We start from the raw sequence: 144,179 nt of genomic DNA, 5'->3' as shown, positions 1-144,179 counted from the left end.
TTCTTGGATCTACCAGAGAAAGAAGTATTAACTGAAGACCTGAAACTCTGTGAAGGGAAGTGACCCACACTCAGATGCAGGTAGAGGGGTGGGCTGGGTAGGAAGGATGCTGGGGAGAGTCAGTTGTCTGGAGGCCTGCAGCCTCATCTGTCTCCTGCAGGTGCAGGGTGGATAATCTGCTGAGAAAGGCTGGCAGATGGATATACTCTGAAGTTCATGGACAATGAAGACATTAGGGTAATTATGGAATATATAGAGTGGGGAAAAGAGGAATAATGGGGCACTCATGAAGGTTGGGGGCCCATAAAGGTGAGTAGTTAAAGCATTTCCACTGAGACAACTGCTCTCCTGACTTGTGATGTTCCCCAGCTGTATTCAGCTGCTCAGCTGCAGAGAGAGAAGGTAATTGGGTTCGTGCAGGGCTGGGATTTATCATATGGGTGGAGAAAGAGAAAAAAACCTTTTCAGTACTGACAAGAGTGTTCTGAAATGACTAACACGGGAATCCAAGAGACAGGATGAACATGAAAGACATGGACTTGAAGGACAAGCATTCAAGGTAGATTTTCAATTAAGAAAGTGGGCAATTTGGTTTATATGTGAAAAATCACACACACACTCTCACACATACATACACAAAACCTCATCTGTGTTTTGTTTGTTCCCCAAGCCATTTGTGAGATATAACAATAAATAGGGTTATTTCCCTAAAGCCTGCCCTTACAACCAAGGCACTCTCCTAAGAAACAAGCAGATGAAGAGAAAGGAGAGGACCTGCTGAGCCCTCACTGTCTGTCAAGCCCTTGACTCCACTTGACTTAGAACATACTTTGCCCTTCATCAGAGCTGCATTTCTGCCCTACCCAGGCTCAGGCCCAAGGAAGAGACTACCACAACTCCTCCAGAGCACACTCACCAAATTTACAGGACCTGGTTTTGTTGTATATTAAGCCCATAGGGATGTTCCAGCCTGCAGAAGTGCCAACTGCAGTGTGGCAGGACTTCTTGCCTTGCAGAGAGTTCCAGGTGATATCAGCATCTGATTTCTTAACCACAGCCACAACAGAATAACCTTGCAGAGGAGACATTGAGATGCAATTTCTGCTCTTTTTTAGGGAGAATAAAAGAGAGATCTGACCAGCCTTTCTTCAACTAGGCCATTTAATGACATCTGAATGTGGTGGATGATAACTGGGTATTCTCCATTTCCATTTCACTTCTGTTGCCTGGGGCTGTGGAAACTACACTTTTAGTATTTTCTTGCAGCTATATTATTAGTGCAAATCAGGATTGTAAGAGAGGTAAGATGGAAATGATGCAGAGATCCCCTGCCTTCTCCTTTAGCTCTTTCTGCTAGGAAATGAAGTCTGGAAGTGTGAGGTTTTTCTATCCAGCTTTCTAGCATCCCTTCTCCACCCTAGCAGATTAGAAGCTATTGCAGGAGCTGCAGCAGCAACAACAATATTGGCTCTGGTTTCCTATTCCTGGATCACAGATGTAGGCATGTCTTGAATTCACAGTACTGGGGGAAGCCTCAGAAGAGGCAGCTCTCCTAGGGATTCAGTTCCATTACACTCTGGTGGGAGTTGTTCCAGGAACCTAGCATCTACTTCTGCTAACATTTAATTCCCCATCTTAAATTCCCTCCTGCTTAAAGGAGTGCTTCAGTTTTTTGGTAAAACTATTCAAGTTCCTTTAAAAAATATTTTTATTGGTACATGTTTTAGTACATAATGATTACTTTTATCATGGAGAGTTGGTACATGTACATGACATTTCTTAATTCTTTTTTTTAACTCCTTCTCCTCCTCCCCCTCCCTGCATCTCTTGGACCCTTTCTCTCATATATATATATATTTTTATTTTATATATATATATATATATATTATACATGTTTATAGTACAGAATGACAGGATAATCACATTCCTCAGAGAAAAGAATGGTTGTTCTTTTTTTTTTTTTGGTACCGGGGATAGAACTCAGGACCTTCCGCTTGCGAGGCAGGTGCCAGAACCACTGAGCTAAATCCCAGGCCAAGAGTGTTTCATTTTTAAAATACTTCTTTACTTATTCCTCACTGATGCACTTGTCTATCTATTCAAGCAGAAATCAAGGCTATCTCAGAAAAGACTCAAGTCTTCCGAGCAAGTTTGCTCTTTTAGGTAAAAAAAAACCAACCATATATTTTTATCATATATAAATACATAATATATAATCTGTATATATAAATATACATATTTAGAAATTGATTACAGTATATTCATTAAAAAGTTGTGTGTGTGTGTCTATGTGTGTGCATAGAGTGCCAAGATCCAACTTCAGTACCTCCAGGGGCCTCTGCAAATGTATTCAAGGGCTGCTGCTGCTACTGGCACCTGACTATCATTCTCTGGAGAATGGAAATATCCTGCACTTTTCTTCTTACTCTAGCAAGACCCTCTCCCCAGTAGCTATCACTACTAGGTCCTGGGCCTAACAAACATACACTACTGTTCCCTAGTCATGTCTACATACATATACCCACACATATTTACATATATATCCTGCTATTTTAATGAAATACTGCCATGCATTCTCTTCAGCAAGTTGCTTTATTCCTCAATAATATGTTGTGGACATCTCTTAAATTCAGTAGAAATAGACACAGATATCTCATTCTGTTACTGGTTAAATCTAAGTTATGTCCTACTGGAGGCATGTATCATACATTGTATTTACATCATAACCCATTTTTCCTATCACAAACCACTTATTTATACAACTCTTTGTACATATAAGAGTGCACTTAAGTATTTCTGTTGAATTGAAATTCAAGAGTTGTAATAACTTTTTAATATTAAGTCTGATTTTGTAGGGTTACAAAAAATCATTTTCTATTGGTAACAATTTAATCTCTTCCTTCCCCAATATTAAAAAAAATTTTATCTTAATGCATTAATGTTGAAAATAATGTGAATTATCTTTGTTGAAAGAGGGCATTCTTGCTTTGTTCTTGATTCTAATGAGAATATGATTACTATTTCAGGTATTCCTATCCAAATATATAACTGAAAGGTGCTTGCTGAGTAAGGCCTGAAGTTCAGGACGGAATTGGTAAGATTAGATTCCTAAATCTTTAGAAATAGAGAATCATGTGGCTCACACCACCACACATGCACACATTGCCTTTCCCAATGTTATCAATCCAATCTCTACATATTCAAGCATGGAAAAGTCAGGAGACCACATGGCAGGTTGGGAATCAACTCAGTGGCCAAGATCTGCCTTGCTAAGTTCTTCCTAATAACCTCAGCCACCTACCACCTAGGAGCCTAAATATCTCCTTGGTAGAATACTGATGCTAAAACCTATCCCAGAGGGTCACTGAGGGGGATCCAATGTGCTAACCTGAGCACTCTATTAGGTATGGGAAGGGCAGGTTGCACTGACAGGTCTCTAGCAGTGCTGCTAATGGCAGAGACTGTACCAGAGCAGATCCCCCTGAGGCCATTGTCAGCCCTTGCGTGCCTGACTGGGCTCTATTATACCAGTCAGGAGCCAAATAATGTAGCAGGGCCTCTCTTCAGCTGTCCCTCTGGCACTGTTTTTTTTTCAGTACTGGGGACTGAACGTACGGTCTTTATACGGAGCTATATCCCCAACCCTTTTTATTTTTTAATTTTGAGACAGTCTCACTAAGTCATTAATTTTCCCATGCTGGGCTTGAACTTGCAATCCTCCTGCCTCAGTCTCCCAGAGTTCTGGCATTTCAGGCCTTTGCCACCAGAGCTGGCTTGGCATTGATGACCGTCATCCATATATGTATGCATGGTATGTGTGCATGAGAGAGAAACTTAGTGATTATACACAAAGTCCCCCTCTCTCTCTACTCAGATGGAAACTTCTCCATCACAGTAAGCCATCTTGTCAGTGACTAAACTCTCTTCAAAGCATCCTTGTTGATCTGCATTTTCATATCACTGCAGTTTCTGAAAATTCCAATTCCTCTTGAAGCAAATAGGTTGTTTCTGACTATAAATCATTAGACTAGTACATGATTGATGGAAAGTCACTCTTAGGATTGGGGAGGAAGAAACAATTCAGAGATGTCTCAGCCATGAAACTGGAGAGGGAGAGTGACAGGGTCCTGTCTGCAGCTGCTGCTGGTAATGAAGGGAATGACACCTTAGCAGCACATCAGAACCTCTGTGGAACATGGATGATGTAGGGCCTCTGTAACCTGGTGATTAGCAGGGCACAGAGTCCACATGATGCTGCCTGTGCTGTGGGCTCCAAACCTCGTCAGCTCCCCAGATCTCCTGTCTCATAAGAAACACTAAACTCAAGTGAGCCCCTGGTTTTCACCTCAGGATCTTCTATCATAGTGGCTTTTCAAATTCTTAAAGCCTAGATTGCTAGCACCATCCATAGAGTTTCTGGCTTAGCAGGTCTAAGGTCAGGCCCAAGAATTTTCTTTTCCGATAGATCCCCAGGTGATGGTGATGCTGCTGGCCCAGAGACCACTGCTCTATCTGTTTTCCAGGATTAGGTACTTGAAGAGGGGTACAGACCCTCTGTGCCTATCTGCACGAGCAAGATGGGAGAATCTGTCCCTGGAAGAGGCCTCCTCTGCTAAAGACCAGGGTGACTCCCAGTTTCAGCCTGGTATGAGCCAAAAGGTTGGTTTCATTTGCCTCCTCCTCCCCTCTCCAGTCATTTACTCACCCCCAGAAGTGCCAGGCATGGCTCCTGCCCAGTGCTGACCTTCATGCAGAGATAGGCAGCCTGCGTGTGCAGGAGCAGTGGGTGGTGTCAGGAGGGCTCAGGGTTTCCAGTCCTTCCACCTCCTTTCAAACCCAGATGCAGCCACCTCTAGGGCTGTGTGGCTGTGTGTAAGCCACACAGTCCCTGCACCTCACTCTCCTCATCTATGTGACATGGGACAATAGCACCTACACTGCAGGGCTGCTGAGGAGAGTAAATGGGTGTAGTGCAAACCGGAGTCTTGTGAAGTATACAGTACCCTACAGATACAGGTAGTGTAGCTTTAGGACAGATTTGCATATTAACAATGAACTATGACTTCTTTCCCCATTGCAACTCATAATTTTTGCTTGTTTTTAAGGCTTTCTTCAGCGGCTCCCCAAGAAGGGAGCCCCAGTGTAACTGATTCTTACTCACCTTCCAAGGCTGAATTCACACATTTAGACGCAAGCCGCTCATTGCTACCTTTAGCCCCTAAAAAAGAAAGATATAAGGTTCATAGCATTAAACTGTTATATTACTCCATCCAGAGTCATGAGCTACTCAGTGTCAAGTTTCAAGAACAAAATGAGAAGCACCAACTAAGCAATCTCATTGGTTGTCAACTAGCCAATGTTCTATAGGCCCATGTAACCTCCTCTCCACCTTCCCTTTGCCATTTGAATGTTAGGTTTTGCTCCAGGATCTCCTCAATACTCAGGCAGATGCAAAAGAAAGAAAATAAGATGCCTACTGAAGGGAAGGAAAGGCAGAGACCACCACGCATTTTGGCAAAGATTCCTTTGCATTACCTGTGTAAGTCCTCCTAGAATCTGCTCCTGAGTTAGTGGGCAACTCTAACACAAGCTATTTGGCAAGTCTTGTGCGGGCTCTGCACCACGCCCTCCAATATCACTCTCTCAGTATTATTTTCACCTCCTTCTGCCTAACTCTTGCATCTGTGTCTTAACTGGTTCTGACTGGGAAGAGGGATTTTTACCTACTAACTCCCTATACTACAATAATAGTTATTATTATCCTATTACAGAATTATATTATTTCCTTATTTCTATCCCATCTTGTCCATGGTGCAAGGAGACGAAAACACAGAGAGATGTTCCCCTCTGCTTACCATAGTTCTCTCCCAGGACAGGCACCAGGCCACACTGGCCAGCTGTATAGACAAATCCTCCATCCAAGCTCATGGCATCCGCTTCTCCTTTCTGAAGCAAAAAAAAAAAAACACCCCACAAATTCAAGCTGTCTCTCTGTTCTTTCTCTCCTGTTTTCCTAGAAGCTCCACCCATTCCACTATGAGCAACTCCAGTTTGGCCCTCTTACTGTCTCTTTAAAAACCTAAAAACCCTCTATCCAGGAGCGGGAGACATCAAGCAAAAAAAACACTATTTTCTCCTCTAACACTATTAATAGATAGTAATCAATAACCTAAACACAGGACCTTCAACTTTCAAATACTTGGAGACAAACAGATTTATCCAGTGCAATGGCAAGTGGTCCAAAGTTCCTTGCATGTAGGCTTTCTTTTACCTTCTCAGTCAACTCTCTCTCAATCCTGTACTACTTTCCAAATTCTCCTTCTTCACCATCAACCTACACCTGACACTAATTCTGTCCCTAACCCTGAATTCTATCCTGTGGACCATGCCCTCCTCCACCATTTGCCCCTCAACCCTAGGCCCCTTCTTCACCTCCATCAACAGAGGCCTCCTCCCGGCCCCCTCCCCTCCCTCTTCATCCTCCTTTTCTCTGCCTGCTACACACTCTCATGACCATCAACTCCCACCTAAACCAGAACTTCAGTGGGTCTCTGTCTTCATCCTCCAGCAGGTGGCAGGGGCGGAGGACATTATCCACATACATGTTCCCTTATCCTTTTTTGACTTTTCCCAAATTAAAAATGACTGGGTTTCAGGCACCCTCAGGCCCTAGTTCAGCATCTAATCTCTGTCCTTTTCAGTTTCTGTCCCCCTCCATACTCTGATGCCCTCTCTGCCTTCTAACTCTTATTAGTGTAGCTGTATGCTGTTAAAATAACAGAAATAATATAAGAGATCTCTATAGTGATTCACCTAAAATGTACTTTGGTATCCCCTAGGGAAAGAATTGTCTTACATGTCTCATCTGTTTGTCTGCCTGTTAATCTATGTTCATAATCAACTTTTGATGTGCCAGACAAGACTCCTACTGTGGTTGTAAAAGCAGCTGCTGGGACCAATTTATTTCAGTTTTCTCTATGATGGGTGACTTCTCCAGGTTTTCCCTGGGTTCCCAACCCCCGAGATTAGAGAAAATACTATTGTTGGTTAGTAAACAGCACAATATTTTTAAAAAATCTGTGCAAGATCACATTGGCCATGGTGTGCCTCCTCCACTCATGGCAACAACAAAGACGAAACTGCAAACTCCAAGCCCATACCAAGTAAATACAGGAAAAACCTGAAATAAAACAAAATATTAATGTCAAGGGAAAACATGCCAAAAAGGTAAAGATTTTAAGAAAGGGTTTAAACCACTAGGCTGACTTCAGTCTGGAATCTAAACTTAGGTTGGTATTGTGAATAAGTCAAGCTACAAGGCCAAATGTAGGGTAAAAAGTGGCTCTGGGGTTACACACAGCCTACACTGGGTCCTGACAAGTAACAACCTGAGATTGTCTCAGGACTCCAAAAGACAAAACAGCCTTCCTGACCACCCATTAAAAGGAAATGAGGGGCCATTAAAAAATTTTAACCAATTGGTAAATTTACTTTAAATTCTGTGGTTTTAATTAGTATTTTTGTTTGATGGACTTGCCTAAAATAATTCTTATAAACAGCTTTGGGATGGTTCCTGAACTACAATTGACTTGCTTTTCTGTTGGTTTCTGTGTGTACTAAGATAATTTGTCATTAAAGGTCATATAAAGTCTTAAACAGTTATCAGCCCTAGGTAAAAGTTAACATCTTTGTTTTTCATTCTATTTTCTGCTGGTACTAAGATAATTTACTGTTCAAGGTTACATACAAGTCTATTTTTCAGCCAGTCCTAATGAAAATGTAACACCTGTGAATTAACTCTAAGATTAAAAATATACCAGGAAAATTTTCAGATCCAATCAGCTATTAGGTTTGTCATAAAAAACAACCGGAACAGCATTCTGGCAATGAGGGATAATAGTAAATGGTAATTAATCAACAATGCCTTCAGGACAAGAGGGGATATTTTTAAAAACTTAAAGCTGTCAAAATCAAAATGGAGTCACTATGTCAACTCCATCAAAGATAAACAGAGCCAAGAAGTTATAAGGAAGGGTTCTTATGCTTAAGTGCCTGATTATAGCTATCACAAAAGATATTTGGGTCTGGCTTTTAAACTCTTCTCCTTAAAAATGGCTAATAATAATTATTCTTAAATAATTATCTTTGGTTCATGTTTGTACAACTGTCATCTCCAGTTTATTTTTCTCAGGGTTCCACAGTTCCCAATAATAAGCTTTACACCAATGCCTAAACCTACTGCAAAAACTTATTTGGAATAGGAAGAAAAGGGGCCAAGGGGAAGGGGAAGTGGGAGGGGTAAGGGAATGGAATTAATATAAGAAAATGAAAAAATGGAAACAAAGTCTTTGTAAATAGGGAGGGATGGAGGGGTTGAAGGGAGGGCAGGGGAATGGGGAAAAAATAAGAACCAGGAGAGATTATGTAAAGGTGCAAATTTCCCATGATGAATGTCATTATATTGTATACCTAAAAATGTACCAATAAAATTAATTTTAAAAAACTTATTTGGATCTCATCACACAGTTTAGATCTCAATGTCACCCTACCTCTGATAATTATCAAACTCAAAAAAGAGACATCCCTGCTCAGCTTGTTGGAGTTACAGATGTGACCACTTTGTCCCTTATCAATAATTTGACTTTGCTGATTCATCAGGAAAAACATGGTGACAAAAGAGTTAAAATTCTCAGCACCCAATTTTCTTTGGTAATATATTTCTGCCCAGCACCTATTAGACAGTCATAGAACATTACACTAATGAGGACTAAAAACAACACAAAATAAAAGTAGATACAAAAAACCATCATTTCCTGAGCTGGGTATGGTTGTGCATTTTGTAATCCTAGCCCTAGGGAGGCTGAAACAGGAGGATCACCGTAAGTGGGAGGCCAGCTTGGGCTACGTAATGAGTTCAAGACCAGTCTGAATTGCAGACCCTGTCTCAAACAAACAAATAAACAAACAAACAAACCCATCCTTTCCTGAGAGGGATGAGGGAGCACATGCCTGTAATCCTAGCAGTCAGGAGCCTGAGGCAGGAGGATTAGTATGAGGGCAAAACCAGCCTGGGCTGTAGTGAATTTAAGGCCAGCCTGAACTTCATAGTGAGACCTTATCTCAAACAAACAAATAAACAAACAAGCAAAACCATCCTTTCCTCCCCAGGGCTAAGGGGACAAACAGATTGTCGCCAGTGGGAAGTGGCGGGGGGGGGGGGGGGGGGGGGCTGGGGGCACACCATTCCAAATCCAAGGCCAACTCCAACGTGTCCTTTCCCAGTCTGCCCGGTCTTGCTGTGGACAACTAACGAGGCCCCAGGTCTAAAGCTCCTGCGACCTCTGTCACCAAGACAGAAAACAGGGTTTGTCTGAAAGTAGCAGCTAAGACTATCTCTCTTCTTTTGTATACAGGAACAACATATATGGTTTTACAGAACTATGTGGGACTTCTAGTTCCCACCTCTGTCTCTATTGTGGGGGTTGATGGCCTCATCTCCAAACCACTCTCTACCAACTCTCTGCCTTGTACCTCAAAAACAATTTTCACACATTCCTTTCTAGCACTCCCAACCTGTCCCACCCCGTTAATGGAGCAGATATACTTTCAAAATTACATTCTACCATTACCATCCAGAGCTCCCCAGTCTTCTCCTTAGCTTACCCCCTCCTCAACCCAGATTCCACAAACCTTACCTCACATTCTACTCCCACAAGTCAACCCCATCATGTGGGCTGCTAAACACTCCTCAGTTGCTTCTCATCACACTCTTATCAAGGTTACCCTCAAAGACCCACCTCCTTCCCCAACAAGACAGAATATCCCCTTCACCCACAGGCCATACAGGACTCCAGCTCTTAAACCCACCAGTTCCTTACATTGCTCCTATCCTATTGGAACCTATTGTCTACCCCAGGACCTGTACATTATCAATAAAGCCTGCCTATCTATCATCCCCCTGGTACCTAATCCATAAACACTCTTTCCTCAATACTGCCTCTCATTTTACAGTTCTCATCGGGAGCAATGCTACATAATTTTAGGGGAAAAATCCTAGTTCTCCTGCCTACAGGCCAGCTATGGCATTTCGAGACATAATTCCATTTTGGCCCCCAGTCACAACGGAGACCTCGTGATGCCGTGATGCTCAGGACAAGATTATACCAGCTGAAGACATCCTGGGAGAAACAAAATCTTCATCTACTCAGTTCCTCACTGTTCTTGGATTTCCACTGCCCCCCCCCGCCCCCGTCATTTGTTACATCATTTGTCACACTTTATTTATCCGGATATACTGAACTCTCTGCAAGTCATTTGTTACGTTTGTTTCTCCCCATGTACTGAATAAAAGGTGCGGCAAGCTCCTGGTTTTCGTCTTTGCTGCCCAGAGCAGCACCCATCAGGCCCAAAGCTCAGCTTCTTCTCCAAGTCTCAGTTTTTCTACCTTTCCTGTATATAAGTTAATTGGTCTTGTGCTGCCATGGCTCACAGGAGACAGACTTACTGCAGAGGTTCTAGCAACGTCCCCTTTCCCCATTCCCTACAAGTTCTGACCTCAAAAATATTTTTACTATCCCTCTTGACCCCAGTCTCCAAAGTCCTTTTACCTTTACCTGGAAGGATTCCCAACACCAAAAACTCTCAACAACTCACTTAAACTGTCCTTCCTCAAGAATTCTGCAACAGCCCACACCTTTTTAGACAAACACTAGCCAAAGACCTCTTATCTCTCCCCCTAGCTGCCTTATCCAATATGTTGATAACCTATTATGTACAGCCCTTCTCTGACTCTATGCATAACAGACACTGTTCAGTTACTTAACTTCCTAACAACAAAGAGATACTGGGTATCTCCAGACAGGGCCCAGCTCTTTAAGACTGAGGTCAGCTACCTTGGACTTCATATCACCTGTACTCATAAGGGAATCATACAAGGCCACAGAACTCTCATCTCTTAGATCCCCTTATCCCAATCAAAATCTGATCACCTTTCCTTTTGGGGGCTCACTGATTACTTTTGATCCTAAACTTTGGTCTTATAGCTGAACCCCTATATGAGGCTGCCTGGAGAAACCCCAGCCACTCCTTTTTCTTTCCCTCTTCTGTCTTCTGCTTTCAGCCAACTCAAATTGTTCCTCACTTGCATGCCAACACTCAATCTCCCTAGCCCCCATAAACCTTTCCACCTATATATAAATGCTAAAAAAGGCTTTGTTTTTGGGCTCCTAGCTCAATTTCTTGGCACAAAAAATACAACCAACCTACAGCCTACTTTTCAAACAGTTAAACAAGATGGTCCTAGGTGGCCAAGCTGTCTGCATATGTTAGTGGCAACCGCTGTCCTAATTAGAAAAAGCCCAGGCTTGTTCTAGTCCAAAATCTTATAGTCTATACCTCTCATTCCTTACATCCTACACTAACTCATTGCACTCATGCTACAAACCCAAAAAACGTGGGTAGATCTCCTACCCATTGTCTTCCTACACATCCAGGCTATTCCCTGCTCACTCCATCTCCTCAGCTCATTCAAACTGATTTATGGGCATCCCTTTGTTCTTGGCAACACTCCCCCAATATATCCTCTTTCAGAAACTACCTACCACTGCTCTTCCTAATCAGCGAACTTCTACAAAACTTTCCTAAAACTTTACTCCTCAAACCTGACTATGATCCCCACTCCCTTACCAATCCTACCAGGAGATAGTGTCTACCTCCAAATTCCTCAAAGCCAAACCCTGAAAACCAAAGTAACAAGGACCCCGTATAGTTATCCTTACCATACCAACAGCCACAAAACTTTCAGGTCTTCCATCTTAAATTAGTTTCTCCAGACTAAAACTTATCTCTAAGAAAAAGAAAATCCAAACTCCACACATTTCCCACAGTGGAAATCCTAACTCCTGACTCCTACATCTCTCTAGCTCATGGCCATCTCAAAAGAAACCAATCAACATGAGGCAAACGTGAGGCAGCCCATGATCTAGTTCCTATTCTTCTCTGATCTTATTCTTCTACTCCTGGAAGACTCCCAACTAGAGATTTCATAGAGTTTTCTCCTGATAACCTCTCAGCCTGATGAGAGGCCCCTCTATACCACTGGATCTCAATTCATCCACCCCCAAACTCAACATGATCTACCCAATCTCATACTCTCTGTTACAGTTTGTATTAGGTGTACCCCCAAAGCCTCATGTGCTCATAGGTGAGGCTTAGGGGGGTGGCTGGATCATGGAAGTGAGATACTCATCAGTGGATTAGTCCACTGGTGGGTTTATGGCTATATGTGCTAGCAGGAGGTAAAACCTGGTCAGAGGAGATGGGTTACTGGGTATGTATCCTGGAAGAGTCTATTTCCCTCACTCCTCCCTTGATTGTTCTGCTTCCTGCCTGCCATGCCATGAGCAACTCTGCCCTGCCATGCCCCTCTGCCATGGCACCCTGCCTTGGAGCCAGCTGATTATGGACTGAAACCTCTATAAACTGTGAGCCAAAATAAGCTTTTCCCCTTTTAAGTTGTGGGTGCCAGGTATTGTATCTCAGGAGATAAGAAAGTAATGACATCCCTTTCTCTTGTTTGATAATGGCAGCCCCTATAAAAGGTTTACTTCTAGCGTGAACACTTCCTCAATCTCAACTTCAGTCTTTTATTTTATTTTATTTTATTTTGGTACTGGGGATCGAACTCAGGTCCTTGCACTTGTGCAGCAGGCAGGCGAAACCACTGAGCTAAATCCCGGGCCCCACCTTCAGTCTTTTAAACAGGATAAATCCCTCTTTGGCCCAAGATTTCTCTTGTTCTCATCTCTATCATCTTCAGCTTATATCCAATCCCCACCCCCAAATCAACCTGGATAAACACTCAGACACAACTTACTATACAAAAATATTTAAACCCAACCTTTAAAGATTTGGCCAACACCCTCTTTTTTTTTTTTTTTTTTTTGGTACCAGGGATCGAACTCAGGTCCTTGCACTTGTGTAGCAGGCAGTGAAACCACTGAGCTAAATCCCTGGCCCAAACACCCTCTTAAATCATACCCAACAGCCCTGGCAGACAGGACTCTCTTTCAGGCATATTTCACAAACTTATCTAAATTCCCTAAAACTTCCCACCCAATTATTGGTCCCATAACTCTTGATACTTCCTTATTTCAAGCTCCCCTTTACATTAACCATGAGCCAACACTTAACAAACCCTTCAGGGAAAACACTTCTCAATGAAACCAAGCCATCACTATATCAAGAGCCCCAAGACTATCATTTTCATCAGATCAATGATAGCATCTCACCTGAGACAAATGAAAAGTCCACTCAACCCCTCCTTTCCTCTGGACCACCAACAATCTAAAGTTCTTCCCCAGTCCTAATTACTCATAAACCCTCCAAGCTCTTCCCATGGGATCTCATCAACATCTTGCCTCCAATAACTGTATCAGTTCAATGTATAGCAGGGGCCTCCTTGACTGGTTCCATCTTGATCTGGAAAAATGAGCCAAGTCCTCTTAATTCCAGGAAACTATCTTGAATGTTCCATCTGTAAGCCCTACAACTGAACATTTTAGGAGACTGTAACTAGCCAGGTCTTAATCTTAAAAGTTGCTGATAGGAGGTTTACCAAAATAAGAATCTTATCAAGTTAAAAAGATTGTTGTACAGTCTCCTAAGTGTATCAGTTTTTCAGTCTTTCCTTTATGAATTTATCTTTCCTAGTTACAAAAATATCAATTTCTCAGAGAGAAATGGAAAGTTGATAACATCACAACTTCACTCAGAAATTATGTAATGATCTCTGAATGATGAATGTATGAGCTATTTTACTTATTTTTCATTTATCATCATGTAATTTTTATGGATCAGAATAAAATTAAGGAATAAAAATGTTGCTCTATATTCCCAGCCCACAGTGGTTCAGATCACACCCTGAATGTACCCCCACTTCCCAAGGCTCTTGGAAAAAACATAACCCAAGCTCCCTGGACTCCCAAGCTGAGCCCCAAGGAGTCCAGGTCATGGGCTGGCTCTGAATTTCTGCTGTCTCTGAGCTGAAGGAGTGCAAGGGGTGGGAGGGTGGGGGTTTGGAGAATGAGAGTCAACACACAACAAGTACTAGTATGGAGGCTGAGGAGGAGGCACTTGAGGAAGGCCCCTCTCATGCCACACTGGATAGTCACTGAGTGTCTGAGGGCCCGAACTCAGCTATGGAAATGGGGCCTCCTACCATGATGGCAGCAATGCAGTCTTCAGGGATCTCCTCTGTGGTACACACCAAGGCACCACCACTCAGCGCACTCCACTCATCACACTTGGCCCTTTCGTGGTGGCCCACTGCACACCACTGCACCCTCCGGGAGTCTTCCACACCTGGAATGGAGTAAAGTAGGGATTCAAGGGAAGCCCAAATGGCTGCAGTGCTTCCCAACTGGGCTCTCACTGATAGTAGCAGAGCTGCCTGTCTCATTCCTGCTTCCCTGCGTTCCCAATGTTTAATTTTCAGGGAGAGCAGTGAAGGCAGAGCTCCTTGCTCCTGCAGACCTCACCCCAGGCATCACCTTCCATGGAGGCCTCTCAGAGCTCCAGCCCAAACCAGGTCCTGTTGGGGTTTCCCTCACTGGCCTGGACTCCCCAGGCAGGGAGCAGGTCCCAGTGGGGAGTCATGCTCCTTTTGGGGTGCTGCTTGTTCCCCTCACCTAGTGGCTTTACTCACCACATCTAACACTTGGGCTGTCCTTTTACAGTTGCTCAATAACTACAGATTAACTATATGGAGGGAAAAAATAAGAAGGAAAGAAATGAACTGTGGGGATCCAGTAAAAGGAAGGAGCCAGGCTAAAAACCTCAGGAATTCCATTCTAGTGCTCCATCTGAAGGTGGAAGTGGCTGTGGTCCCACTTCAGTTTAGGATAGACTATTTTCCCTGTCAAATTGAACTGTACCTGAGCAAGATGGCCTGGTTAATGAAAAGGAGCCAGTATCATCACTAGTTCAAGTTGTCTACAATATGAAGGTCTCCAATGCCTTTTTGTAGGGGCTGGATAGCCCAGCAATAGAGTGATTGTCTAGCATGTGTAAGGCCAAGGAAGGAAGAGGAAGGGAAAATAGAAGGGGAAGGGGAAGGAGAAGAAGAATGGAAGGAGGTAGGGAGGGTTGGGAAGAAAAAACACATTTTGTTATCAAATAACTTAGGCTCAGTAGAAGGTTTCCTCATAACCTAGTTCACTTGGTAGCTCCTGTGGACTCTGAGGGTCAGTAAAGCTGGGTGAGGTTCACAGGCACTAGGAGAGCCTCAGTCAATGTCTCCTGCCCTGTCACGCTGCCCAGGCTGGCCAGATCCCTCTCAGGACCATGCATACCTCTCTCCACATGCTGAATGGCAGAAAAATACTCATATCCAAGGTATAGCTTGGCATCCATCTTGGGGGGGACCCTTAAAAATCCATGGGCAGCATTAGTAAACAGCAGGTCTTTCCCATGAGGGGAGCTGAAAAGCTGAAATTCTGATGACTTGTCTTTTCCAAAGTATTTCTGTTCAAATGATAAAAGAAAGAGTGAGGGAGGGAGGCAGACATCAAGGTAAAAATAAAACAAACTTGAAACCAGGTAAAGGAACAGAAAGAGAGAGACACCTAGTCACCCCTCTTATCTACAGTCACACTTTCCATGGCTTCAGTTACCTGCAGTTAACCACACTCCAAATATATCAAAGGGAAAATTCCAGAAATAAGCAGTGAGTCTTACATAACTTTTATTACAGCATATTGTTATATATTGTTGTTAATCTCTTACTCTGCCTCACTTATACATTAAATTTCATCATGGGTTGAATATGTAGGAAAAACAATACAGACGATCCCCAACTTTGATAGTTTGACTTATTATTTTTTGACGTTATACTGGGTTTATGGGGACATAACCCGTCACAGGTTGGGGTGCATCTGTGTAGGGTTTGGTGCTGTTCACAGTTCCAGACATCCATGGGGTCTTAGAGGATCTCCCCACAGACAAAGAGAGTTGACAATAAAGGCCTGAGAATGAAGATAGGGCCACAGAGTCCATTATCCTTGCTGCTCATGGCATCATCATGTCTCCAGGGAACATTTCACTCATCCTAACTGTCTACCTTGTGGGTCAAGGGAAACTGCCAGTGGCTGTCCCCTAGATCTGATGAAGGGGTGGGGTGGCTGAGAGTCAGGCAGCCATTCCTCTCCAATGTGGGCGACTGCTCTGTGTACCTGTGGGGCAGCAGTGAAGGCTGATTGCCCCAGTGCCTGGGGTAGTCTTCATCTTGAAGTGGCTGGTGATCTAGTACCATGTCATCATGGCTAGAGGGCAGGCATCCTGGGCTTGTCCCCTCACCCCAGGCCTGCCACTGAATGAGGACTTGTGAGGCATCAAATGGTTCCTTCCCCTTTCTGGCCTAAAAAAGCAAAAGGCCCTTTGATTATGATGCCAGCTGCCTGGTCCAAAGCCATTCCTGACTGTTCCTGATGGTAGCACCTACCTATATGTTTTTTCATGTGACTGATTTTTGCTCTTGCAGAAGAGGCTCTGTGTGAAATATCACCTGCTGTCTACCCAGGTAACTGGCCCCTCAACATATACTTCCTTTGGGTGCACACAGCTTTCTCCCCAGGGCTCAGGAATCTTCCCAGACACATCTTTCAAATCAGTTTCTCTATGTTCTATGAAGTTCTCACTCTGTCCTAGATGAACCCAGATTGTGTGGTTCCATCTGCTGACAATCCATTCCTGTACTCTTTGTATCTCCCACGCTCATCTTGGGTGATTCAAGGGCAAGTCTTTGGTTCATTTCTGAAACCCCAACACTGAACAGAGTGTTGACAGAGATGGGACAGGGTGGTGTAACTGCCACTAGTGAGGACAGACCTGCATGCCCTGTGACCTATGAGAAGGAAGTCAGGAAGGAGGTATCACAGGCCAGTAATGTAATGAGGACCACTTCATGAAGGAGGAGGGTACATCTGTGTTGTATTCTAGGGACCTGTTTAGAACTGAAAATAATAAAATGAGGCAAGAAGAGCTTCTGCAGAGAGTCTTTAGCCTCTGGGTTAGTGATGCCAGTCGAAGGCTTTATGTGATCTGCAGTAAATACAGACTGAATGCCTTGTCGGGGAAATGGGTCATGAATTGCAAGACTCTCACCTGTCCTAGATGAACAAGGACTTCTTCAAGGCAAGAAAGCAAGGAGGAAAACCTAAAATCCAAGCAGGAGAGGAGAACAGCAGGTGGGGATACCTGGGCCTGGCTGAGGAGCTTCCAGATCAAGTCCTCCTTGCCATCCACACTCCGAGCTACGACAGCATGAGAAGGGACTTTGGCCAGATAGCACTGCGCATACTCATCCACTGGCCTCCGGGTGTTGTCCGGGCAGAGCAGCTCATACTGGTCCCTGTCAGCCTTCTGAGGCAGGACCTCTGGGGAGGGAAAGTCCAGATGAGCAGACTACACACAAAGCCATGAGCTGTGGTGCCCCTTCCCCAGTGAACCACAAAATGTATAACCTGAAGGTGACTGAGACAGAATCTATTCCAAACACATTTTATACAGATGAGGAACTGGCAGTCTTGGCAGTGGAATGATAGGTTCACAATCTTACTGGAGGAAGGCACAGGGCTGGGAGTCACGACTGCCCCTGCACTCCATTGCCCTACTTCTCTGTATCTGCCAATAGAAACAGTGACAACAAATGTGTACTGAGCACTCACAGCCCACCAAAGACTGTGCTCAAGGTATTGGTGCTTGACTTCATTTAATCTTCACAACAACTGGCAGAGGCCAATAATATAATTAAGCCCATTCTTGAGATGAGGAACCAGAGTCAGAGAGCTGAGGTAACTTGTCAAAGTTTCAGTGAGTCTGGGGCTGACACCCTGCCATGCTAAGACAATCCAGGTCAGCCACTGAAGCAGCAGCATTCTCCTGGAGGCAGGACCTGCTGGGGGAAGGCTGTGAGAAGGCTGACGAAAGAAAGCCTAAAAGCCAGAGCACTCTAGAGGTATAAAGAAAGAGGTCTCTTTATTCCCACTGCAAAGGATTAGAAGGAATTGTGGGTTCAACACATTTATAGGTTGAAGTCCTAATCCTCAGCACCCCAGAATGGGACATTATTTGGAAATAGACTCCTGGCAGGTGCAATTAGTTAAATGAAGTCATAGTGGAATAGAGTGGGCCCTTAATCAAATATGACTGATGTCTTTATAAAAAGGGAAATGTGGACAGAGACATGCATGCAGGGTGCACGAAGGCAGAGAACAGAGTGATGTGTCTACAAGCCAAGAAACACCAAAGATACACAGCCAGCTAGGAGAGAGGCATGGGACAGAGTTTCCCTCACAGCCCTCATGAGAAACGAGCCCTGCCAACAACTTGACCTTGAAAGTCCAGCCTCCAGAACTATGAGATGATGAATTTCTGTTGCTTAAACAACCCAGTTTGTGTAGTACTTTGTTCTGATGGTCCTGGCAAACTGAGACAGAACGTCAACAGGGTTGATAAAATCTCATATTGAAAAACAACTAGTTCAACCAGATCCTGGGATAACACAGCATGTTACAAAAAATAATTTAAATTTTTATATTAAAAGAAAAACTTTAAATGATTTAGTAACATTAAAATTAAATATAAAAAACTGATATGATCTAATGAAATAGAAATAACTTTTCAACATTGGTCACTTGAGGGCCCGGTGGTGACAGCAGCAGACCGTGGCTCACTACTAACATTCACTGGCACCCTAAGGCCCAGCATGTAGTCTCTGGCAACATTCTCCTTAAAAGGCAAGCAGGGATCTTACAGAAGAGCAGACAAATGATTTTTGGCAAAGGTTAAATCAGGATGGCCTGGGACAACCTGATATTGCAACAAAGTGAGGACATTTTTAAATTCTTCAGGGTGAGTGCTAAAAGATGCTGCCCACTGGCATAACTGCAGCAACTAGAGCATCTAAAGGACATAATGATTACTTGGAACAACTTGATTCTGGGAGATGAGACCCAGAAGTGACCCCACTAATTAAAATTGTTAATAATAAGACATGCACCAATTACCAAACTGTGAACAAACCAGGTCAATGTGTGATAATGAGGAGACAATGAACTGTGAATGGCTGAAAAGAGAAAAAGGGCACTGAAATTAGCATGTTAGGGAAAGACACTTAGGTGGTAAGGAACTAAGGGCAACATAACTTGTGAGGCCTACAAATCTTCCTTGATGCAGCAGACATTTGTTATAAGAATGAGCTTCGCACAATGAATATACATTTGACTTTTAAATAGTTAAAATATTTTGAGTGGTATAGATAGATATTTAATATAAACTCTAGATGTAAAACCTAGAACCTGCAAACTCAACTTATCTAAAATGCTGTTTTGTTTGTTTCTGGCAAATTGTCTAAGATTCTGAAAAGGCTTTTTTTTTCAAATATAAAAATAAAGTTGGGAGTGTAGCTCAGTAGTACAGTACTTACTTACCTAGCATGCACAAGGCCCTGGTTAATCATGAGTACACACACACACACACACACACACACACACACACACACACTCTCTCTCTCTCTCTCTCTCTCTCTCTCTCTGTCTCTGTCTCTCTCACATAAAAGTGAAAATACAAAGATAAGGAAGTTATATATTTTTGTCTGTGGTAATAATGTCTTGCACAGGTTTAACCAAATGTGCTAACAAGCTATTAACTATTTATGTATTTCTTAAGATGTATTTGCTTAAGGTATTTGAATCACTTAAGAGACATTTACAATGAAATGTAAATTTGAATGTGATTAACTTTGAAACTGACATTTTAATGACTAAGAGAATTGATTATTAAAACTTGCTTTTAGGGCTGGATTATAGCTCAGTGGTACTGCACTTGCCTAGCATGTGTGAGGTCCTGGGTTTCATTCCTAGCATCTCAAAACACAACACAAAATAAATGTTAGTAGTTTAAAGGTTCTAGAAAGCTTGTTCACTGGGTTCATGGAAAAGTCTCTGCAGGGGGCTGAGCAGACAGTGGAGAGAGGTAGGCACAGGTCCCTGATGCAGGAAGATGTTCGACAGGAAGATTTGAGCTGAAATGAACAAACTGGGCACTAAATAAAGTACAAACAACAGAAACACACAACCTCTCTCCTGTGGCATTAAACCTCTCACCGTCACTGTCACTCATCTCTAGACATAAGGAAACCTTGGGGCAAGAGCCAGTCCCTCTGGCTAGATGGGGCCCACATGCTTCTTCAACCAGCACTTACCAAACACCGTCAAGTGCCGCACAAAGCTCACGTCCCCCACGCTGTCCTCCAGGCACCTGAGGAACAGGATGGTATGGTCAGGCCCTCACCGTGGGCATAGGTCTCACCTGTCTCTCCTGCAGACTGCTGAGGGTCTGCCTGACCACTGGCTCATGGGGCTTTGCCCAGTTTCCTGGGCATCGGTCTCCCTCACAGAGGCTAGACTTCTCTGAGGGGTCTCTGAGCCCCACATCCAGTGCCAGATCTGAAGCCAGCAGGAGCCCTAGAGAATGACATCCTAGGCACCCCTGTGAGTGATGGTGGGAAAAGATCCTTACCTTCCTCTTAGAAAGCAGTCAAAGAAATAATGGTTTTTGTTTGCATTTTACTAAAGGCTTAAGGTCAGTTACTTGGAGGATAAGGGTATTGGTTGGTCTTGGGTTCCAGTCAGTTCTCTCTAGTTTTGAGCAGTAGCCATTTCTCTCACAGAGCACAGAGTATGGAGAGGCACCTGCAGGGACTGAGGCAGCCACAGGTCCCCAATACAGGGGATGCTCAGCAGGATGTGCACGGGGAAGCCCTGACCTTTGGCTCTGCCAGAAGCCCAGAAGTGTGTCTGCAGGTCCCATCATCCTCAGACACCAGTCTGTCCCTTGGTCCTAGAGGGTAACACAGCAGGCAACAAGCTCTGGGGAGACCTAAGAAGATCCCAGACAGGGAGGTTAGGAGTGAAGGTAGAGCACAGGAGGAACTCAGGACTCCGGCTGTCACATTGACACTCTAGGTGCCTGTCTACTCTCTGTGCTTCTGTTCCCCCAGATGCAGAGTGCAGAAGACCAGGAGGATTTCACTCACTTGAAGGCACCCGAATAGCCAAAGTATGGTTCGTGAGAGGAGCAAGCACACTTGTCAGTTCCTTTTCCTGCACACAGTTGACATAGGCTGGGGAACTTCTTTGCATCTGCACAGGGGACACAGCTGCCAGAGAAAAACTTGGCCGCTCCTGCTCAATAGAGATAGGCCACAGGGTATGAGCCTGCTGAGGTCTCAGGGTTATGTGTACATGCAAGAGTGGCCCTAAGGGCCCATGGGTCTGCCAACTTCCCAAGGTTGTCCTGAGAGACAAGAGTGCACAGGCCAGCTAAGTGCAGCCTGCCAGAGTGAGCAACGGCCCACAGTACCTGGGTGTTTGGAAACTACACTGTCTTATGTGGGCTCAGGGATCAAGCCTATGAAAATATTTCCAGCTTGTCTGCTGCAGGTGTGAGAGTGGCTGACCTACAGTGAACCCACCTGTGGCCTAGTTCCACTCACTTCTGCTAACTCACCAACTTGGAGGCCCTAAGGGGGCTGAGAGAACTCTAGACAGGGCAGGAACACTTGCAGGTCAGCCAGCCTCCAAAATCCCTCCCTTATCACAGGACATGGGCCCACTCCACCTTTCCTTCTGCTCCTAGGGGCTGTGGTGGCTCATGGGACAGAGTTAGGACAGCTTGCTGGTGAGGGAGCAGGACACATAATGGACAACTGCCCAGACAAATGTCCAGTAGTACCTGTCACTGAGGCAAGTAAACACCCCAAGAAAGGGAATGATATGACCAGAGATGTGGTCCAGGCTGCAGCACTTCATCAGATCTCTGCAGCCACTTGTCCCTGTCATGGCCAAAACATGAAGAGCAGAGCTCAAAAGGATGCACTTTTGCAGAGAGCAGGATTTAGCCATCATCTTCAAGGGCTGAAAAGGTGCCCAGGGCTCACCTTGGCCATCATAACTGAACAAGAATTTGGCACCTGTGCAGCCACCCACTCCCTTGCCTGTATTCCTAGCCCTCACCTGAGGCACAGAGGCCTGAGTGGTGCCAGTGTGACTGGAAGCCCCAGTGAACCTTCCTCAGAAACTGGGGAGAAGTTGGCCCTCCTGAGTGGGCCTCAAGGATGGCCTTTGTCAAGCCAAGCTGAAGCCAGGACTGACAGGAGCTTGGAGAGACAGAAGCACCTTTCCTGAGGGAAGAGAAAGCTCAGCCACCAGCTTCCATGGGGTGCTAGTGCACACACCCTCACCCCATCTTGGAAAACATGGAACACATACATGTGACAGTGATTGTATGACCCCAGCACTGTTTTAGGACACCCAGGCCCAACTGACTTACCTGCTTCAAGAGAGCCAGAGGGAAGCAGTAGGCCAATGGGGACGATCCACCCAGCAGACCAACCCAGGCCCGTGTGGCAGGACTTCTTGCCTTGGAGCTGGTTCAGCTGGAAGTCAGTGCCCTTCTTCACCAGAGCCACAACATAATAGTGGGTTTGTGGATCTGCAAAGGAGCAGGCAGAAAGAAGGGCCAAAGGAAGATGCCACATCCTCACTACTAACCTTCCAGAGTATGCAATACAGAATTTGGAGGATCCTAGGATCTATACCCTCCCCTGGTAAGCAGGAAGAAAAGGAGAGAGAAAACTGAACCTTTTCAAGGCAATAAACACATAGATGGCCCTTGATTTACAGTAGCTAGACTCTGATTTTAAAATTTTACAGTGTGTGAGCTGGGGATTTAGTTCAGTGGTTCCGGCACCTGCCTAGCAAGAGCAAGGTCCCGAGTTCCATCCCCAGTACCAAAAAAAAAAAAATGTACAGTGTGTGAAAGCAATACACAGTCAGTAGAAACTATTCTCTGAATTTTGAATTTGATCTTTTCCCAGTCTATTGATATGTGGTACAATTATCTTTCACGATGCTGGGCAGTGGCAGGGAGCCACATGATCACAATGGGGAACATAAATACTGTGTTAGCAAGCTATGATGTTGGTGAATTAGGTGCATTGAATGCATTTTCATCTTAGGATATTTTCAGTCTACAATGGGTTTATTAGGACATAAGCCCACCATAAATGTAGAGACAACTGTACTTATTTTTCTGCCAGTTCCTCTAAGCCAGTGGAAATGGGAATCTTGAAGGTTCCCACTATGACAGGGCCTGCAGGTGTTCTCAGGGAAGAGCTTCAACTCCCACTCACTGAGGCCACTGCTTCTCTGTCTACCACTCAGTCACAAAGGTGAAGGCATAAGAAGGATGCAGGGGAAACCCAGGAATATGATATGGCCCTGAAAATTAAAGGTAGTCTGTGCTCACACACTGACAGCGTTGATGGAAAAGTATGAGAAAGAGGCAGAGGTCTATTTGTAGACTCCCCAAGAATCTCTCCTCAAAACATACACAGGCCCATGTTCTGCAGCATATTGAGGAGATAGTACAGGGAAGAGGCAGTCAGATCCTCATGTTCTCCCTCCAGAGATGGGCCTCCTAGGAGAGCAGCCCCACACTTAGTGATGGACTCCGGACAGCACCCCTTTCTCAGGCTGTGGATACCCCCACAGTGCCAAAGGCATTTCCATCAGGATGCATGACATTTGCCTAGGAATAGCCAATATCCTACTCCCTGTGGATCAGTATCAGTGACAGCCTCCATCAATCCAAAGAGCTCCAGCAACTTTGTTTCCTGCCAGTGTGATGCTGACAGAATCCCTGCCTTCCCAAATGGCTGCCATGTCACACCAGGGATCTGAGAACACACCATCTTTTGACCCATAGAACTCTGCTGCGATGGGCTTCAGGTTGTAGGGGGGCCAGCCGGCCTCAAACACCAAACCTCCATCAATGGTCACAGCATCTGCTTTGTTTGCCTGAAAGAAAAGAGATTAGACCATGAATGGCACCCATCACCTCTGAGGAAGACTCCTCTAGTCTGCCAGGGATGCTTGTTCCATAAATATTTCAAGACTTGGATCTCCATCACCTCCCCTGGTCTATGCTCAAATGTCAACTTCTCTGTGAGCCTATCTCTGACCTCACCCATAAATCTATCAACTCATATATTCTAGTTTCCACTTTTTCTTCTTAGTCCTTAGGAACCGTCTGACATACTTGGTTCAATGTTTGTCCTCCCCTGTGGAATGTAAGCTTCATGAAAGTAAGAACACTTTTGTGTGTTTTATTCCCTGATGAATCCCAGTACCAAGAAGAGCACCTAGCACAGGTAGGTGCTCAGTAAGTGTTGAGTAAGTGGGAATATTTTTGTCCACAATAACTCATGTTATGCACGCTCAGATCTGGAGTCTCTTTCCAGGAATCTGTCAGCTCAGGGTTCCTTTCTTCCTACAGGAAGCAGCAACTTCACAGCCTCCTCTCAGAAATGAGGTTGAATAATTTCCATACCCATCATTGAAGTAATTCTTTTTTGAGAAGATTTTTTTGTCTTTTTCTTTTCTTTTTTGGTACCAGGAATTGAACTCAGGGCCTCACATTTGCTAGGCAACACTCCACTGCTGAGTTACATTTCCAACCTAGAAATCATTCTTTTTATTGATTTATTCATTGACTTTCAAAGTAACTTGAGTGTTACTGAATTTAGTGCAGTCACCCTTGGTATCCATGGAAATTGGTCCCAGGATAAAAAATTGGTCCCTTGCCTGGGATTTAGCTCAGTGGTTCCACCACCTGCCTCGCAAGCACAAGGTCCTGAGTTCAATCCCCGGCACCAAAAAAAAAATTGGTTCCACAATAAAAAAAATCTGCAGATGCTCAAGTCCCTAATATAAAAGGGTGCAGTATTTGCATATATCCTGTCCATATCTTCCCATATACTTTAAATTATCTCTAAATTGCTTATATAACTAATACAATGTAAATGCTATATAAGTAGTTATACTATACTGTTTAGGGACTATGTAGTGGCAAGAAGAAAGTCTATATGTGTTCATAAGAGATGCAATTTTTTTACATCTGCAGATGCTTGAATCTGCAAATGCAGAACCCATAATATGGAGGGACAAATGTATTATGTTTCTACACACTTGCCTCCTTTTTTCCTGTCCTATTTTCTTGTATTTTATAATATGTATGATATACGCACTTTCTTATATTATACAAAATGTATGTATTGTTACACAAATGTGTATTACAATTACATATTCTCCTATCCCATTTTTTCCTATAAATATTTTACACATGTTTGTGTGTACATAAAGTTAGGACACCATTGAATGTATCAGAAACCATCTTGAACTAATAAAGGATGGATTTAGTATAAGAGATAAAAGAACAAGAAGGGCACTAAGCCTCGTGAACCCCAAGATAGGAAGCAGTGAGAACTGACATGTGTTTCAGTCTATCCCCAAGGGTTCCAAGTTGTTCTTGCTTCTCCTCACTTTACATACATCTTCCTTTCCTGAGTGGTTCCTCTTCAAGTTCCAAAACCAGAGGCAAAAAGACAATAGCCTTACAGAGACTGCTTGACCAGCTCCCATAATTTCATAAGGTCAAATTTCAGTAACAAATTCATGTCTGTCTCTACCTTTCTCTACACACACACACACACACACACACACATACACACACACAAAATGTGTAAATATATACATATATATGTGAATTTGAGAATAAAACTTTATGAACGTCTTTATGACACTTATTGAATATTTCCAAATTGTTTTTCAGAAATAAAAATTATAATGCTAATACAAGTTTATGATTTGTAATGCCAGTAGCAATGCATATTGGTTTCACTGCAAACCTACCAGTGAAAAATGTTATCAACAATAGAGTATTACTCTGCCATAAAGAAGAATAAAGAGGCAGAGAAGCTGAGCCGGTTTCAGCACCTGGAAGGAAGCTCCCCCGCTGCCATCCCACACTCCTAGGGCAGATAAGGTGAGCCCTGTGGGCACCAGAAGCACCCCCTACCCCGTGGAAATGAGAAGACACATAAACAAGCCTCAAAAACAGACTTCCAGATCACCTACAGCAACCCCAAAGGGAAATGAGATGGAACAATCTGGTACTCAACCACCTGGACTCTCTGAACTGGCAACAAAAGAGGATCTGGGAAAAATGAAATCAGAAATAATTACTCAGATAACATCAAGGATTGTGCACATAGTGCAAGACATGATTAATAAATCTAGAGAGGACACAGATAAAAAAATAGAGGATCTGAGGAACATGATGGAATCCCAACATAGGAAACAAATGGAATTCATAAAACAGATGCAAACAGATTTCCAGGAGATTAAAAACTCCATAGAAAACTCCATTCTGCACAGCAGAATGAACCAATGTGAGGATAGAATTTCAGATATAGAAGATAAGATTGCAATTAGTGACCAGGAAAAGAAAAATTGCTTTAAAATTGTGAGGGAACATGAGAAATCAATCCAGCCGCTGCTAGACGATGCAAAGAAGAATAACATAAGACTGATTGGAGTCAATGAAGAAAGAGGAGAGAGTGCAGATGACATAAAAAAAACTTCACAGAAGTGATGGCAGAAAACTTCCCAAGCAGGGGAAAAGAACTTGACATACAGATAAGTGAGGGATATAGGACTCCAGCTAGCCTTGATCAAAAAAAATCTACACATAGGCATATAATAGTTATGATATGGAAAAGTTTTAGATAACTTAATAGATTGAATATTAAGATAGTTGTAGAAGCAAAATAAGTAATGTGTTCTTTTAAGATTTGCTTTTCCTGTAACTCCTTGTTTAAGGTGAGGATTATCTGACTCTAACCAGTAACTTCATTAACCTAACAAAGTTACCATACCAGGGTAAATTTACAATGTATATGGCCTATCTTGTGTCTGTGACTTGTAAATAGGAACTGGAATTGTATTTACATATCAAAGACCACTAGGGCTGAGATAATGGCTAAAAAGGATATAAAAAGGGAAATGCTGAGCAAAGCAGGCACAGATACTGACCAGACTGGTTTCTGGCCTTCCGCCCGCTCGCAAGAAGACATTTTATTATTTTATCTGAATTCTGTGTCTCTGTGTATTTCTTTCCGAGATTTCTGTAACAGTTAGGATTCCAGAAATCCAACAGAAGAACAAAATTCTACAAGCAGTGAGAGAAAAGAAACAAATCACATACAAAGGAAAGCCCATCAGAATCACAGCAGACTTCTCAATGTAAACCCTCAAGGCAAGAAGAGCTTGGACTAATGTATTTCAAGCCCTAAAGGAAAACAGCCTCCAACCCAGATTGATGTACCCTGCAAAACTATCTTTCAAAATTGATGGAGAAATAAGATACTTTGAAGATAAAGAGCACCTCAGGAACTTCATGAATACCAAATCGGCACTCCAAAAAATTTTAGACAATACCCTAGGAAAAGACAATAAGGATCACAACCCCAGGAAGCCCAGCAGAATGAATCCATTGGGCATGACAAATTAAACACAAAGGGGGAGAATCCAACAAAAAGAAAATGTCATGACAAGGTTTTTAAAACTTTTAACTTCATCTCCCTAATGAGTGTATAATTCAATCTTGTTATTGTACTGATTAGTATTTTTCTGATTCTAGAGTTGCACACCTTTCCTTGTGCTGTGCTAGGTATTTATCATTTTCTTATGTCTACATTTTAATTGGGTTGTCTATTAATGAGCTGTAAGAGTTCTTTATATATTCTGGTCATAGGTTATATGCATTGTAAATATGGTCTGTTTAAGGACTACTTTTCATTTTAATGATGTCATTTAAAGTTCTAAATTTTGGTGGAATCTCATTTATCAATTTTTTTCTTTTATACATCATGTTTTGTGTATCCTAGGTAGTTCTTGCCTAACCTGAATTCATAAACATTTTCCCTTATAATTTCTTCTTAAAGTTTTATACTTTTAGGCTTTCATATTTAGGTTCATAGATCCCTTCAAGTTATTTTCATGTATGGAAATAAAGGGTTGAGGTTAATTTTTTATATACGGATACCAGGTGTTCTAGTGCCATTTGCTGAAAACACTATCTCTTCCTTGGCTCTTGAATTGAGTTTATATTCTATAAAATGCTAATGTTAAATAATCTTTCAAAACTCAGTGGACCATATATATGTGATTCTATTTCTAGATTCTCTGTTTTATTCAAATAATCTATATGTCTTTCCTTACACCAACACTGACTTGATTACTGTAGCTTTAGAAGAAGTCCTAAAATTAGGTACTAAACGTCTTCCAACACTGTTTTTTGTCTTTTTTTTTTTTAACTTTTCTAGGTCCTTTGTACTACTACATAACTTTTAAATTTTCATATCCAATTCTTCATTTATAGCAAGTATACACAGACCTGAATTTTTATATATACCTTGTGTTTTCTAATCCTGCTAAATTCAAATACAAGTTCTAGGGGCTCCTAGAGATTTCTTAGTATTTTCTCTGTAGATGATCATTTCATCTACATATAAAGATTTTACTTCTACCTTGCCAATCCTATCCTAATTGGGTCATTTTATTGCCAGACTATTTTGGTGGGGACTAGGTTTCAAAGTTTAATGGACAGATAAAGAGTAAGCACATCTGCCCTTGTTCCCCACCTTAAGGAGAAAGCATTGTATCTTCTCCATTCATATAAGGCATTCTCGCTGGAAGTATGGAGTACATGTCTTCAATCTGTTGAGAAGGTTCTGTTCTACTTCTAGTCTCCTGATAGCTTTTACCATGAACAGCTGTAGAATTTAGTCCAATACTTTTTCTCCAACTAGTGACAAGATCATATGGTTTTTTCCTTTCCTCTGTTAAAATGATGACTTTTGGGGGTGGATCTTCCAATGCTGAACCAACACTGCCATCCCTATAACAAAACCACATTCTACATACTGCCAGATCTGACTTCTAATAGTTTGTTTTGTTAAACAAATTTCTATCTATGTTCATACTTTTTTCTTCTATTATCCAGATTTAGGATTAGCACAACGTTGATTTCCTAAAATGAAGGGAGAAGTGTTCCTTCTTTTTTCTGCTTTAATTGTTTGATATAATTTATCAGTTAAAATGTATATGAGCCTGCTGTTGTCATATAGGTAGGTTTTCAAGCTAGGAATATACTTTCTTTAATAGGTGCTATTCAAATTTTATATTTCCTCCAGAGTTAGTTTCATTAATTTGTCTTCCAAGTTACTTCTTAGAAGTTGTCAAATTTATTTCAAAAACAATTTTTGTAATATGCTTTCTATATCCTTTTAAATTCTATAAAACCCGTGGTAATGTCTCCTAGATCTTGATATTGTAATTTTAACAATTTATAATTGATATTGTGTAATAGGAAGTAAAGGTCTAAAGGAGCAGGGGAAGTGGGAGGGGTAGGGGAAAGGAAAACAGGGACAAGAAAAAATATGAGAAAAGGAAAAAAATGGAAACAAAGTCTTTGCAAACAGGGAAGGGTGGAGGGGGTGAAGGGAGGGCAGGGGAAGGGGAAAAAAAGATCCAAGATACACATGTAATGGTACAAGATCCCAGTGATGAATGTAACTGTATTTTATACCGAAAATGTACCAATAAACTTAATGGAGAAAAAAAAAGAAGAAGAATAAAGAAACTTGAGACATTCCTAGGTAAATGGATTGCACCTTGAGACAATACTCTTAAAGTGAAATAAATCAGACACACATGTTTAAATATCCCATTGTTTCTCTGGAGTGAGAAACCCAAAGTGTAAATATAGAGCAATGTATAATAGATACAGAAAATGAGAAGAAAATATTCAAATGGGAAGGGGAATGTGGGGGTGGGAGGGAGAAAAGAAGGAAAGGGAAAGAAAAAAGAGTATAGAGAAAAAAAGGAAACAAAGCTTTTATAGATAAGGAGGGGAAGAGGAATTGAAGGGAGGGGAGGGGATTGGAGAAAAAAGAAAAATCAAGATATATTGTGTACAGGTGCAAATTCCTTATGAATGTGATCACCATGTATAACTAAAATGTACCAATAAAATTAACTTAAAGGAAAGAAAGAAATGTTATCATATTATCAGATATGAATTTACTGCAAGTTTATTTGAATTTCTCTGGTTATTTAAAAGGATGAACATTTTTCCTTTATTGTCTATATTGTTTGTTAGCTGTAATGTTTTTTCTATGAGTGGTTTGTTTATAGCTTGTTATTCTTAAGCATTTCTTATAAATTTAAATTACATATTTATATAGTTTTTATAGTACAATAAGCGGTTTTGTTCTAGCTGATGTGATTATTTTTAAATACTTACGACTTTAAAAAATATTGATCATACATAGTCTGCCGACCATGGATCCCCACAAAGTAAACGAGCTTTGGGCTTTCATGAAAATGTGTAAGCAAGATCCGAGTGTCCTGCACACAGAAGAGATGCGCTTCTTGAGGAAGTGAGTGGAGGGCATGGGGGGTAAAGTACCACCTGCTACTCATAAAGCTAAATCAGAAGAAAATATCAAGGAAGAAAAAAGAGATAGTAAGAAGATGGAGGAAAACATAAAGACAGATGAGCCATCAAGTGAGGAAAGTGATCTAGAAATCGACAATGAAGGTGTAATTGAACCAGACACTGATACCCCTCAAGAAATGGGAGATGAAAATGTAGAGATAACTGAGGAGATGATGGATCAAGCAAATGAAAACAAAGGGGCTGCCATTGATGCTCTAAACGATGGCAAACTACAGAAAGCCATTGACTTGTTCACAGATGCCATTAAGCTGAATCCTCGCCTGGCCATTCTGTACGCCAAGAGAGCTAGTGTCTTCATCAAATTGCAGAAGCCAAATGCTGCCATTCGAGATGGTGACAGAGCCATGGAAGTAAATCCTGATTCAGCCCAGCCATACAAATGGCGAGGGAAAGCACACAGACTTCTGGGGCATTGGGAAAAAGCAGCCCATGATCTTGCCCTTGCCTGTAAACTGGATTACGATGAAGATGCGAGTGCAATGCTGAAAGAAGTTCAGCCAAGGGCCCAGAAAATTGCTGAACATTGGAGAAAGTATGAACGAAAATGTGAAGAATGAGAGATCAAAGAAAGAATAGAAAGGGTTAAGAAGGCTCAAGAAGAGCATGAAGAAGCCCAGAGGGAGGAAGAAGCCAGATGACAGGCAGGGGCTCAGTGTGGCTCTTTTCCAGGTGGCTTTCCTGGGGGTATGCCTGGTAATTTTCCAGGGGGGATGCCTGGAATGGGAGGTGGCATGGCAGGAATGCCAGGGCTCAATGAGATTCTTAGTGATCCAGAGGTTCTTGCAGCTATGCAGGATCCAGAAGTTATGGTGGCCTTCCAGGATGTGGCTCAGAATCCTGCAAATATGTCAAAATATCAGAGTAATCCAAAGGTTATGAATCTCATCAGTACATTGTCAGCCAAATTCGGAGGTCAAGCATAATGCTCATCTGACAAAGTCCTTTCTGAAAGAAAAACAACCTAGATCACCTAATGGATGTCGCAATAATACAAACCAGTGTACCTCTGACCTTCTCATCAGGAGAGCTGGGGTGCTTTGAAGATAATCCCTGCCCCTCTGCACCAAATGCAGCTGAAGCGTTTTACAATGGTTTGCCATTAGGGTATTAATTCAGATAATGTTTTCCTACTAGGAATTACAAAGCTTAAACACTTTTTAAATCTTAAAAATAATTTAGGGGGCCAGGGATTTAGCTCAGTGGTTCTGCCACCTGCCCTGTAAGCGCAAGGACCCGAGTTTGATCCCTGGTACCAAAAAAATAATAATAATTAAGGGCCAGGGATTTAGCTCAGTGGTTTCACCACCTGCTGCGCAAGCACAAGGACCCGAGTTCAATCCCCAGTACCAAAAAATAATAATAATAATAATTTAAAATAAATTCAAAGGGTTTATTAATCCTTACATTTTTCTTTATTAATCATTTTAGATTTTTCCTTGGAATTATTGGGCAAGGAAAATACTTAAGTATGGGAGATCTATGGATCTAGTGTGAGTGAAATAAAGTTTTGGTGGGAAGCAAATCTCATTTAAGTAGATTAGAAAAATATTGACCATAGTTTTAAAATTTTTACATTTCCAAGTTTGTCTACTTTTGTGATTTATCTAGTTTTATCTCTTTGTCTTAGTTACCTTTTTGTCATTGAGACACAATACTTGACACCCACAGTTCTAAGGAGGAAAGGTTTATTTTGGCTCACAGTTTGTAGAAGTTTCAGTCAGCTGGCTCCAACGAAAGGCAGCATTGGAGAGGAAAAATACCTTCATGGTATAGCAAATAGGAAGCAGAGAGGATCAACAGAAGACAGAGGGAAATAGACCCTTCTAGGCCACACCCCCAGTGACCCACCTACTCTGATGAGTTTTTTGCCTCCTGACATCACACTTAGCTATAAACCCATGAGTAGACTAATCCACTGATGAGCATCACACCCCAGGATACAATCACCTCCCCAAAACCCCATCTATGAATGCATGAGGCTTTGAGAGGCATCTAAATATAAACCATAACACTCTTTTAGTCAAGTTGAATCAAGCTAGGAGGGATTTTTTGGTGAATGGATTAAGAATCTCACTTGATTTTTCCCCCCTAAATGTCTACCCAGTTGTCCAATTAAAGAATTCTTTCTCAAGCATTGTTTTGAAAAGTTTGCTTTATCATAAATGTTTAGCTAAATCTGCATATATCTAGCCTAAACTTATTAAGCCTAGTACCCTAATGCCCTAATGTTGAACATTTACTATACTTTGCATCTGTATGATATCATGTAGATAATGAGATAGATGGATAGATATGCAGAAACCTGAGAATATGCTGATTTTGTTCCCTTCAGCTCTTCAATATCTATGTCAGTAACTTGTTCTTTATAACTTTTATTTAAATACGTAACTTTTGATTCTTGAAAATCTTTTTTTTTTTTTGATATCTGTGATTGAACTCGGGACCTTGCGCTTGCGAGGCAGGCAGCAGAACCACTGAGCTAAATCCCCGGCCCTAAATATGTAACTTTTTAGGAAGACCTTGGCTATTTAATTAGTGTTCTTTCTCATACTATTTTTTTTTTTTTTTTTGGTACCGGGGGATCAAACTCAGGTCCTTGAGCTTTCACAGCAGGTGGCGAAACCACTGAGCTAAATCCCTGGCCCCTTTCTCATACTATTTTATAATCTTATCCATGTGCACTTCCTTAAGAATTTTATAATTATTTTATTGGTTCTTTTGAAAAGTTTATTTTGATGAAAATTATGCTAAATTTATTGAACAACTTTAGGAAGATATAAAAGTATATATTAATTCTTCCAACCTGGAAACATGGTATATAATTCATTTACTAATAAGGTTCACTTGCCACAGACTTTTGTATTAACAATTCTGTAAATCTCTTATTTGGTATTTTTTCAGAAATATTTTTATGTTTATTATTTTAAATATAAATGAAATCACAATTTTGGTCTATTTTTCCCAATTAATGTCTGTTGGTGTATGACAATGATGTTAATTGTAATATATTTATATTTTACCAAGCTCATTTATTCATTAATAAATAATTACAGCAGCATTTCTCTGACTATACTTCCTAGGTAAATAATCATTTGAAAATATTGATATGTTTGTTTATATCTTACATGTATTTTTATCTTATTGAATCACTGGGAAATTTCAAAAACAATGTTAAGTAATAATGGCAAGACTAGAGCTTCTTATTAATTTCTGACTTTTTTTTTGTTTTGCAGTTCTGGGATAACCAGGCAAGTTAGAGGATGTAAGACCATGTAACCATTTGCAGAATATGAAGATAAGGCCTTTTTGGAAAGTGTGCATTTTCAGTTAATTTCAAAACGACTACTTCTTAGTGCCTGCTAGGCAAGAATTGTACCACTGTTACACCTCAAATCCCATTTCTGGGCCTTTATAGATTCTTTTTAATGCAATGCTGGCTTTATGTTACTACAGATATCTTACTAAGATTGAATCCTTCTCTGTGAACTGTAGGTTATGACTATAATTATAAATGTTGAATAAGTGTATTTTTCTCTACAGTAGCAAGTGCAGAAAAAAGAAGATACACTTCTTTCACTTTCTTTTGGGCAGAAGTGTCTTACCATAATTGCCCTGATGCATTCACGGTAAGAGGTTGTCTTCATGCAAGTGACAAGGGGACCATCTGCTGAAAAGACTTTTTTCACATTGTCACTGAAACTGGAACATTTGGTGGCCTCAGGATCTGACACAGTGCACCATCTTACAGTTTTTTCAGGGACAGTCAGACACAGCCCTAGGAGAGAGCCAGAGATGTAAAGAATCCATAACACTCACTTTTGTCTGCTAGTAGAAGAGGTCAAAGACAAGATAAAAGGCCGGTTGAATGGGTACACACATGCTGGATTGGCTGTCTGATTTACATGAATTCTCATGGCCTCTTTCTCTGATTCTGTCTTGCTCCTTGGATAAAAAAGTTAAACACAGAATTAGCATTATAAAACAGCAATTTCACTCCCAGGATATATCTAAAAGTATTGAAGACTCTAAATTGGTGGTTGTCATGTGCTGGGGAGAGAAAGGGGTACTGCTTTCTTAATGAGTACAGGATTTTCTTTTGGGGTGATGAAAATGTTTTGGAACTAGATAGAGGTGGTAGTTGCACAATATTGTGAATGTATTAAACACCACATAATTGTTCACTTTAAAATGGTTAATTTATGTTATGTGAATCTCATCTCAGAAATATCTATCCCTGGGTAGAAAGCTTTAGATCTAATGAGTTAGTCTTTATCTTAATTTGCTGGGGCATTAAAATGATTGTCTATTACCCAGGGCATGGTGGCACACACTTGTCATCCTAGCACTTTGAGAGTCTGAGGAGAGAACTGCAAGTTCTGCTTGGACAACTCATTGAGACCTAGTCTCAAAAAAATTTTTAAAAGGTTGAAAAGGGCCGGGGATTTAGCTCAGTGGTTTCGCCGCCTGCTGCACGAGTGCAAGGACCCGAGTTCGATCCCCAATAACAAAAAAAAAAAAAAAAAAGGTTGAAGACTAGGGATGTAGCTCAGAGGTAGGGTGCTCCTTGCTTTGATCCCCAGTACCACACAAAAAATTAAAATAATTAATTAAATCAGTGCCTATTTACTTCACTGGTATTTTAAGTTGTAATAAAGAGCATTACAAAGGCAAAAATGCTGTTTATAAATCTGTAGTATTTGAACAAAACACTATTTTAAATGAACTCTAGGGGAAAAAATTACAGTGAGAACAGCTACCATTCAGTTGCAAGCCCCTATATGTTAGGCAGTGTACAAGCTTATCACCATCTAATTTTCACAATTGTACTGCCATTTAACTACTGTTGTTCCTGTTTTAGAGATGAGATTTTAAAAAAACTGTCAGGGACATTAAATAATTTGGGATGAAGTTGATATTTGAACCACCAGTTGTGTTTGAGTTCAAAATCTGTACTGTCTTTTAATTTCCTGAAAGTAGGAAATATCAAAGAAAAAAAAATATCAAAGGATATAAGACAGGAGATGCCAAATAACCTAAGACAGAATCTCATGCCAAAGATAGTAAGGGACAAGTGGAGCCCTTACATTTTATTTGATAAAGTCTTCAATAGTACCAATCCTATGTGAGAGGAAGTTAACAGCTGGGAACTGACTGCATTTGCAGTTGTTTCAAGTTGTGCTTTTTTTTTTAATGAAGAAAAGATTCAAACAGATACCTCATAAGTGAAGATGTATAAATGGCCATTAAGAACATGAGAGGTTGCTCAACATCATCAATCATCAGAGAAATACAAACGGAACCACAAGGAGATCCCAACTGTGAGAAGATGGATATCACCACGTGTTGGTAGGATGGGGAACAACTGAACTTCTCATACCTTGCCATGGGAATATAAAATGGTGCAGCTACTAAAAAATTTTGACATTTTCTCTTTTTCCAATTCTATCAGACCTTGTGTCCACTAGGTAAGCTCTTTACCACAGCTCTTAAATTGAGCATTTTCTTAATAAGTTGGAGATATACTTGCCAGTATGACTCAATAATTCTAGATATTTACTCAAAAGAAATGAAAATATATCCTCTCAAAGATTTATCTGCTAATGTTCACGGCAGCTTTACTCAAAATAGCCTCGTGGTGGAGGCAACCAGAATGTCCATCAATAAGTGAATGGGTAAACAAACCATGGCAAAGCCCTACAATGGAGTAGTACTCCACAGTAAAAAGGAATGGACTATGATATGCAAAATAATGTGGATGAATCTCAAATGCTGAGTGAAAACCAAACACAAAGGACTATAGACAATTGGTTCTAATTGTATGAAATACTGGAAAAAGCAAAACTTGTCTATTGTGAAGAAAGGGAAAATGACTAAGAAGGGGCAGGAGCAGTGTGAAAGTGTTAGGAGGTCAGTGTGGTGGTGCAGTCCTGTCATCCCAGAACTCTTCAAGCTGAGGAAGGAGGACCACAGGTTCATAGGACAGGTGTGCTACATAGCGAGACTGTCTCAGAAAAAAAAGTTGGAAATATTATTTCTCCTGATTATGGTGATAATTACATGGATACTTTGTCAAAATTCACTAAACTGTATGTCTACTTAAAATGGATGTATTTTATTATATGTAAAGCACACTTCATTAGAAGTGATTTCAAAAAGAGAGAGAATGTGTCCAAGTAAGCTTAGGGCAGTGGAGTCAAGTCACTTAGACAAGACTGACATTAATAGCAGTCCTCCAGCCATCTGACTGGCCCAAGCAGGGGCAATCAGTGCCCACTGTGAATAGTTCCGGCTGAAAGCAAAGACTACTGGCCACCTGCTCACCAAACAGAGCAAGTTCTTGAGTCCCAGAAGAGTAAGAGACTGAGAGAGAAGGTGGGGGCCAAGGCAGAGATACAGGCCACCTGAGCTCCTGGTTCATGCAGGGCTTACCAACAACTGTCCCCTTCCCTCTTTTCTTGGTCTTTTTGAATAACACTACTTTGGTTGCTTTTCTATTATCTGCCACCAGAAGAATATTTGTTAAATTAGAACATTATGCTTTGAAAAAAGCACGCCCAGATTCCAGCCTGGTCCAACAGCCATGATTGAGGGAACACAGGGGATGTGGCCAACAGGGTCATCTCTTATCTTTGGTTTGTAAACACAGAGCCAGTTGGAAGAATGAACTTTTGGTCAGGGCCTGGTATTGCCAGGAGAGACAGAGGAAGAACAAATAACACAAGCCCTGTTCAGGAGAGACCCAAAGGGCTGCCACTGGTTCCCTTGTGATAATGGCTGGACCACAGCTGTGCACAACCTTTCCAGCCTGCACCAGCCCAACAGGGCTCCCTGCGTGACCCCAGTGGCAGTGCCAGGCCATGAAGACACCCAGCCACACTAGTTGCCCTTGCTGCCCATTCCTTGCTCTGTCCTGTGCCCCCGTGAGAGACACCCTACCCCACAAATTATTCATGACAGCCTGAACTAGGGCTGGACAGAACCCACAGGTGTTGAGCCTGGGAGAGCTCTTCACACACAGGGGTTCACCACCCTAACCCAGGGCCTTCCCCACAGTTACCCAGCCTAGGACCCTGAAGGCGCCCATCCTCCTGACCCAGGAAGGTTTCCCTTTCATTTATTCATGTGCAGGATTTTTGTTAATGATAACTCACCTGTACCCAGAGCTCCACCTGCCTCTAGGCACATTATCACAAGTTCACAACTGTGTGTTTGCTGTGAAAAGACAATTTTTACCCACTCAAACCAGCTGAGAGAGGTCAAGGGACAGCCCAGAGTCACGCAACAGGGAGGGGGCAGGTGGATTCCATTAAAGAATCCCTTCGGCTCAGAGGCTGGCACCCAGTGCTCCTTCCGCTCCCTGCAGAGCCGGGCAGCTCCCGGTTTCCAGTGCGCACTCACCCAGAGCCCCGGCGCACAGCAGCACACAGACAGCCAGCTTCATCTTTGGCGGCGCGCGTCCGGGCCTGTCTGAGCACCGGGGACGGCTACTCGCTACCCGGGGTGGACTTGACTACTAAGGATGGTTAGTCGACCCGGGCTGATCGCCAGGCAGTGCCCCGCCCCACCCCTCCCCCGGGGCGGCCGGCGAGCAGCCCGTCCGACTTTATCTAGCCAAGCAGGGCCTGGAGGTCTCAAAAACACTGACTCCCACAGAAGGGGAGAAGGCGTCCAAAGGATGCAGACTGTGGGCTCCCCCTCTAGGAAGGCACGCGCACTTACACACGATCGTTTGGAACACAATTTACAGGTCTTGGCAGATTCTCCTAAAAGTGTATATATACGGGGCCCAGGCCGAGGTCCTCCTGGAAGCTCCCGGTAGCTCCCGGTAGCCACAGCCCTCTGCTCCCAAGTCAGGGTGAGCGGCCAATTCTGAGAGGGCTGCTTCTCCTCGCCACTGCAGCCCCAGCCGCTGCCAAGTCTGTGACTTCTGCTGGGGAAAGCCTGCTATAAGTTTAAGTAAAGTCACAAGAGTTTTTTTTTTAAGTATGGTAAACATATGTAAAATATCACATATCTGAAGAGTGTAGCCTGCTTATCACCAAGTGAACACACCCAAATAAACATATAGTATCAAGAAACAACTTCAGCGGGCCAGGAAAATCACCTCCTATCTCCTCTCTGGGTGTCCATTGTCTTCTCCTCCTTCTCGGTCTCCTATGCTGGGGATTGAAACAAGGACCTTGCACTGAGCTACATCCCCCAACCCTTTTTAAGACAGGGTCTCTTTGTCCATTCTCCTGCCTCAGCCTCCCAGCATGCTGGGATCACAGGTGTGCACCACCACAACCAGCCGTTATCTTGACTTCTAACTACATAGACTAAATCTGCTGAATGAACTTCACAGAGATAGAGTCCTTAACTGTCTACAGCTTCGTGTCTGGCTTTTTTCACTCAAGATTGCATTCTTGAGATTCATCCATGCAGTTGTGTGTACCCTTCATTCATTTTCAGTGTTACATATTATCCCACACTGTGTGTAGCACACTTTACCCTTCTTCCTGATGGTTGTAGTTTTCCATTTGCTTTCTTATGGGTGATGCTACTAAGAAAATAATTTTAATTTTATATTCTACTTGTTTATTGGTATCTGAAAAGGACAATGTTTTGTATATTGAATTTGAACCCACTGACCTAACTAGATTGTCTTGCTAAATCTGATAGTTTCTTTGGAATTTTCTCTGTATGTGCTTACGTCAGTTGTGTTTTTTCCTTTCCAATGTGTGTTGGTGAGCTTTCCTGTTGCTGGACACAATACCTGACACCTACAATTTAAAGGTGGAAAAGTTTAATTGGCTCATGCTTTCAGTCCACTATCTATTGGCTCCAAGGCTGAAGCATCATGGGTGAAGGACCTGGAAGCAGAGCAGGGGACAGTGCCAGAGAGGACTGAGGATCATATATTGTACCCAAGGCCACACATCAAGAGTGTGCTTAACTAACCTGCCAGGAGTTCCTTAGTCCAGTTAGGTTGACATATCAGGATTAATGGTCATAGGGTCCTTGTGATTTTCTTTCTTTTTCTTGGTTTACTGCACTGACCTGGACTTCTGGTACATTCTAGTACATATTTTACAGCATATAGGTCATCATTTCTATAGGATGCTTCCCTAGGAAAGCAATTGCCAGATCCTAAAATAGACAAAAGTTCACTGTTGATTACATTAGTACAATATTGAACAGAAATGCTGCTACTCAGGGGACCAAGGCAGGGAGATTACTTGAGCCCATGAGTTCAAGGCCAGCCTGGGCAACATAGTGAGAACTTGCCTAAAAAAAAAAAGGAAATATATTCTAATTTTCATGGTGATTTCTTATTCAATTCATGGCTTATTTAGAAATGCAGTAATTCCCAACTTATGAACATTTGAATTGCAAACTTTCACAGATACTAACAAACCTTAAATTATGAACATTCTTGGATGTGAACAAATTGCAGAAGTAGCTGACGATCTTTAAGTTCCAGCAACATCAAAGTGTGAGCCAAATTCCATCTTGCCCTTCATCTGCTATTGTTAATGATCCTTTAGCTCCAAAATCTCCCACCTAGCCTCCCTCCTCCAGTTAGTAATTCTTTTTGTCTGTTTACTCTATGAAATCCCCTATATGCCAGTTTTTGTACTGTATGTACCATTTTAAGGTAACTCTAAAAGTAAAAATAGTTTCTTTACAGTATTTTTGTGTTTGGGTTTTTTTTTATGCTTTACATTGCATATCTGTGTCAAAGTTGTATAAAATTCACCTTGTTGGACTTACAAATGAATCTGACTTACAAAGTTTCTCTTGGAATAGAACTTGTTCACAAGTTGGGGACTTATTGTGTATTCTACAAGTATCCAGGTAGGTCATTATAGTCATATGAGTCCTTTAAAATATGAAAGACTGAGGCAGAATAGCATCTGAATGATGCAGTGTAAGAAAGACTCCACCATTGCTGGCTTTGAACTATGAAGAGGGTGGGGCTCAAGCCAAGAAATGTGGGCAGCTCTAAAGCTGGAAAAGGCAACAAAATAGATTCTCCTGGAGAACTTCCAGAAAGGGACATAGCTCTGCTGAGATCTTGATTTTGGCCCAGCGGGGCCAATTTCAGACTTCTGATCTTCAAAACTATGTGCTAATACATTTGTGGTGATTTGTTACAGCAGTGATAGGAAATTAATACACATGATATATATGTATTGGAGCCCCTCTAAGGTGGCATGATCTGATTTTATTTTTTTAATCTCTCATTCTGCGCAATTTCAAATTGTACTAAGTCTCTTAAAGAGAAGATTGTCCCTTTGTCAAACTCAGTTCCTTGCACCTTCCTTCTCACTGGGATCTTGCTTCTACTTTTGTTTTTCCAACCCTGAAACCTCCATGATCTCTGCTCATTAGTAACCCTGTTGAGCACAGGCAAAGCCAGATAGATGTCTTTTGTCTTGTGTCTAGAAGCGAATCATTTATAACCGTCCTGGCACTTCCTTCACTTATGCATACTTTTGAAAAGAAATAGGGTCTATAGGACAGACACCCCTATTTTCTTGTTCAACCTTCTAACCATAGGCTGGAAAACAGCACCTGATATAAGGTGGAAAATTTCATCAAATAGATGAATAAATGCAAATAAATGTCTTAAAAGTGAGTTGAGCAATCTCCTTTGCAGGTTTGTGGAAAAAACCAAATAGGGTTGCAGAGTAGCTATTCCTCCTAAGGTTAATGATCCACATAAAGCTAACATACCTAAATTCAAAGGTGCCAAAGTGACCCCTGACCCCAGAATGGAGCAAACTCTGAAAACTTCTTATGTACAAGGACAAAGTCATATTGCAAAGAAAAGACATCCAAAGCGCTGAAGTCATCTCTTTGTCCCAGGCTATTACAAATAGCAGAACGGAAGATTAGAAGATTTTATTATAGTGATTCATAAATTTTCTGGAGAGATGTAAAAGAAGCATATGCCTCCAAATTGAGAGGGCACTGATAGTCCAAAGAATGACTTGGATAAGTCCAGGTTGGTGAATAAATGAGTTTATTAGGAGTTATTTACAGAGCACAGTGGATTACTGTATCGCCACCCTTCTCTTTTTTTTTTTGGTACTGGGGATCAAACTCGAGTTCTTGCGCTTGTGCAGCAGGCGGCAAAACCACTGAGCTAAATCCCCGGCCCATCGCCACCCTTCTTTGCTAAGGTACTGGTTTTATTGGGTTCTAAGGTAAACAGCAATAAGCAAAAGCAAAAGACAGTTGCCCTACTCTTATCAGGAACTCTGCTGATCTCTGCAAGCACTGTAAAGTCACAGTGGTAGATGACCTTGTTATCCTGTAGGCTGGCACAAAGTCTTGGGATCTGGAAAGAACCCATTAGACAGCCAGATAGTACCCCACCAAGTTACTTTGGCTAGAGTTTGGAGGACTATTCTCCCTACACATGGAAAACAATTTTAAAGACTTTGTGTTAAGGATGATCTTTGGGAAACTAGAGATGTGCAAACATATTATTAACTGTGTATCAGGTAATGTACTAAGTTCTTTTCAAATATTCACTTATAGTAATTACATGAGGTAGGTGCTATCTTTTATCCCCTTTACACCAGGAAAAAGGTAAAGCACATAGAGGTTATATATGTGCCCAGGGTCAGATGACTAGTACATGTCAAAGGTGCTATTCAAATTAGGCACCATAGTCCATGTTCTGCACGTGGCCTTGCTATTTGTCCCTGGAGTGCTTTCACACTTTCCCCCTCCTAAGGGTCCTTTTAGTAATAAAGACAAGTTCTGCAGGAGCAAACAATGCAGAATTGGTTATGCTGGTGCTAGCTACCATAAAAGCCATCAACATCTTAATGGTTTAGTGCAGGATTCAAATTCTTACTAACACAAAGCCCAGCTGGCAGCACTGGAAGTGATTCATTGAGTGGTGGTCAGTTGTTCAGCTTCATAGCTCCATTCAGTCACTCAGAGATCCAGGCCAAGAAGCTCTGCCACTTTCACCATGTGGCTTCCAAGACCGACCAGTGTGTTGGCATCCAGATTGCAGTATAAGGAAGAATGTGGGAGCTTATACATGAAGTTGTCTTTGACAAGGCCAGAAATGCCTATATTCTATTGGCCATGCTCAGTCATATGACCCCTACCTATATGTAAAGAAGATGCTCATTACTGTCCAAGGTCCCTGGCAGCAAGGAGACATCCAAGGGGCATGCAAATAAAGGTTTTGTACACCAAATGGTGGCACAGAAGATTCCTCTGCTAGAGTACTTCATGAAAGAGAAAAAAAAAAAAGCAGAACAACAAAAAACACAGATATAGCAGTTGAAAGTTTCCTGATGGGTATAAGTGGTAAGTTTGGGACACTAAGATCTGCTACATGGTTTCTGTCAGAGCCCATTGATAACATAGGAAGTAAAAGGACAAGTTCAAGTCTATCCCATTCCCTTTGCCCAAACACACATCTGATATAGTGGGATAGAGACAGAAAAACTACAAGAAAACTTCCTTTTAGAAAGGGGAAGAGTAGAGTCCCCCAGCCATAGGAAGTGAGCATCAGCTTTGAAGGTGGGCCAGGCACTAGGAAGTTCTTGGTTGGAGGTTCTAATTGGATTCAGGTGCTGCTTTGGGAAGCTCCATAGTTTTCCAAGGTCCCTGGCATCTCCTTCTGGGAGAGTCATACCTTTCAATTATTCTCTCTGGTCACATCTGAAAGGGGTAGTGAGGAGTTTGCACTTCTTGGAGCTGTGTGGCTTTTCACCCACTTCCTGCTTTGCAAACTCTGAGAATTTTATTAAATTTTGACTACTCCATGCTTGTGGTTTGGCTCAAAAAGTAACACTCTCAAAATGCTTAGCAGTACAGCACCTGCCTGGCATGGCAAGTGTGAAGTCCTGAGTTCGATCCCAGGTACCAAAAAAGTTCATATTTTTCGGGTCTTTTTGCTTCCAGTTAGTCAAGGGCAAAGGTCAAGGGCAAAGCCTGACTTCACTGGTAAAGATAATATGAGATACTTTTAGACCATTTATAACTTCTATAGATAGCAAAAAAGAATCCAAAGGGGCTAGCTCCCTGGGTCCTTGTCCCATATACCAAAAAGAATGACACTGAAACACGAATGCAATGTGAGTTGTGGGAGCTGTAATTGCTGAGGAGCCAAATCTGGATGGCAACTACATGCCTGTATATTCTACAGCTCTATTCACATAGGAGTGGGAGCAGAAAGTCACGTGTTTCAACAGAACCTGGAAGATGATGAGAAACTATTTCATGGCATCCTTCCAAAGGCAATTTGAAATCAGCCTTTTAGGAATTCCTCGGAGGCTTCCTGTGAAGACCACAGGGTATTCTGGCCAGGCTCAGATAGCCGTGAAAAAAGCCTTTGTCTATAAGGTGTAAGGTTGCCAGGAAGCCATGTGGAACCATTCCCTGCATAGTGACCCCCCCACAGTAGTAACCACCCACAGTTCTTTCTTAGACATAGTTTTCAGGCCTGATTGCTATCCATGGATCTACACTCCTCTTTCATGAATTTGATGGTAGCTACATAGCCTGGGTAAGAGAATCATACTCTTTAATTAGGTCTTCCCACTTCAATGGGTTGTAACAGACAACGAACGCTCAAAACCTCTCTCAGGTTTCTCTTTTTAGGACCTAAATGAAGTCAGCTTTTCCAACATTGCAAAATCATCTATTTTTTAAATTGTTAAATTCCCTTTTATTTTTGTTTGCAAACATGCCAATTCTTCCCTGAGATTGCCTCTTTATTATAATACCTAATTGGGTTTTGTTTTGTTGGCTGTGGTACTGGGGATTGAACCCAGGGCCTTTGCACTGTGCTTCATCCCCAGCCATTTTGTTTGTATGAATGTACGTACGTATGTATGTATGCAAAGGTATTGAGCAAAGGTTTTGCTAAGCTGCTAAATCACCAAGATTGGGCTGGAAGTTGCAATCCTCCTGCCTCAAACTTCCAGAGTGCTAGGATTACAGGAAGGGGTCACCACCCTCAATTTATTATACTGTACCTAATTAGATGTAGCCAATAGCAACCAACATGTGCTGCTGACATTCTACTCTTTCTCAGATCTCAGCAGACTCAGTGGCCTGTGTTCTACTTTCTAGGTTACCAAAGGCAACAGTTTAAACAAATGTTTTGCCACTCTAAGACTACTAGTTCTGCAGCAATAAAGATTATTTACTAACTTACTTTTATCTATACATATTCATTTATAGAGCTTGGGAAACTCAACCATAAAACCCTATATCTAGGGCAAGACTGTCCAGGAGAAAAGAAGGCACTCCAGTTTCAGGTCAGGCCCATCTCCAGCCTCCCTCTGTGGCAGCAGTGTTGGGCAGCAGTGGCTGCCACATCAGTGAACCTTAATGAGGTGAGGGAGGCCACGCATGTCTTACTTGAGATCTCAAAAATTTTGAATACTGGTTTAGATATGGAAATTGTCTATTTGTGTATGACTTTGTGAACAAGGCATTAACCCAGAAGCTTTATCATCAGTTATTAAAGAGCTTCACAAGGCTACTGAAACACTAAAGGCTGCTGAAAATACAAGCTGACTTTCTCAAGTAATTCTGATGAGATATGTCAATCTCTAAAAGAGATTTAAAGATTGCATTGTAGTCAACTATGTACAGTGAAATTACTGCATGTAGCAGTGTAGAAAAAATTTCCTTTTAAAAAGAATTATAAAACTATAGCTTTATAAATCAATGGAAAATGGTTTACAGAGAGAACTATCAGATATGTTTACCTTGCATCATTAGAGTTTTTTTTTAAATGGCCCTGATGCTTTGGCATCTCTGTGTTCATAGTTAATGTATTCCTTACTTACAGCTCTGCTAGCTTCAATTTACTAAGCAGTCTGTCTGTCAGATGTACACATCTGCTGTGCCTGGCTGAAGTATAGTGGAACCTATCAGCAGGTATGTGCAGTAGTTATGACTTGTTGACATTTTTGTTATAAACTTTAATTTTGAATTGTTTATAACAATTGTGCATTTATGTTGCATTAGGCTCAAAGCTGACAGGATTTCAGCCACCATTTGTGAATTTTGATTTAGATTTTTTTTTTATGTATACCAGGGTCTTGTTTTTTGTTTTTTTGTACCAGGGATCAAACTCAGAACCTTGCACCTGAGAGGTGGGCGCTGTGCCCCTGAGCTGAATCCCCGGCCCACCAGAAACTTGTTTTTAAAATAAGAGCATAGAAAAAATTTCATGTAATCTGCTCTTTAACAAAGAACATTTGGTTTTTTTAAAGTTTTGGGCAGTTAACAGTGTGAGCCAATCATTTTTGTTTTGAAGAAAAAAATAAAACTTCTAGAAACTCAAATATTTTAAAGTAATGGTAGTGCTTAGCTTAGTATTACTTTTAGTTTTAATCATTTAAATTCAATAGGAATATTGAGAATTTTTCTGTTTTATACTCTGTAAAAGCCTAAAAAATAATTTATAAATTGAAATGCAGCCAAAAAGAAAAATTTGTTTTTTATTTTTATTACATAAAAGTAACTGGAATGCTTACCTAATACTCTTGTGTGGTTATTTAATAAATCTCTAGATAGGTCATATATTTCAAGAAATATAATATTTTCTGAAGAAGTAGGATTCATAGTCATTAAACAAAAGTCAATGAAATGTGACTCAGGAATTACAACTATGGTTTTATAAAATCCTTATTTGTTTTTATTTTTACCCTTGAAGTTTTAACTCATGAAAGTGATGATTCAAAAATAAATTTTAGAAAATTTAGGATAGAACTGGTTCTGTTCCTATTACACAATCTCAGTGAAAAAAATTTTTTTGCAATGCTAACAGAGATTTAATCAGATTTTATGGTTTCTTAATTTTTAAATTTTGTTAGATGCTATTTAAATGATGGTACAAGAATTCACTTTTCAGTAGCATTTCTCTTTGTTCAGATACATGAGTGATTATAATACAATTTAGCAATGTTTAAGTAGCCACCTTCCTTGCCATTTAAAAAAAACTTGGCCTTTGACTATTTTGACTTTTCAAATATATGGTATCTTCATCAATTAAACTGAAAAGTTTTATTGGAAGAACAAATTAGAAGACAGTGAGAATTTGTGATAAGTATTTACTTAATAATAAACATAACAAATATTGCATGTTATTTCTAAAATCAGAGAAAACACTTTCCTCACACTGCAAATTTTGTGTATATTTCTAGGCCTTAAGAGCTGATGGGGGCTTGCTCCACCAGCTTGTGACCAGGACAGGATTGGTACCAAGGCAGGGTGAGGAGCCCCCCCCGCCCCGGGCATGCCCACCAGCCCCAGCTTGGTCAAGCGGGACCCAGCCTGACGGGGAACTGCTTCCTCTGGCTTGCTCCACCAGCTTGCAGCCAGGACAGGCTTAGGACCAAGACAGGCTTGGGACCAGGACAGGGTTGGGACCAAGACAGGGTGAGGAGGACTCCCCCCAGGCACGCCCACCAGCCCCAGCCTGGCCTCATGGGCACCTCCAACAACAGGCCCCTGCCCCCTTCCCACCACCTCTGGCCTTCTGGCTGTGAAGCTCCTTGGTTCCACACTGCAGAGGCACAGGGGGACATAAAAGCCATTGTCCTGAGCTGCAGAAGTGAACAACACAGAGACAGCCTCTCTCAGGCTCCATGATGAAAACAAGCTCACTGGAAAAATGAAGAGAATCTCTGCAATAAAGGCACATCAGACCGCTGTGCTTGGTAAGCTGGAGGGATCATCAGCTCCCATTGGAACCTGGACTTTCTTCAGGGGAAAGGCAGCTGAAACCTGCAACAGAACCTTGCAGAGTGGAACCCTGCAGGTGGACAGGGAGCTCAACATGGGACTTGCAGCCAGAAATCTGCCTGAATCTCATGGGTCTGCTTCTGGCTTGCTGAGACTCATTGACTTATAACTGCACACTGCTGCCCATGTTGTCTATTGTGACAGCAGAGACATAACCTGAAGGAGGCCCTTCATTTTTAAAGGTGATAGATTAATAACTACCACAAATTGTCATTCTCTAATGATGTATTTGATGCTACGGTATTGCTGATTGTATCACTTGGGCTAAGATGTTGTGATTGATCTATTCAGTTGTCCATCCTGGTATAATGAAAATGAGATAGCCTCAGAGCATTAGAGACCCAAAACCTAAAGACCAGCTATATCTGGAAGACACCTCTGAAAAGCAATCATTCCATAAGGGTTCTAAATACATCAACAAAGATACTTACAATAAGCAATTTCAAAATATCAACCCAGGAACTAAACCAAGGACAGTACCAAAAACAAAAATAAGAAGACATTTAAGCAAGTCACAAACTCAGACTTCCACTCCCCAAAAGGCAAATTCTGGGGGAAATGAGGTGGAAAAGTCTGATAATCAAACATCTGGACACCCTGAACTGATAGCACAGGAAGTAACAAAACAGATGAATGAGGCTCTAAAAAAATTCAAAGCAGAAATAATCTCCCAGATAACTATAGAGATGGTGAGCAGAGTGAAAGACATGATTAGAGGCTCCAGAACAGAAACTGATAAAAAAAAAAAAATAGATGAGCTCAGAAACATGCTTGAAGCCATGAATGCCCAGCATAAGAAAAAAATGGAAACCATGATCCCCCAACATAAGAAAGAAATGGAATCCATGAAACAGATTCAAACAGATATTCAGGAAATTAAAAACCCCATTGAAAGCATGCAGAGCAGATTAAGAGAATCTGAAGATAGAATAACAGATACAGAAGACAGGATTGCAGTGAAGGACCATGAAAATAGAGATTTCTTAAAAATAGTAAGGGACCACAAGAAATCAATCCAACAACTGCTAGACAATGCAAAGAAGAATAACATAAGACTAATAGGAGTCCATGAAAAAACAGGAGAAAGTACAATTGACATAAAAAAAACTGTTCACAGAAGTAATAGTAGAAAACTTCCCAGACAGAGGTGGAGAATTGGACATACAGATAAGTGAGGCATATAGAACTCCACCTAGCCACAATCAAAAAATATCTACACCTAGACATAATAGTCAAGATCCCAGAAACCCAACAGAAGAACAAAATCCTACAGGCAGTTAGAGAAAAGAAACAAATCACCTATAAAGGAAAGCCCATCAGAATCATGGCAGACTTCTCAACACAAACCCTCAACTCAAGGAGAGCCTGGAGTCAATTCTTTCAAGCCCTAAAAGAAAATAACTTCCAACCTAGACTGTTGTATCCTGAAAATTTATCTTTCAAAATGGATGGGGAAATTAGATACTTCTATGACAAAAAACACCTGAGAAATTTCATGAACACCAAACCAGCACTCCAAACAATTCTAAGCAATATCCTAGAAAAAGGCAATGAAGGTCACTCCTCCACGAGGCTCAAGAGAGGGAAGCCACCAGACAAGGTAAGAAACTAAAGGGAAAGGGGGAAAAAGAAATAGGAGCCAACAACAGTAAAACATCATGACAAAGGATGAGTCAATATCTATCAATTATAACTATCAGTGTTAATGGCCTCAATTCACCAATCAAAAGAAGTAGACTGACAGAATGGATTAAGAAGCAAAATCCAGCAATATGCTGTATACAAGAAACACACCTAACTCAAAAGGAAATTCATAGACTGAAAGTAAAAGGATGGAAAACAGCTCTCCACGCAACTGGAACCCAGAAAAAAGCAGGGGTAGCAATCTTACTTGCAGACAAAGTAGATTTCAAACCAAAACTAATTAAGAGAGACAAAGATGGTCACTACATCCTTGTGAAGGGAACAATCCAAGGGGAAGAGATGACAATCCTGAATATATATGCACCTAATACAAATGCAAATGTTAATGGACATGAAAAACCAAATAAGCACTAATACAATTGTAGTGGGAGACCTCAATACCCCACTATCACAAATAGATAGGTCATCTAGACAAAAAGTTAACAACGAAATTCAAGAACTGAACCAAGCTATTGAACAAATGGACTTAATAGATATTTAGAGTGTTCCACCCCACAAAATCAGAATACACATTCTTTTCAGCTGCACATGAGTCATTCTCCAAAATAGACAACATGCTAGCTCATAGGACATGTCTAAGTCAGTGCAAAAGAATTAAAATTACCCCCTGTATATTATCAGACCATAGTGCAATAAAGTTGGAGATCAATAACATGAGAAACTGCAAAACTCCCACAAACACATGGAAATCGAATAACACCCTCCTGAACAACCAATGGGTCACAGAGGAAATTAAAGGAGAAATTAAACAGTTTCTACAAGTAAATGATAATGCCAGTACAACATACAGGAATCTGTGGGACACAATGAAAGCAGTTCTACGTGGGAAATTCATAGCAGTGAATGCCCATATTAGGAAAACAGAGAGAACTCAGATAAATAACCTAATGCAGAACCTCAAACTCCTAGAAAAAGAAGAGAATAACAAACCAAAAGCTCGCACAAGAGAGGAAATTATAAAGATCAGAGCAGAGCTCGCACCGTCTTCTCCCATGACCCACACTCGCTCTGCCGAGCAGGCGAGCTTTCCTACCTCAATAGTTGTGAAGCCTCACTACCTTTTGTACCTGTCTTCACCAATTCTTTGTTCAGGACAGGAAGAATAAGAGGAGACTGCAGCGGCCCCAAACCAGTGAAACAGTGGAGGGGTCCATGGTGACTATTTTATGGCATTAAGAACAATAGATATAGCTTCAATAAAATTAGATGAAGTGAAGGCATCAAAATGGCACAATAGCAAAGGAAGAGAAGATCAGGAAGCCTTGAAACTCTGCCTCTGACAATGATGGTCCATTTCAATCAAGCTTTCCGGGAAAGCTGTGTGGAAGAAGACATCCCTAGGGTTCAGTGTAAGCATGAAGCAGTTCACAATCATCTTAATAAAACAGCATCTGAAACAGAAAGTCAACTAGAATCTTGGAACTTGTCAAATCATTGGAAATTACCAAATCCCATACTTGCATCTTAATTCACATGAAGAGAAGAGTAAGTGAATGGCCAGAACAGCTGGAGAGTGAGGAACCTGGGACAGACCCAAGGCGTCCTGCTCTGAGCCTGTCACCTTGACCATGTAGACACTCCTAGCCCCATGCATTCTGGGAGGCTGAGGCAGGAGTATGGCAAGCTGGGCAATTCAGTAATGCAGCAAGACCTTGTCTCAGAATAAAAAATGAAGGGCTGGTGACATAGCTCAGTGAGAAGGCACTGGGTTTAATTCCCAGCACTGCAAAAAATAACAATGATAAGAAGAACTCATTTGCAATGAAGAATGAATTACCAAAACTTGACGATTCTTTTCCATATTGCATTGCGATTGGCCCTACGGACTTAAATAACTTTCTTCGAAATCCTTCATCTTCTTGCCAATTTACCTTCTCTGAACAGTGGATCCTGTAGCTTCATTACAGGCAGATCCCACCTGGCTCCACCCAAGCGCTTCATCACCTGGGAACATCTAGGACTTGGAAGAACACTGAGATAGTTCCGTACTCAAAGGGACTCTAAAGCAGAGAAAGAAACCATCCGGTGCACTGCTGTGCAACCTCTGCTCACACGCCCTGTGTGAGCCCACACTGTGGCACTTGTTCTGGTTTGTTAGAAGTGCACACTCTTCCCACAGGGGACAGCTGTGTCAGCTCCCTGTGGGGCGTGCGGCAACTCAGTCTTACAGTACCTGCCTTGCCAGGCCCAGAACCTGCCTCCCCCAGGAATTCCCAGGGGCAGGAGGGAGGCGTAAACACCCTTCCTGGCCAGGGAACTGTCTCTCTAATCTCAGGGTAGGATCCCTATTGTTCTGTTAAACCACCAGTGGCAATTTAATAGCTGACGAGTGTGCTGTAGAAATTTAAGTAAGAAATTGAAAGGTATTGGTAGGGAATGGAGCAACATCAGTAACCACACAGGCTGGCCTAGAACTCCCAGCTATCCTCCTGCCTCAGCCTACCAAGTGCTGAGATTACAGGAGTGCACCACCGCACCTGGCTTCTGCTTAGTCATTTCAGGTGTTTATCTCTCCTCCTGAGATACCAATGACACACTGCACCCTGGCTCTGCACTCTCATACACCTCAAATACTATACATTCTGACTGGCAGTGCCAATGTACACCACTTTACAATTTATGAAGACCTTCCGGAGGACATAGCTCAGTGGTAGGGTGTTTGCCTATCACTACAAAAGCATAACATAATTATACATGTCTTTCAAATTAACTCCTTTGCCGCAGACCAGCTGCAGTCGATGCAGGGTAGGAAGGGGAGAGGTCTCGGGCCGGCGAGTGAGAAAAGAACCTTCGCAAGCAATGTGCAGGTTCCCTCTGAGAAATCTCAGGGTTTGATTTATTTTTATATCTTTAAGCAAGAGCTAAGAGGCATTGGGCGGAATATGTTTACAATTTAAGTTGCCTTAGCAACATCTAGTGAGGTAAGGTTATTTTTACTAAACAATATATTTTTCTAAGCTGATTCATATCATTGAACATCATGAATACATTTCTTAAAAATCACAATTGTCCCCTTATTTTCCCATACCTAGGTAGAACAAAATGTAACTTAATCAAAATCTCCAGAGGGTAACTTAATTAGAATCTCTATAGCAGCGGGGGTACAAGCAAGATTTAATTAATTAAATATCAAACTTGTGGTCACCAGCTAGCCCTTGAGAAACTGCACAATGGTTAATATAGTTTGCTATTAGCTCTCTACTTTCCTATACCTCTATTTATCTTACCTAAGTGTCATTTGGGTTCATAGTTCATGAGCAGGAAATATTTTCAGCACTGTGAGAAATACTGAGTAACTTGCCTCCTTAATGCATTTATCTGTCCCAACTTTCTCTCTATTTCTTATTTCCCACTATTTCCTACATCAAAAGTCTGTCCTATCAACCTCTTCATAGGACCCCTTTAGTAATAAGAAGGTCAGCAATAAGAGGGAGGAGTTATAGTAGTGGGAAAATAGGGGGAGTTTCAGGAGAGGTTTCTTTAGAAGTGGATGTGGCAACAGAACTAAGAGAAACTGGAATTTTTGGACTTTGAGCCAGATCCGATTTCAATACATCACTGCCAATTTGCCTTATGGAGAGTTTGTTGTTAGTCACAAACACAATGATTCCTGTGACCAGAGTAACAATTTTAAACATTATGGCATGAAAAAAATAAAACATGAGGGTACGATATGTTCCACCCTTCTTTTCCCCAAGCTGGAACTTTGTCAAGCAGCCTTGGAGGTCGGTTGGGCTTCGCCACTCCTTGGCTCCACAAAACAAGCAGGGGTTATTACCAGGAGAAACACGAGAGAAAGCCAAGTGGCAGCGACCCCATTAGCTGAGGATCCAGTCCGCTCCACCACAGGACACGCTGCTCACCCGCCCTGGAGCTCAGTGGTCTCCTCTGGGAACTGGAGTCCGATGGTGAGCATGTGTTCATTTATTACCCATCCAATTAAAACCATTTTAACAGCCAGCACAGGAGCACAAGCCAGTAATCCAGCTACTAGGAGGCTGAGGCAATAGGCAAAGAAACATTAAAGCACAGAACAGCACATTTGAAGAGACTGTCTGCATTGCTGGACAGATCCGGCACTGCCCTGCCAGCTGGTGAACCCCTGAAACCTTAAGAGCCCCTGGGTCTGCCCAGTCTTAGGCTGCAGTGTGGTGGCCGCCACAGCACAAGAGTAGACCAGGAGGAGCCGGGCTGGGGAAGAAGTGCCAAGGAAGACATTTCAGCAATGATCACTGCATTACCACGCCCTCGGCACCGTGGAACAGGCCGAATGACCTGGGCCTGGCCCCCTCTCCCCCAAGGGGGAGAGGGGCCCTGGCCTGGGGGGCCGCAGGGGGGGTTCATCTCACCAAAAAGCCGAAGAGGGAGAGTTTCCTCTTGCTTGCTTTTCTGAAAACCTCAAATTCGGGGTTTTCCTCCCACTTAAATGACACAAGTTCCGAGACCCTGTAGTTCAGCATTCTTCTCTGAGTAATTACAAATGTCTTTCATGTTCACAGTCCCATTGCATTATAAAAAAAATAAAAAAATAAAAAAAATAAAGATCAGAGCAGAAATCGAGGCAATGGAGACTAAGAGAATGATACAAAAAAATTAATGAATCAAAGAGTTGATTTTTTGAAAGAATAAATAAAATCGATAAACCTTTAGCCAACCTTATCAAAAAAGGAAAGAAAAGGCTCAAATCCATGCAACTAAGAATGAAAAAGGGACAGTCGCAATAGACCCAGCAGAAATCCAGAGGATCATCAATACCTACTTCAAGAACCTGTACTCTAATAAAATGGAAAACACAGAAGAAATGGACAGATTCCTAGATACATATGAATTGCCAAAGTTAAATGAAGAAGATATAGAAATTCTAAACACCCCAATTACAATGAGTGGAATTGAAAATGTAACAAAATATTTACCAACAAAGAAAAGCCCAGGTCCTGATGGCTTCACTGCTGAATTCTACAAGACATTCAAAGAAGAAATATTGCCATTCCTCTTTAAACTCATCAAGGAAATTGAAAGAGAAGCAAGCTTCCAAATTCATTCCTGGAAGCAAGTGTTACTTTGATTCCAAAACCAGGGAATGACCCAACCCAAAAAGAGAACTACAGACCAATCTCCCTAATGAACACAGATGCAAAAATCCTCAACAAGATACTGGCAAACAGAATACAGAGGGTCATCGAGAAGATTATATACCCTGACCAAGTCAGATTTATCCCAGGGATGCAAGGATGGTTCAACATCCGTAAATCAATAAATGTAATACACTATATTAACAGAGTCAAGGACAAAAACCATATGGTCATCTCAATAGATGCAGAAAAGGCATTTGACAAAATCCAATACCCATTCATGATAAAAATGCTACAGAAAATTGGAATAGGTCTTTATCTCAACCTGATTAAGGCTATCTATGAAAAACCAACAGCCAACATCATACTAAATGGTCAAAAACTGAAAACTTTCACACTAAAATCAGGAACAAGACAAGGATGCCCACTATCACCACCCCTGTTCAATATAGTTCTGGAAATATTAGCCACAGCAATTAGACAAGAGAAAGAAATAAAAGGAATAAAGATAGGAAAGGAAGAAGTTAAACTGTTATTATTTGCTGACAATATGATACTTTACATAGAAGACCCAGAAACCTCTACCAAAAGACTTCTAGACTTAATTGACAGATTCAGTAGAGCAGCTGGATATAAGGTCAACACTCAAAAAACAATAGCCTTCTTATACGCAAATAGCAGGCTCACTGAGAGAGAAATTAGGGAAACAATTCCTTTTACAATAGCATCCAAAAAAATGAAATATCTAGGAATCAACCTAACAAAGGAAGCAAAAGACCTCTACAATGAAAATTACAGCACCCTGAAAAAGGAGATCAAGGAGGATATAAGAAAATGGAAAGACATCCCTTGGTCCTGGGTAGGAAGAACTAATATAGTGAAAATGGCCATACTTCCAAAACTACTATATAGATTTAATGCAATACTGATTGAAGTTCCAAAAATATACTTCACAGAACTAGAGAAAATAATCCAAAAATCCATTTGGAACCAGAAGAGACCTAGAATAGCAAAAGCAATTCTCAGCAACAGAGACACGGCTGGGGGTATCACAATCCCCAACTTGAAGCTATACTACAAAGCTACTGTGATAAAAACAGCATGGTACTGGCAAAGAAACGGACCTGAGGATTAATGGAATAGATTGGAAGACACAGAAACAACTTCAGACATACTCAGCTACCTCATCTTTGACAAAGGAGCCAACCACCCTCATTGGAGGAAAGACAGCCTATTTAATAAAAGGTGTTTGAAAAACTGGATTTCAACCTGCCAGAGATTAAAACTAGACCCATATCTATCACCATGCACTAAACTAAGATCTAAGTGGATTAAAGATCTACATATTAAGACATAAACACTAAACTTGCTGAAAGATAAGCTAGGTAGAACTGTTGAAGATATTGGCATAGGAAAAGACTTTATGAACAAAACCTCAATAGCATGGGAACTAGCAGAAACAATCAACAACTGGGATTTCACCTTATTAAAAAGCTTCTGCACTGCAAGAGAAACCACCAACAGAGCTAAGAGACAACCTACAATGTGGGAAAAAATTTTTAGCAGCTGTAACTCAGACAAAGGGCTACTATCTAGAATACATAAAGAATTTTAAAAAATCAGATCCCCAAAATTCAAAGACCCAATTCAAAAATGGGCATCTGAAATGAACAGACATTTCTCAGACAAAGAAGTAAAAGCAGCAAATATACCTATGAAAAAATGTTCAACATCACTGGTCATTTGAGAGATGCAGATGAAAACAACACTGAGATTTCACCTCAACCCAGAAAGAGTGGCTGCTATCAAGAAATCAACCAATAACAAACGCTGGCGGGGGTGTGGAGAGAAAGGAACCCTTCTCCATTGTTGGTGGGAGTGCAGACTGGTGCAACCACTGTGGAAATCAGTGTGGAGATACCTCAAAGAACCAGGGCTGGAGGTCCCATTTGACCCAGCTATTCCCCTGCTGGGTATTTTCCCAAAAGAATCAAAAGAATCATACCACAGAGATATATGTGCACACATGTTTATAGCGGCACAGTTTGCAATAGCTAAAGCTTGGAAACAGCCCAAGTGCCCATCAACTGGAAACTGGATAAAGAAGATGTGGGTTTTTTATAAAATGGAGTACTACTCAGCCGTAAAGAATGAGAAACTAGAGTCATTTATAGCTAAATGGATACATATTGAGGCCATACTCTTAAGTGAAATAAATAGGACACACGTGTAAATTCCGAATAGTTTCTCTAGTGTGAGAAACTGAGAATGTAAGGATTAAAAAGTTTAATAACTAATAATTGATACTTTGAAATAGGAAAAGGTCCAAAGGGGTAGGGGTGGTGGGAGGAGATGGGGAAAGGAAAGAATGGAAAGGAAAAATTATGAGAAAAGAAAAAAAATGGAAATGAAGTCTATGGGAAGGGCGCACAGGTAATGGGAAAAAAATAAGAACTAAGATACATCATGTACAGGTACAAGCACCCAATGATAAATGTAAACATATTGTATACCTAAAATGTACCAATACAAGAATTTAAGGGAAAAAAAAAAGAGCTGATGGTTTTATTAATGATTTTGTAGATTAAGTTATTTATGTATGAAACAAAGTAGGAAAATATATTGAAAAAGGATTGTGTTTACAAAGGACTCCCCCACCCCCCAGGACTTCTTTAGTGTGTCACATTTCTTAAATGTAAACATATATTTTATTTTATTTATTTTTTGGTACTGGGGATTGAACTCTGGTCCTTGTGCTTGTGGGGAAGGCGGCAGAACCACTGAGCTAAATCCTCAGCCTGTATATTTTAAATGCATAGATAAGTACTATTTAAGAAACCAAACAATGATAAAATCACAGTCTCATGCATGTGTCAGTGACAAAAATAAAGCCATTCTGGTGATTAAAAAAAACTCTATAACTAAAAAAAGGCTTTTTAAGTTTTTTAATTTTGAAAAATATTACCTTTACAGCAAAGTATAATAAGAGACCTGGCATAGTGGCATATGCCTGTGATCTTAGCACTTGGAAGGCTGAGGGAGAAGGATAGTCAGAAGTTTGAGTCCAGCTGGACTACATAGTGAGTTCAAGGCCAGCTTGGAATACATAGTGAGATGCCAGATCCTGCAATATTATGCCCAAAGTCTGCTGAAGGCAGTGCAGGCTGCGGAGTTAAAGCCCTCATTTGGCTTACTTTAAGAAGCGAGTCTGACTGAAGCTATGTGACTCACAGAAGCATCTCATGAGCAGTGCCATAGCTTGCAGGTTAATTTGACCTCCCTGCTAACGGCTATAGCTGAGACCAGCCTATGAAGCTGTGAGGCTAATATGAGATGACATGTGTAGCTGAGATCAGAGTAAATCGCAATCAAATTCCATTCCCACAATTAGTGCCTTCATAGCTTGAAGGACAATGCTCTAATTACAACCATATATTTTATCTGTCTTACTTCTAATTTGAAAATGCTTTGACTCTTCTCTTTAAAGCCTTGCCTGCATTGGTTTCCATGGAAATTACATGTATTGCACCTTTTACCCTCATTGATGAATAATAAAATTCAGTGGAAGAGATGTGCCAGTGCCTTTTGCCAGGGGAGTATTGGCAGTCCCAGTTCACACTTTCTCTTTACCTCTGGCTTAAGTTTCTCTTCAACCTTGTGTCGAATACTGGGCAGGTGGGCACTAGAGACTTACTGCAGGAGTCTCTGGCAGTGAGATCCTGTCTCAAAAAACCAAAACAGTATAATAAATATATAAATTTATATCACTCACTCAATTTAAAAGTATCTATTTTTCATAATTGTTTCTTGTGTTGTTTTATTTTACAGATAGATAAATATAAACTTTCCTTTTATCTCACCCAAAGCTGGGATTGTAGTGTTCAGGTCTAGGTGAAGGAAGTGCCAGAAAAACCAGGAAGTGACCACTAACTGCCAGGAAGGTGAGAGAAAATTTAATTCCAAAATCCCAGCTTCTGAGGATACATCACAACCATTCCCCACTTTTACCAAAATCTTTATAGATCATAAAACCTATATAACCATTGTTACTCTTTTCCAGAGAATGGCTATTTAAATTTTAATGTGCATCAGAACGACCTGGAGGGCTTAAGGCACAGAATATACCCTAGAATTTCTGACTCAGTAGGTCTAAGGTCAGTCAGGCCCAAGAATTTTCACTGCCAATAAATTCCCAAGTGATGGCAATGTCGGTGGCCCAGGGACCATATTGGAGGACCACTGTTACATCTATTTTCTAGGATTGGGTACTTGAGGGACAGGTACAGCAAGATGGGAGAACCTGTCCCTGGAAGTAGTCTCCTCTGCTAAAGACCAGGGTGACTCCCAGTTTCAGCCTGGTACAAGCCAAAGGGTGGGTTTTCATTTGCCTCCTCCTCCCTTCTCTAGTCCTTTACTCAGCTCCAGAAGTGCCAGGCATGGTTCCTGCCTAATGCTGACCTTCATGCAGAGATGGCCAGGCTTCACGTGTAGGAGCAGTGGGGGGCGTCAGGAGGGCTCAGGATTTCCAGTTCCTCAACCTCCTTTCAAGCCCCGATGTAGCCACCTCCAGGGCTGTGTGGCTGTGTGTAAGACACATAGTCCCTGAGCCTCACTCTCCCCATCTATGTGACATGTGACAATAGTGCCTATTCTGCAGGGTTGCTGAGGAGAGTAAATGGTTGTAGTGCAAACAGGAGTCCTGTGAAATACACAGTACCCTACAGATACAGGTAGTGTAGCTTTAGAACAGATTTGCATGTCAACAATAAACTGTGGATATTTCTTTTTTGTTTTTAAGGCTTTTCTCATCCTCTTCCCTAAACCAGAACTTTACCTTTGAGCCTCAGTGTTACTGATTCACCTATGGTAAACATAATTCTTCAATGACAACTGGAAGGTAATGCAGACTTATTCAGAACCATCAGAATAGGTTGAAAGAAGAGAGAGAGAGAGAGAGAGAGAGAGAGAGAGAGAGAGAGAGAGAGAGAGAAATTTCCTAAAAGATAGTGTTGATAGTGTCAAGAGTAAGGGGGATTCTGGCTGAACCAATCAAACAATTCTTGCTGAAGACATGCCAGAGTTATCACACATCACCTGATACAGTGCGAATAAGGAACACTACCAGATAATCAAAGGTGGAGGGGGCTAACTCTATTTTATAAGGAAATCTACAGGTAAGCTTAGGAGAAGGTTCAGTAGCTTGCCTAGTTTGGTCAAGCAAAGAATTTTTGTCATCTTCCATGAGTGTATTCAAACCCTTAGAGCCAAGCTGCTTATTGGGTTCTAAAAAGAAAACAAAAACAATAAAGATACACAGCATTAAACTCTCACCTTACTCAATCTTAGGTCATTTTTCTCTATTTCCATAGTCAAGAACAAAAAGCACTAAGCAGAAGCACTAAGCAGTTTATCATTAGTTTTCAGTTGGCTAACCTTCCGCAGACCTATCCCAGCTCCCCTTGCCATTTGAACATTAGACTCGTTCCAGAATTTCCCTATATGCAGACAAATCCAAGAAAATGGAAATACTTATTGAAGGAGAGGAGACCAGAGACCACTGCGGATCTTTGTGTTAGCCAGGTCATTCAAGCTATTCCATTGTCTTTACTTGCTTCAGACCTTTTGCCTGTGGTATCCGGCGATTATATTCCTGCTATGGTGAAAGGAAAATAACCCCCTGTGGTCAGACCTTTGATGCAATCTTAATTCTACCATTTATTGTGTGGCCTTGAACACTTCACTTACTTTTTTTTTTTTTTTTTTTTTGGTACCGGGAATCGAACTCGGGACCTTGTACTTGCGAGGCAGGAAGAAGAACCACTGAGCTAAATTCCCGGCCTCACTGACCTTTTCTTAACCTCAGTTTTCACTTCTCTAAAGTGTAGACCACTATTTGGTGCTTTGAGTTTTTTTGGATGATAACCTAAGTTTCTGGAGCTTTGACTAACATTCGCCAGGAGGAAATGATTACCTGATAAGTCCTTTTGGCCCCTGCCTTTATTCTTGTACGCTTAGGGACCCCACTACTAAAGGGACACCGCTGGCTTGCTGCTCCTTCTGATAAGTCACCCTTTAAAATCCTAAACATCTAGGACCAAGCCCAGCCCCCAGCCCAGAAGACCCCTCAGCCTACGGACCTCCCACCATCACTCCGACATTCCCGCCCTCCCGCCGCCGCTCTGACGTCACTTCCGCCGAAAAATAATGCGTCGGTGCGGTTGGCGCGAAAGTCAGTTCTTGTCCTCTACAATTTCCGGGTTCTCTCGTGTTTACTCAGGGCTGGGGGCGCCGCCAGGTGGCGGGGTCTGTGCGCAGGGCTGGCGTCCGACCCCAGCTGCTGACCTGCGGGCCGCGCGCCCCCCCATTCTCTGTCTAGAGACCCTCAGGCTCCATCGAGGCGAGTGAGGACCCAGCATCTTGTCTGTCCCTTCCGGGGGGTCGCGGCGCTTCCTCAGGCCTTGCAGGCCCTAGCTTCCTGTCGGGGTAAGGGGTCCTCGGCGGGCCTGGTGGGTGGGCCTTTGATGCCGGAGAGAACGCGGCTTTGGTGTTCCAAGAGCTAGGCCTTTCCTTTGGACTTGCGGAACTGGAGCATCTAGTTTTTTGGGAGGGACTGCCTTGCCAACTGGCTGCCTTGTATATATTTAAGATCTGTTTACTTAGAGATGAACAAACCTCGCAGGCCGTGAGTACCAGCAGCCACAAATGGCCTCTGTATATCCTTAAGCCTAGTTCAATAGAATGTCCTTTGGTCGAGGGGCCAATAGCAAGAGCCCTGAATGTATTCAGTTCAGGGACGTTAGTTTTGCAAGGATTAGTGTTGTTTTCTTTTTCCTTGACTTTGCCCACAGTCTAGGGTTTCTTGCAAATGTCATGGATGAATTCATGGGCAAGGCCAGAATGTCTATCCTGAGGCATTCTTGTCTGCAAAGTAGGTGCGTTAAACGTTTAACTTCCTACATAATATATTTTTGTTTTTGTTAATGGTACCTTTATTTTGGCAGTTCAGCGATGTCCCCAAATGACCAAGAACCGTTACTTGTGAAGTTTTTAAAGTGTTCAAACAATTCCGAATGTTTTTTTAAAGCTCTTGAGGTAAGAATAGTTGAGCTTGTCTTGTTTGATGCTGTTAAGTGTTTTTGATGTGTTGGGCTTTACGCCTTAATAACAGAAATCTTTCACATGATTTTGCTGTAATCTGTTAATGTAGCTATACCTTTGTTACATAATTTGATATAAGTATGTTATGTATTTGGAGGTGCTTGACATCTATTATGACATTTTGGTTGAATGTGGCTGATCTGCAGTTCTTGAAAATGGTTTTCTTTTTCTCCTTACCAGATTGGTACTTTGTATGCTGAAAAATTTTGGGTTGGTCCTGGATTGGTTTTTATTAAAAGTATGTTTTATTATGCAGAGTGACAGGAGGAGTAGAGTTAGAGCTTTGCTGCTTACAGCAGCTAGCAGCATCAGTATGGCCTGGGAGTTTGTTAGAAATCTTGGGCCCTAACCCAGACTTGACAGTTAGAATCTGCATTTTAAACAAGATTCCTAATACATGTTGAAGTTTGAGAAACAGTTATACAAGTTTTTTCCTTCAAGTGCATTCATTCAGCAAGTATTTATTGAGTGTCCATGATCTGATAGGTCCTGCTTTAATACTTGGGATACATCAGCGATCAGAGCAAGCAAAGATTTCTCCTCTCTCAGAGCTCACATTCTAGCAGCAGGAAATAGATGATAATCTGATGATAAATGAGAAAAGTATATAGTGTGTTATAATATGCTAAGTGCTGTGAGAAGAGAAAAAGCAAAATTTAAGGGGTTCCAGAGGATGTTCGTTGGAGAAGGAAACAGTAAGGTTATAACTTTATGAAGTAGAGTATAATCAGGGTAGCCTTTGTGTTGAAGATATTTAAACTTGAGGTGGTGAAATAGTCCTGTGGATATGTGGAAGAGAGTTTCAGGCAGAGGGAGCAACCATGTCCAGGGCCCTAGGAAGGTGCTTGCTGTGTGTTTCCAACGTTCTTGTGGCTGTAGTTAGCAAGGGATGAGGGAAGAGAATCAGGGAAGACTTAGGCATGGTAGGGCATGCCTATAATCCCAGCACTCTGGGAGTCAGGCAGTAGGATCCAGAAGCCCAGCCCAGGCAACTTAATTTATTAAGACCCTTTTAAAATATTTTTAAAAAGAAAGGCGCCGGGGATTTAGCTCAGTGGTTCCGCTGCCTGCCTCACAAGCGCAAGATCCTGAGTTCAATCCCTGGTACCAAAAAAAAAAGAAAGGGGACTGAGGATGTAGTTTAGTGAGAAGACCCTGGGTTTAATCCCAGTACCTCAAAAAAAAAAAAAAAAAAAAAAAGTCATATAGGGCCTTGTGAGCCATTGTGAAGACTGACTTTTTCTTTCATTGGAGCGGCTCTAGAGAGTTTTGTTTTGTTTTTTGTTTTGGTACCTGGGATCTAATTCCAGTCCTTGCTCTTGCGAGGCAGGCATGGAACTACTGAGGTAAATCCCTGGCCCTTTAGAGAGTTTTAATCAGAAGAGCAGCGGGGCCAGGGATTTAGCTCAGTGGTGCTACCACCTGCCTCTCAAGCACAAGGTCCCAAGTTCTATCCCCGGTACCAAAACAAAAACAAAAAACAAGAGCAGTGTATCTAATTTTAAAAGATCACTGCAAGTTTTTTGGTTTTTTTTAAACATAGAACTTAAATTTTTTTCAGAAACTATTTAAGTGCTTACTGGGTGTCAGGATATGAGAGCAAACAAGATACATCATGAAATTTTCATTGCTATAGGAGAGAGGCAAAAATATGTATATTTATAAAATATCAGTGCTATTTTTCTTCATAAAATAGGCTAAAGTGATGAGGGTTTTAAGAAAGCATCAGTGTGATCGGGGGGCTGTGGGTATAGCTCAATGGTAGAGCACTTGGGTAGCATACATAAGGTCCTGGGTCTGTTTGATACCTAACACTACCACTTTAAAAACAAAAAAAGAAAGAAAGAAAATCATTATCAGGAAAGGCATCTCCAAGGAGGTGATATTTAAGCAAGACCTGCTAGAAGTGAAGGATTACATCAGGTGAAGACCTGGGAGAAGAATGTTCCCTGCTGCAGGAAAAAGAGCAAAGCCTCTAAATGAGATCATGCTTAGCTTGTTGCAGGTTATGCCAGTAAGTGGGTGTGGCTAGAGATAAACCCTGGTAAGTGGGGAAACAGGTGAGGGCCAGATCCTGTGGTCTTTTGGACCATGATAAGAAGTGTGAATTTTGAGTGTGAGGGGAAGTCATTAGAAGCTGTTTGGATTTTTTTCCCCCTTACTGGAAATTGAACCCAGGGCCTTCTCTGAGCTACATCCTCAGTCTTTTTTGATCTTTTATTTTTGAGACAGGGTCTCACCAAGTTGCTAAATTGCCAGGCTGGGTTTACCTTGACAATTCTGCTTCAGCTGCCAGTCCTGGATTACAGGCATGAGCTGCTATGACCAGCTGACATTAGAGGGTTTTGAGCAGAGAGTTGCCATGATCTGATTTTTTTGTTTTTCAAATGGTGGTGATGGGTAAAAGGTTACAAACTGCTGTGTGGAGAATAGATTTAGGGCAAGGCAGGGAGAAGTAGACCAGTTGAGAGGCTTCTACAGTGGTGTAGGTGAGAGGTTATAGTTGTTTTCAGTAGGGAAAAGGATTTTAAGATGTATTTTGAAAAAATGATAGGATTTAAATTTGGAAGACTAATTCCAAGTATATTCTTATTTCATTTTTACTTTCAGTCAATGAAAGAATTCCAGTCAAAAGAATATCTTCAGATTATTACGGAAGAAGAAGCATTGAAAATAAAGGAGAGTGATAGATCTCTTTATATCTGTGACCCTTTTAGCGGTGCTGTCTTTGATCACCTTAAAAAGGTTTGCTAACTTCCAGATATTTACTTGGTAGACTGTATTTTTTTGGTTTTCACTGATCACAAAGTATGCAAATTCTGCGTACACTGGGATTCTTTTGGTTTGGGGAGATCAGAATAATGTTTTCTGAAAACTAATGTTGTTATAGTAGGCTTTTATTATTATTTCAAGGAATATAGCTTCATTTAGTGTAAGTGAATCTTGTAATTAAGCAGTTTAGTGATGGAGTTTATTGTACTTAAAACTGAGATTGTAAGATACATCAGTGAGAAATAATAGTGTAGTGCAACATAGTGCTTATTAACTTACTGACTTTCTGTGTGCTCTTGCACACAGAATTTTAGTACCTTTCTACCTTGTATCAGGTCTGAAAATTACCTTGGAAGCATTTTTATACCAATGAGCCATCTTATTTCTTTTTGTTGATTCTAGAGTCTACTGACTCACTTTTTGGTGTCTGGACAAGAGAGAAGCATTGAAATAAAAATAAACTGGCTATAATTCCATCCAGATTACAGAGAAGTGGTTCTTGTTTGAAGGAGAAGAAAACATAGCCGAGTAGGTAGATGCAGTATCTATACAATTTATGGAAGGTCTGTGCCCACCCTGCCAAGAGCATTGTTGGTGTTAGCCTCCTTTTTGAAATACAACTCCTTGTCAGAGTCAGTAGCATCAAAAACTCATTGTCTTATTTATGACTGACCAAAATGATAGTAGTAGTCTTTTTCTTGTAGATATTTAAATCAGTCAGACAGTGATGACTTTGGCAACTGGGGGCTTTTTAGTTTGGCTTGAGTATGCTCATGTTGAGTAAAACTTTCACCTTTCTTCACTTAATATCAGTGAAAATGAAAAGTCATTGTTTTAGTTTATTATCTTAGACGTCTCCGTTGGTCTTCCTTAGAAAGAAGGGAGTTATAATGTAATTGAAACCCAAATGTAGAAACTGCCTTGGATTATAGACCTTTTGGTAACATAATAGGTTTCTTAGAGGGACTTACTACAGGCTTTTACTCTTTTAAGCTGCTTCATTGCTTGAGTACTTCATTTGAAAAGTATGCATGAATGCTTCCTACTTGTAGCATAAGATTATTGCATTATTGTGTTTGTTTCAGAGATTAAAATTTTGATACTAGTTTTGAGTGAGGAGCTCTCAGAAATTACTTCTTTTGACAGTTGTATTGTTTAATTTGCTTTTGTGTGTGCATGTTTATTTAGTGTGAGAAATTAATGGTCTTTTTATTTTCTTTTAACAACTTGGTGATTTTTCTGCAGTAGTCAGTAATGTCTGTAAATAATTGTAAATATTACCAAATGTAATTTTGTAAGATTGGTAGTCTTCTCCATCTTAATGTACTGAAATTTTCTTTTTTTTGTAGCTCAGCTGCAGAATTGTTGGTCCCCAAGTAGTCTTATTTTGTATGCACTATCAACAATGTGTCCCAAGAGCTGAACATCCAGTTTATAATATGGTTATGTCTAATGTAACTGTATCTTGTACAAGCCTGGATAAAGAGAAGAGGGTAGGTATTGAATATTACTCTATATCTGTTTACCTTCACACTTAATTTTTCACTGCATAAGAAATAATTTAAAAGATTGTGCACTTGGTATTTGTATTCATGACTTAATGAAGTGTAGAATGTAACAATCAACAGTGTATATTTTTTTGTAAATCAATTGTCCATTTTGTGGAAAATGGATAATTGAAGTTTGTTTTTTTTTTGGTACTGGAGATTGAACTTGGGTCCTTCCACTTGCGAGGCAGGCGGCGGAACCACTGAGCTAAATTCCCAGGCCCCTGAAGTTTCTTGTTTTGATTTAAAAGGAAACTCACTTTTTCTCCTACAGTCAGAGATTGCTTTTTTAATCACATTTTTCCATCGTAGGTGGATAATCTTTAAAAAGGAATTCCAGGAAAAGCCAGGCATGGTGGTACATGCCTGTAATTCTAGCACTTGGAAGCCTGAGGCAAGAGTATCATTGCAAATTCAATGCCAGCCTGAATTATATAACAAGACCCTGTCTCCAGGGGGGAGAAGGGGTTAAAAATTATATGAAAATATATTTCAATGTATTATACAGGTGCAACTTATATTTTTAAAAATATACATTATGTAAAAGTATTTTTTTTTTGGTACTGGGGATCGAACTCGGGACCCTGCGCTTGCGAGGCAGGCACCGGAACCACTGAGCTAAATCCCTGGCCCAAGTATAATCTTTATTACAGGACCAAAATAGTTCAGTAAATTCATTGAGTTGGAAGAAGAAATATGGTCACTTGTCACTTAATAGTGGTGATACTGTCTATGAAAAGTTTTGTTAGATGATTATATCATTGAGTGTTCTCACACAAATTTAGATGGCAGTGATGTCATTAAGCAGTATAATCTCATGGGGACCACACTGGTGTGTGATTTATCTGTGCACTGAAACATACTGTGACTAGGAAAATAGTTATTTTTAAAATAAATTTATAGTTCATATTCATTTTCCAAAAAGTAGTTTGGTTAACTAACTTTATAATAGTGTGAAATATTTGTATATTCAGGTTATCAACACCAAAAGCTATTTATGGAATATTGTATAAAATTAGAAAAGATTGTTTGCTTTGGTATTAATATATTTTCTTCTGGGGCTGCAGGAAGAAGTTCATAAATACGTTCAAATGATGGGTGGACGAGTATTCAGAGACCTTAACATATCAGTAACTCACCTTGTTGCAGGAGAAGTTGGTAGCAAAAAATATTTAGTTGCTGCAAATCTAAAGAAACCTATTTTGCTTTCTTCTTGGATACAAACACTTTGGGAGAAGTCACAAGAGAAGTAAGACAAACACTCATGTATTTATAGATTTGTTTTTTATTAATACATGCTTGCAGTACAAAATGATTACAGTCATTGTGGGGAGTTAATACATGTATATAACACCTCTTCAATTCTTTTTATGTCCCCCTCCCCTCCCCTTCCTCTCCCCTTCCTCTTATATTTAAAGATTTGAAAAAGTGATGCATTCTATTATTTTGACATAATTTGAGTTTTCCTAGATGAAATTTTATGGTATTCTTTTTGGATTTGTTATTCAGGGACAAAAATGAGGTCATTATTCTTTCCCCAGGGAAAACAGAAGAACAGAATCTATAAGTGTTTATTAGCAGGGTGTAAGTTGACAGGTAGAAAAGGCTATGGGTTTAGCATTGGCCAGAAGGTAAAATGCTTTGATGATAAAGTTGTTCTGAGCAGTGTTTCTGAAATCGTTGAGAAAATCATTTTGTCAACTCTGTAATTCTTATGTTACATTATCCTTCAATACTTTGCCCATATATTAAGACGGAGAATAAATTAACCATTTTGGCAGTCATTCCCTCCAAAGGAGGCATATGTAAGATTGAATATAAACATGTAAGCTGTCAGCTGAGCTGTGATCAATCATGTAAATTGAGCCCATTTCACCTCTGGCCCGAGCTATGCGATAGATATGTGTAGGGAGCCAGCCAGATAGTGTTCCTTCCCTCATGGAACTTAGAGCCTTTCTCAAGGGGCACACTGAAGTTTTTCCTGAAAGTTAATTGATAGCTAAAAATCTAGGTAGCAAGGAATCATATTGGCTTGAAAATTCTAATCAGCATTTTTCTGGGCTTGTTTTCAACACCATTCTGCACCTCTTCAGTATGTCTCTGCGTCTGTCAGCATTATGTTCCCAGACTGACTGCATCATCAGCATATCTGTGTACAAAGCGACAGAATGATAATGATATTTTTATTGATATTTGGCCAAAAATCCTTGCTTTCACTTACATAGTTTAATGAAAGAATTTAAAACTTTTTAGTAGACAACCAAAGAACCTTAGAGTTTTTAAGTAGAGATCCAGGCTTATATATTTGAAAGATGTACCCCTTTAACCAGCAGGGGCTTAAAGTTAATGAAATAGTGTCTTTCCCTTGTAACAGCTTTATTTGAAAGACTGTAGCTGAAATATTACTTTTTATTAGAGACATGGTCTTGAACTAGGTGAGTGTAATCCTGAATGATAGTTCCCTTTTCTTAAAAATTATTATAAATCTTAAAAAATAAGGAAAGCAAGCTGTGCATGGTGGCACATGCCTGTGATCCCAGCACTTTGGCAGGTAGGCAGGAGAATTTTAAGTTCAGTGCCAGCTCTGCCATCTCAGTGACTTGAGACCCTATCTCAGAAGGGAAGGGGGTGGGGTGGGGCTGAAGTTGTAGCTTAGTGGGAGAGCTGTGGATTCAGTCACTAGGACTAGAGGGGGGAAATGAGGAGAGTAGTAGTGATATTTCTGTTTGTCATTATGCTTCTAGTAAATTTTAAACTATCTGGTATGTTTAGTGTATTCATTTTTGTTCCTTTTTATCATTTGTTTTCTCCAGCAAAATAACTAGATATACTGATATAAACATGGAAGATTTCAGGTGTCCTATTTTTCTTGGTTGTGTAATCTGTGTGACTGGTTTGGGTGGCTTGGACAGGAAGGCAGTTCAGCAGCTCACAATTAAGCATGGAGGCCAGTACATGGGACAGTTGAAAATGAATGAATGTACACACCTGATTGTGCAGGAACCAAAAGGTAAAAACTGTGTTTTACAAATGGACAAATGTAATTTTGTTCTCTAGTATTTAACATTTTAAAATCTTTATAAAAATTTTTGTTTTCTGACATGTTATTATGTAATCTAGTTTGGTATTTTTTCCCCTAAAATCTTGTAAAGATAGTTTGGGTCATAGTCTGTAGAAAAATTTCATGACCATCCTAATGTTTATCCATGTCAATCGAGCAAATATAAGAAACCCAAAACTTTCAATGATGTTTTAATCTGACCTATTAGAGCCAGAGATTTAGCTCAGTGGCATGGTGCCTGCCTCATAAGTGCAAGGTCCTGAGTTCAATCCCTGGTACCAAAAAAAAAATCTGACTTATTAGATCTTTACTTCTTCTTAGCCAAAAGGCTGAGAAGCGATGACTTACTAGCTCTTTCAGTAAAGAGCAAACAAACAAAACTCCACAGTTACCAGATAATTCACAGAAAAGTTGAGGTGAAAAACAAGAAAACTGTGATAATACCCAAGTGGCATTTCTTTTTAATGACTAATTTAAAAGGCTTGAAGTCATATTTAATTGAACCAATTAGCTTGACTGAATGAACTAGAATTTTAACGCCAGGATTCAGTTTGCAGATCAGGAAGTAAAAGAATAAACTATTAGTGATAATTCTTTAAACTTTATTCTAGACAATATTTTTTTACTAGTATTTGTATATATAAAAATATGAGAAAATAATTTTAATGTTTTTATTATGTCTTTTATATTGATACTCTTTTACTAAGTTGACTAGATAAATAAGAGTTGACAAAAATTTTTAATGTTGATTGGTAATTACCCTTAAGTCAGAATTTTCATTTTGACAATTGTGAATAGAGTTGTCACTGCTGCGGTTTTCTGAATCTGAAAGCAGTTCATCCATTGACTCAAGAATGTCCCAAAAAGCTAATTGTGTTGGTACAGATGCCTGTCCTTGGCAGAAGATCGAAAGTTCAAACCCACTCTGGACAATTTAGCAAAACCCTGTTTCCAATAGAGAGAAAGTTTTTGAGATAATACAAGTAATAATTATCTGTTTGTCTATTCTTGATTTTAAGAAGAATCCTTTTGACATTGGAATAAATCCTTTTGACATTTATTATATTATATACATTTGGTTTTCACAGTTGTCTTACACATGCTTATTAAAACTACATCATAGGCTCAGTGGTGCCGTGCCTGCCTCGCAAGCATAAGGTCCTGAGTTTGATCCACAGTATTGCCAAGAAAACAAAACAAAACAAAACACATCATAGTTCAGAATTAGCCCCTTTTTATAGATTAAGAAACTGATCAAAAGAAATTAAGTGATGGAGCTTTTATCCAGACAGGTTCAATATTATCAGTTACCCAACAGTTGCCTCTTGTCTTATTGCAAGAATATAAGCCCTGCATGGAGTATGGATTTATACAATACAAAAATATGATTAGATAATGACCTTAAGTTTTGCTTTTTAGCATACTGTGTAGCAGAGTGTGTAAAAATAAGACAAATTACAGGTAACCTTCAATCTTGTTTCAGGTAGGTTTTTAAAAATAAACAACTATAATTTGACTGTTTCTTTATTTCTCTATTTCTTAACATAAATAGGTCAGAAATATGAATGTGCCAAGAGATGGAATGTACACTGTGTGACTACACAGTGGTTTTTTGATAGTATTGAAAAAGGTTTTTGTCAAGATGAGTCTATATACAAGGCAGAACCTAGACCAGAAGCAAAGACTCTGCCTGACACTTCAACTCCCACTGGTCAGATCAGCACGACTGATAGTAAGTCTCATTGAGATTAAAATAATAGATTTTCTGTAGAATTGATTTGTTAAGCTGAGCATGTTGGTTAATGCTACAACACTTATGTAGCATTTTAAGATCCTAGATTTGATCCTAAGTATTACAAAAAAAAATGTTGACTTGTTAATAGGATCACTGAGATATAATAGAGAATTTCTAATTTTTTCCCTATGCTTCTAGGCTTAATTGTATAATAAAATAGCTAAATTGTATAGTTGTATTAAAAATTAGTCCATAACTGCTCCTCACATTTCTTTTTAGAGTGAATAATTGCATTCTTCCAGTACCCTGATATAATGCAAGAGATGAGCAAAGACATTAAAAATACTAATGGATGAAGACTTAAGATAATTTTTCAGAGCTTTCCTGATTAAAATATTAATACATTTTATTAGTTCATCAGGATTATTATAGGTAGAAATATCTGTATAAAAATTAAAAGTTTTTAAGTTGTAGGTCCCACACTGGCAAAATGTTACAAAATTATTTCTTCTAGTTTTATTTTTTACCAGTACATATTTGTAGTACATAACGATTACCTTGTGGGCAGTTGGTACATGTATGTAACACATCTAAAATTTTTTTCAAATATAAGTTTCTTGGACTTTAAGCCCAGCAATTTCATTTTATGAGAAGCACATAAGAGACGATTTTATTTCTCCTTTTCATGTTTTGCCACCAACATTTCTGTTAAAAACCTTTGAATAGGCAAGGTGTGTTGGTGCACACCTGTAATCCCAGCACTAGGGTTGTTGAGATAGGATGGCTTTGAGTTCAAAGCCAGTCTGGGCTACATAGTGAGTTCAAGACCAGCCTGAAGTACATAGTAAGACCCTGTCTTACAGAAATCTCTGACTCTTACTTTGGAAATTGTTTCTAGACCTTGGGTTATAGGAAAAATTAATTTAAAAGGCAATGTATAATGACTATTTGACTTTCATAAATTTATACTTTTTAAAAAATAGGCCGAACTCTTTCAGACGTCAGCCACATTTCCAACATAAATGGAAGTTGTATAAATGAATCCATATACAGTTCAATTCTTAATAGCAAATTAGAACCTACATTTGAAAACCTGGAATATCTGGACATCAGTGCATTTCAAGCACCTGAAGATTTATTAGATGGTTGTCGGGTACGTGGTATATCTTTATTATGTAATGAATACAGAAAGTAATAATATACCTCAGCACTTCCTGTCCTGAGTTTGAAGGCCCCTTAGAGTTGGACTTGCACTTTATCTACATAAACCTTCCACTAAACTAAAAAGATGCCCTCACTGTGTTGACCCCTTAGTTGTAAGGATCTGTTGGCCTGGGATGTGCCTTCATCTGATATCCTCCAAAATTCATTTCACTTTTCAACTCCTCTGAGCTCTTTCAGTTGCAGTAATCTATTGTGCTTTGAAATTCTTAATTTGAGCCACTTACTAAGTTTTTATTTATAAGTATTACTTATTAAATATTTATGATGTATTAACACTGCTTATCATTTCATATGTTATATATTAGCACGTTGTATATAATCTTAAATCCCACAGGTAACTTTTAATAGATACTATCTTGAGGTTAACATTTAGAAAATTAAAATTCTTTTTCACAGTTATACAGACATTAAATGGCTATCCATCCACCCCAAAGTCTATATTCCTAATCCAGAGAGGCCCTGCTTTGTTCAGTATCTCTTGGGTTATTTAAATTTTTAAACCAGGTGTGGTGACACATACCTGTAATCCCAACACTCTGGGAGGCTGAGGCAGGAGGATCTCAAGTTTGACCCCAGCCCGGGCAACTTAGTGACTTAGTGAGACCTCTCAGAATTTAAAAAAAGAAAAAAGAAAAAGAAATTTAAAATAGAACTAGGGATACAGCTCAGTGCAAAGGCCCTGGATTCAATCCTCAGTACACAAGAAGAAATAAATATATTTTTAATATGTATCTTATAAGTTTCTTAATAGAAAAGTAATACATTGTGCTTTTTCAGATCTTCTAGATCACAATACTAAATTATTCCTATTTGTAAAATGACTAGTCTGGTTTCTTTTTCATTTAAAGCCACAAAATGCTTCAGGTGTCTACATGGAAGATAATGATGCTAATGTATTGTAAAGGAGTGCTATTTTAGAATGAGTTTTTTTAATTTTTCGTTTTTTTAGTACATGTTTACAGTTCATGCAGTTTATAGTCATCTTGGGGCATATCCCCTTTCTCCCTCTCTCTCCCTCCTCCTCCAACTCTCCCCTATCTCATTTTTCATTCTTGTTGATATTATTAATCTTAGCTCATGCTGTGGCATATAATGTTTACATTAATTGAGGTTCTTAGGTTCCTGTATATAGCATATCTTTAGTCTACTTATTTCCCCTTTCTTTCCTCCTCACCCTTTGCGCTTTTTCCATTGGGCCACTTCCCCATTGCAAAAGATCCACCTCCTTGTCCCCTTTTATCCATCCTTATTATTCTCTTTGTACTTTGCCTCACTCAAATGAGAGAAACCATACGGTGTTTAAGCTTGTGTGTCTCGTTTATTTCAGTCAATATTATATTTGCCAGGTACATTCATTTTCCTGCAGATGTCTAAAATATGTCATCCTTTATAGCAGAGTAGTATTCCATTGTATAGAGATATCACATTTTCTTTATCCAGTCATCTTTTTTTTGGGTGGGGGGTACCAGGGATCGAACTCTGGACCTTGCGCTTGCAAGGCAGGCGCCAGAACCACTGAGCTAAATCCCCAGCCCTATCCAATCATCTTTTGATGGGAATACAGGCTGTTTCCAGGATTTAGCTGTTATGAGTTGTGGTGGTGTAAACATTGGGGTGTGTGTGTGTGTGTGTGTGTGTGTGTGTGTGTGTGTGTGTGTATCACTGTTGTATGAAGTCTTTAGCTGTTGAAGATACCCAGCAGAGGGATCTCTGGATCATATGGAATTTCTAATTTCATGTTCTTTGCTGTCGATATTTTGATAACACTTTTTGGGGGTATGGCCATTTTGACAATATTGGTTCTACCTATCCAAGAGCAGGGGACATCTTTCTATTTTCTCATGTGCTGTTCAGTCTTCTTTTTCAGAGTACTGTAGTTTCTTTTGTAGAGATCGTTCACTTGGTTAAGTTTTCATTGGTTAGGTATTTCATTTCTCTTAAAGCTACTGTGAATGGTATTATTTTCATAATTTCCTTCTTACTCCATTCATTATTGGTGTACATGAATGTTAATGATTTTTGTGTGTTCTTGTATTCTGCTACATTGCTAAAGTTTTTTATTCTGAGTTTTTTGGTACAGTTCTTTGGGTCTATGTAGAGTATCATGTCATCTGCAAATAATGATAATTTGAGACCTTCCTTTACTACATGTATCCTTTTTATTTCCTTCTTTTGCCTAATTGCTCTGGCTAATGTTTCATGTCCTATATTGAGTAAAAGAGCCGATAGTGGACATCCTTGACTTGTTCCTCATCTTAGGGGGAATATGCTTAGTTCCCCCCATTTAGTAAGATGCTGGGTATTTGTTTCTTATATACAGCTTTTTATCATACTCAGATATGGTCCTTCTATACCTGTTTCCTTCAGGGTGTTTTTTTTTTTTGGTGCCGGGGATCGAACTCTGGTCCTTGTGCTTGTACAGCAGGTGGTGAAACCACTGAGCTAAATCCCTGGCCCTCCTTCAGGGTTTTTATCATGAAGGGTGTTAGATTTTGTCGAAAGCCTTTTCTGCATCTATTGATATGATCATGTGGGTTTTGGCCTTCCTTCTGTTTATGTGATATATTACATTTATTGACCTATGTATGTTGAACCATTCTCACATCTCTGGGATGAAACCTACTTAATCATGATGTATGATCTTTTTGATAATGTGCTACATTCTATTTTACTAATATCTTGTTGAGGATTTTTGCATCTATTCATTAAGGAGATTGGCCTGTAGTTTTCTTTTTCAGTTGAGTCTTATCCAATTTTAGTATTTAGGGTAATACTGGCTTCCATAAAATGAGTTTGGGAGCACTCTATCCCTTTCAGTTTTTTTGAAGAGCTTGAGTAGTACTGGTGATAAAACATCCTTATAGGTTTTGTCAAATTCAGCAGTGAATCCATTAGGTCCTGGGCTTTTCTTAGTAGATTCTTTATTACTGTGTCAATTTCATTGCTTGTTATTGGGCTGTTAAGCATGTTTATGTCTTGGATTAGATTTGGTAGTTTGTATGTATCTAGGAATCTGTCCATTTCTTCAAAGTTTGCTAATTTGTTGGAATGTAATTTTTTGAAGCAGTTATCTTTTGGATTTCCACAGTGTATGTTGTAGTTTCATCTGTTTCATTTCTGATTGCATTGATGTGATTTTCTCTTGCTATCTCTTGGTAAGCCTGGCTAGGGCCTTATCTATTTTATTCTTCAAAGGACAGCTCTTCAATTCTTTGATTTTTAAAAAAACTTTTTAGTCTCACCAAAAAACAAACAAACAAAAAACTTTTTAGTCTCAATTTCATTTATTTCTGCTCTTTATAATTTCCTTCCTTAATTTTGGTTTGGGGCTGCTTTGTTGTTGTTTCGCAAGTATCTTAAGCTTTTTTTGTAAGGTTGTCTATTTGAGCTTTCTGTTTTCCTAATGTGAGCATTGATTGCTATGAATTTTCCTCGTAGAACTGCTTTCATAGTGTCACAGAGGTATTGATGTCATTTTCATTAACTTCTAGAAATTGTTGAATTTCTTCTTTGATTTCTTCACTGATCCATTGGTTGTTTAGGAGTATATTGTTAATGTTCCAGGAGCTTTTGCCTTTTCTGAAATTTCTTCAGTTGTTGATTTCTATTTTCATTACCTAGTGGTCTGGTGGTATGCCTGGGGTAATTTCTATTATTTTCTATTTACTTAAGCAGGCTTTGTGGACTAGTATATGATCTATTTTGGAGAAAGTATTATGTGCTGCTGAAAAGAATGTATACTGTGTCATAGAAGAGTGGAATACTTGTATATATCCACTGAGCCCATATGTTCAGAGGTATGGTTCAGCTCTGAAATTTCTTGATTGATTTTTTATTTATGTGATCTATCTCTTTGTGAAAGTAGAGTGTTAAAATCCCCTACTATGATTGTGTTAGTTTTTTTTTATCTTTTATTTTCAGCAGTTTTAGTTTTATGACAGCAAGTGCTCCAATATTCAGTGCATATATGTTTATCAGTGCTATCTCTTGTTGGAGCGATTCCTTAACTAAGTATGTAGTGACCTTCTTTGTCTCTTCTAATCAGCTTGAAGTTTATTGGGTCTGAAAGAATTCCTACTCCTACTTGTTTTCTGGGTCCTGGTGCATGAAATATTTTCTATCTTTTAAGTTTTAGTTTGAATATCTCTTTGGATTAGATGAGTTTCTTGAATGCAACAGATTGTTGGATTCTGTTTTTTGATCCAGTCTGCCAGTCTGTGTCTTTTACTTGGAGAGTCGAGGCTGTTAACATTGAGAGATATTACTGAAATGGGTTGGTCATTTACTGTCATTACCTTCTGTATCTGTTGGTATGTACTTTGCTCTTTTTCTTTGCCTGTTTTTTGCTGTTTTTTATCCCTTTGACTTCACTAGTTTCCTCTATGGTTTTAGCTGTGTCTGATTCATTGTTTTTTGGGGGTTTTTTTTTGCTGTACCAGGGATCGAACACAGGACCTTGCACTTTTGAGGCAGGTGCAGCGCCACTGAGTTAAATCCCCAGCCCCTAATTCATTGTTTCTGTTGAGAATATTCTTAAATATTTTCTCTAGAGCTGGTTTAACACTCATGTATCTTCTGAGCTGGTCTTTTTCATGGAAATAACCTATGTCTCCATCTGTTTTGAAGGATACCTTTGCTGGGTAAGTTAATCTGGGTTGGAAGTTATTTGCTCTTAGGACTTGAAATACTTCACTCTAAGCTCTTCTGGCCTTTAGGGTTTGGATTTAGAAGTCTGCTGTGATTTAAATTGGTTTACTTTTCTATGTGATTTTTGTTTTTCTCTGGTTGCTTTTAAAATTATTTTTTTGCTGGGTATTTGATAATTTAATAAGGCTATGCCTTGGTGAGTTTCTTTTTTCATCATAATTGTTTGGTGTTCTATAAGGATCAGTTACTTGTATTCGAGAAATTTTCTTCCATGATTTCTGCAAGCATGTTGGTGAATCCATCTAAGCTATCTTCTAGTTTATCTCTAACTCCAGTTAGCCTTAGATTGATTTTCTTGTTGTCATCTAGCAGATGCAAGATAAGTCTTCTCTTGTTCTCTTATTTTCTTTTTGGCTCCCCTGAGCTCTTTATCATAAGTCACTATTTTGTCCTTAATGTCAGATACTCTGTCTTCACATTGGTCATTTCTGTAATGTATAAATTCTATACAATTTGTAAATTTCAGATATTTCTGTCTGACATTGTTACTAGGATTCCATATTGTTGTTAAATCTATCGTTCAAATTTTGAACTGTTTTGGTTAGCTCATCTAGTTTTTTATCTTGTATTTCCCTGAAATTCATTGGGGGCATATTGAATGGAATTGCTGTAAACTTTTAGTACATTTCCTCTTTGAACTAATCCACTTTCTTCATCCCATCTATGAACTTTTCATAGATTTCTGCTTCCTGGTATTTGGTTTTTTCTTCCTTTGTACCCCTGTTCCACCTTGGGAGAGTACCCCTGTTCTACCTTGGAAGAGTTGTAGGGGTTCAAAGATCTTCTATTTCCTTGCTTCCCCATTCTCTTATGTGTATCTGTTTGTTTTTTTATATATTTTTTTTAAAAAATATATATATGGCCCTTTTTTCCCATCTTTTTTTTGGGGCGAAGTATTTACTGTGGGAAGGGAACTAGAGAAGTCAGGAGAGTTTGTGGCTTATATAGAGATTTTTAGTAGGATGTCGCCTCCCTGTGAATAATCTCCAGCTTTGTATGTCCAGTGCTAGTATTCATTCCTCCTGTTATTTACTTTAAGTGATGTCCACTGTGTCCCTGTGTTTTGCCAAAAGACTTACTTCTGGTTATAACTGTGACCACAGGTTCAAATTAAAACACTTATATATGATACCCCTTGCAGTTACTCTTCCCCCCTTTGCCTATTCTCTATGCACACTGAGAGTTTATCTGTGGTTGTTCTGCAATGAGGTAGGTGAAGTGGGGTGGGGAGAATGGGTGTTAGACACTAGGGGGTGGGGTTGAAGAGGGTAATAGTGGTAGATGAGAAGAAAAAGTTGATGTGGGTCTGATTTTATTGGAGTACTTTTAGTTGAGTTGAAGTGTTAGTATTGAGAATTTTTAAAGGAAATTTTGTGGGGACAAGGGTGAGATATGGGAAAAAGGGGGTTACTTTGTGATTGAGGAAAACTGTTTGGTTGCCAGAACTAGCTGATAGCGAGCAGGCTGCCAGATGTGGCTTGGGGCCCAGAAGTGCTAGGGGCTGCAGGACAGGCTGGTATTCATCCACTTGCGGAGGAAGGCCAGGTACTTTAACTACTTTCTGTAGACGTTGCCAGAAATGTTGATCCCCTCATATTGCACAAGCACTGCCTTCCAGCCCAGCAGTACTTGGTTGGCCATGAAAATAACCAGCAGGCAGCCCAGAAGATGACCTTGGCCATCTATCCCCAGGATCTGTCCCTCTTCCATCTTCAGCAGTTGCCTAGGACAAAAATGAGAGTTTTAGAATATACTTTATTTCTTAATTCTCATATAGTAGCAGAGATTTGTTACTGTATTACTGTTAAGGAAATTGGCGAAGTGTCTCATCCTTCTATACTTCTAAAACTTAACCAATTTGTTTGTGGAACAGAAAATATTTTGTTTAATCTTTTATTATAAACTATATTAGTTCTAGATAAGAGTTTTAATTATTCTTTACATATAGGGAAGTATCTGTGTCCTAATTTTAAAACATCTAATAATGGAAGTGACTCAGTTTGGCATACAAATTCAGGAAGAGATTTGTCATTCTTAAATTTTTAAGACACCTTATATAAAATAGAGGTGAAAAATTTTTGTGTTGATGAAATTGGTTTAGATATATATGTCCTGGTAATTAAAAGTAAATTTTAATAAATTTTTGCATTTTGTCCTCAAGCTGAGCACTGCTTGGGTGTTATATATTTTGGTTTAATTAACTCTGTGAAAAAGAAACCTCTTTAGAGGTAAGAAAATTAAAGAACTTAACACATTCACAGTGGGGCTATAATTTGTATGTTTTGCTGCCAGGTGGCTTTGAACCACCCGTGGTTCAAGTTGCATGATAGAACACTCAGGCATGTACCACGGGTGGTTCAAGTTGGTGGGATCGTGTTAGAAACTTAGCTTGTGTGGTGGTTAATAGTGGTAGCTGAAAACAAGGATTTAAGCCTAGATATTTTGAAATCACAATTATAGTATTATTTCCATAATTACTTTAAAATTTACTAAGACCATCACAATTTAAGAAGCTGCCTGGATAACTAGAAATTGCTATGCACCAGTATTTAGAAGATGTTGTATTCTGACTTCTCTTTTATTTAAAGCTATACAGTACTTACTAGGTATCTATTTTGAAAGATAGTAATACTGTGGGATTGTAAAAATTTTATTTTAGCAGTTTCAGAAAACACTTTGATCGAGCTCAGGACCTTGCACTTGCAAGGCAGGTGCGGTGCCACTGAGCTAAATTCCCGGCCCAACACTTCATTTCTTAATGTATCCTAAAATGTATACAGATTGTTTACACACATTGGATTTAAATATCTCTTTCTTTTACTTTTGGATATCTATTCTTAATTTTGTTTTTACTGAGAAATCAAGCATCTTAAATACATTGATCTAAAGCAAATTTTTTCTTTGCAGATATATCTTTGCGGTTTTAGTGGCAGAAGACTAGATAAACTGAGAAGGCTTATTAACAGTGGAGGTGGAGTTCGTTTTAATCAGCTTAATGAAGATGTAACTCACATTATTGTGGGAGATTATGATGATGAATTGAAGCAGTTTTGGAATAAATCAGCACACAGGTTTTGTCAATTTTTAATTCAAAGCAATTTTTACTTGTGTAACGATTGTTGTTAAAATTGCTTGTCTGTGCAGCATGGGACTGAATGGAAGTGAGATGATGGTCTTCATAGCTTAAACTAATGTATAACTGTGCTGTTTTTGTAGGCCTCATGTAGTGGGAGCAAAATGGTTGCTGGAATGTTTTAGTAAAGGTTACATGCTTCCTGAAGAAATGTATATCCACGCTAGCTACAAGCCCGTAGAAATTCCAGTTTCAGATCAGCCTGAGAGTAAAACAGCTCTTTCCAAAAAGAACAGCAGCTTCTCTAAGAAAGACTTTGCTTCTAGTGAAATGCATGAACAGGCTGATGAGGATCTGCTTTCCCAATATGTAAACAATAATTCCACAGTAGGTAAGAAATACTTGATTTGTATTTGTAGGGGCTAGTGGCTTCTAAGAAATACTTTAATAGCTGAATACAAACATACATACATACATGTTCTCTGCCAAGATTTTAAGTTAAACCTTTTCATTCCCTTAAAATTTTGTTTGTAAGTTTTTTCTGACCAGGCAAGGCCTTTTGAGCTCTGAACCCTTTAATCATCTGTACTGTCTTCAACCAACTGGCTCCATATTGGTCTGTTACACATACTAGCATTGCTTGCCTGTTTGAGCTTGTGACCATTTGTAACAAATGCTTCTGACTGTATTACTGAGGTCTTTAATGCCTGCATTGCTGCACTGTGGTCTCCCATCTCAGCATGTAGTTTTACCAGTGTGGTAAGGCAAATTTCCAGTGAAGAATTAGAAACACCTTTTTCTTTTGTAAAATGTAGACTGTATTGTGAAATATTTCATATATCTAAAAAGACATAAAGAATAATGTGATGAGTAACCATGTTATTTAGTTATAGAAAATAGAATTACCACTGTGTCAAAAGCCTCCAGTGAATCCCTCTTCATTTTTCTTATAACCTGTATTGTGCATATGTATCTATAAACAGTATATTCATGGTTTCATTTTATATCTTTTTTAACTTACATAAATCATACATGGTATATTTTTTTCTACTACCCACCTATATTAGTATTTTTCTGCTGCCCACCTATACTACTACCCACCTTTCCTAGTATTAGGAAAAATACCTAATCTAGGTATCTAGTTGTGAATATACTGCACCCAGATGGATATACCATAGTTTGTCACTTTTCCACTATGATGTTTTTGTCATGAGAAACACACTGCTGAGGTTGTTCTTAAGCATGTCAACTTGTACACAACTTGTGCACAAGAATTTTTCTAGTGTGTAAACCCAGAGTGACATGATTGATCAAGGGAATATGTAGATCTCACTTACATAATACGGATTGCTTTCTGAAGGTTTACTTGGTTTACCAGTGTATACTCCAATGACAGTGTTATTTTATTTTCTGCTGTTTGTCCCATTCTTCGGTCCCTCCACCTCCTTAAAATCTTTTTTTTATCTTGAGGTCGGGGATTTAGCTCAGTGGTTCCGCTGCCTGCCTTGCAAGTGCGAGGTCCAGAGTTTGATCCCCAGTACCAAAAAAAGAAAAATCTTTTTTATCTTATTTTGGATGGATTAATCTTGCCTCCTCCAATCCTGAATCCCATTATGAGCTCCTTATCTTTTCTTCTGTAGATTTAGAAGTTATTTATATACTATTTATATTTTTCATGATTACCCTTGGAATTTTAATGTGCATCATAACAAAATCTAAAGGTAACTAGAATTTTTCTTTTCCTCAAGAACCTTAGAATACTTTATCTTTTTTTATCTTTATCACAACAAACACATAACACTTCCTAACATACAGCTTATGTGATTTTTAATATTTTCATCATTTTAGTGTCACAATTAGGTGTTGTTATTGTTTTACATAGTGAATATTTGTTTTTTGGGGTTTTTTTTTTTTGTGGTACCAGGGATCGAACTCCGGTCCTTGCACTTGCGAGGCAGGCAGTGGAACCACTGAGCTAAATCCCTGGCCTGTGAATATTTGTTTTGATTTACCAACATCTATAACTGTTTCTTTGCCCCTCCCCTCCCCGCATATCTCATTTCTGCCACTTTATGTGTGACAAGGCAAGTTGCAGAATCTATTTAAAACCTGAGATTTGTTTTGGAGAAAAGGAATATACTAATAATATTATTTTACAGTTAACGTTATGTGAGTATTATGTGAATATAAGCACCTAAGACACAGTGCTTGTCTTAAGTGAGTGAGTGTTTCTTTTTTTTTGAGACAGGGTCTCACTGTGTACTTCAAGCTGGCCTTGAACTCACTATGTAGCCTAGGCTGGCCTTGAACTTGCAGCCATCCTCCTGCCTCAGCCTCCCAAATTCTGAGATTATAGGCATGCATCACCATGCCAGCCTTGAATGAGTGAATCCCTGAATAGTTTCCAGGCTTGCTAGAATTCCATAATGCAAGGTGAATGTTTTCACCTAAGGGGTAAACAGTATAAACAATTTAGAATTTGTAGCTGTAGTCTGTCTCTGTCACGTACTTTGTTTCTTTTTGACAACCACTTAAAAATATAAAGGCTATTCTTTATTCGCAGACTATATAAATAAACAGTCTGTGGGACCCATTTGAGCCCCTTATCTGTAGTTTGCCAACCCCAGCCATAAAGTATTACCTTCCAATATACTTCACCAGAGTTTTCAGAAATATCCTAAGTTACTACTTCTTGTACTTTAAGCCCTAATTTGACAATGTTTATTGGAAATTAAGAACTATATATTTTAGGGCTGGGGATTTAGCTCAGTGGTTCCGGTGCCTGCCTTGTGAGCACAAGGTCCTGAGTTCAATCCCCAGTACCAAAAAAAAAAAAAAAAAGAACTACATATTTTAATGACACATTTCTATATAGGTATGGTATATATTTTCTTATGCATCTATCAGTCAACTTTATCCTAAAATGGCATTGTTCAGATAATTTATATGTGTCTTCGATCACTTATTCTTTTAAGAAGTCTGCACAGCTTAGTAGCTCCAACTTCAATAAGAAATATCTTGGGAATTTTTAGACATAACTGATCTTCTTACTCCATTTATATGGTTATCTCCATGTTAAGGGCTTAATAGTTACACCATTTAGGCCCATTAATTCTATTTTTCCTTTAATATTTTCTTAGTGCTGTTGTAAATTATCTAAACCAGTTTTGAAACTAAGACTAGGCCTAAGGCCTATAGGAGCATCATAACTGTTAGTTTATTCATTTCTAGCACAGTAGGAATACATAGAACTAACATGATTGCTATTGTCCTTCCTAATGGAAGTTGGTGATACTGATAACATTCCTGGTAACCCTGAGGATGGTGTAGATCCACATCCCTTCTTCACTGTGTACATTTATGCCTTAGTTGGCTAAGTCTAAATGTTCAGACTTGTGTTATATTAATATCCTTGCTTGGAAAAGAACTTTAACTCTAAGATAAATTATCTATTAGAGGGGCTGGGGATTTAGCTCAGGGGTTTCGCCGCCTTCTGCGCAAGCGCAAAGGGCCGAATTCGATCCCCAGTACCTAAAAAAAAAAAAAAAAATTATCTATTAGAGAACTATTTTTCTCTTCCAGTGGAAGCTAACAAGTCTGAAGCTGCAGAGTCTGAAGTTGGGGCCTGTAATGACTCTACTCATGTTGGGCCCTTTAATAATTCTACTCACATTTCTCTACAAGAAGAAAACCAGTCTTCTGAGTGTCATTGCCTCCCTGATGCTTCTATAATTACTGAAGAAGCCTTATTTAGCCGAAAGAGTTTTCTTATTTTGGGCTTTAGTAATGAAAATGAATGTAATATTGCAAACATCATAAGAGAATATGCCGGAAAGATTGTATCCCTTCCGAGCAGAGTTGTTGCGGATTATGCTGTGGTTCCCTTGCTGGGATGTGAAGTAGAAGCAACGGTTGGAGAAGTTGTTACAAATACATGGCTGGTAAGAAAACACTTAATAGTTGGAATGCAGTATTGAAGGATGTTTGAATGAATGCCAAGAGTGTTAATGTTTAGTTCTTAGGCAGTTTAACTCATGTAAATTGACATTTGGGTTTTGAGTACTATCTGGACTTTGCTTTTAGCAAAGAAAATGTTTAAATTACAAAATTGTAGGCCAGGGATTTAGCTCAGTGGCACTATTCCTGCCTTGCAAGCATAAGGTCCTGAGTTTGATCCCCAGTCCTGCAAATAAATACATAAATAAATAAAATACAAAATTGTGTAGACCTCTTGGTCCTGATCCTGGTGAAGTGGAGGTTACTGTCCTAGGGATCACAGTGACAGCATTCCTTTTTCTTTCTCTTTTTTCTTTTCTTTTCTTTTCTTTTTTTTTTTTTTTTTTTTTTTTTTGGAGACAGGGTCTTGCTCTGTAATTCAGGCTGGCCTTAAAGTCACTGTATAGCCCAGCCCAGGATGGCCTCGAACTCACGGTGATCCTCATGCCTCAGCCTCCTGAGTACTGGGATTATAGGCATGTGCCACCACTCCTGGCCCTTAGCAGGCCACTCTAGGTCATCCCATACTATTTATTTTTCCTCATAACCAAAGTGTGACGTGCTTTTTCAACATCTCAAGAATTAGAAAAAAATGATACATTAATACATTGGAAAAAATAAATTTTGAAAAATTTTAACTCCAGTCTTTGTGATTTTAATATCTGAATGTAATGAATTTATGTCTATATTGTTCTTTAGATACTATTTTAAGTATGTTTATATTGCATTAAAATTTCATTGAAACTAAAACTGGTACTGTAATTGGACTAGTGTTAACCACTAGTTTCTTCATCCAGGTTGATGTTACTGTTTCTCTTGTTTTTAAAAGGTTACTTGTATAGACTATCAGACTTTAATTGATCCAAAGTCAAATCCTCTCTTCACACCAGTCCCAGTAATGACAGGAGTGACTCCTTTAGAGGATTGTGTTATTTCCTTCAGCCAGTGTGTTGGAGCAGAAAAAGATTCTCTGATATTCTTAGCAAGTCGCCTTGGAGCAAGGTATGGGATGTTTTAATGTGCCTGCTGTTGTGTACTTTTTAACTTTTTTTGACTTACTAGAAAGCGTTGTAATTAGAATTTGGCCAGGTATTTTTATTGTATTTGTGAATAATGGATGTTGTACCTGATGGCTCAAGGTGGTAGAGGGCAGGATGCAATGAGATGGATGTCTGGCAAACATTTAAGACTACAGGCATTGACCAGATGTGCCACATAACTCTAATCCTGACACTTGGGAGGCTGAAGTGGGAGAATCAAATGTTTGAGACCAGCCTGGGCTACATAGTGAATGTGAAGTCAGCCTGCACTGCATGGTGAGACCCTATCTGGAAAAAAAAGAAAAAACAGATTATAGGCCTCAATGCTGTGTTATCAGCAATCAGGAAAGGGACTATTTAATGCTCATACATGGGCTGTTACTGAATAGTGCTTATCTAAGCATTATACCCTTCCATATATCATATGGATTTGTTTATTCATTTTGTAGTATACATTCATTATTTCTCTTGTTTTCAACCAGAAATGCAAATGTACTATTTGCTAGCAGAAACAGTGAATACTTTGAGTGAAAGAAAATGAATTTAAAAGTTACTTCCAAAATCCATATCAGCTCAGCCCTGATTTATATTAGATGATGGCTATTTAAAAAAGCAGCAGCTGGATGTGGTACAATCCCAGCTACCAGGAGGCTGAGGCAGGAGGATTGCAAGTTTGAGACTAGTCTGGGTAACTTAGCAAGATCCTGTCACAAAATTTTGAAAGTAAGAGAGGGTGCTGGGGATATAGGTCAGTGATAAGAGTATTTGCCTAGCACACATAAGGCCTTGTGTTCAATTCGTCAGTACTCCCTAAAAAGAAAAAGGAAAGAAAAATGTAGAAAGCTATTAATATCAATAAATGTAAATTAAGCTTTATATTAAAAGTAAAATACTTTTAGATTAGATCATAAAGTAAAATTCAACTGCTTTTAAAAAAAAATGAATCAACATTGTGGGGGAATGGTGGGCAAAGACATAAATAAAAGCATGAGAAAAGAAAAAGGTTGGAGTTTTATTATCAGACAGGTTTGAATTTATATCAAAGGTCATTAAGAAAAAAGCATTGTAATAATGCTATTCATGCTGAAGATAAAATGTATACCTTATGATTGAAAAAACACGGTGCATCTTAATTTTTTTTTTTTACTTTAGTACAGTAAAAGACACATTGCCATTAATTCCCCTCAGAATACTCCCTCTTGCTTTAAACACTATCCCGTCATGCTTGCCACTTTCTGAAGTGGTTCTGGAAAGTCCTTTTTCTTTTTTTGGGGGGTGGGGTATCGGAGTTTGAACTCAGGACCTTGCACTTGCATGGCAGGCACCAGAATCACTGAGCTAAATCCCCGGCCCTGGAAAGTCCTTTTTCATGAGTATCTTTAGTTACACTGTTCAGATTAATTCAAAACATTTACCTTTCATGGTCATTTTGACTTTGGAGAAGAGCCAGAAGTCACATAGTGCTGGATCTGGTAAATAAGGTGGGTGAGGACACACCTACTGTAATTTTTTGCAGGCCTACCTTTCTATTGGATACTATTTGGCAGCAGCATTTACTAAATTTTTGATTATATGTCATAAGAACATTCAACAAAAGATTTCCAGAACTGCTTCAAAAAGTGGCAAAAATGGCAGGATTAGTGTGTTCAGAGCTGGAGGGAAATTTTTGAGAGGGATTTCTGGTAATATGTTCTTTACTTAGTAATAAATTTTAAAAATCCAAACATTTACTGTATATTTTGAAGTACCAAAGATGACAGACATTATCATTAAGACAAAAACAGCAAGAAATGTGAGGAATTAAAAACTTTTTAATAGCTCTTGGTTCAAAGAAGAAATCAAAGCCATTTATAAGCCTAGAAATATTTACCAACTCAATAGTAACAGGCAACTCCAGTACCCAGATTTTAATTTTTTTGATTCTTTGACAGAAGGTCTCACTGTGCAGTTCAATATAGTCTTGAACTCACTGTGTAGCGAGGCTGACCTTGAACTCATGGTGATCCCCCTGCCTCAGCCTCCTGAGTGCTGGGATTACAGGTATGTGCCATCATGCCCGGCTCCAGATTTTAATCTTAAAATAATTCCTACTAAACCTAAAGCTTAAAGAAATTGTTAATTACAGATTTGGGGGTGAAAGTATATAAGTGAATCTGGAACATTTTGACAGGCTGGAGAGCAAGGATATTATCAAAGGCTATTAGGAGAGTGATATCAAAGGCTATTAGGAGAGTGATATCAAAAATATCTTCACTTGCCAAACACAGGAAAACTTAAGTATCATTAAAGATTAGAACTGCAGTGGATAGGCCGGGATTTAGCTCAGTGACGCTCCTCTGGCCTAGCAAGTGCAAGGTCCTGAGTTCAATCCCCGGTACCAGAAAAAAAAAAAAAAAACTGCAGTGGATTCAAACACATCACATAATGCTTAAATTGTGACTTCACAGTGATATTGTAGAAACTAAGGTAATTGTTCACCTTTGAAAGATACTCAGGAACCAACCTTTTATGTTGAAAGCTGGCAAAAAGAAAAGGATTGAATATTATCCTGCCACTTCTATACAGTGTATATTAGGATAGCATGTAAGTAGATAAGGCAAAATTGCCCTTTTTAGAGGTATTCCAAAAAATAAGGAAGGATAGGATTATAACCTTTAATGAATGAAAGTAGGCATTGAAGACTAATAGTTAATACAAAGATAGCCAGAATATACCATTACCTTGAAGTCTTGCCGGAATAATCAAACCTCAGTCTGATGATACCTTTTGATCCAGTTATTAATTTATAGGAACTCCTGACAGAAGAAGAACGTGTTAAGTTACAATACAGTAATAAATCAGCAAAATCCTTCTGTGGTAGAAATACTCGTGTCTTCAGTTAATATATATGAAGGGAATGGAAGAATGGAGGAGAACCTATAAGCTAAAACACGAAAAGATTCAGTATGTGATTTATGAACAGTAAAGGAGCGATTGCCATAAATGTTCTATATTTGAATTAAGCAATAAAAACTTTAAAAAATTGCAGAAAATAACAATAACAAACATGAAACAGACTCCATTGGATATAACTAAAGCAGTGCTCAGAAAAATTCAGTAAAGTGGCTATGCACAAAATTAATACACAGAAATCCATAACCTTCATACAAACAAACTACCAGGTAAAAGAACTAATGGGGGAAAAGGGCAAGTTTAACATGAAACTTCTAAGAGCTATGGAAAATTTGTAAAATGTCCTTGAGGGTAATAAAATAAATTTGGAACAGTAGAACGGATCTGCATGTTCTTGGAAAAGAAGACAAATAATGAAATTTCCTTTACCGTCTTTGTGAATATATAAACTTAACATGATCCCAGTAAAAAATATAGTAGGGTTCCTTTATCCTTTAGGGTATATTCTAACATCCCCATTGTATGCCTGAAACTATGGATGATATCAGAGCCTCTGTTTACTAAGTTTTATCTTATGCATACATATATTCTTGTGTTAAAATTAAAATGTACAGTATAAATTAGGCCCACCAAGGCCGGGGATTTAGCTCAGTGGTGCTGCCGCCTGCCTCGCGAGTGCAAGGTTTTGAGTTCAATCCCCGGTACCCTCCTCGCCCCCCAAAAAATTAGGCCCAGCAAGCCAGGTGTGGAGGTGCATGCCTGTAATCCCAGCATTTGGGAGGCTGAGGCAAGAGAATTGCCACGAGTTTGAGGCCAGCCTGGACTACAGAGTGAGACCCTGTCTCAAAAACAAAAAATTAACAAACAAAAAGAGAGATTAGCAGCAATAAGAAGAAAATAAAACTGTTATAACAATAAACTATAATAAAAAGTTATGGGAATATGGTTTCTCATGGCATGAGCATGCATGTGATCCTCAACAGTTGATTTAATTTCTGACCCAGCTACTAAGTGACTAATGGACAGGTAACATGGGCAGTGTGGATGTGCCAGATAAAGCAATGATTCATATCCTCAGTGGGACAGTTGGACTCTGAGATTTCATCTTGCTACTCATAGTGTGCAGTTCAAAACTTATCAATTGTTTATTTTGAGATTTTTCCATTTACTATTTTCAGACCACTGTTGACAGGGCCACTGAAACCATGTATCCATGGTGTGACTACTATACCAAAGAAATTTGTTTTAGGGAGGGCACTAAGCAAATTAATTCCAAAATTTATGTGGAAAGATTAGCAAGCAGGAAAGTCGTGAAAATTCTGAGATGGAATAATTGGGCCTAGTCCTAACAGTTAATAAAGTGCAGTGTGTAAACCTCACTCAAAAACCGTGATTGTAAATAAAGGAAATTTCAGTGAATGAACAAGTTTAGCAATAGACCTAATACAGCGATTTTATTTATGATAAAAGTGATATTTCTAATTATTAAGAAAGAGAATAAATAGGATTCAATAAAGTTGGAGTCATGTTTCATACCAAAGTAAGTACCAACCAGATCAGTGGGTTAAATGTAAAAACTAGAACTATAAAAGCACTAGGAGGGCTGGGGATTTAGCTCAGTGGTTCCAGCGCCTGCCTCGAAAGCGCAAGGTCCGGAGTTCGATCTCCAGTACAAAAAAAAAAAAAAAAAAAAAAGCACTAGGAAAGACCGCAGATTAAAAAATGTTTAAAAAGTTAGGAACTAGAACCATGATGGCAAGCCTTTTAGAGTTTTCAGTGATAACAAAACAACATGCTGTGGCACATGTGCCATAGGATCACTGCCACTGAACTAGAACATAAGACCCAGAAGTTAGAAAAGACTGAATTCTGTTTATATCTCAACTGTTGGACATATATTTCTGCCCCATATTCTCTGTTTAATATCATCTGCACTTGAACAAGTCACTTAATATATATTTCCATAGCTATAAAATAATGATACTTCACAAATATTGAGAGGACCAATGAGATTATATGTGAAAATACTTTGGAAAGTTATAGTGGGAAAAATATATAATGTTATTTATATACTTGGTTCCATGTCCCCTTTCAGGAGGAAAAGATGGGTGGGTGAGTAATGACTAGTTAAGTAGATTCTGTACTTAGTTTTTTTTTTTTTTATTTTTTTTTATTTTTTTTTTTGGTACTGAGGATCGAACTCGGGTCCTTGCGCTTGCGAAGCAGGCGGCGGATGCACTTAGTTTTTAAAAGTCTGACTTTATGTTTGTATAAAGTTTAATTGGTATAGCAATATATTTTTATCCTAGAGTAAGCACTTGTAAAGGGATTCGCTTAATTTCACGTAGAACATATCAATTTTTAGTCAGTGTGTGTTTTCTCAAACTTAAGTAACAATAGAAATTTTGTTCTTAGTTTACTGGCTAATTGTGTATGTGACCATTTGCTTTCCTTTAAATATAAATTTCAGTGTTCAAGAATACTTTGTTCGCAAATCTAATGCAAAGAAAGGCATGCTTGCCAGTACACATCTTGTATTGAAAGAACCAGTGGGTTCTAAATATGAAGCTGCAAAGAAGTGGAATTTACCGGCAGTCACTATAGCTTGGCTGTTGGAGACTGCTCGGACGGGAAAGAGAGGAGATGAAAGCCATTTTCTGATTGAAAATTCACCTACAGGTTATTACTTTTATTCCATGTATACACTTTACTGCTTGATGGTTTCTGGGATATTCATGTTCCAAAGCTTGCTTAATGATAGATCATGTATTTTATTTTTCATTTTATATTCAATAAGCCACTGTTGAGCATTTGACATTGGATGGATGGCAAAGTGAACGTGTGTCTGTAGCACAAATGCTTAATTTGTATTGCACTATCAACCATAAATATTATTTGAAAGCTAGTGGGTGCAAAACAATGTAAGAATGTTGGAGGTTCTCAGAATTTGAAGATGAAAGGTTGTCAGCTTTTATCTTCTTTACTGTTAATTCCTTTTGTGGCTTACACTAACCATTTAACTAATGTGCTCTCTTTTCCTGCTTTTCTTTCGGCGTTTGTACATTTCCTCAAGACCATTTCATGCTCACTGACTCTTCTAGCTTTTTTTCTTCAGTGCAGGGGATTGAACCCACAGGCAAGCACTGCCTTTGTCTTGCTGTAACATTTTGTTTTGCCCTTTTATGGTTCTTATGCCAGTTACTTTTGTCTTTTCACTAGACTGTAAGCTCCAGAAAGGCAAGGCACATGCATGTCCTGTGAATTCTGTATTTCCATTGTCTAGCATTAGGCCTGGCATGGAATAGTCATCTAGAAGGTGTTTTGTTCAGTGTTGAGAAAAGGTAAAAAAAAGACAGGGGTGGGAGGACAAATAACCTCTAGATGATGATGACATTATGAGCAAACCTAAGGGACAGGTCAGTAGCTTGGGAACACCTCTCAGAGTAATTATTTACCCGGCTAGAATGAAAATTTATGATGGACACTCCAGTGAGTATAGGTCATATTAAAATTTCTTGGTGGACTTTCCAAAAGCTTGACTATAGTTGGGATTTTTGTTGTTGTTGTTTTGTTTTGTTTTTTGCTTTTTGGTGGGTTTTTTTTGGCGGTACCAGGGATAGAACCCAGAGCCTGGCTCATGTTAGGCAAATGCTCCGCCACTGAGCTACATCCCCAGCGTGGGATTTTTTTTATTCCACCATTGACTTAAATTGACATTTATTGATGTAATAGTGGCAGGTGGGTTTATTGAGAAGATTTTAATGTTTAACAAGATGAAATACAAAGTCTGTGTTCATTAATTATTTGTTTTAGTTCATGCTTTTCCAATTCAGTTTATATATTTTTGTCCAGCATGTAGTTTAATATGTTTTGGGGGTGGCGGCTGGGGGTGGTACCAGGTGAGCTAAATTCCCAGCCCTAATATGTATTTTTTTAAATATTCTCACCTAGTTCTCTCAGCCATGCTGTGAGGCAGGTAGAAGAATCATTTGTATGTATGTATGTATGTATGTATGTATGTATATAGAATTTGTTTGGTTGTTTTTTTGAGACAGGGTCTTACTATGTAGTTTAGGCTGGCCTTAAACTCACTGTGTAGCCCAGGCTGCCATCAAACTTGAGGTGATTTTCCTGCCTCAGCCTTCTGAGCGCCGGGATTACAGCCGTGCACCACCGTACCTCTTTCCCCCCTCCCCATTTAATGTGGGAGCAGACAGAGACTGTTTCGATAGTCTCACTAAGTTGTCCCAGCTGGCCTCAAACTTAAGTTTTACTTTCTGTTTATTTGTTTTGTGTTTTTGAGGCAGGGTCTCATTATCTAGTTCAGGCTGGCCCTACACTCACAGGGATCCTCCTAGTCACCCAAATGCTAGGATTACAGGGATGTGCCACCATGCCTGGCTGAACTTGTGGTCCTCCTGCCTCAGCCTCCTAAATAGTTGGAATTACAAGCATGCACCACTATGCTTGGCTGTGCCATGCTTCTTTAAATGCAATATGACTTTTCTTGGTGCTAGCCTAAAAGAGATACTGTTCCATGAAAGACTGTTGCTTTCTTTCTTTTTATATGCCTCGTTCCACTTTTCCCTGTGTGTGCCATCCTTTTCCTCCTGTTTCAGCTTTTGTGAATGTCACTTATAGGACCTGTTACCTCTGTGTCTACTCTCCTGTGACTGAGGGTGGCTCTTGGCCCTTTCATTATCTGTAACTAAATTTATACTCTCTTTCTGATGGATGTTCTTCTTGTGCTGTATCTTTCTGTTTCTCTCCCTATCACTTCATTTCTCTTTTGTCCTCTTTCCTGCTCTGCCTCTGTTTCACCTGTCCCTTGTGCAAAAATGAAATGTGGTCCTGAGCAAAATAACTTTCATTTCAGAAGAGGGCTTCATTTTCTTTGTTAGGATTTCTAAAGTAGATGAATGGATGGAGACCTCCAACTTCTCTTTCAGTTCTGGAACTCAATATGAAGATACCTGTATGTGAATCTCAATTGATTTTCTTCTAGAAGCATTTTCCTGGTGCATATTGATGATTCCTAAGGGAAGGCAGCAAGGACTTGTAACCACTTGTCACTCTGGAAAAACTGGAGTTAATGACCAGGACATCTGGCTCTCTGCCTTCGCCTTTCCTGCCCCATTGGCTTGGGGCTGGGGAGGGAGAGGTGTCCGCAGTGACAGAACCCTCACGCCTGGTGCAGGGTGGGACATGCGTCCTCGGACTCCAGGCTCTGCTCTGCTGGGGCAGCTGCTCGCGCCGCCCACCTTGGAAGGCCGGGGGAGCCCAGGAAAGCAGCCCAATTCAGTGTATATTTTAACACATTACCTGGTTTACTTCTTAGAGACTGGGAATATAACTTTATGGTTTAATATGTTCCTGAGACTTAACATGAAAAATCAAAAAAGGTAGCTGAGTGTGATGGCACACACCTCTAATTCCAGCACTCTGGAGGCTGAGGCAGGAGGATCAGTGAGTTCAAAGCCAGCCTAGGCTACATAGTGAATTCAGGCCAGTTGAACTACTCTAGTGAGACCCTGTCTCAACCAAAATGAAAATAAATAAATAAATTTAATTAAATTAAAAATAGAACAAGAGGGCAGGGAATTTAGCTCAGTGGTTCCGCTGCCTGCCTTGCGGTCCTGAGTTCGATCTCCGGTACCAAAAAAAAAAAGCAATAGAAAAACTATGTACCAGTGAGATACAAGAATGTCACTTCTTGTGTGCTTCTTTGGAGGAAAGAAAGTGGATATTAGTGCTCATATTTGCTTTGTTTCAATTTAAATCTATAGAACAAAGATTGGAAACCAAAACAACAAATGGTGAAACTCTAAATCCAGGTAGTTCAGCACATCCTGGCAAACATGTGGAATCTCTCAGAAAAATGGCTGTTACACCTTTGGATATGAACCGCTTTCAGAGTAAAGCTTTCCATGCTGTGCTCTCACAGCACACTGGGAAGGTTCCAACCGAGTCTCCAGCAGTAGGAAAGCCACTTCAGAAGGAGCCCTCAGTACACCTGGACACGCCGTCAAAATTTCTGTCTAAGGACAAACTTTTCAAGCCTTCATTTGATGTGAAGGTAAGGTTTAAAGGGTAGTCCTAGAGTTAGAATTTTACAGTTGATAAAGCCTCAAACTCTGCAGTTTGTTTTAAAGTTTTCCAGAGATGTTGGCAGGGAGATTCATAGTATTGAATACTAAAGAGTTTAGGTAACAGCTGTTGATATGTCTGGTGTGAAATCAGGACATCTTGGTTCAAGTCCTAAATCTGCTATGAACTATGTAACTCTAGACCAGTGATGGCAAACCTACTGCCCGCGTGCTGCTGTGGCTGTTTATATATCATTGAAAGCACTAAAAGGTTCGCCATCACTTGTCTAGGCAGTTTATTTAACTTACCTGAGCATCAGTTTCTCCTTTTATACAAAGAAGATAGGATTTGCCCTGAAAATTGACAGGTTTATTTTAAGGATCAAATGAAAAAGTATGGTGAAATGATTTAATGAGCTGTAAAAATAATGTAAACACATTCCTGTATACGTATAGATTCCATGAGTGCATCCAGGGCTTGCTTTCTGAAGATGTCTGTAGCATCACCTTCCTTTTCAGTCATTTCCCTTAGGGGAGATGAGTTGATTCTGTTTCTTTGTTTGATCTGTTGGCCTGGCTTCCTTTCTGAAAAATTCTTTTGCAAATCAAAGGCTAATGTAACCTTTTCAAATGGTTTCCTTTTATTCCCCAAAAAGATTTTCTTCTCTTTTCCTTGGTAGTTTTTTGGCTTTTCAAGTTGCTGTTTAAACCATTGCATATGATTTCTTTATCCATGAAACTTTACAAAATTACTATACCCATTGATCTGTTGATGTTTTGCTTCTTATAGTGATTGATCTCTTGAAATAGCATAGGGTTTTTTTTTTTTTTGGTACTGGGGATCGAACTCGGGTTCTTGCGCTTGCACAGCAGGCGGCGAAACCATTGAGCTAAATCCCCAGCCCAGCATAGGGTTTTTAAAAGCAGCATTTTAATGTTTGGCTAGTGTGTTTTAGTGCAGACTTATGGTAAAGTTTACAGATTGTTCATCTCCAGAAAATAAAGACTAATTGATACCCAGGAAAGTTTTTTCCAAGCTAATTTATGTCTTTATCTTTGAAAAATTTTAGTGACTGACACGGGGAGAAAAGTCTTTATTGTAACAAACTCAGAATACTGAGCATGCATATGAAATCTCTTCTGAAGTAACATACTGTACTGTGGTTAACACTCTTGCTGAAATAAAAGAATCTCTGTCTTGGGAACTGTGAGATCTGGAATGGGCCTTTTTGCCTCTTGCTGCCTTTTAAAACTAGTTAACCTCTTTAGGGTTCATTACTTTTATCTAAAATCAGAACAAATCCAGATGATCTCTATAGTCTCATGGCTCACGGTCCCTTTGAATAGCAAATGAAATAATATTAGTAGGCAAGAAAGTAGTCAAAATATTTCCTGTCGTTTAGACCGTTCTTTTATGGCTACCTTGCAGTACAAGTTACAGTTCTGAAGTAGTCTCACTACAAAAAACAAAATCAAAAACCACACGTTAAGATTTAATTGTTTAGAATTACAGTTTATTTTGCAGTGTCTCCGCCCTCCTTCTTTTTCCCATTTTTGGTAGTATGTAAAGTAATGCTTCCTTTTCTAATCATTGGTTTATCAAACTGAAGTGATATATATTGAGTTCTTTATGTAAAACATAGCTGTGGCCTGGAATAATGACAAAATTATCCATTTATTAGGCCTTAAGAATAACAAAAAATTACCTCTTAAAATTAATTTTTTATTGGCATATATTATTGCTAGGCATGGAGATTAAGTTGTGTAATACCATCACTCTGGAGGACTGAGGCAGGAGGATTGCAAGCTCAAGCTCAGCCTGGGACAATTTAGCAACTTAGAACCTCTTTGAAAAATTTCTTTTTTAAGAAAGGGCCTGGGATATATAGCTCAGTGCAAAGATCCTGAGTTCAATCCTCGATACCACAAATAAAATAAAATAAAACAAAACAAAAAACTACAATAAATGTATTACTAATTGAATAGCAATGTTAACAGTTGAGAATCCACTTCGCTTTTTTTTCACTGTTGCTTTCTCCCTTTTTCATAAGAGGTGACACTCCTGCTTCTCACACTGTAGTTTTGTTATACTTGTTTCTGACTTTTAAATAAACGGCAGCATATGTATTATTTTGAGTCTGTTTTGTTGTTTCTGTTCATCTTTCATTTAGGATATTTGTCCATGTTGCTCCATGTAGCTATGTTATTTACTCAATTGTATGGATTTACACAGTTTACATTTGTAGTACTGTACGGGGGATGAGCATTTGGGTGGTTAGTAGGCTTTTTATTCTTACAGAATTATGTTACTATGAACATTTTCCATGTCCCTTGGAATATGTATGTATGTACAGTATGATATTTACCTAGATAGGAGGTTACTGGGCTATATTTTACTGTTAGTAGAGAATGGAAAACTGTTTGCCCAAGAAGTACCAGGTGATACCTTTACCAGTAAATAGTGTAGTAAGAGTATCTAGTGGTCATCCTAGCAAACTTTTTTTTTTTGGTAGCTGGGATTGAACGCGAGACCTTGCACTTGCGAGGCAGGTGGCAGCACTACTGAGCTAAATCCCTGGTCCCCCCTAGCAAACTCTTAGTTCTATAAGTTGTTTTATTTTCTGACTTTTTACTTGGAAATAATTTTAATAAAAAATTTATAAAAATAAAAATTCATATACTGTACTCTTTAAATTTGTAGTGTTTTCATTATAATCTTTTAATTTCCATCTGGAAGGACTTTTTAAAAATTTCTAGTTCTATTCCATTGTGCTTTAGGGTATTGTACTATTTTTACTTGACAGAACTTAACACGTTTTGTGCTCTGATATTTGATGGATTTTTTTTTAGAGTATTCTTTGAGAAGATAGTATATAATGTTTACCTCAGTGCATAATGTTTGGTATATATCCAATATATCAGGTGTGATTGAAAAATATGATGAATGTTCAATTTATTTTTTTTTTTTTGGTACCAGGGATTGAACTCGGGTCCTTGCGCTTGCACAGCAGGCGGAGAAACCACTGAGCTAAATCCCTGGCCCAAATGTTCAATGTTTTAAAAAATTTATTACAGTAAAATACAGACTGCCTTTAATCCCCCTCAAAATTCTCCCCCTTTCTTTGAATATATTTATCCCATAATTCTTACCACTTTCTGAATTAGTTCCAGAAATCCTCTTTCATGAGTGTCTATAGTTTTGCTATTATGGCTTCCTTGATTTTCTGAACCATTTAAAACATTTACCTTTCAATGTCATTTTGGCTTTGAGGAGGCACCGGAAGTAACACAGTGCCACATTTAGTGAATAGGGTAGATGAGGATGCATCCATCATCATATTTTTATGAATCTGGTTTCTGGTAGATGGCACTTGAAGGCTGCATTCACCTTATTTTTGATCATGTGAAAGAGGGGTCCCAAAACTGCTTCAGAAACTGGCAAGAACAATGGGCTAAGTGCATGTGAAAGCCAAGTGGAATATTTTGAGGGGGATCAATGGCAGTGTGTATTTCACTATAATACATTTTTAAAATTTAAACACACGCTGTGTTATTTTGATCACCCCCTATACATCCAGAAGATCAAATTTATTGATTACATTGTATAAACATTTTATATCCTTTCCTATTTTTTGTCCATTTCACCTATCTTGTTTTAAAGTTTCTTATTGATGTTTTGTTTCTCCTGGTCTCTCACATCGTTTTTCATTTAAATAAGTAGTTGCTGTGTTAATCATTGGGACGAGGTTAAATATATTCTGATGTGTACATGGATGTGTAGATATAGAAGAAATGAGCAAGCCGCTTGGGCGTAGCTTCCTCCCAGAAGTGGGTACTTTGGGAACAGGGATGTATTTTATACAACTGAAGATTTTTCACAATTCTCAATTCATTCTGACTTCTTTCTGACTTCTAATTTATCTTATTTATATCCATTCTCGCGTGTTTCCTTATGTGTGTGTTTTTTGTGTCCCTTTAACTATAATTTTAACTCTTTAGATTCAGGTAAATGTGGCATGAACTGTTAAAATCTAAGCCTAGTAGTCTCCTTGAACTGGTTTACTGGACAGTAGGGATTTTTTTTCTTAGTATACAGATATAAATTATAGTTTATTCTTTTTGTTGTTGTTTGAATGAAAACCAGAGATTAATACCGTAACACATTAATTTTGAGGAGTTCCTTTCCCTCTTTTTATACCCCTTGGTCCTCCTCCCTCTCTTCCCTTCCTATCCCTCACCACCCGCCCCTCCAACTTTCCTTCAAATACGTAGGATGCACTTGCAGCCTTGGAAACTCCAGGAGATGCCAGCAAACAGAAAAAGAAACTGAGTTCACCACTCTCAGAAGTCATTGTCAGAAATTTGAAACTTGCTTTGGAAAATAGCTCTCGAAATGCTGTCGCTCTTTCTGCCAGCCCTCAACTGAAGGGTACCCAAATGGAGAAGGTAGGCTTGTTCTCTCTTTTTTTTTTTGAGACAGAGTCTTGCTGTGTAGTTTAGGCTGGTCTTGAACTCACTATGTAGACCAGGCTGGCTTTGAACTTGGGGCAGTCCTGCCTCAGCCTCCCGAGTGCTAAGACTACAGGCATGCACCACCACGCCTGGCTGCTCTCTTATTAAGTGGAAATTTTAGTTAAAACGTTTCAAACAATGTCTAATCTGTTTTGGGGGGGGGGGTTTCCCCATGTATAGGAAGAAGCTCCAAAGCCACTTCACAAAGTTGTGGTATGTGTGAGTAAAAAACTCAGTAAAAAGCAGAGTGAACTAAATGGAATTGCAGCCTCTCTAGGAGCAGAATACAGGTAGTACACATCTTTTTGTTTGTAGATAATATGGCCTAAGAAAACCTAGTTACTGTGAACATTCTCAAGAGTACATGATGTTTGCTTTTTAGTTTATAATACTATCTATAAAATCTCTCCAGTTGATTTTTTCTTTTTTTTTTTGGTACTCGGGATCGAACTCAGGTCCTTGCACTTGCGCAGCAGGTGGCAAAACCACTGAGCTATTACCTGGCCCTCTCCAGTTGATTTTTAACTTACCATATCCTTTGAAAATGTCCTCTAATTTATCTGTTCATGTGTATGTATTTCTTAGGATGTATTCAACAAATATCTGATTGGGGTTTTTTTTGGTACTGGGGATCGAACTCAGGACCTTGCGCTTGCAAGGCAGGTGGCAGAACCACTGAGCTAAATCCCCAGCCCTCAGCAAATAATTTGAGAACCTGTTTTGTTCCATTCACTATTCTAGAAACTTGAAATTCATGAATGATCAACATTTAAGAGTTCCTGTGTTCAAGAGTTTATAGTCCAGTAATCCACTGGGACCTGAGATTAAGCTTGTTTTTACTGTAATGATTTTCAGATTAGAGCTCTTCTATGTGTAGTACTAAGTACTCCAGGGCCCTCCTGAATTAAGATGGTCTGTTTTCAACATGTTTTAATTTGTATCTTTTTTCCTCTTAAGAGAAAGGTTTTGGGCTGGTGATGCAGCTCAGTGGTAGAGCACCTGCCTAGTGTTCATGAGGCTCTGGGTTCAATGCCTAGCACAGCGAAAGTCAGACAGACACAGGGTCTTGCTATGATGCCCAGGTCCTAGTCTTTTTAGTATTTGGAACTGGCTAATTTGTGTCATTTCTGACTTTGGAGAGATATCTGTTAGACCTGCCATCAGTCTGGAAGCATAAGCCAGAGACAGCTTCCTAGTTAAAGTTCGAGAGATTGCTTTCTCTCTCTGTTGATCACTAGTGTCCAGCTGTCCATAGGTAGTATAGTGGTTGGCTTTATGGATGATAGTTTGAGAAATACATTTAGTTTTATCTTCCCCTTTAATCTTATTTCAGTTAGTTTTCTACTTGATAAATAAATTGGCCCAGGAGAATATAAAAATAAAATTTATCTGTAATAGTTATAAGCATCTAAGTGTTTATGTACCTGTTGTGAGCTAGTGAAGCTTTCTTATTATTTGTATTATCTATTTATAATATCCATAATTGTATAGTTATCTGTTACTACATTTTTATTACTGGTTCCTGAACATCACCTTTTTTCTTTCTCATTGTACCATATGGAGGGTATGTTTTATAAGACTTAAAATGCCAGTCCTTTCAATATTAAAAAAACAGAATTTATTGTTGAAATTCCTAACCAGAATTTAACTGTTCAATTACAGTAATTTAAAGTTTACATTAAGTTTTTTCTTGAAAGCCAGGCAGGATGACACACTCCTGTAATCCTAGCTACTGAGGAGTTCAAGGCAGAAGGATCAAAAGTTCAAGGCAAGCCCGAGCAACTTAGTAAAACCTTGTCTCAAAAATGACGTATCTCAGTGGTAGAATGCCCTTGGGTTTGGTTCCCACTACCACAAAAATAAATAAAAAATCTGTTCTTGAAATGGATTTCTCAAACTTGGTAAATAATTAAAAGACAAGAACCTTTTAATAGTCAGGGTTACAATATTTATGTATTCACTTTGACAATCCATTCTGAAATAAAGGTATCCTAAGTGTGCCCTTCCATGATCTAGGACCAGAATGTCTTGAAGAGATTATCTGATACTGTCTATTCCTACATGGTTTTGTTAGGACATTAGAAAATCATGCAGGATATGGGATACTTGTGTGACTATTCCTTAGAATTTCTAGCACCTCTGGACCTTACCACATAGCGTAGTACCCTCCAGTATATGAACACATTATTTTAACAACCAAAGTCACCCCCACAAATTTCTAAAATACGTCTTGGAGCAAAGTTTCACCTCTTGGTGAAAGCACTTACCTGGACCAGGTCAGTGGGCTGGTCATCTCTTTCTGTAGTAAAATTTCAGTGGAACCTAGCCATGCCTGTTATATATTGTGTTTGACTGCCTTCACCTAAAAAGGCAAGAGTTGAGTAGTTGCAAAAGAAATTGACCTGTAGGGCCTAAGGCATTTACCAGCTAGTCTGCAAGAAAAATTTGCCCATCCATGATCTGTACCATCTACAACCACTAGTAAAGGACCTCAGAGCACCAAAACACATTCTTTCCATCTTAATTATCACAGTGATGTTAAAAGGTAAATCAAGTTGATTCAAGCAAAAACTCCTCTATTTTTCTGAATTATCTGGATTATTTAATATATTAAGTAAACTTTCCGGAGATCGTGGCACATGCCTATAATCTCAGCACTAGGGCAGCTGAGGCAGGAGAATTGCTAGAATTCAAAGCCAGCCTAGGTTACATAGTGAGTTCAAGGCCAGCCTGGACTACATAGTGAGACCCTGTCTCAAAACAAACAAAAGGTTTATTTAAAGGAAATACTAAAGTGCTAATATCTAAATATAATAATTTACCTCAACAGCAGTTACAGACAGTTATTAGCACTAATGAATTAGGGTATATTTTTAATGTTTTTTTAAGGATGTACAGAGCACTGGAAAATAGAGATGCTTATAATTGAGATGCTTGTTATATTACTTCGTAAATTTGCTTAATTTTTACCTGTTTGAAAGGTTCAGGGATATTTGTTGTTTGGGGAATGGAAAACATATTAAGTGTTCACAAAAAAATTTATTTTGGTAATTTTTTTTTTTTTTTTTTTTTGCGGTACCAGGGATTGAACTCAGGACCTTGCACTTGCAAGGCAGGTGCAGTGCAACTGAGCTAAATTCCCGGCCCCAGTTTTGGTAATTATATTTAGAAATACTTTTTTTTTTCAGACAGGGTCTCGCTATGTAGCCCAGACTGGCCTTCAACTCTTGGTGATCCTCATGTCTCAGCCTCCCAAGTGCTAGGATTACAGGCGTGTGCCACCATACTCTGCTAGAAATACAATTTTTATTTCTCTTTCATTTTTGAGCTTTGGAAAGATGACATGTTTTATATTTTTCAGATTATTTTCCTAGAATATTACATGGGAAGAATTAGGAGATTTTACCACACTGAGTTAACAGTCAAACTTGGCTCTACTACTTACTGAATATCTTCAACAGATTCTTTACCCATGTTTCTCAGTTTCTTATCTGTAAAATGGATATAATACCAGTGTGTCAGGGTTTTTGTGAGGAGTGAATGCGATGATGATTGGAAACGTATTTAGTCTGTTGTGGGACATAGAGCAAATATATAATGAATAATGACAACCAACAACCAGAGGACAGATTTGGATGCTTTGCAACATTTTGTTAATTTGAAAATACCTTTATTGTTGCTATAAAGTGATACACATTTTGAAAGAAAATTAAAACAGTTCAGAAAAGTATAAAGAAAGAATATCATTCGAAACATCTTAGTCACCTTGTCCTTGGGGACACAGTAACCAACACCCACAACTTAGAGGAGGAGAGGTTTATTTTAGCTCATAGTTTATAGTGTAGTTCCATAGTCCTTGGCTCCAAGGCAGGAAGGCATGGTGGAAAGCTCTGGTGGAGATGAGCTGCTCACACCATGACAGCCAGGGAGCAAAGAGTAAAGGGAAGAGCTGGAGAGGGAGGAGATACACCCTTCCAGGCCACACCGCCTGTGGCCCACCTCTTAGATCAGGCCCACCTCCTAACAGCACATTTAGTTATAAATTCATGGCTGGACTAATCCACCAGTGAATACAGTGCCTCATGATCCAGTCACCTCCAAAAAGCCCCGTATACTAGCTCATGAATCTTTGGGTGACATCTAGATATAAACCATAAAAACGTATCTCTGTATTTGTATACCTTAAGATATATCATAAAATTTGTCAACGAGTAGAGTATCAGTTTGATGGTCTTGCTTACTCTGGTTCTGAAAGTTTTGTGTAGGTCAAGGTATTCTATTCATAGTGAATAGTGATCATCTTAACAAGTGTGGCTATTTCTTTTAATTATTCATTTTCTTTTATTTGGTTGTTTCAGGTGGAGTTTTGATGAAACTGTGACTCATTTCATCTATCAAGGCCGGCTAAATGATAGCAATCGAGAGTATAAATCTGTAAAAGAAAGAGGAATACACATTGTTTCAGAGCACTGGCTTTTAGACGTAATGTTTTCCTCCCTCTCTTTTCTTTAATTGAAAATGTATACAATCATTTCAGAGTATAGTGAAGATCAGTGTATGTGAAGAAGTTTGATAATCTTGGTTAACTGGAGGCAGGCACATCATGGCAAGAGCACATGGTAGACACTTACCTTGTGGCTGGGAAGTAGAAGAGAAAAAGAGATTTGGGGTCCACTGTGCTCTTCAAGGGGATGCCCCCACACATTTCCTACTAGGCCTTAACTCTTAGTGCTAGGCTGGGCATTTGGGGGCACAGTTCACATTGCTTTTGCTTTTTCCTTCTTTCTTTTTTCCTTCAGTACTGGGGATTCAACCCAAGGACTGCTGAGCTACATCCCCAGCTCTTTTTGTAAATTTTATTTTGACACAGGGTCTAAGTTACACAGACTGGCCTTGATCTTGCAATCCTTTTGCCTTTGCCTCCCAAGTAGCTGAGATTATGGGTGTGTGCTACCACACCCACATTCTTAAGATCTTTAAATACTTAACAAATCTTTAATGAGCACTTTTTTTTTTTTGGTACCAGGGATTGAACTCAGGACCTTGCACTTTCGAGGCAGGCATGGTGCCACTGAGCCAAATCCCTGGCCCTAATGAGTACTCTTTCTGACTCTGATTCCTTTTGCTAGTTAAAAATGGTATGAATGAAAATTTTATAATTTGAAAATTTCATATAAACTTTCACTGTAAACTGAAATTCTTAAAACTAACTTCGTGAATCTTTGCCATCTTACAACATACTATATTGATCGTTCTTATTATCCTGCTTAATATCAGGTAGTTGCTAAGGTTTTGCTCAGTTCTGTTTTAAAGCACACCTTTGTATTTCAGTGTGCTCAAGAATATAAACATCTTCCAGAATCCCTTTATCCTCATACTTACAATCCCAAAATGAGCCTGGATATCAGTGCAGTGCAAGATGACCGACTCTGTAATGGTCAAGTACTTTCAGCTATTTCTGCAGTAAAGGACAGTGAGGTAGGTGGTGTGAACAACACATATTTCTCCCTAAGCAGAATGTAAAATCATGGATTTCTATAAGAACGTATGGCTCCATTTCAGAAATTATTATTTTTCTCTTTCAATAGCTAGATCATTTGACTATAGAAGAAAATGATGTCGACAATATGACTGCCAGTAACAAAGAATCAGCACTGCCAAATGGAAGTGAAAGGAATGATTCTAAAGGAGGTAAAATGTTTTACAAAAAGAAAATTTTTATAAATACGGATCTTGTAAACAAAATACTTCCTTCAGATCAGATGGAAAAAATAAAATTAGTTATGTTGCTGAATACTAGCAAAATGTATATTTGAGGATTGATTCTGGATTCTTTGAGAATTATTAAGTAATAATTTGTAAAATTGTAAATGATTTAAGAGTAACACTTGTGGAACTTATAAAACTAGGTATTTCACAGAGTTAATGTGCTACAGCTCTAATCCATTAAAAATAGGAATTAATGATTTTTAAATAATTCTTTGTTCTAGATCTTTTCGGTGATATTTTAGTTTCATATGTACAATGTATCCTAACATTCACTGGTTTTTTTTTCATATTCACATAGTTTTAAAGGTACAGAAGGAAGTATGAAGTTTCCCTCACCCTTGTTTCCCAGTGTTAATTAGTTATCTTCCTAGAGCTGTTTTATGCCTATTTAATTATATATACATTAAATATGTTTTCTCTTTCCCCATCTTTTAAAAAACCTGTAAGTGTGAACTAACATATTTTGTTTCTGTGGTGTTTGGGGATCAAACCCAGGCAAGGCCTTATGCATGCTAGTAACGCTCTACCACTGAGTTACATCACCAGCCCCCGTGTATGCTCTCTTATACCCTGATCTTTTTATTTAATAGTTCAGCTTGGGGATTGTTTCATACTGATATAGGCAAACAGTGGAGATATAGTACTGCAGGGTTAGTTCCAAACCACTGCAAATGTCACAATAAAACCAGTCACATAGATTTTTATGGGTTTTTTAGTGCATATAAAAAAGTCTCTTGAGGATGCAGTAGCATTATGCCTTTTAAAATATATACATCATTTAAAGACTTATATTCAAATGAGACGGCGAACAAGGGAGGGGGAAGGAAAGAAGGGACAAGGAAAAAAATGGAAACAAAGCTTTTGTAAACGAGGGAAAGGGGTTGAAGCGGTTTGGGGGAGGAATGGTAAAAAAAGAAGCAAGATATATCATGTACAGGTATAAATTCTCTATAATGAATGGTATCATGTATATCTAAAATGTGCCGATAAAATAAAACATGCAAAAAAACAAAACTTTTATTGTGGGCTGGGGTTGTAGGTCAGTGGTAGAGTGCTTGCTTAGCATATGCAAGGCCCAGAGTTCCGTCCTCAGCACCTTAAAAACAAAAAACTTTAAAAGGGGGGAAAAAATGCTTTATTGTTAAAAAATGCCAATGACCATCCGAGCCTTCAGGAAGAGATAATCTTTCTGCTGATAGAGAGTCTTGCCTCTGCTAACTGATCAGGTCACAGTAGTTGCTGAAACATTTGCCACATTGACTCTTCCTTTCATGAAAGATTTCTCTGCAGCATGCATAGTACAACTTCTTTCCAAATTGGAGTCAAACCCTACCTCTGATTTGTCAAATAAGCCTATATAATATTCTTGGGGTTTTGGGGGGGAGTTGTTTGTTTTTGAGACAGGTTCTCTGTAGCCCTCGCTGGCCTCGAACTCTCAGCAGTCCTCCTTTGTCAGCCTCCCCAGTGCTGGGATTACAGGCATGGGCCACCGTGCCTGCCTTTGCTGTGTAATATTCTGAATCGTTTATTTCAACAGTGATTACAGCATCCTCATTAGAATAGATTCCATCCCAAGAAACCACTTTCTTTGATCACCAGTAAGAAGCAGCTCCTCATCCAATAAAGTTTTATCATTGATCTGTCTTGCCTTTTTATGTAATTTCCTCACTGAGCTTAATCATTTTTAGCTTTTGATTTAAAGTTAGAGGTAAAACTCTTCCTTTCACTTGAACATTTACAGGCCTGTGTAGAGTGTTAACTGGATGTTAACTAATTTCAATATTGTTTCTCAAGGAATAAGGTGGTTCTAGGAAAGAGAGTGGGAGATGGGGAACAGAAACACTGAAGATCATTGTTCACATATCACTGTAACAGATAAAATTGTAAGGAAAAAGGTTGAAATATTGTGAGAATTAACCAAAATGTGACACAGACACAAAGTGAACATAAGCTATTGGAAAAATGGTGCTGATTGATTTACTCAATACAGGGTTTCTACAAATCTTCAGTTGGTAAAAAATACATTGTGTTTGGCTGGGGATTTAGCTCAGTGGCACTGCACCTGCCTCGCGAGAACAGGCGTTCAATCCCCAGTACCCCCAACCCCCAAAATACATTTTGTTAGCAAGGCGTGGTGGGGCACACCTGTAATCCCAGCACTTGGGAGGCTGGGTGGCAGGAGGATCACTTCAGGTTTGAGGCCAGCCTAGATTACATAGTGAATTCAAGGGCTGGGGATTTAGCTCAGTAGTTCCACTGCCTGCCTCCAAGCCAAGGACCAGAGTTCATTCCTGGTATCAAAAACAAACAAACATAGTGAATTCAAGGCCATCCTGAATTGCATAGTGAACAAACCAAACAAAGAACAAAGCAAACCAAAAAATACCAAACAAAAGGCCAAAACAAAACAAAAAATACCATTAATTTGTTTTCTGTTGTTGTCATACAATACTGAAGGCTGGACAGTGCATAAGGAAAAGCAATGTATTTAGCTCAGTTTTGGACCTGAAAACCCATGATTGAGCAGCCCCATGAGTTTGCTTCAGATGAGAGCCTTCCGAGTATATCACATCATGATAGCTGGCATTAGGCTAGAGTGTTTATGGCTGTGGGGGAGACCACGGGAGATTCTGGGGCTAGGCTTGCTCATTTTATAACAACTCACTCTCTTGGGCAGGGGATTTAGCTCAGTGGTTCCGCCGCCTGCCTCTCAAGCATATAAGAACCTGAGTTCGATCCCCAGTAACCAAAAAAAAAACACAACTCACTCTCAAAGGAACTAACTGGAGTCTGCTGAGAACTATATTAGTCACTTTTAAGAGTGGTGCCCCACTTGAGACCATAATGGTAAGCAAAATTAGACAAAAGGTTAAATATCACATGGTATCTCTTACATGAGAAACCCAAAATATATGTAATTTAAAGAGCAAAATAAAAGATGATAGAAAATAGGGAAATAGACCTTTTACGGATTGAAAAAGATCTCGGGATGGAGGGAGAATGGAGTGGGGTCAGGGGAAGAAAGACAAGACATTATGCATATGTATCAGCTTCCCATGATGAATGTATTTATTATATATTGCAAACTTGTACTAATAACCTAAAGAAGGGGGGCAGCATCTCTAATGACCTAACCATCTTCCACTAGGCCCTACTTAAAAATTCTACCACTTCACTGGGGACCAGGCTTCCAGGCCATGAATCTTTAGGGATATACTCAGACTGTATCCAAGTCATAGCACACAGTATTTGTGAAGCATAATAAAGTAGACATGACTGTACATAAGGACCTGCTTCAGTCTTTTTTGCTTTTTAAATTCACCTAGTAGTCATTGTATGGTGGCCCTGCTTTATTTTCCCATCTCTTGTTGATTGGCATTTATAGGTTATTTTTAATTTCTTATTATTACAGTGCTGCATTTAATAACTTTATAGATATACCTGCCCTCTTTGATAGATTAGGTATCTTCTGTTTTCCTTACTTAATCTACCCTACCAGAGCTTTGCCTATGACTTTCCTACTTAATTCCTCTCTGTTCATTCCAAAATCAATGTCTACTTTAATGTCTGTTAAAAAAGTCAAAAGATACGTATGTTGTAGCCTGTGTTTTCAGCAACTGTAGTTGAAAGTGAGGCACATACTTATGTGACTGTCCTGGATGTTAAAGTGGTACACGCTATGAGAATGGGTCTTAAGCAGGCAGGGAACTCTACAAAAGGGCTCATCACTACAGATCTTTGAAGGGCTTCCTAATTATTTCATGTGCCATCCTGTGGTAAGGGCTATCTTATATTCTGTGGAGTTCATAGCCTTAGAATATTACTATAGTCTTTGATAATTATTTAGTAAGTATCAAGTCAATAAATTTGTGTTGAACCAGATCTAGACAAAATAGTTAATGTGGTAAGATGCTCAGAGAAGTTTACCTTGATTGCTATATTTGTTTCAAGCTCTGACACAGACCTTGGAGATGAGAGAGAACTTCCAAAAGCAGCTGCAGGAAATAATGTCTGCAACTTCCATAGTGAAACCCCAAGGTCAGAGGACTTCCCTGTCAAGAAGTGGCTGTAACAGTGCCTCTTCAACCCCCGAGAGCACTCGGTCCACTCGAAGTGGACGGAGTAGAGTCCTAGAGGCACTGAGGTAGGTACCTATCACTGATGGGAGAAATATTAGGTGATTTAAGAGAGGTACCTGATGACTCAGTTTTATGAATTAGACTAATTTTGTTTTTGTTTTGGGGTTGGGTTTTTTTTTTTTTGGTACCGGGGATTGAACTTGGGTCCTTGCGCTTGCGAGGCAGGCGGCGGAACCACTGAGCTAAATCCCCAGCCCCTTGTTTTTGTTTTTTAAATAAGTAGTAAAGCAGAAGTTTAGAATGTTAAGACCAGTGAAAGTACTGTATTCCTGGGGCTAATTTTGTCCAAATAATATGTAATATATTCCATTTTTCCTGTGGGTTTTGGCCTTCTGCTGACTAGATTTTCCTCTTTCTTTACATTGCTCCTAGCAGCTTTAGAGTTCTTACTTGGAGGTAGGAGGCTGACAGAGAAGTTTGTCCCATTGTAAGCACTGACTCCAGAAAAAGGCATGATTGATACTTTTTATTGCCACCCCTGAGATAGAAATGATTTTAAGATCCACTTTACCTGATTTAAATGATAGAAGTGATTTTAAGATCCACTTTACCTGATTCACTTTTTTTATTTTTTTATTTTATTTTATTTTTTGGTACCGGGGATTGAACTCAGGACCTTGCACTTGCAAGGCAGGTGGTGGAACCACTGAGCTAAATCCCTGGCCCCAGCTTTACCTGATTTAAAAGGCCCCTCTGTTCTTTAGTATTAATATTAAACAGTGAGTACACACACACATTTTAAAGTTATTTCTTACTGGAACTTTGCATGCAATTGTACTTTTTACAAAAAGATCTATCTTCTAGGAAAGATGGTTGTGGTCCTTAAACTTACCACATCTTTCTTGGCACTTTGTGAAGCAATTCTGCAAGTCCTCTTTCATTAGTGTCTTTATGAAGTGTGATTAAAAAAAAAATAATGTGATTTTAAGTTCAGTAACATAACTGTCTTGATACAGGAAAATTCTCTTAATTGTGTGGTGAGTGTTATGTGATTATATTTTCTAGTTGATTAATTGAACTATCGGTTTTCTTTTGCTGAAGACAATTCTTTATATCAGTACTGAGAAAAGTAGCTTTTGTTTGATATACTGCAGTTTATGTTTTATCATTATGGAGAACTTAAGTCTTGTGCCAAGTCAGGGTAAATAAATATACTCTGAGAATAAAAGTCTACCTTGTTTTAGAGGCCAAGGAACTTTCAGGTCATTATCAATCAGCCTTGGTAAACTGTTTTTACTAAAATATAGTAAAACATAGCTGGCATTCTGTCATCCTCAGATAAAATTGTTATGATTATACCAAAAAATTCAGTGTAGGGTTGGTCTACCTTAGATTCTGGGTAATACGGTCATCAAGGACCAAAAGACCTTCTCAGGGGCCGGGGATGTAGCTCAGTGGTGCCACCACCTGCCTCACAAGCGCAAGGTCCCAAGTTCAATCCCTGGTACCAAAAAAAAAAAAAAAAAGATTCCCAGAAGGGAGGCTTTCCAGTAAACTTCTCATTTAATTATTTCAAGTGATAAAAATACAATTATTCAGCAAAGTAATCACTGTTTTCTAAACATTACCATGTTTTATGTAATGAAGAAATACAGGACTTTTAAATGCAGCAATTATTTTAGAATTTTTTAAAAATTTAAGTGTTGAACTTTCCCTTTGACATTTAAAAACACAGGCATTCAATCAAAATGTTTACGTTTATGGGAGAAACATTTCAAAAAGAAAACATTTCCCTGGGTTCATTTATTCAGTAAATACTATCACATGCCTACTTTGTGCTAGATGTGGGCATATAAGAGTGAACCACGGATTTTATAATCTTGTGTGTTTTGCGCATTTGGATTTTGTTGTGGATGTTGATTTAAAATTGTCGCTTTTCTTCCTTAGGCAGTCTCGTCAAATAGTACCTGATGTTAACACAGAGCCCTCCCAAAATGAACAGATCATTTGGGATGACCCTACAGCTAGGGAGGAGAGAGCAAGGCTTGCCAGCAATTTGCAGTGGCCTAGTTGTTCCACACAGTACTCTGAGCCTCAGGCTGATGTTAAAAAATTGGAGGATTCTCCTTTTCAGGAGCTTTTATGTGATTCGAAAATTGCTGAAAAAGGTACTAAGAAATCTGTATACTTGTTTGTATTAGGTACATGTTGACCTCTTAAAGATAAGCATGTTATATTTCCCTGACTTGTACAATTAAAAAACTTTAGATCTTTTGGATTTGGGTTTAAATTAAGAGTCAGAAAAATAATTTATAAACTGAGGTACTTTAATCAGTAAATTTAAGAATATATTTTGAGGGTGGGAAATTTAGCTAAGTGGCACCGCACCTGCCTTGGAAGCGCAAAGTTCTGAGTTCGATCTCGGGTACAAAACAAAAAGTATATTTTGATAATTAAATTTGGAGATTTATGATTAGGCCTTTTTTCCCCCATACTTCATTCTAGTCCTTTTTTGCACTTAATTCTCTCGCTATCATCTCATTCTCATTTGAGTCTTCTGCATTCTACCCAGCATATACTTATATTTGCTCTTTGAATTTTATGAGATCTTTTCTGAATTCTCTTATCTTTTTCTTCCTGAATTTTAATTGTTCCCCAACCCCCACCCCCACTGTCTCTCCTGTATGCTTTTTGTGGTGCAGAGAATTGAACCCAGGGCCTTCTCATGTTGGGCAACTGCTCTATCCCTGAGCTGCATTCCTAGCCCTTCCTTAAACTTTACCTTGAAAATATGCTTCTTATCATCTTTTTTCACTTCTTTTTCACCTTGCATGATTATTTTCTACACTTGATATATAGACTTATCTCTGCTTCTCATTTTCTCCAAGTGAAGAATTGCTTTCATTTTACAAATTTGGATTATACTTTACTGATGAAAGCTTAGCAATTAAAGAAAGGATTAGACATTTGTCCTTTTAAAACTAATAAATTGCATATACTTATATGTTCTAGAAATAAGATTTTTTGTTTTTGCTTTTTCATTTTAGTACGTATTTGCAGTACATTATGATTACATTTATCATGAGTTTGTACATGTACGTAACATCTGAATTCTTTTTTATCCCTTTCCTCATCTATCCCTCTCTGCTCCCTCCAACTCTTGTTGCTCTTCCCGTTTGAAAAAGTTCTGTTTCCAATTTTGTCTTTGATTCTCTTTTAATCACTTTTCCTGTCCTTCCCTCACCCCACCCTCCACCTCTTGTTCCTCTTTCCCATTTGAAAAAGATCTCTACTTTCTATTATGTAGCCTTTATTTATAGTTTGAGTTTCTCATATAAGAGAAACTATGTAATATTTAAACTTGTGTCTTGATTCATTTCATTTAACATTATGGTCTTGAGGTGCATCCATTTCCCTACAAATGCCTCAAGATTATCCTTTATGGCAGAGTATAATATATCCATTGTGTTTAACTGCCACATTTTATTTATCCATTTATCTGTTGATGGACATATAGACAGCATCCAAGATTTAGCTATTATGAATTGTGCTGCTATAAACATGGGTATGCATGTATCACTTGTAATATGACAACTTTAACTCTTTCAAGAAGATTCCTAGAAGGGAAAAGCTGGATCGAATGAAATTTCTATTTTTAGTTTTTTTACTGATCTCCATAGTGGTTGTACTAGTTTAATTTCTGCCAGCAATTTAGAAGGGTTCCTTTTTTCCCCGCAGCCTCACCAACATTTGTTATTATTTGATTTTTTTTTTTTTTTTTTTGGTACCAGGGATCAAACTCAGGTCCTTGTGCTTGCAAGGCAGGCATCGGAACCACTGAGCTTAATCCCCAGCCCAATTATTATTTGATTTCCTGATGATCAGCATTCTTTCTGGAGTAAGATGGTGTCTCAGTGTTGTTTTAGTTTACATCTAATGTTCAGCGATATGGAACATTTTTTCATGAATTTATAAGTCATTTGGACTTCTAAGCAGTACCTATTTATTTTGGTTGCCCATTTCTTGATTGGTTCTTTTATTGAGGGGGGGATCTAGTTTTTTTGAATTCTTTGTATTTCTAGATGTTAGTCCTCTGTTTGAGGAATAGGTGGCAAAATTTTTTTACCATTCTGGCAAAAATTGTTTCCCATTCTGTCTCTTTACTCTATTGGTTGTTTCTTTTGCTATGCAGAAGCTTTTTAATTTGATAATGATCCTATTTCTTGATTATTGGTATTATTTCTTGTGCCATTAGCGTTCTGTTTGGAAAGTCCTTGCCTATGACTATGTCTTTCAGGAGTTTTGCCCATTTTATCTTCCAGCAGATTAAGTGTTTCTGTTTTAATATTTAGATCTTTGATAGGATACTTCTTTTGCATGTACTTTTTACATTGTGGAATTTGTGTTTGATTTCATCTTACATAAGACAGATGAGAATGTATCCCAGGATTTGTTCTTGGTTGTATTTGGATAGTATCACACTGCAGCATTTTACTGCCCTCAGCTATTAGTGATCCTGGAAACAAAGGTGGGACTGAAGCCCCAAAACACCCAGCCTTTGAAGAACTGGAAACTCCAACAAAAGACAATCATCTGATCCCTACACCTCAAGCCCCCAGTATTGCCTTCCCCTTGGCCAATCCACCAGTGGCTCCGCACCCTGGAGAAAAGGTGTGTTGACCCTTGTTAACCTGATACAGCCTTAGGATATTGCTATTATGCTGTAAGAGAAGTTTGTTGTTCTCAAAGGTGCATCAGATGATGAGAAGTCTGCATTTCCTTATATTGTATTATTTTTGTATTTGGTAACTCAAAAAATGAGTAAAATGTCATTTTAAAATGTTAATTTTTTTCTTAAATATAACTTCTGTTCTAGATTGTAACAATAGAAGAGACTCATGAAGAATTAAAAAAACAGTACATATTTCAGTTGTCATCTCTGAATCCTCAAGAACGCATTGATTATTGTCATCTGATTGAAAAACTAGGTACCAGTATTTTACCTAAAAATGGCTCATTATAGTAACATTACTTGGAAATTAAATATAGTGAGTATTGATATTATTTGTAAGGTGTGGAAATGAGAAAAAGAATATGGGTAATTTGTTTAAGGTGATGTAGTAAGTCATGAGAGGTTTGATTTTTTTTTTTTTTGAGAGGTTTGATTTTATAAACTCCATTCTAAATCTAAAGTTACTAGGTCATGGGACTTAAAGATTGAAATTGAAACCAACAAGATTGTAAGGTTAAGAGTTTCCTGTATCAGAGCATTTGTTTATTGATGAAACCTTGCACAAAATCAGTGAAATTATATAGGCTTAGAATAAAACCACATTTTAAAAAATAGGACATCCAGAGACGAACACCTTCTCTTGTAAAATTACCCTTAGCCCTAGTGGTCAGGCTCATCCCCTGCGTCTGAAGTAGCATAACTGGAAGCATGAGCTAGTGTGCTATGGCAACACTGTCGGGTAGGAATAGGACATGAGCCCATGTGCCATTTTGCAGTTTCCAGTAGCTACATTTTTAAAAGTAAAAAGATACAGTTGAAGTTAACTTTAAACATACATTTTATTTAACTTCATTAGTATATATTTTCAGTATGTAATTGGTGTTTTATATATCAGTTTGTATAAAATATCAGTGAGATTTTCCAAAGTTTTTTGTACTAAGTTTTTGAAATCTGATACATATTTATAACACATCTCAATTTGGATTAGTTGTTTGGATTAGGTGTTTGATCACCACAGGCTACAGTTCTACAGAGTTAGAAAAATTACAGTATGGCAACTTAAGCTGATAGCTTGACATGGAGAGAGAGAACACTAAGAAATCTTCAGGCTGGATATGTAGCTAAGTGGTAGAGCACTTGCCTAGCATATGTGAGGCCCTGTGTTTTATCCCCAGCACTGCAGAATAAAGAGAGGGGAGTTGTTGGTTAAAGTGTAACAGTGGCAAAGTTTTGATAATTTATACGTAAGTAGCTAGTGTATGTGTTAATTTTACTACTTTATTTACTTTTGTATTTAAAAGTTTTAAGTAAAATTTTAACATATATATGTATGCATAATCAAGTTTTTTATTTAAAAAGTTCAGTGCTTTTTATTTATAAATAATTTCTATGCATGGTTGAGATTGTATTTTTCCCATAAAGAATCAGTAAAATACAATCAATTTTTCTCTACTAAGGTGGGTTAGTGATGGAGAAGCAGTGCTTTGATCCCAGCTGTACACACATTATTGTGGGACATCCACTGAGAAATGAGAAGTACTTGGCTTCCGTAGCAGCTGGGAAGTGGGTGCTTCACCGTTCCTACCTGGAAGCATGTAGAACTGCTGGCCACTTTGTACAGGTGCGTATTCATGTTTGTGTGAAGGGTTAAAGTGTTGTCTAAAACATAGACGATACCTGGATAGATGTTACCAGCCTTCTGATACTCTCAGTAGTAAAGTAAGAAAAAAGTTAACAGAGCCAGATTCAGTTTTTTATTCACTTTTTAAATTATTGAATTGGAATGTTAGTGATTTTTAATTGAGATAACATTCTCAATATGAAAAAAGTTTCAGCTGGGCATGGTAGCATGTGCCTGTAATCCCAGCACTCAGGAGGTTGAGGGAGGAAGATTTCACAATTTTGAGTCCAGCCTGGGCTACACAGTAAGTTCAAGTCTAGCTTGAACTACGTATCAAGACCCTGTCTCAAAAGAAAAAAGAGTTGGGCCAGGGATGTAGCTCAGTGGCAGCGCTCCTGCCTCGTAAGTGCAAGGTCCTGAGTTTGATCCCCGGTACGAAAAAAAGGAAAACAAGTTTCAAGATTATCACTTTTATCTTTTATCTTTACCTCTAGCCCATTAAATATTAATTAATTATTGTGAACTGACCATCACAATAGTATTCACCATGGTTTTCTGTGTTGGGTTTTGGAGACAAGGTCTTGCTATGTAGCCCAGGAGGAACTTATCCTCCTGCTTCTGCCTCTCAAGTGCTGGACTACAGTTGTGTGCTGCCATACCTGGCCACCCATGTAGTTTTTGAAATTTTTAATCAGGGATTGAATGTAGGGATCTCTTCTAGAGCCAGATAATTGAGTCTTCTGTGCCTGCCTTCTCTGAAACCGTGTCCTTACAGGAGATGAAGGCTGGTAACCTAATATTACCAACTGCCAAGGTGTAGTTGCCATATGTTTCTAGAAATATATGCAGTATCCTTCTGGTTTGTATTAAAATCTAGATAAGAAGCTGAGTGTGGTGGTGCTTGCTTGTAATCCTAACACTCAGGAATCTAAGGCAGGATGATTAGGAGTTCCAGACCAGCCTGGACTACAGAGTTTGAGACCCTTTCTCAAAAAAAGAAAAAAAGGGACAGATGTACTTGACTAAAGTAATTTATATCTCATCCATGTGCACAAAATATTTACTAACTAAACAATATGGGGCTTTTTTGTTTGTTTTTTTGAGGCAGTCTTGCATTGTAGTTCAGGCTGGCCTTGAACTCACTCACTATGTAGCTCCAGCTCAGGTGCCTCAGCTTTCCAAGTGCTGGAATTACAGGCATGTGCCACCACACCCAGATAAGTAGTATTTTTACTGTTTGATACTCTGTATAGTAAATCCTTGACTTACGAACTCAGTTTGTACCTGGGGACTAGTTGTAACTCAGATTGGTCAGTGAAGGCTCAGGCTCCTACACAACCTTCAAAGTCCCTCTTCTGTATACAGGCAGATCTCAGTATCCTTAGACATTGGCCTAGGATTTCTCAACCCCACAAGAAAGGATGTTATAATGTTTCTTCCAGAACTCTTTAAGGGTTAAATCTATCTGAGACCATCTAGAAGGTATTTAGATCATAACTCAAGACTTTGTTCTTAAGTTAAAACTAAAATTACAGTCGTAACCCAAATTGTTTGCATGTCAGGCCAGTCATAAGTTGAGAGTCCACTGTACTTTTTAGGATTGAATGTATAGCTTTCATCTTATCAGATTGAAGGTTCCTTGAGGGCAAAAACCTGTTTGTAGCCCAGTGGCTTCCATTTACTGTAGGAACTCACTTATTGGACTAACTCTCTAGGAAGACGACTATGAATGGGGAAGCAGCTACATACTTGATGTTTTGACTGGCATCAATGTACAACAACGAAGACTAGCACTTGCAGCAATGAGATGGAGAAAAAAGCTCCAGCAAAGACAAGAATCAGGCATTGTTGAGGTATTAACATATATGACAATATAGGTAATATAAATGGCATTCAATATTGCGACTATTGTAGTTTTGTTTTTAAAGAGAATATGCCTGATCAGATAATTTGACCTGTCTCTTATCCCTTGGTTGATATGTTTAGGTTGGACATTCTAAGTTGAATTTAATGTTAATTCCTTTTTCTTCTAAATGTATTTGGCAATAAGATACATAGTGTTATGATTTAGTTCTAAGTGTCCCCCAAAACTCATGTGTTCAGAGGTGGGGCTTTGGAAGGTCATTGAATCATGGGATTTCTATACTCATCAGTGAGTGGATTGATCCACTGATGAATTCACACCCGAATGTGCTATTAGGAGTTGGGGCCTGGTTGGAGGTGGGTTGCTGGGGGTGTGACCTGGAAGAGTGTATTCTTGTTCTTGGCCCTTCCCTCTTCTCTCTGCCTCCTGGCTGCCATGGGGTAAACAGCTGTCCTCTGCTTTGCCCTTCCACCAGGCCTTTCTGCCTTGAAGCTAACCCACTGCTCTCCATAGATTTAACTGAACAGTGAGCCAAATAAACCTTTCTTTGTGGGTATCAGGTGTTTTATCCCAGTGACAGGAAAGTGACTGATTATTTTTTTTCCCCTTCAGTACTGGTGATTGAATCTAGGGCCTTTTCACTGAGCTACATCCCCTGCTCCGCCCCCCCCTTTTGAAACAAGATCTCACTAATCTTGCTATGTTACCCAGGCAAGGCTTGAACTTGGAATTTTCCTGCCTTAGTCTCCTGCTAGGATTACAGGTACCACCATGCCTAGTGATAGTTTGGTGGCTTTTTAAGAAATAATTTATATATGTAAAATGTGGCCCATACCATATTTCTTCCAAAGAATCTTTTTAGCTTATAGCTTCAGGGGTTCCTAACATGGGTCCGTAAAGTCACCCAAAAATGAATTTGTACGTCAGATTTAGGAAGGCTATGTAATTTGCACAGATAGGGAAGATGTATCCTTACTTTCACTAACTTCTAATTGAAAGTTAGCATCTCCTTTAATTATAAATGTAGGCAACAAGTCACAACACTTTTAAGGGGGGTTAAATGGATATATTTTGATCATGTCCATCCTATTACCTACTCTTATAAACTCCCCCCCTTGTTTCCTTCCACTTATCTGATAATGGGATTCTGCTTTCCTGTCATCTTTTTTAAGATTCCACGTTATTAGGGAGGATATGTGATATTTGTTGAGTCTGGTGTAATTTGCTGAACATGATGATCTCCAGTTCTGTCTATTTTCCTGGAAATGACAATTTCATTTTTTTGAATAATACTCCATTGTGTATACGTGGTATATACACATGCACACAGCATTTTCTTTATCCACTTATTTAGTTGGTGGATACTAGGCTGGTTCCATATGTTGGCTATTATGAATTCTGCCACATTAAACATGATTATGCAGGTATCCCTGTAGTAATGCTAACTTTAATTCCTTTGGATATATACCAAGGAGTGGTATAGCTGGATCAAACCATAGCTCTATCTTTAGTTTTGTTTTTTGGGTTTTTTTGGTACCAGGGATCAAACTCATGTTCTTGGACTTGCGAGGCAGGCAGCAGAACCACTGACCTATATCCCTGGCCCTATCTTTAGTTTTTTGAGAAACCTCTATACTGATTTCCATAGTGGCTCTACTAATTTGCATTCCCATCAGCAGTGTAGAAGGATTCTTTCCCCCTCCCTCTGACATTCTCATACTTGGCAGCATTTATTGTTGTTTTGTTGTTCTTTGGGTTTTTTTGGTGTTTTTTTTAATTTCATTTTTTTCAGATCTTTTTTTATTAGTACATGTTGGTAGTACATAATATTTATATTCCTTGTGTGGACCTGGAACATATACATGACACATCTTAATTCTTTTTTCATCCTCTTTCCCTCCTCTTGCTCCCCTCTTTATCCATCTCTTGGTCCCCTTCCCCTCTGAGAAAGATTTATCTCCCTACTTCCTGTTATCTTATATTTTGCTCATTATACCTTAGGTTTCTCATATAAGAGAAACTATGTAATATATAAGCTTATGTATCTGATTTATTTCACTCAACATTGTAGTCTCAAGGTACATTCATTTTCTTACAAATGACTCAAGATTATCTTTCTTTTTGGTAGTATTACACCATTGTGTGTAAATACCATGTTTTCCTTATCCATTCATCTGTTGATGGGCATATAGGCTACTTCCAAGATTTAACTAATATAAATTGTGGTGCTGTAAACATAGGTATTCATGTATCACTGCAAAATGATGTTTTCTTTTTTGTGTGTGTGCCGGGAATCGAACTCGGGACCTTGTGCTTGCGAGGCAGGCGCCCGAACCACTGAGCTAAATTGCCAGGCCCAAAATGATGTTTTTAACTCTTTCTGGAAGATACCTAGTTGGGTCAAATGGAATTTCTAGTTTTGGTTGAGGAATCTCCATACTGATTTCCATAATGGTTGTACTAGTTTACCAACAATGGAGAAAGGTTCCTTCCTTTTTCCCTGCAGTCTTGCTGGCATTTGTTATTATTTGATTTCTTGATGATGGTCATTCTTTATGAGATATGATAGAATCTCAGTGTTTTTTTAATATGCATTTCTCTATTGGCCAGCCATGATGAACATTTCTCCATGTATTAACCATTTGTACTTCTTTTGTTAAGTATCTATTCTTTCACTTATCCATTTTATGATCAGGTCTTTCATTTTAAGGGGGTTCTGTTTTTTTGAGTTCTTTATATATTCTAGGTATTAGTCCTCTGAGAAATAGCTGGCAGAATTTTTTTCCCATTCTGTAGGTTTTCTTTGCACTGTGTTGATTGTTTCTTTTGCTGTACAAAAGCTTATTAATTTGACATGGCTCCTATTTCTTGATTCTCGGTATAATTCCCTGTGCACTGGGGGTTCTGTTCAGAAAGTCCTTGCCTCTGCCTATGACTTCAAGAGTTTTACCCATTTTGTCTTTCAGCGGGTTAAATGTTTCTGTTATAACATTTAGTTTTATCCATTTTGATTCTAGTTTAGCACACGGTGAGAGATATGGATCTAGAGTCAATCTTCTACATATGGATCGCCAGTTTTCCCAATACCATTCATTAAAGGGCCGGGGATTTAGCTCAGTGGTTCCACCACGCCACCTGCCTTGCAAGCACAAGGTCCTGAGTTCGATCCTCAGTACCAAAACAAACCCATTCATTAAAGAGGCTTTCCTCCAGTGTGTTTTTGGCCCCTATGTGAAAGATGAAACAATTGAATATGTTTGAGATAGTTCTGCATTCTCTGTTCTGTTCCATTGATCAACATCTGTTTTGGTGCCAGTACCATGCTATTTTTATCACAGTACCTTTGTAACAAGTTGAAGCCCAAGATTGTAATGCCTCCTGGTTTCTTCCTGTTACTCATGATTGGTGGTATTCTGGTGGGTCTGTTCTGGTTCCATATGAATTTTAGGATTGTTTTCTCCAGTTCTTTGCAGAATGCTATTGAACTTTTGACTGGAATTGCATTATCTTTGTATCAGTTTTGGAAGTATGGCCATTTTGACTACATTGGTTTTGCCTATCCAGGAACAAGGCATATCTTTGATTTTCTGATGTCCTCCTCTTTTGAGCTCCTTTTTCAGAGTGCTGTAGAGGTCTTTCTTTTTTTTTTTGCACCGGGGATCAAACTCGGGACCTTGCGCTTGCAAGGCAGGCACCAGAACTACTGAGCTAAATCCCCAGCCCTAGAGGTCTTTCACTTTCTTAGCTTAATTCCTAAGTATGTAAATTTTTTGGTGCTATTGTGAAGGTGTTTGTGTTTTTTTTACATATGTAGAAGTAATTGTTTTATTTTATTAATTTTATTGGTACATTTTAGGTATACAATATAATGACATTCATCATTGGAAATTTCCACCTTTGCATAATCCATTTCGGTTCTTATTTCTTCCCCACTCCCCTGCCTGCCCTTCAACCCCTCCATCCCTCCCTATATACAAAGACTTTGTTTCCATTTTTTCACTTTCTCATATTAATTCATTCCCTTCTTTCCTTTCCCCTACCCCTCCCACTTCCCCTTTGCCCCTTTTCTTCCTATTTCACATTATCATACCTTTTAGTCCTTATTATTTACACTTCATTTTCTCACTCTAGAGAAACTATTTGGTATTTACACGTGTGTCCTATTTATTTCACTAAAGAGTATCGCCTCAGTATGCATCCATTTAGCTATAAATGTCTCTAGTTTCTCGTTCCTTATGGCTGAATAATACTCCATTTTATTAAAAAAAAAAAAACAACAACACATTTTCTTTATCCAGTCTCCAATTGATGGGCAATTGGGCTGCTTCCAAGTTTTAGCTACAAATTGTGCTGCTATGAACATGGGTGCACATATATCACTGTGGTATGAGTCTTTTAATTCTTTTGGGAAGATACCCAGCAGGGGAATAGCTAGGTCAGATGGGACTTCCAGTCCTAGTTCTTTGAGGTATGTCCATACTGATTTCCACAGTAGTTGCACCAGTCTACACTCCCACAAGAATTAGAGCGTGTTCTTCTTTCCCCACAGCCCCATCATCATTTGTTATTGGTAGATTTCATGGTAGCAACCATTCTTTCTTGGGTGAGGTGGAATCTCAATGTTGTTTTCATTTGTATCTCTCTAATGACCAGAGATGTTGAACATCTTTTCATGTTTATTTGCTATTTCTACTTCTTTGTTCATTTCAGATGCCCATTTTTGGATTGGGTCTTTAAATTTGGGAGGTCTGATTTTTTAAGTTCTTTATAGATTCTAGATAGTAGACCTTTGTCTGAGGAACAGCAGGTGAAAATTTTTTCCCACATTGTGGGTTGTCTCGTCACTCTGTTGGTGGTTTCTCTTGCTGTGCAGAAGCTTTTTAATAAGAAGAGATCCCACTTGATTGATTGTGGTAGTTCACGGGCAACTGAGGTTTTGTTCATAAAATCTTTTCCTACATCATTGTCTTCAAGAGTTCTACCTAACCTCTGTTCCAGCCGGTTCAGTATTTCTCTTTTAATATTTAGATCTCTAATCCATTTTGATTTTAGTTTAGTGCATGGTGAGAGATACAGGTCTAGTTTTAATCTTTGGCAAGTTGAAACCCAATTTTTCCAGCACCATTTATTAAAGAGGCTATCTTTCCTCCAGTGAGGGTGTTTGGCTCCTTTATCGAAGACGAGGTGGCTGAGTGTGTCTGAAGTTGTTTCTGCCTCTTCTAAACTGTTCCACTGGTCTTCAGGTCTGTTTCTTTGCCAGTACCATGCTGTTTTTATCACAGTAGCTTTGTAGTTTAGTTTGAAGTTGGGGGTTGTGATACCCCTGCCATGTCTCTGTTGCCTAGGATTTCTTTTGTTATTCTAAGTCCCTTCTTGTTCCCAATGAATTTTTGGATTGTTTTCTCAAGGTCCATGAAGTATGCTGCTGGGATTTAAATTGGGATTTCATTGAGTATATAGCAGTTTTGGAAGTGTGGCCATTTTCACTATGTTGATCTTTCCTACCCAGGACCAGGGGATGTCTTTCCATTTTCTGTTAATCGTCTTCAATCTCTCTTTTCTGAGTGCTATGGTTTTCAGAGAAGAGGTCTTTGATTTCTTTTGTTAGGTTGATTCCTAGGTATTTCAGTTTCTTGGATACTACTGTGAAAGGAATTGTTTGCCTTATTTTTCTCTCTCACTGAGTCTCATGTTCCTGTACAGAAAAGCTATTGATTTTTGTGTGTTGACCTTGTATCCAGCTACTTGACTGAATTTGGTTATTAAGTCTAGAAGACTTCTGGTGGGGTTCTTGGGGTCTTCTACATAGAGTAACATATCATCTGTAAATAATGACAGTTTGACTTTTTCATTTCCTATCTTTATTCCTTTTATTTCTTTCTCTTGTCTAATTGCTGTGGCTAATGTTTCCAAAACTATATTGAACAGGAATGGTGATAGTGGACATCTTTGTCTTGTTCCTGATTTTAATGTGAAGGATTTCAGTTTTTGACCATTTAGAATGCTACTGTTGGTTTTTCATAGATGGCTTTTATCACATTGAGGTAGAGACCATCTATTCCAATTTTTTGTAGGGTTTTTATCATAAATGCATGTTGGATTTTGTTATATGTTTTTTCTACATGTATTGGGATGATCATATGGCTTTTGTCCTTGGCTCTATTGATATAGTTTATTACATTTATTGATTTGCATATGTTGAACCATCCCTGCATCCCTGGGATGAATCCCACCTGGTCAGGGTATATGTTCTTCTCAATGATCTTCTGCATTCTGTTTGCCAGTTATCTTACTAAGGAGTTTTGCATCTATGTTCATTAGTGAGATTGGCATATAGTTCTCTTTTTTGGTTGGGTCTTCCTCTGCTTTGGGGATCAAGGTGATGCTTGCTTCCAGGAATGAATTCAGGAGTATTGCTTCCCTTTCAATTTCAATGAAGAGTTTAAAGAGTAATGGCAGTAGTTCCATTCTAAATGTCTTGTAGAATTCAGCATTGAAGCCACCAGGACCCAAGCTTTTCTTAGTTGGTAAGTTTTTAATTACGTTTTCAATTTCATTGATTGATATTGGGTTGTTTAGAATTTTTAGGTCTTCTTCATTCAACTTCGGTAATTCATACTTTATCTAGGAATGTGTCCATTTCTTCTGTGTTTTCCATCTTACTGTTGTATAGGTTCTCCAAGTACGTATTGATGATCCTCTGGATTTCTGCTGGGTCTGTTGTAATTTCATCCTTTTTATTCCTATTGCAGGGATTTGGGCCTTTTCTTGCCTTTTTCTGATAAGGTTGGCTAAGGGTTTGTCAGTTTTGTTTATTCTTTTGAAGATCCAACTCTTGGCTTCACTGATTTTTTTTTTGTATCATTCTCTTAGTCTCCACTGCATTGATATCTACTCTGATCTTTATAATTTCCTCCCTTGTATGAGCTTTGGGTTTGTCCTGCTCTTTTTGTAGAAACCTGAGGTTCAGCATCAGGTTGTTTAATTGGGCTTGCTCTGTTTTCCTAATATGAGTATTCACTGCTATGAATTTCCTTCATAAGACTGCTTTCATTGGGTCCCATAGAATCTGATATGTTGTATTATCATTGTCATTTAATTGAATGAACTGATTTCTTCTTTAATTTCCTCTGTGACCCATTGGTTATTTAGAAGTGTGTTGTTCAATTTCCATGTGTTTATGAAATTCTCGCAGGTTTCTTTTGCTATTCATCTCCAGTTTCATTGCACTATGGTCTGATAATAACAGGGGATAACTTCAGTTCCTTTGTACTTACTTAAACATGTTCTGTGAGTGAGTATGTGGTCTGTTTTGGAGAACGATCTGTATGCAGCTGAAAAGAATGTGTATTCTGATTTTGTGGGGGAGAACATTCTGTAAACATGTTACGTTCATTTGTTCAAGAGTTTGATTGAGTTCTAGTATTTCATTGTTTATTTTTTGTCTAGTTGATCTATTTGTGACAGTGGGGTATTGAGGTCCCCCACTACTATTGTATTAGTGCTTATTTGATTTTTCATGTCTGTTAGTGTTTGTTTTATATAGTTGGGTGCACTAGTGTTTGGTGTATATATGCTTATTTTGTCATCTCTTCCTCTTGGATTGTTCCCTTTATAAGGATGTAGTGTCCTTCTTTGTCTCTCTTAATCAGTGTTGGTTTGAAATCCACATGATCTGGAAACAGGAGAGCTACTCCTGCTCTTTTTTGGGTTCCTGTTGCATAGAGTATTGTTTTCCACCCTTCAACTTCCAGTCTGTGAGTTTCTTTTTAAATTGTGTTTCTTGTATGCAGCATATTGTTAGATCTTGCTTCTTGACCCATTCTGCCAGTCTGTTTCTTTTGATTGGTGAATTGAGACCAACCATTAACATTGATGGTTATAACTGATATGTATTGACTTATCATTGTCATGACTTTTTCTTTTTGTTGGATTCTCCCCCTTTGCATTTAATTTCTTGACATGCCCGACAAGCTTCATTCTGCTGGGCTTCCTGGGGTTGTGATCCTTGTTGTCTTTTCCTAGGGTATTGTCTAAAATTTTTTGGAGTGCTGGTTTGGTATTCATGAAGTTCCTTGGGTGCTCTTTGTCATGAAAGTATCTTATTTCTTCATCAATTTTGAAAGATAGTTTTGCAGGGTACATCATTCTGGGTTGGAGGCTGTTTTCCTTTAGGGCTTGAAATAGATCGCTCCAAGCTCTTCTTGCCTTGAGAGTTTGTGTTGAGAAGTCTGCTGTGATTCTGATGGGCTTTCCTTTGTGTGTGATTTGTTTCTTTTCTCTCACTGCTTGTAGAACTTTGCTCTTCTGTTGGGTTTCTGGAATCTTAACAATTATATGCCTCTGTATAGATTTTTTTGATCAAGGCTAGGTGGTGTCCTATATCCCTTACTTATCTGTATGTCAAGTTATTTTCCCCTGCTTGGGAAGTTTTCTGCCATCACTTCTGTGAACAGTTTTTTTATGTCATCTGCACTCTCCTGTTTCTTCATTGACTGTGATCAGTCTTATGTTATTCTTCTTTGCACCATCTAGCGACTGCTGGATTGATTTCTCATGGTCTTTTACAATTTTAAAGCAATTTTTCTTTTCCTGGTCACTAATTGCAGTCTTATCTTCTGTATCTGAAATTCTGTCCTCACATTGGCTCATTCTGCTGTGTAAACTTTCAATTGAGTTTTTAATCTCCTGGCAATCTGTTTGCATCTGTTTTATGGATTCCATTTGTTTCCTATGTTGGGATTCCATCATGTTCCTCAGATCCTCTATTTTTTTATCTGTGTCCTCTCTAGACTTATTAATCACATCTTGCACTATGGGCACAATCTCTGCTGTTATCTGAAAAATTATTTCTAATTGCATTTTTTCCAGATCCTCTTTTGTTGCCAGTTCAGGGAGTCCAGGTGATTGAGTATCAGATTGTTCCATCTTGTTTCCCTTTGGGTTTGCTTCAGGTGATCTGAGAGTCTGGTTTTGAGACTTGTTTAAGTGTCTTCTCATTTTAGCGGTGTGGGGGCCACTGTGGAAGGATGCATGCTGCTGGTGCCCGGGCAGCTCACCTCCTCACCTCCTCGGTGTTGGGGGTAGTGGTACAGCGGCCTGGAAGGTTCACCTTCTCTGGGCTGGGGGGTAGCTCTGGTCCTCTGTGCTCGGGACTGTGGTACGGTGTTCCAGAACATTCACCTCCTCTGCTCTGGGTGCAACTCTGCTCCTCTATGAATGTTATTTTTTTCCTAATTTCTCATTGGGTTCATTCTAAGCATACAGGAACACTTAACTTTTGTGTTTTGACTATATCCTGCTATGGTATTGAATTTATTAATTATAGAAGTCTTTTGGTAGGTTTTTGGGGTCTTGTATGTAGAGGATCATGTCATCTGCAAATTATGATAATTCAGTTATTTGCCTATACATATCCCTTTTATTTCTTTTCCTAGCCTATTTGCTCTTGCTAATGTTTCTAGTAATTTGCTGAATAGGTGTGGTGATAGTGGACATCCTTGTCTTATTCCTGATTTTAGAAGGAAGGCTGTCTGTTTCTCTACATCTAATATGATGTTCAGAGTGTATTTGTCAGATAGCTTTTGTCAGATTGAGATAAGGTCCTTCGTATCTTATTTTCTTCAGTGTTTTTCGATCATGAAAAGATACTGGCTTTTGTCAAAGGCTTTTTCTGTAACTATTGAGATGATCATTTGATTTTTATCCTTGCTTCTTTTTATGAGATTAAATTTATAGATTTGGGTGTGTTGAACCATCCTAGAATCCCCAGGATAAAGCCAACTTGGTCATGATATATGATCTTTATGATGATTTATTGCATTCCTTTTGCTTGTATCTTGTGTAGGATGTTTGCATCTACATCCATTAAAGAGATTGGTCTATGGTTTTCTTATTTAGTTGGATTTTTGTTTGGTTTTGGAATCAGGGTAATGGTAGCTTCCAGGAATAACTTTGAGAGTACTCCTTCCCTTTCAATTTCATTAAAAAGCTTGAGGAGGGGCTGGGGATTTGCCTCAGTGGTTCCACCACCTGCCTCCCAAGTGTAAGGTCCCCAGTTCAATCTCCAGTACCAAACAAAAAAAAACCTTGAGGAGTATTAGTGTTAGAACCTGAATTTTTTGTAGAATTCCCCAGTGAACCAATCTGGACCTAAGCTTTTCTTGGTTGTAGGTTTTTTTCTTTATTATTGCTTCAATTTCATTGCCGGTTAACTGTTCTATTCAGCTTTCTTTTTCATTTTTATTAGCACATATTTGCCATACATAATGTTGACATTTATCATAGTGAATTTGTACCTGTACATAATATATTTTAATCCTTTTTTTCTCCCTTCCGGTCAACCCTTCTTCCCCTCCCTGTTTACAAAAGCTTAATTTCTTTTTTCCTTCTATTTCTATCCCCGCCCCTGTTCCTACTTCCCAATATCTAGCCTCCATTTTGGTCCTTATTTACCCCTTGGGCTTCTCACACAAGAGAAACAATGTGATATTTAAACTTGGGTGTCTGATTTATTTCACTTAAAATTATGGTCTCAAGGTGCATCCATTTACTTAAAAATGATTCAAGTTTATCCTTCTTTATGGTGGAGTAGTACTCCATTGTATATAAATCCCACATTTTCTTTGTCCATTCATCTGTTCATGGGCATATGGGCTGTTCCCAAGATTTAACTATTATAAATTGTGCTGCTATAAATATGGGTATGCATATATAACTTGTGGTATGATGCTTTTAACTCTTTAGGGAAGATACCTAGAAGGGAAACAGCTGGGTCAAATGGAACCTCTAGTTTTCTGAGCAATCTCCATACTGATTTCTATAGTGGTTGTACCAGTTTACACTCTCACCAACAACACAGTAGTGTTCCTTTTTCCCCACAGCCTTGCCAGCATTTGTTATTGGTTGACTTTTTTTTTTTTTTGGTACTGAGGATCGAACTCAGGACCTTGCACTTTCAAGGCAGGCAGTGGAACCACTGAGCTAAATCCCCAGGCCCCTTGGTTGACTTCTTTTTTTTTTTTTTGGTACCAGAGATCGAACTCGGATCCTTGCGTTTCCACAGCAGGCGGCAAAATCACTGAACTAAATCCCCAGCCCCTGACTTCTTGATGATAGATAGCCATTCTTTCTGAAGTGAGATGAAATCTCAGTGTTGTTTAAATCTTGGTTCTGTTTTGATAATTCATATGTATCTAGGAATCTGTCCATTTCTTTTGAATTCTCCAGTTGGTGTATAGGTTTCATTTTGATTTCATCTTTTTCATTTCTAATTGCATTCATTTTGGCCTTTTCTCTTCTTTTTGTTGTTAGATTGGCCAAGGGTTTGTCTGTTTTATTTTTCTGCAGAACCAACTCTTTTGATTCATTCCTTCTTTTTTTGGTCTGAATATCACTGGTTTCTGCTCTGATCTTTATAATTTTCTTCCATGTACCAGCTTTGGGTTTAGGTTGTTCTTGTTTTTCTAGGACTTTGAGGTGCATTACTAGGTTGATTATTTTGTGATGTGGACATTCACAGCTATAAAATTCCCTCTTAGGACTGCTTTCATTGTGGCCCAGAAGGTCTGGTTTGTTGTATTGGCATTATGTTTCAGTTCTAGAAACTCCTATTTTTTCCTTGACTTTTTCTGTAACCCCATTGCTTAGTTATGAGTGTACTGTTTAGTGTTTGTGCATTTGTGTAATTTGTGTTTTTTTCATTGCTTTCTGACTTTATTGTGCTATGAGCTGTGCTATGTGCTATATACATGGTGTAATTTCAGTTCTTTTACATTTACTGAAGCTTGCTTTACTGGCTGGTATGTGATCTATTTTGGAGAAAGTTACAGGTATTCTGTTGGTGGAACACTAGATATCTGTAAGTCCATTTGTTTGAAGGTTCTTTTCCACTCTGATATTTCTTTGTTGAGTTTTTTGTCTAGCTAATCTATTTGTGTTAGTAGGTTTTGAGGTCCCCCACAGTAATTGTGCTTATGTTTGTCTGGTTTGTTATGTTCAGAAGTACTTTATATAAAGTTGGGTGTACAATTATTTAGTGCATATGTTAATTATTGTTATCTCTTCCTGTTGGATTATCCCTTCACCAATGTGTATTGACCTTCTTTGTCTCATGATCAGTTTTGGCTTGAAGTCAATTTTGTCACAATATAGGATAGCATCTGGTTTTTTGCAGGTTCCCATTGCATGGAAAATTGTTTTCCATCCTTTGATTTTTAATCTGAGGGTTTTTTTGGGGGGGAGGTTAAATATGTTGTTGTAAATATGTTTCTTGACTTACAGTGGACCCTTGACTTATGAACTCAATTGGTTCCCAAGGGCTGGTTGTAACTCAGTTGTTGTAGGTCAATACAGCTAAGATCTGGATGTTTACCTGGGTACACACTATAGATAACAAGTGGCCAATTAATCTGTTAACCTAATTAACTCAAGTTGTTCGTATGTAAGGCGTGTTGAAACTTGAGGTTTCACTGTATTTGTCATGCCTTATTTTCCTGTCTCTGATTCCCTATCTTTCCCTTTTGCTTAACTGCTCACCCTACCTGGTGTGTTCATTTTATTAGGCCTTTTGTCATTGTTAGCTTCTTTGTCTCTTTCTAGGGTGTCCTTGAGAAATTTTGGAGGGCTAGTTTGATGATCATGAGTTTCTTACGTGCTCTTTAATCATGAAAGTGCCTTATTTATCAATTTTGAAAGATAGCTTTGCAAGATATATTAGCCTCAGTTGGAAATTGTTGTTTACAATTTGAAACACTTTATTCCAAGCTTTCTTGGCCTCCAGAGTTTGTTTTGAGAAGTCTGCTATAATTCTAATGGGTTTCTCTGTGTAATTGATTCATTGCTTTTCTCTACCCACTTTTAAGATTCTGTTCTTGTGTTGGATTTCTGGGATTTTGATTATGATGTGTCTTGGAGAAATTCTTTTCTGGTTGTGGCTACTTGGGGTTCTGTGTGCCTCATTTATCTGTATCTTAAGTTCTTTTGTATAACTGGGAAGGTTTTTCTGCTGTTATTTCAGTAAACAGGTTTTTCTATAGCATTTGTGCTATCTTCTGATTTTTCACTAATGCCAATTAATATTAGTCGTCTTGTCATCTAGCTTCTGCTGGATCCATTTTTCATGTTCTCTTTTTGTTTTTATGATGTCTGTCGTTAATTGGTCACTAACAACAGCCCTGTCTTCTAGTTCTGACACTCTGTCCTCACATTGGTCACTTCTGCTGCCCATACTTCCAATAGAAGTTTTAATCTCCCAAATTTCTATTTGGAGCCCTTTTATGGACTCTTTAATCTTTTCTGTGCTGGTGTGGTCATTCATGTTTTGTGTCATTTTGTTTAGATCTTCTAGCTTTTTATTAGTGTCCTCTGTAGAATTACAGTTTTATTTGGTCCAATATCTTTTTAACTTGTATCTTCTGTGAGCTTGCAAATGCCATATTGATTTTTTTTTAATCTTCTGTGATATCATTTGAGTAATTGGGGTGTGTGGCTTTTGGTTTCCTACCCTTCGATGCTCCATGGATCATGGGGGTGATAGGAGTTTTTGGAGGTGTTTTGTTGGATTGTCTTCTTGTGATTCTGTGTGTGTGTGTGTGTGTGTGTGTGTGTGTGTGTATTGAGGCATCCAAGTTGATTGTAGTGGAAGGCGTTGTTTCTAGTACAGTGACTTCCTTAGCTAATGTCTTCTTTGCAGTGGTGCTCTCTGGGAGCAGCTATTGGCCTTTTCCTCTTTCCCAGGTTGTAGCTACCTCCATTTACTTGAGATGAGAGATTGCAGTGTATTTGGCCCAGTACCCACTTCTCTAGGAATGGGCTGCTGTATTTTTATGACTCCAAGGCAAACCAGATGGTGGCATCCCACAAAAATCAGTTAATAGCAACAGCTATGTTACCTTGGCTATGCTAATAAAATCAGCACCAATTATAGCATCAAACACAAACTGAATATTGACACACCCTAAGTTTTAATAAAATATCACCCTTAACACATTCCTGCCAGCTTGAAGCACTGGTGGTGTGTGTGTGACTGTCCCATTGGGCATTGACTTATTTCTGTCATTGCCTTATTAATTGCAATACTATTATAACAGTTAAAAAGCTATTACAATGATCAACAAATCTATTTCATTAAATTTATTCATGAATAGTTTATCAATAATTCTCTAAATTTTAAAGTGGAAATCTAGATAAGTACCCCATTGCTGGTATAACACACATTTACAAATGCTGTACCACAAATTAGCTATATTACTTTTCATACTGTTTTAATGTTTTCCTTGAGGAACTGTAATATGATGGCATCTGGTCTGCTAAATCAATGCCTTTCTTTGCATTGGTGTAATCAAAGGCCCCCTGAGAAGCAGTACAAGCCACCTCATGAGTCAGGCATGCATGTACCACTGGTAGTTCAAGTTGGCGGGAATGACTGAATTCAAATCAGAGCCAAGGAGCAGTGAGACATACCCTTCATTGTGATGTTAAAGAGGCTGTCTTGGCATTCGTGGTGACACATGCCTGTAATCCCAGCACTTAAGAGGCTGAGGCAGGAGTATCACTATGAATTTATGGCCAGTCTGGGCTACAGAGTTCAAGACCAGCCTGAACTACATAGACTTTGTCTCAGAAAACAAAACAAAAAAAGAAAAGACTCTCTTTTCTCCTTTGTCCAGAATCAGATAGCTATTGTATGTGTCCTCTATTCTGTTCCCTTTGGTCTACATGTCCTTTTTGTGTCAATACCATGCTGTTTTTGGTACCATGACTTTGTAGTATTATTTGAAATTGGTATCATGATGCCTCCAGCATTGCTCTTTTTGTTCAGGATTGCTTTTTCTAGTCTTGGTCTTTTGTGTTTCATACCAATTTTATGATTGTTATGTCCTCGGAATTTTGATAGGGATTGCATTAAATCAGTAGATTGCTTTTAGTGATATGGGCATGCTGACAGTAGTACTTCTGCCAATTCATGAACATGGAATAATTTTCTAGATTTCTGAGTCCATTCCTGGTGTATAGAAAAGCTAGTGAATTTTTAATGTTCATCAGCTCTAAGTTTTCTGGTGGAGTCTTTAGGGTCTTCTAACTCTGATCATATTGTCTGCAAATCATACTGTTAACAGTACCTGTGATTTCTGCATTAACCGAAGTCAGATATTTTTGTTTTGTGTTAGTTTCAAGTATCCTAAAGTATTGTATGTTCTTTTACTATAAAATTATACTAGCTATCAAACCCATTATTAGTTCTTATGATTTAATGCATTAATAGAGAACACATTATAGCAAAAATTTGTTTTTAATATTTTGATAACTTACAGTAAACTTTGTTCCTTTATACTTTGAACTTAAAAAAATTACCTAGCAGGCACAGTGGTGCATACCAGCACTCTGACAGTCTGGGGTAAGGGGATCACATGTTTGAGCCCACCTTGGGCATTTAGCAAGACCTATCTCAAAGTAAAAGAAATTAAAAGGGCTGGGGATATAGCTGTGTGTAAGTCCTAGGTTCAATCCTAGTCCTGGAAAAAATTACCATTATGGTATCAGAATTACATCTCAATAAAGCTGTCATTTAATTAAATTATTTAGAAGCTATGCCTATTAATAAACACTTGTAACCCCAATTACTCAGGAGGCTGAGGCAGGAGGATTCCAAGTTCCAGACTAGCATGAAAAACTTGGGAGAACCTGTCTCAAGTATCTTAGTGTTCCCTGGGTTCCCTAGTACCAACAAAAACAAATTATTTAGACAAGGGGTCCATAAGTTTCACCAGACTTCCAAAAGGCTAAGAACACCTGAATTAAAATAATCTTAACATACTACAAGTAATTTGATATCTCCAAATCTTGTTAGTCTTGATTTTCTTTTCTTTCAGAGCAATTTAGCTGTTCTCTTGGCTTCTAGTAAGTCTTATTCCCTACTTAATTTTTTTTTTTAAACTAGAGATTGAACCCAGGGCCATTTCCCTGAGCTATATTCCCAGTGCCCCCTCCCCCTTTTGAGATTTGGTCTTGCTATGTTGCCCAGGTTGGGCTAGTACTCTTGGCCTCTTAGATTATAAGTAGGATTATAGGTGTGTACCATCATGCCCACCTTCCCTAAATATTTCATATTTATATTGCTAACTTGCATGCATTTTAAAAGAAATATAATGAAGTCTTCATCTAATCTAACAAGTTGTGTTTTAAGCTCTATGCTTAGTTAATGGTAAGATTAGTAATGCTAAGTTATGGTAAGAAGTTTGATACATCAAACTGTTTTGTTTTACTGTTAGCATATCATTGGTTTTCTTTGTTTCTCAAGTATTCATTGAAGAATACCAGATAGCATGGCTGGGTATTTCAGATTATTCTGACCAGAGATATGTACAGGGTGGCAAAGTAATGGTTGTAAGATTAGCTGTTGACATAAAACTGATTGTAGATAAAATCATGCATTGTCTATATTTTGTCATTTATTTTTCATATGATTTCAACAGTGATTTTTTTGTTTCTAGGGTGCATTTAGTGGGTGGAAGGTCATTTTACATGTTGACCAGTCCCGAGAAGCAGGGTTTAAACGTCTTCTTCAGTCAGGAGGAGCAAAGGTCTGTATTGAAAGTTCACTGAGCTTTGTACATGAATTGTTATCTAACAAAGATCACTGTGATCAGTTCTGTGCCATTGAACTGCTTTGGGACACTGATAGACTTTGATACTTCTTGTGTTTTCCATAGGTGCTACCTGGTCATTCTCTGCCTTTATTTAAAGAGGCCACTCATCTCTTTTCTGACTTTAATAAACTGAAACCAGATGACTCAAGAGTTAATATAGCAGAAGCTGCTGCCCAGAATGTGTACTGCTTGAGAACAGAATACATTGCTGATTATCTCATGCAGGTTTGTGACGTTCTGTGTTTGACTTCCTCATTACCAGAGATATGCTACCCTGTCTTGTTCCTAATAGAACATTAGTCTCCTGCTATCTCTGTGTTCAACCTTTTTCAATTCATTCCATTTTTTATAAAAGACACATGGAAGCATTCAGCGTAGGAGTTAGAAAATCTAAATACCTTTAAAAGCTTTAAAATTTCCCTTTCAAATGTTGGCTATAAAAGCTCATAGCCAGTTGCAGTTGCATACACCTGTAATCCCAGCACTAATGAGGCTGAGGCAGGAGATCACAGTGAGTTCAAGGCCAGCCTAGGCTACAAAGTGAGTTCAAGGATAACCTAAAGCACATATTGAGACCCTGGCTCAAAAAAAAAAAAAAAAAAAGCAGAAATTGATTCAGAGTGTCCAAGGATAATTGTTTATCGAAGGGCCCTTTTTAAAGTTTCTTGACCTTTGTGTAAATATCTATGTTAGACACAGTGGTAAATAAAACATTTGCTATTTGGAGGACTTCCACACATATACTTAGAGTTGGCCTATGTTGTGTGCTTTGAATGGACAAAGAAAAATCTTCCTGATACCAGAGTGCCTGAAAGAGAGGCCATCAGGAATCAGCAGGCTATGCCATATAGTCATAAGAATCTTATTACCAAGGATTTAAAATGGAGTAGTGTAGAAGTAAGGGGAGGCCAACACTTACCCTCCCTTATGATTTTACTGCTTGTAGGGTTGCTCAGGGTTTAACAGAAAGAATTCCTAAGCCTGGTATGGTGGCGCATGCCTGTAATCCTAGCAGTTAGGAGGCTGAGGTAGAGGGATCGTGAGTTTGAGGCCAGCCTGGACTACATAGCAAGACCCTATCTCAAAAAAACAAAATAAGAGAAGAAGAAATTCCTGAAACAAATGTGAAGCCTTTATCATAAAGTGGACATACTGATTAGAAATTAGTAACCCAATAACAACTACTTGAACACCTAAAGTGTTAAAAAAAATCCTCTTTTACACGTTCCTACCAGGTTGAACCACCAGTGGTAAATGCATAACTGTCTCGAGTGGCTTGTAACACTTAATGGGACTGACCTGTGTCACCAGTGAGGCAGTCATGCATTTACAAATCACCGGTGGTTCAGAGCTGTCTGCCAGTGAGACAGGAATTACAACTGTGTCTTGGATTTGTTAAGCCAGGCATGGTGGCACATACCTGTAATCCCAGCACTGGAGGCTGAGACAGGAAGATCACCATGAGTTCAAGGCCAAGCCCAGCTACCTAGTGAGTCTCTGTCTCAGTTTCAGACATGTGAAGTTATAAAAATTTACCTAATGTGAGAAAGGACGGGTTGAGAGGATGTAAAAATCCCTTACCATATCTCATTCCTTCCAGGAATTCCTGATCATTCTGGGTAAGAACCAGTAGTATTTATTATCATTTATAAGGTGCTCATCTAAGGGCTAAATGTTTATATTTCCCTCTTGTTTCATTCATTCAAAATATATATATAGTTTTATCACATTTGCCATCTTTCCCCCGTAAGTCCATCTTTTTATACACTTCAAAGTTGCAGTTACTAGTATATTTACCTCCTCAAATACTAAGCATGTATATATATCAACAAGTGGAATCCAGTATTTACTGTTCTTTTAATATAGTTAATGTACAGTGAAATTCATAGATCTTCAGTGTACAATTCAGTATTCTGATAAATGGATACACCTGTGCATTGCAAACCCTATCAGTATGAAGAACATGGCCATTATCCCAGGAAATTTCTTGTGTACCTTCTCAAATCCTTATACCAGCCCCACTGAGGTAACTTTTGTTCTGATTCTTTTCCTCACTGTTAGTGTTGCCCGTTTTAGAGCCTCATATAAATGGCATCATACAATATGTGCTGTTTTTATGTAAGGTTTTCTCTTTTTTTGCTCAGCATGATAATTAGATCCATCCAAAGTGCAGTATCAGTTCATTCCTTTTTATTGCATAATAATCTCTTGTCTGAATGTAATAGACTACTCATTTTCCTACTGATGGTACCCTGGACTATTTGGGCTATTAACTGGTGCAGTGACACCCACATGTAATCCCAGCTAGGCAGAAGGCTGAGGCAGGAGGATTGAAAGCCAGGATAACTTAGCAAGACCTTGTCCCAAAAAGGACAGGTGGTTGGGCCGGGCATTTGGCTCAGTGGTTTCGCTGCCTGCTACCCAAGCACAAGGACCTGAGTTCAATCCCCAGTACCAAAAAAAAAGGAAAGATGGTGAGATGTAGCTCAATGCTTGGGCACTTGATAAGCATGTGTGAGACTGTGGTTTCAATCCCCAGTACTACTAAAAAAAAAAAGCAACTGTTGTAGGGTATTTTTCCCAGGCAAATATCTAGGAGTTGAACTGTCAGGCTATATAATAGGTATGTATTTAGTGTGTGTGTGTGTGTGTGTGTGTGTGTGTGTGTGTGTGAGAGACTTCCAGTTCTATATTCTGACATTTGGTATTGACAATCATTTGATTTTTAACCATCTGGTAAGTTTATAGTGAAATCATGATTTTTTAATTTGTATTTCTTTGATGACTAATGATGTTAAGCAGTTTTTCCTTCATGATTTTTTGCGCCAATATGTTCTCTAATGTTCTTTTTCTAGAAGATTTTTAATTTTACCTGCCAGCTGACATCCCCTTTCCCCTTGCCAACTCATCCTAGGGATTTAACTCAGCACCTTCCACACACTAGGCATGTACTCTACCACTGAGCTACATCCTCAGCTCTTTTTAATTTTGAGACAGGATATTGCTAGACTTTTGATCCCTGTCTTAGCCTTTTGAGTACTTGAGATTATAGGGATGTATTTCTACACATGGCCCTTTTTATATAAATTTTAAAGTAGGTTTATCCACAAAAAAAGGGATTTTGGTAGGAATTGCATTAATCTTAAGATCAATTCAGATTGCTGTCTTTTTAGTGTATTGAGTCTTCCAAACAAGGAACATGGCAGATCAGTTAAACTTAGGTCTTTGATTTTTCATGACCATCGTGTAATTTTCAACATCTAGATCCTATGTGACATCTGTTTAAATCTAAGCATTGTTTGGAGTGATTCTGATTGACCTGCTCCAGCAGAGGCACCTTAAAAGTCAGTTCAGTTTCTTTAGCCTCAGTTCCTGTCACACACACGATTTAGGGGTCAAGCAAAGGTGTGGGCAGGCTCTGTACACTGGGTTTGGGGCTCCCCAGTTGCTCTGTTTTCTGGGTGGTAGTTGCCATCCTGTCTGGTTCTTCAAGCTATTGCTATTAGAATTGTAGCCAGTCCACACCACAAACTGGGACCTCTCCTCAGACTAAAAGCAGAAAATGCAAATGGAAATGTGCCCCATGCTGTTCTTCCAAATGTCAACTCCCTTTGGTGTTTGCTTTATCTGTTTATTCTTGGGTATCTTAGTTGCCTTCAATATATTGTAGTCAGAATTGTTATCTGTAGAACAACTGAATCAAAAGGTAGTTAGTTACTTGCTATTTTGTGGTGCTTCATTTCCAGGTTATCCAGTCTCCCATTTCTCAGAAAATTAAACTACTGGGCCAGGGATTTAGCTCAGTGGTTCTGTTGCCTGCCTTGCAAGCACAAGGACCCAAGTTTGATCCCCAGTACCAAAAACAAACAAACAAACAAAAAGAAAATTAAACTATTACACTTAATAGTAAGGGAGGAAAATCTTTTCTTCAATATTAGAAACTGGTTGTGAAGGAGAAAGGGGTTTTGAAGTCAAGTGAAGAGTCTAAATTTTGATTCTGCTACCTGCTACTGTATTTTCCTAAAAATAAGACCTACCTGGAAAATAATAGGCTTGGAAAACTAGAGATCAAAAATGCCATCCCAAATTGGCTCATCCTTGCCTTATCTTACCAGGTAAGGCCAGGATAAGCTGATTGGGGCTGGCATTTTTGATCTCTGGTCTGTTTTTTTTTTTTTTTTGGTAGTACTGAGGATCGAACTAAGGACCTTGGGCGTGTGAGGCAGGCATGGTGCCGCTGAGCGAAATCTCTGGGGATCTCTGGTGTTTAAGGCTGATTATTTTGCAGCTAGATCTTACTTCTGGGGAATAGGGGTTAATTATGTGACCTTGAATATCTTATTAACCTTGTAAAATTTTGTGTGTACTGTATTTGGAGATGCTATACTAGCCTAATTACATATACTTAAATGACAGTTACTGTCCATATTTAGTCCTTATTTTACCTGTGAAACCACTGTTAAGGTCTGAGCTGACCCAGCTGTACCTATAGAGTTGCATACTCATTTTTCTGATATATTTTTACTAACTATAATGTGCTGATCGGCAAAGGAATGAGTATACATTGCTTTTCTTGTCAAAGGTGAAATAAAAGAGTACACCTGTAATCCCAGTACTCTGGGAGGCTGAGGCAGGAGGGTCACAAGTTTGAGCCTCACCTGGGCAATTTACTGACATGCAGAGACTGCTTCAAAATAAACAAATAAATAAAAAGGGCTGGGGGCAAAGCTCATGCAAAAGCCCTGGGTTCAATTTCCAGTGCTGTCAGAAAAAAAAAAAAAAAAGGCACAGCAGAGTAAAGAAATCTATTATTTGATTACTTAAAAGTTTGAAATATGAAAAGGAAATGTTTAATTTTCCCTTTATAGGAATCTCCTCCTCCTGTAGAAAATTACTGTCTACCAGAAGCTGTTTCATTTCTTCAAAGTAGTAAGGAACCTGGACCTGGCTTATCACAAAAGAGGAAAGCTCCTGCAGAGAAGAATAAAATCAAACGGTCTAGAGTACACTAATAAAACTACTCTCTGGTTACCAAACATTAAATGTTTAAGTTAATGGCCTGAATGTTACTGTGATGGGTTTGTGTAATAAAGACAAGTGTCTAAAGACCTGTTTCAGGAAGTAATGATGATCCCACTCGAAGTTTTTAACATCTGAAATTTAATCACTGAAATACTGTTCATTAATTAAAAAAAAACTTACGTGTAATAATAACAAAGTACACCTCCTTAGCTTGTTTTTAAAGCACACTGATGGGTGTAAGGGGCTGTTTTTCTTGTAAGCATCTGAGGCTGTAGCTCAATGGAGGCTGCATGGTAATGAATTTTGCTCCAAAATATCTCCTTTTAATTCATGAAAACAGAAGTTGTCAGTTGGGTTTTTTCATGTTTCCCTGATTTTTATCTTCTCATTTTACCTCTTTAATAGGCACCTGAGCACAAGGTTAAAGAGGAATCTGGGGCTCTAAACTTAAATACATGTGTTGTATATATGTATATCTGTATAAACCTCCATGTTGTTTGCCAAGTTTGGGCTCCAAAGCTTGGAAAATGTGACAATAAATAAAAAAAAACAATGACTCAAATTAATATTAAGATGTGTTCGGTTAGATCTGTTGAAGTGATAAAAAGATTGGTAAAAGTTAGCTTAAAAATTGGATTGCTAATTACATTTATTTATGCCTAACAGTTTATTAGGCTTTTCTAAATCTCTTCTACTGGAGCCACTAAATTACATTAGTCTTTGTTATTCTAAACACCAATATACTATATCAGTGATAGTGAAAATATTGCACCCATCCCACAATGGCTGTTTGTATTATTGAAAGCTCTAAAAGGTTCACCATCACTGTATTATAATGGACCACCATAGTCCTCTGGCAAGAGCTACCTCATCTTATTTGAAGGATGAACCCAGCTGTTAGGATGTAATTTTGATGTAAACTGTTCATTTCTTAATGATGCTTTGAAAGGCAAACTCAAGCAGTGAAGAGAGAAATCTCAAACTGGACACATGCCCCTCAAGCCTTGAGCTAGTTCACAGTCAGGAACACCACAAATTTTGCTCACACTGGCAGTACTTGTAAACTGTCCATTTAAGCATTTCTCCAAAACCACACAGGCCTAGTTTCATCAGAGCCATTTTACGGTACCTAAATCATTGTATAGATATGCAGTGTCTCTGAATTTTACTTTAAAATTCCATGAAAGTTACTATACCTTTATTCCCCCTTTATTTTGAGGCAGGATCTCTCTGTGTAATTCAGGCTGACTTTGAACTTTGTAGCCCAAGCTGGCCTCAAACTTGTGGTGATCCTCCTGCCTCAGCCCCCCAAGTGCTGGGATTACAGGCGTGCTCCATGATGCCTGACATTTTCTCTCTTTCAAGACAGGATTTCTCTGTAGTTCAGGCTGGCCTTGAACTTCCTGTGTCGTCCAGGCTGAGCTTTGAAACAGTTGTGCTGCCTCAGCCTTCTTAGTGCTCGGAGTACAACATGTTCGACTACATCTGACTCTGCTCCCTCAAAACAGCTTGTACACATTTGCTAAAATATCATGATATTGGGGTATTTTTTAAAATTTCAGATAAAATGACCTAATTACTCTTTTCTGCCAAAATTATAGACCATGACAGTTTGGATCCCAGACACATCATCTGCCTACACCCTCCATGAGCCATTTCAGTTCGGGCTGTGGGTCTTTGCCTGTAACTGTCCTGATGCCACCAACCATATCCTCTCACATGAAGAGAACGCCAAGCAGAGGTAGTTGTCTTATTAAAAGAAACCCAGCCAGGTGTGGTGGTGTACATCAGTAATCCCAGCACTTGGAAGGCCAAGGCAGGCGAATTGCCTTGAGTTCAAGGCCAGCCTGGGCTACATAGTGAGTTCTAGGCCAACTTGGACTGCATAGCAAGACCCTGTCTCAAAACACAAAAATAAATGCAATAGAAACTGGTAAAAGGAGAGGGAAAATCTCTCTTTATAGGATTATTCCAGGTCATAGTTCAAGGCCAACCTGACCTGCATAGCAAGACCCTGCCTCAAACAAAACCACCCCAAAGATCAAGCCATGCATGGTGATCCACAATTCGAATCCTAGCATTCAGATGCTGAGGCAGCAGGATCATGGGTTTCAGGCCAACCTAGGCTATATAGCACATTAAATCCAGCCTAGACTACACAGTGAAACCTGGTCTTAAAAAACCTTTGATTAGGGGTAGGGATTGAGCTCAGAGTGGTTCCAGCACCTGCCTCGAAAGCACAAGGTCCCAACTTTGATCTCCAGTACAAAATAAAAACATTAGAATACCAAATTTCTTCTCAGAATCGGTACAGTATTTTTCTGTGACATATTTGTACCTTACATTCCTCCATAAAGTTTTGTACGTTAGTCTGATTTTAACAAAACAAATCAGCCTGCAAGGTGGTGCATAGGAGCCAGCAGCGAAACATCTAGAATGTGTGATCTCAGAGGTTAGAGGTAGGAATCCTCAGTGTAGACACAGTGCTCACTGATACTCAGATTTAGAATTTGTGTCATGGATTGTTACATCCCTCCAAAAGTCTTAGGTTGAACGTAACTCCATTGTGATTGTATAGCTAGAGCCTTGAAGGAGGTAAATAAGGTTAAATGCAGTCATCCAGTAGGACTCGTGTCCTGAGAAAAGGGAGATACCAGAGTGCTCTTGCTGCACCTTCCTTCCCTGGTGTGTGCACAGGGCAAAGTCCCTGTGAGGATAGCTGTCCACATGCTAGGAAAAAGGTCTCCACAGGTAGTCTTGCTGGCTCCTTGATCTTAAAACATGCAACCCTACCTGGGTGTGGTGGCATACAACTGTAATCCCAGCACTTGGGAGGCTGAGGCAGGCGGATCACCATGAATTTGAGGCCAGCCTGGTTTGTTGTTAGCTGTTTGGCAGAGGTGTCATTTCAAGCTTAACATTTGGGAGTCTGTAATGAAATTTGGGGGCTTAATATAGATGTTTAATGTAGGCATTTTTAAGTCATTTTAAAAGCAATAGAGCCAGGGGTGCACGCCTGCAATCCCAGCACTTGGGAGGCTCAGGCAGGAAGATCGCCTGGGCTACATAGTGAGTTCTAGGCCAACTTGGACTGCACAGCAAGACACTGTCTCAAAACAAACAAAAATAAATGCAATAGAAACTGATAAAGAGAATTAGGCCTATTAATGTGAACTTCATTTCAGGGTAACATTTGAGGGAAAAGCTCTCTACAGGATAATTCCAGGTCATAAATTACAGTAGCACATGATTTTATAATTCCCACTGCTCATTGATCTAGGCAGTGATCATCAAGCACAAAAACATTCCATAGAAGGCAGTGGGAATTTTATAGTGATGGCAAGAGCTGACAGCTTCTGAGCTCTGGCTCCCTCGGAGGTGCAGGGCCCTGGTGTGCTGTGGTGGACAACAGAGAACATGGAGGAATTAGACTCAAATTGAATAGGCCTTCAGATCTTACATTCTACAATTAGCCGGCACTAAGACTGGAGACCAAAAACATGAGAGGGAAACTTTAATATTAAAAACTTAATAAAAAACAACTACTAAAAATAAAAAATAGCAACTGCAGAAGGCAGCTACCACCATAACAGAGGGAGCAGGGGAAGACTGGACTATTAGGAGAGGATGCCACTGCTCTTTACCCCAGACTTAGTAAAGAAACTTGCTGGAGACTGTAGTTCTCAGCCCGTTGCAGCAAAACTTCTAGAAAATCTTGGGTCAGCCTGGGGAGCACAGCCTACCCTGGGAACCACTTCAGGAGTGGGGAGGACCTTGCAGGAGGAGGTGTGGGGTTCTGAGCCATGAGGACTGCCACGTGAAGGCTAGGAGGTTGTACCACCAGGAAGCAAGTGTTTTCCTACTCTAGCCTTCTTGTGTCTCTACAGTGTTCTCTCCTGGCAACACCAAGTAGCACTAATGGAGGCCTCTACTGTTGAGATCCTATGCTGACAGAAATCAGAGCCCATTTCAGTGGCACAGTGGCACCTGGCTATGAAGGAGAGAAACCATAGGGATTTCGATGATGTACATGCTTGGTCACTAACATATTTCTCATGTCTCCCTTAAAGACAGCATCTTTTGGACCTCCTCGGAGGATCCAGTTTTGGGAAGCAGGAGATACAAGTTAATAAAATCCAACATTGCTATGCATAGAAGCCTACCTAATCTTTCCTCCAAGGAAACCTAGAATCTCTAGATATGCACCTATATTTGTGAATTCAGCTCCTCCTGGCATGATTAGTTGGCACAATACTTGTTTACAGGAAGAGAAAAGCAATCAGCTGAATCCAGAATGCAGAAATTGCTACAAGCCAAATGACCAGGTTTAATCAATTAACACAGTAAGAAAAATAAGGCTGGGAAATTAGAGGAATCTTAGAAGACTGCAACCAAAGGGTCACCTGAGTCTGTCTTGCTCCAAAGTAATTAAACCAACCAAGCACAAAGCAGCACTAGGAGAAACCAGAGAAATAAACACTGACAGGGTATTTGATAGTATAGAAATATTTCTTAGGTGTGATAATGAATTTGGTTAAGAGCATCTATTGGTAAGCCAGCATTCCCAGCACTCTGGAAGGCTGAGCCAGCCTGGGCAATTTAGTGACTTGGGGAGACTCCCTCTCCAAACATTTAAAAAGCTGGAGATCAGCTCAGGGAGAAGGCCCTGGGTTTAACCCTCAGTACTCCTCAAACCCCCAAGTATCTATTGGCAAAATAAGGATGAAATGGGTCTGAGGTTACCTTCAAAATAACCCAGGAAACAGGGAGGGTGTTCTCAGGGTGAGTTGTCACAAACTGACATTTGTTGAAATTGGGTTTATTCTCTGTAATACTGTAGTTATTTTACCATAAAACATTCTAAAAGCCAAAATTCCACACCCCTCCCCATTTAAAACCAGGACAGCACAACTTACCCCAATGTTAAGAACTTTCTGCTGCACTCAGGAGGCTTAGGATGCCAGCCTTAGGATGAGGATGGGGAAGGGGAACTGTGCCTTCAAATCCACGTTGAAGGACACTTGTTTCCCATTTCCCTTCTCTTGCCTTAAATCCAGGGAGAAGAGGGGAAGTAAAGTTCTCCTTAAGAACGTGGTGGAGCCACACAACACTCGTGTGGGAGCCTGGGCTCCTGCGCTACTAGCTGTGACTCCAGGCAAGCTACTTAACTTTCCAGACTAATTTTTCCTGTGCTTAAGGAGCTGTCAGGAATAAACCAGTCAACATTTGCTACTTGTTTACCTGATTAGAAGAACACCTAGCCCAGGGTTAAAGATTATAGGATTTTTCAAAAATTCCAATTTTTCAAAAATTAACATTTGCCAAGCTGAAGCTAAGGCTTAAAAAAGAAAGGTCAAGGAGAATGAAGGGATACTGTATGACATAAATTTGCAAACTGCTCTTCACCTCCCATTACCATGATTCTATTTAAGTTGGGAGTCCCTAATTCAAGGCATATATTTGGTGCATACCTGCAACCCCAGCTACTTGGGAAGCTGAGGCAGGCAGATCCCAAGTTTGAAGTCAGCCATGTCAACTCATTGAAATAGAGTTTGAGACCTGTTCACAAAAATTTTTTTAAAGGGCTAGGGATATATCTGCATCATTGAGTGCTCGTCTAGCATGCATGAGGCCCTGGGTTTGATCCCCAATATGCAAAACAGCATAATTCTGTACCATAAAACCAGATAAAAGCCAAAGCAAGCCATAATTGCCCTAGCAAGTTAAAACCAAAGACAGGGCTAAGATAAGGCAGCCCTGGTGAATCAAGTGACTTGAAGAGCTGGCATTAGCCCTGCAAAGGCCTGCGGTGCTAATGCCTAAGTAGATGAGTCCCAGGTTCTGCAGGTGTCATGCTGATTTCTGGCAAAATTAATTATGGCTCATTTCACAGAACTGTAAAAAACAAAACACAAACCTTACAATTCAGGTGTAAATGGGTAAAACAAATGGGAGGGTATGTTAAAAGTGGCCAGTAGTAGTGTAAAACATTAATCTTTACAGTAAGCAAACTCAGGAATAGTCAGAGATTTACTGTCAAGGCACAAGCCAAGCCAAACAGAATACAAGTATTGTATTGCAGAAGGAAATGAACAGCTACAGAAATCATATTGATAAAAAATTAAGATAAATTATTAAAAATGGTCCTTATACTGACAGTGAGCCACAAATATATATCATATATATTATACATATATTTATCATGTATCATATATATGTATCTCTCTCAAAAGAATTTAGTATTGCAGTTACAGGTACCCACCCACCCCCCTGACTTGAGTATCCATTTTTGTTCATTTAACCGTATTCAAAAATGCATTTAGAAGCTGGGTGTGGTTGCACTTGCCTGTAATACCAGCACTGTAGGAGGCTGAGGTGGAAGGATTTCGAGTTTCAGCCAAGACTAGACAATTTAGCAAAGCCATCTCAAAATAAAAAGGGCTTTAGATGGAGCTCAGGGGGAACGATGTGGGTCCAGATCCCAGTAATACAGAAAAATATACATTAGAAATACATTAATCCTTTCTGGGCTACAGATACAATTTAAGGGACTTCCTACCTACTCACATTAGCATTGTGACTGCTTTCCGACAGTCTACAAA

General features: G+C 39.2%; 2 protein-coding genes and 1 pseudogene across 7 annotated transcripts in view; 2 read left to right on the top strand and 1 right to left on the bottom strand.

Annotated features, from left to right (window-relative positions):
* Positions 1 to 38,111, bottom strand: part of LOC101718231 (inhibitor of carbonic anhydrase-like) — a 47,270-nt gene extending 9,159 nt beyond the window's left edge. The window contains exons 1-13 of one of the 2 annotated variants that reach the window (XM_004834252.4): positions 37,882 to 38,054; positions 34,361 to 34,425; positions 34,086 to 34,258; positions 23,810 to 23,918; positions 22,390 to 22,551; positions 21,095 to 21,242; positions 20,261 to 20,316; positions 17,254 to 17,432; positions 15,351 to 15,522; positions 14,219 to 14,361; positions 5,856 to 5,946; positions 5,162 to 5,218; positions 917 to 1,072 (exon numbers count right to left, since the gene is read on the bottom strand). In XM_004834252.4, coding sequence (XP_004834309.1) covers positions 917 to 1,072; positions 5,162 to 5,218; positions 5,856 to 5,946; positions 14,219 to 14,361; positions 15,351 to 15,522; positions 17,254 to 17,432; positions 20,261 to 20,316; positions 21,095 to 21,242; positions 22,390 to 22,551; positions 23,810 to 23,918; positions 34,086 to 34,258; positions 34,361 to 34,397 — 1,483 coding nt within the window. In that variant the 5' untranslated portion in view covers positions 34,398 to 34,425; positions 37,882 to 38,054. Of the gene's footprint in view, positions 1 to 916; positions 1,073 to 5,161; positions 5,219 to 5,855; positions 5,947 to 14,218; positions 14,362 to 15,350; positions 15,523 to 17,253; positions 17,433 to 20,260; positions 20,317 to 21,094; positions 21,243 to 22,389; positions 22,552 to 23,809; positions 23,919 to 34,085; positions 34,259 to 34,360; positions 34,426 to 37,881 lie in introns of both variants that reach the window. The other variant, XM_004834251.4, reaches the window with a different exon arrangement.
* LOC101717894 (hsc70-interacting protein pseudogene) lies at positions 30,370 to 31,618 on the top strand (annotated as a pseudogene).
* Positions 38,112 to 60,220: 22,109 nt separating the features above from the next.
* Positions 60,221 to 138,143, top strand: Topbp1 (DNA topoisomerase II binding protein 1). 5 transcript variants are annotated; one of them, XM_087186167.1, is made up of 29 exons: positions 60,221 to 60,521; positions 61,040 to 61,130; positions 63,807 to 63,941; positions 64,371 to 64,496; positions 65,318 to 65,461; positions 66,583 to 66,764; positions 68,329 to 68,525; positions 70,129 to 70,308; positions 71,295 to 71,464; positions 79,150 to 79,313; positions 79,459 to 79,706; positions 82,898 to 83,256; positions 84,141 to 84,313; positions 89,714 to 89,922; positions 93,030 to 93,319; positions 97,602 to 97,775; positions 98,022 to 98,131; positions 102,200 to 102,323; positions 103,173 to 103,319; positions 103,430 to 103,532; positions 107,562 to 107,754; positions 109,637 to 109,857; positions 112,194 to 112,360; positions 112,566 to 112,677; positions 113,879 to 114,042; positions 115,758 to 115,895; positions 132,400 to 132,489; positions 132,619 to 132,780; positions 137,424 to 138,143. In XM_087186167.1, exons 5-29 carry the CDS (start codon positions 65,360 to 65,362, stop codon positions 137,565 to 137,567), a joined length of 4,323 nt encoding a protein of 1,440 aa, XP_087042293.1. In that variant the 5' UTR covers positions 60,221 to 60,521; positions 61,040 to 61,130; positions 63,807 to 63,941; positions 64,371 to 64,496; positions 65,318 to 65,359; the 3' UTR covers positions 137,568 to 138,143. The 5 variants fall into 5 exon arrangements, with proteins under 5 accessions (XP_087042293.1, XP_021100194.2, XP_087042291.1 ...); XM_021244535.2 differs by lacking the exon at positions 64,371 to 64,496 and having other exon boundaries at positions 60,221 to 60,435; XM_087186165.1 differs by lacking the exon at positions 64,371 to 64,496 and having other exon boundaries at positions 61,045 to 61,130.
* The last annotated feature ends 6,036 nt before the right edge of the window (positions 138,144 to 144,179 follow it).

The sequence above is a fragment of the Heterocephalus glaber genome, unplaced genomic scaffold (assembly GCF_053883595.1).
Source record: "Heterocephalus glaber isolate CG9 unplaced genomic scaffold, H.glaber_assembly_v1.0 deba00001504, whole genome shotgun sequence".
Classification (NCBI taxonomy): Eukaryota; Metazoa; Chordata; class Mammalia; order Rodentia; family Bathyergidae; genus Heterocephalus; species Heterocephalus glaber.
The sequence above is the reverse complement of the archived record's forward strand: the minus strand, read 5'-3'. Positions and strand labels throughout refer to the sequence as shown.

What these genes read in the sequence shown, in the direction of transcription:
- Topbp1 (XM_021244535.2), top strand. Translation starts at nt 61,047, where the DNA reads ATGTCCCCAAATGACCAAGAACCGTTACTTGTGAAGTTTTTAAAGTGT. An exon ending in CTGCAGTAAAGGACAGTGAG is followed by an intron (nt 103,320 to 103,429) that starts GTAGGTGGTGTG and finishes CTCTTTCAATAG; the next exon opens with CTAGATCATTTGACTATAGA. An exon ending in CTGCTGGCCACTTTGTACAG is followed by an intron (nt 114,043 to 115,757) that starts GTGCGTATTCAT and finishes CTAACTCTCTAG; the next exon opens with GAAGACGACTATGAATGGGG.